Genomic DNA, 144179 nt, shown 5'->3' with positions numbered 1-144179 from the left:
TCTTTAAAGAAATTATTTCATACTTAAATACACAAGAAAATGAAGAGAAAATAATAAACCAAGTTTTCATAACTCAGACAACTCTGACAACTGTCAGAACTTTGCCACACATTCTTGGTTTAAATGTGTTCTATTATTGAATATTTCAAAGAGAAATTCGTGTCAAATATTTCCTCTCTTCTGATATATTTCAGTAGATAATTATGAATTATTCTTGTCTACTATATTTACCCAGTCCATGATTAAATCTCACCTTTGGGACTTTTGTTAAAAGTAATGAATATATCACATGAGCACAGAACGAAACATATCTAGGGATAATTGAGTCTTTCTGTTAGGAAAAAAGACATTTGATTATTGGCTCTCACACATACAAATTTTATGGTGTTAATCTCTCTTAAGACTTGATTCCTTAATAAAATCTTTAAAAGTTTTTACAGTTAACAAAGTTATTTTAATTTATTTTTGCTTGTAGCATAGAACCATCATTCAATAAAATAACAGGTGTTGAAATATTGTTTTTTTAATTTATCAAAAATTTTATTAAAAATTTCCAACTCCTCCCCTCCTCCCATTTCACTCAACCTCCCTCACTCTCCCTCCCCCTCTTTTTCCAGTCCAAAGAACAGTCAGGGTTCCCTGCCCTGTGGGAAGACCAAGGTCCTCCTCCCTCCATCCAGGTCTAGGAAGGTGAACATCCAAGTAGACTAGGCTCCCACAAAGCCAGTACATGCAGTAGAATAAAAACCAGTGCCACTGTCCTTGGCTTCTCAGTCAGCCCTCATTGTCAGCCACATTCAGAGTCCGGTTTGACCACATGCTCCATCTGTCCCAGTCCAGATAGCCTTGGTGAGCTCCCATTAGATCAGATCCATTGTCTCAGTGGGTGGGCGCACCCCTCGCGGTCCTGACTTCCTTGCTCATGTTCTCCCTCCTTCTGCTCCTCATTTGGACCTTGGGAGCTCAGTCCAGTGCTCCAATGTGGGTCTCTGTCTCTATCTCCATCCATCGCCAGATGAAGGTTCTATGGTGATATGCTAGATATTCATCAGTATGGATATAGGATAGGGACATTTCAGGCTCCTTCTACCCAGCTGTCCAAGGAACTAGCTGGGGACATCACCTTCGACACCTGGGAACCCCTCTAGAGTCAAGTCTCTTGCCAACCCTAAAATGCCTCCCTTAAGATATATACTTCCCTGCTCCCATATCCACCCTTCCTCCATCCCAACCGTCCCATTCACCCAAGCTCTTCCCATCCTCGCCTTCTCACTTTTCTCTACCCAACTCCCCTTACCCTTACCCTCACCCCACTCCAGAGCTCCCAATTTTTGCCTGGCAATCTTGTCTACTTTCATTATCAAGGACGATAACTATATGCATTTCTTCGGGTTCACCTTCTTATTTAGCTTCTCTAGGATCACAAATTGTAGGCTCAACGACCTTTATTTATGGCTAGAATCCACTTATTAGTGAGTACATACCATATTCATCTTTTTGGGTCTGGGTTACCTCACTCAGAATAGTGATTTTATTTCTATCAATTTGCATGCAAAATTCAAGATATCATTGTTTTGTACTGCTGAGTAGTACTCTAGTGCCTATACATTCGACACTTTCTTTATCCATTCTTCCATTGAGGGGCATCTAGGTTGTTTCCAGGTTCTGGCTATTACAAATAATGCTGCTATAAACATAGTTGAACAAATGCTTTTGTAGTATGATTGGGCATCTCTTGGGTATATTCCCAAGAGTGGTATTGCTGGATCCTGGGGTAGGTTGATCCCGAATTTCCTGAGAAACCGCCACACTGCTTTCCAAAGTGGTTGCACAAGTTATCATTCCCACCAGCAATGGATGAGTGTACCCCTTTCTCCACATCCTCTCCAGCAAAGGCTATGATTAGTGCTTTTTATTTTAGCCATTCTAAAAGCGCCTGGTGCAGGGGTGTTTTGGTACACACGTCCCTACCTCTCCCAAGCCTACCCTAGTGTATTCAAGTGTCCTGCTCCTGTACCAAGGCCACCCACACAGAGGTGAGATAGGCTGCCCCCTAGGCAGGTCTGAGGAATCCGGCAAGGGAGTGCTGGCTCCTTCAGATTGTGCTGCAAGGAAAAGCTCCTACTCCGGCACTGAGGAGAGCCACCCACATTCAGTCACAGCAAAGATTGGACCAAGACACCAAGTCTATCCTAGCTCCATTTGAAGAAAGAGATGGGCAGGCGCCAATGCAAGAACTACTCCAACAACCCGAAAGGCAACATGACATCACCAGAATCCAGGCATCCCGAAACAACAAGGATTGTACACCCTACTCCAGAGGAAATAGAAGAAATCGACCTTAAACAGTACTTTATGGAAATAATAGAGGACCTTAAAAAGGAGGTAAAATCTGCCATGAAGAAATGGAGATGACAAACAAAAAGGTAGACAAAATAAATAAATCTCTCAAAGATACCCAAGAAAAACAAGAAAAAGCAAAGCAATCAAATAGGTAAGGGAAACAGTACAAGACCTGAAAAATGAAATGGAGGTAATGAAGAAAACACAATCCGAGGGAAGACTGGAAATGGAAATTCTGAGTAAACGAACAGAAACTACGGAGACAAGTATTACCAACAGAATTCAAGAGATGGAAGAAAGAATCTCAGACTCTGAAGATACTATAGAGGAAATAAACTCAATGATTAAAGAACAAATCAAATCCAAAAAATTCTTAATTTGTTGATCACAAATTTCCCGAGAAACCGCCACACTGATTTCCAAAGTTGTTGCACAAGTTTGTATTCCCATCAACAATGGATGAGTGTTCCCCTTACACCACAACCTCTCCAGCAAAGGCTATCATTGGTGTTTTTGATTTTAGCCATTCTGACAGGTGTGAGATAGTATCTCAAAGTTGTTTTGATTTGCAATTCCCTGATTGCTAAGGAGGTTGAGCATGACCTTAAGAGTCTTTTGGCCATTTGAACTTCTGTGGAGAATTCTCTGTTCAGATCAGAGCCCCAATTTTTAATTGGGTTAATTAGGATTTTAAAGTCTAGTTTCTTGAGTTCTTTATATATTTTGGAGATCAGACCTTTGTCTGTTGCAGGGTTGGTGAAGATCTTTTCCCAATCAGTAGGTTGCCTTTTTGTCTTAATGACAGTGTCCTTTGCTTTACCGAAGCTTCTCAGTTTTAGGAGGTCCCATTTATTCAATGTTGCACTTACTGTCTGTGCTACTGGGGTTCTATGTAGGAAGTGGTCTCCTGTGCCCATGTGTTGTAGATTATTTCCATATTTCTCTTCTATCAGGTTCAGAGTGTTCCAATTAATATTGAGGTCTTTAATCCATTTGGACTTGAACTTTGTGCATGGTTATAGATATGGATCTATTTTCATTCTTCTACAGGTTGACATCCAGTTATGCCAGCACCATTTGTTGAAGATGCCCTCTTTCTTCCATTGTGCACTTTTGGCTCCTTTATCAAAAATCAGGTGTTCATGGATTTGTGGGTTAATATCCGGGTCTTCTATTTGATTCCATTGGTCAACTTCTCTGTTTTTATGCCAATACCAAGCTGTTTTCAACACTGTATCTCTATAATAGAGTTTGAAGTCAGTGATGGTAATGCCTCCAGAAGTTCCTTTATTGTACAAGATTGTTTTGGCTATCCTGGGATTTTTGTTTTTCCATATAAACTTGATTATTGTTCTCTCAAGGTCTGTGAAGAATTTTGTTGGAATTTTAATGGGGATTGCGTTGAATTTATAGATTGCCTTTAGTAGAATTGCCATTTTTACTATGTTGATCCTACCCACCCAAGAGCATGGGAGATCCTTCCATTTTCTGGTGTCCTCTTCAGTTTCTTTCTTCAAAGACTTAAAGTTCTTGTCAAATAGATCTTTCACTTCCTTGGTTAGAATTACCCCAAGATACTTTATGCTATTTGTGGCATCGTAAAAGATGATGTTTCTCTGAATTCCCTCTCTGCTTCTCTATCCTTTGTGTATAGGAGGGCTACTGATTTTTTGTGTTGATCTTGTAACCTGGCACATCACTGATGTTATTTATCAGCTGGAGGGGCTGGGGCTACTCTCCCTGGCTACTGCCTCTCTCTTCCTACCCCACCTAGCTTGCATCCAGAAAAACCTTCCCTTCTTCCTCCCCTCTTTGGTTTCATAACATCTCCAGCTCAGCCTGATCAGGGCGCTAGGAGGGGTAGGGAGAGCTACCAGGCAGTCCGGAGTTTATTTGTTTCAATAGCCTGCCTGCAGCAAGGTAGGCCCTTTGTCTGGGAGCTCCTTGGCAAGCAAGGACACCTGATCCTGTAAAAGAAGATCCATAGAGTCTTCCTGCAGGGGTTATTCTCCCCGGATACTGCCTCTCTCTTCCTGTCCCTTCCCAGCTTGCACCCAGAACCCCCCTCCTCATCCTCCTGTCATTGGGGCCACAAAATCCCACAGCTCAGCCTGTTTGGGTGCCGGGGACCTGGAACTGAGTGCACCCAGGCCTGTGGGAGGTCCCTTCCTTCATTAGCCTGCTGCCTGCAGCAAGGTAGGCCCTTTGTCAGTGAGCTGCTTGGCCTGCAAGGAGACCTGACAGTCTGCCAGAGGATCCATCATTCATTGGGGTGAGTGAATTGAATTCATTGGGGTGAATTGAACTTCTAAAAGAAGACCCAAAGGGGATTATTTAGAGGAAGAAATGGGCAAGTGCCAATGCAAGAATTCCTCCAACAATTTGAAAAACAACATGAAAGCACCAGAACCCAGCGAACTTATAACAAGAGGACTTGAACACACTAATCAAGAAGAAGTAGAAATAATTGACTTTATGAAAGTAATAGAGTCCCTTAAACAGGAGGTGAAAAACTCCCTTAATGAAATGGATGAGAAGAATAACAAAAAGATTGAAGAATTGAGTAAATCCGTAAATGATATCCTAGGAAACCAAGAAAAAACAATCAAACAGATAAAGGAAACAGTGCAAGACTTGAAAACTGAAATGGAGGCAAGGAAGAAAACACAACCCGAGGGCCAGCTGGATATGGAAAATCTACGTAAATGAACAGAGACTACAGAAACAAGCATAACCAACAGAATACAAGAGATAGAAGAAAGAATCTCAGATTCTGAAGATACCATAGAGAAAATAAACGCAAAGAAAACAAAAAATCCAACAAATTCTCATCACAAAACATTCAGGAAATCTGGGACACAATAAAAAGACCAAACCTAAGAATAATAGGCGTAGAAGAAGGAGAAGAAATACAGCTCAATGGTCCAGAAAATATATTTAATAAAATTATAGAAGAAAACTACCCAAACCTAAAGAAAGATATTCCTATTAAGGTTCAAGAAGCTTACAGAACACCAAATAGACTGGATCAAAAAAAAAAAATCCCCTCGCCATATTATAATCAAAACACAAAACATACAGAATAAAGAAAGAATATTAAGAGCTGCAAAGGAAAAAGGTCAAGTAACATACAAAGGTAAACCTATCAGACTAACACCTGACTTCTCTATGGAAACCATTAAAGCCAGAAGGTCCTGGATAGATGTTTTACAGAAACTAAGAGACCATGGATGCAAGCCCAGATTACTATACCCAGCCAAGGTTTCATTCACTATAAATGGAGAAAACAAAATATTCCAGGATAAAAACAAATTTAAACAATACATAGCCACAAATCCAGCCTTACAGAAAGTAATAGAAGGAAATTCACAAACAAAGGAGTTCAGCATTGCCCAAAATAACTCAGACATCTAGCGACCCTTCACCAGCACATCACAAAGAAAGGAAACACACAATCTCTACAACCAAATAAAAAAATGACAACCGGAGTTAACATCCACTGGTCATTAATATCACTTAATATCAATGGACTCAATTCACCTATAAAAAGACACAGGCTAAGAGATTGGATACGAAAACAGGATCCAACATTCTGCTGTTTACAAGAAACACACCTCAACCACAAAGACAGACATCTACTCAGAGTAAAGGGTTGGGAAAAGGTTTATCAAGCAAATGAACCTAAGAAACAAGCCGGTGTGGCCATACTAATTTCTAACAAAGTTGACTTCAAACTAAAATCAATCAGAAGAGATGGAAAGGGACACTTTATACTCATTACAGGAAAAATCTATCAGAATGAAGTCTCAGTCCTGAATATCTATGCCCCTAATACAAAAGCACCCACTTATATAAAAGAAACACTTCTAGAACTCAAGACAGCCATCAAACCACACACATTAATAGTTGGAGACTTCAACACTCCTCTCTCACCAATGGACAGGTCAATACGACAGAAACCTAACAGAGAATTAAGAGACTTAATAGAGGAAATGAACCAAATGGACTTAACAGACATCTATAGAACATTCCACCCAAACAGGAAAGAATATACCTTCTTCTCTGCGGCTCATGGAACCTTTTTGAAAATTGACCACATACTTGGTAACAAAGCAAACTTCCACAGTTACAAAAACATATTAGTAACCACCTGCATCTTATTGGATCACCATGGATTAAAATTAGAATTCAACAACAATGCTACCCCCAGAAAGCCTACAAACTCATGGAAACTGAACAGTCAACTACTGAACCACACCTGGGTCAAGGAAGAAATAAAGAAAGAAATTAAAGTCTTTCTTGAATTTAATGAAAATAAAGACACAACATACTCAAACCTATGGGACACTATGAAAGCAGTGCTAAGAGGAAAATTCATAGCACTAAGTGCCCACTTAAAAAAAAAAACAGAGAAAGCACACATTGGAGACTTAACAGCACACCTGAAAGCTTTATAAAAGAAAGAAGCAGACTCACCTAGGAGGAGTAGAAGACTGGAAATTATCAAACTGAGGGCAGAAATCAACAAAATAGAAACACAGAAAACAATCCAAAGAATCAATGAAACAAAAAGCTGATTCTTGGAGAAAATCAACAAGATTGACAAACCCCTAGACAAACTAATCAAACGGCAGAGAGAGAACACACAAATTAATAAGATCAGAAATGAAAAAGGGGACATAACCACAGACACAGAGGAAATTCAGAGAATCATTAGATCTTACTACAAAAGCCTGTATGCCACAAAATTGGAAACTGTAAAAGAAATGCACACTTTTATAGATAAGTACCATATACTAAAGTTAAACCAGGACCAGGTAAATGCTCTAAATAGTCCTTTAGTCGCGAAGAATTAGAAACTGTTATCAGAAACCTCCCTACCAAAAAGAGCCCAGGAACAGATGGTTTCAATGCAGAATTCTACCAGAACTTCCAAGAAGACCTAATACCTATACTCCTTAAGGTATTTCATAATATAGAAACACAAGAGTCACTGCCAAATTCCATCTATGAAGCTACAGTTACCCTGATACCTAAACCACACAAAGACCCAACCAAGAAAGAGAATTACAGGCCAATCTCACTCATGAACATTGACGCAAAAATTCTCAATAAAATACTGGCAAACTGAATCCAAGAACACATTAGAAAAACTATCCACTACGATCAAGTAGGCTTCATCCCAGAGATGCAGGGCTGGTTCAACATACAAAAATCTATCAATGTAATCCATCATATAAATAAACTGAAGGAAGAAAACCATATGGTCATCTCATTAGATGCAGAAACAGCATTTGACAAAATTCAGCAACCCTTTATGATAAAGGTCTTGGAGAGATTAGGGATACAGGGGTCATTCCTAAATATAATAAAGGCTATTTACAGCAAGCCGACAGCTAACATCAAATTAAACGGAGAGAAACTCAAGACCATCCCACTAAATTCAGGAACGCGAAAAGGCTGTCCATTCTCTCCTTATCTCTTCAATATAGTGCTTGAAGTTCTAGCAATAGCAATAAGACAAAACAAGGGGATCAAGGGGATTCGAATTGGAAAGGAAGAAGTTAAACTTTTGTTATTTGCAGATGATATGATAGTATACATAAGCGACCTGAAAAACTCCACCAAAGAACTCCTACAGCTGATAAACTCCTTTAGTATCGTGGCAGGATACAAGATCAACTCCAAAAAATCAGTCACCCTCCTATATACAAAGGATAAGGAAGCAGAGAAAGAAATCAGAGAAGTGTCACCTTTCACGATAGCCACAAATAGCATAAAATATCTTGGGGTAACTCTAACCAAGTAAGTGAAAGACCTATTTGACAAGAACTTTAAGTCTTTGAAGAAAGAAATTGAAGAGGAGACCAGAAAATGGAAGGATCTCCCTTGCTCTTGGATTGGGAGGATCAACATAGTAAAAATGGCAATACTACCAAAGGCAATCTATAGATTTAATGCAATCCCCTTAAAGATCCCATCAAAGTTCTTCACAGATCTTGAGAGGACAATAATCAACTTTATATGGAAGAACAAGAAACCCAGGATAGCCAAAAAAATCTTATACAATAAAGGAACTTCTGGAGGCATTAACATCCCTGACTTCAAACTCTATTATAGAGATACAGTGTTGAAAACAGCTTGGTATTGGCATAAAAACAGAGAAGTTGACCAATGGAATCAAATAGAAGACCAGGATATTAACCCACAAATCTATGAGCACCTGATTTTTTATAAAGGAGCCAAAAGCACACAATGGAAGAAAGAGGGCATCTTCAACAAATGGTGCTGGCATAACTGGATGTCACCCTGTAGAAGAATGAAAGTAGATCCGTGTCTATCACCATGCACAAAACTCAAGTCCAAATGGATTAAAGACCTCAATACCAATCTGAACACACTGAACCTGTTAGAGGAGAAAGTGGGAAGTACTCTACAACATTTGGGCACAGGAGACTGCTTCCTACGTATAACCCCAGCAGCACAGACATTAAGGGCATCATTGAATAAATGGGACCTCCTGAAGCTGAGCAGCTTCTGTAAAGCAAAGGACACTGTCACTAAGACAAAAAGGCAGCCTAGTGACTGGGAAAAGATCTTCACCAACCCCGCAACAGACAAAGGTCTGATCTCCAAAATATATAAGGAACTCAAGAGACTAGACTTTAAAATGCTAATGAACCCAATTAAAAATGGGGCACTGAACTGAATAGAGAATTCTCAACAGAAGAATTTCGAATGGCCAAAATACACTTAAGGTCATTCTCATCTATTTCTTTAAGGGAGTTTTTCACATCCTGTTTAAAGGACTCTATTGCTTTCATAATTTCACTTTTTCTACTTCTTCTGGGTTATGGTGTTCAAGTCTTGCTGTTGTATGTTCGCTGGGTTCTGGTGATTTCATGTTGTTTTTCAGATTGTTGGAGGAATTCTTCCATTGGCACCTGCCTATCTCTTCTTTCAAATGCTCTCAGATGGATCTTCAGGTACAGGATTAGGGCCCCTTGCTGGCCAGGAACCTTGCAGACAAAAGGCTTAGCTTGGTGCTTGCAAGCTTAGTGAAACAAAGAAACATTGGCCTGGTTGCACTCACCACCTGGTCCTAGCCCCAATGCAGGCTGAGCTGGGGGGGGTGTCTTTTGTCCCCAAGGAATGGAAGGGGTGCCTGGGTGGAAGCTGGGATGAGATAGGAAGATAGAAGCAATAGCCAGGGAGTGAAGCCCCTGCAGATTGACCAGAAAGATTAAGGGGTTGAGGAATGTCTGTGCTCTGTCCAGGGCAGAATGGGGCTTCTGCCACAGGTCAAGAACACGCTCACCTCTCCAATGGATCTTCTGGTACAGGATCAGGGCCCCTTGCTGGCCAGGAACCTCACAGACAAAAGCTAAAATACTGTTATTTTTTTAAAAAGAGTATGGTTATATCTAAATGAGTATTTGAAAATTTGTAAAAATTTTATTGTTTGTCCAAACCTCATGTTAAGTAAACTCATTTATATGAAATTTTGCTTTATTTTCATAATAATTATTTATTTTCTCTATTCTTCTCTGTAGTACTGAATCAACCCACTCCTTTCTGAATTATGAAGATGAAATGTGATGACATATGTTAGTATATCCATTACAATGTTCAATATCATGGAAAGTTAATAAATGTAAATTAGACTTGAATTTAAAATATTAGACTTTATATGTTTTATTTCATTATCACACTAAAATATTACTGTAGACTATCTTCATTCTTTGTTGTTCATGACATACACAGCTTAAAAATATTACAGGGGTGTTATCTAGGGACTAGTCTATTTAGAAAGTGAATAGTTGACTAAAATACTAGATGAACACTTGTGGTCTTCAATAGTTCAATAATTCTGCTAAATAGAACCATGTTTCCTGGAGCTTTAGAATATCACTGCTATGATTTGTACAAATAGAGACTACCTTTAAAATTTGAGGATATTTATCAATATATTTATTATATATAAATACTCAGTCTTCAACCGAGTTTGCATAGAACACACAGTGTGGTCTAAATATAAGAAAGTAGTGATTACAAACAGGCCTAACTCATGAATCTCTGTTGCAATCTTAATACCCATTTTGTCCTAGCATTAATTTCAGTTCCATATTTCACAGATTGTTGGAGTATCCACCTTCTGTTTCTTCAGATATTGCTTCCATATATATGATTACCAAATTGGAAGTTTTGCTTTAAATTTTCAGGTATAACTTTGCCCTATGTACGTATCCTTTTCAGGCCCAAGTGATATGTTAAACTCACTTGATCAATACCATTCACTATTACTCATCTAAAATGAGCTTTCTCAAAAGATATAGCTTCTAACCCTGGATTCACATTTACTCCATGATATTTTAATTCTTGCTTAAAGAAAGATTTGAGTCAAAAGAACATAAATAAATGTAAGTAGGGCAAAATAAATTATAATTATCAAATAACTTAGGCACTTCAAAAGTATACATTGGATTCAAAATAAATTCTCTGTAAAAATATTCAATTTAAAAGTTTTAATGGTGAATTTTTAAGAAATACAGTGGTATATTTTCAGTCCTTCTAATCACAGATGCATTTTTCACATGTACTTCATATTTTAATGGTATTAAAATTAAAGAAATTCCTCCAAGTTAGCTTCAAAACACTACTCTGTACTCTGCCTTCATATTCTATCTTGCCATAATTTTATTGCTGGTCAATACTTAACAAGTAGCTCTTTTGTAAGGGGTAGTCCACATTTGTAGCACTCGGTGATTTTTCTTTGTTACTACCTCAACCATAGCTGCATTTTACTGGTGTAAAGTCAATAAAATTCAACTTGGGAAGAGATGCACATAATCAAATCTCCTGAGCAGTTGCTGGCTAGCCTTAAGATAACGCCATGATTATCTTATCCTTATTACTAATATTTTTAAAAGAAAACATAGTATTTAATGTCCTTACTTTTAAAATTATCTACTTTCTTTTGATATAATTCTTTTAAGGGTGGAGAGAAGGTCATTAAGTGTGAAGATGTATTTCATTGGTAGAACACTTTTTTTAATATATATATATATATACATATACACACACACACACACACACACACACACACACACACACACACCTGGGTTTGATCTCTGCCCAGTATTGCAAAAATGGGTTATCTATAGAGAAGGATAGATATAAAAATAACCCATATTAGTATTTAAATCTTAAGATAATTAAAGGTCAATTTATTTTAAAGTAGCAGATTTTATGCAGTTGGAGGTACAAAGAACTGTTCCTTTGAGTTGTAAAGCAAGGTATTTTTGTAAAAGAAATATTTTTCTTCTCATCTAGTGGTGTGATTACATACCTACTTTCCCACCCTCTATGTTGGAATTTTTCTGGTGAGAATGTAGCAAATGTATGGCAGGTTAGAATTATAGCATGAAGGGTCCACAGAAGTGAAAAACTATAGACATTTCTCTCCCAGCAACCTGCACTGCATATTTTAACATCATGAACACTAGCCAGCAAAGAGGAAGCTCCCAGCTCGGTTCCACGTGTTTCCAGCAATAGAATTTTCCTATTTATTTCCAGTGTTGTTTGGGGGGCTTCCAGGGTCTCTATATTCAGCAACTCATAGAGAGAGGTACCACACATATGACACTGGATTTTTTTGTTTAAAAATCTGTAGTTTCAGGGAACAGTGTTATCAACCCATGGATAGTACTTTGCTCCAAGTACTTTTCACTTGGCTTATACAAGAGCAATTTTTCATATGTTTTTTTTCATATACACTTCTTTTCTTGATCCTCCCTCTGACTTCCACTTTTCCTCATGCTCTGCACCCTCCTCCCTATTTAAACCAACCCTAGCATTTCCTCCTTGCCACTCGCATATCATATACATTTATCAAATATGTTTTACTTCCTTTCACTCTGCTGTCAAAGACCTTTACCTACACACACCTCTCATGTTCCTTTTATTGGTTCCTGGCATCTCTAAGTACTCATTCCAACTTAAACACAGAATTCAAAAAAAATTGTACTTAGGATATGTATGAGTGGTGTTTGTTTCTCTGGGCCTTGATCACCTCACCCAGCATAATATTATCCCATTCCACTTATTCATCTGCAAATTTTATAATTTATTTTTATTTAATGCTAAATAGATTTCCATTTTGTACATGTACCACATTTTCATTACTATTCATTAGTCGATGGACATCAAGTCTGAATCTATTTCCTAGCTGTTACAAATAGAGAGCAATGAATATGAATATGAAGGTATCTCTGTTGTGCAGTGTTACATTCTTTGGCTGCTACTGGAATGTCGGGATCATAATGTAGTTTTATTTTAAGATTTCTTCTTGAGAAATCACCACACCTTTTTTATAGTGCTTTACAACCCCCAAAAGTGAGTAAGGGTTTGCCTTTCCCCACACACTTGCTGGTCTTTGTTATCCTTTGTTTTCTTGAGAGCAGCCATTCTGACTGGGTTGAGACAGAATCTCAATGAAGTTTTAATTTACATTTCCCTGGTGGCTAGTGAGGTCGAACATTTATAGGTATTTATTAGCTATTTACTTTTCATCTTTTGAGACTATCTGTCTTGGGTTGTTTGTATTCTTGATGTTTGGATCTTTTAGTCCTCTGTGCACTCTAGATATTAATCCTCTGTCAGATGGACAGGTATCAATGATCCTTTCCTATTTTGTAGGCTGCTGGTCACTTTGCTGACAATTTCCTTTGATGAACAGATGCTTTTTCATTTCATGAGGTCCCAGTTGTCAGTTGTTTCCATTACTGCACAGCTAGAACTCTAGAAACTATTGTTCTATATCTCTATCTTGTAGTATACTGTGTACCTTTTCCTCTAGTAGTCTCAGTGCTTTGGGTTTTACACTGAGGTCTTTGATCCATATAGAATTAACTTTTGTTTATATCAAGTGAAAAAAAATCCAGTTTCCCTCTTCTATGAGTAAATACCCAGTCTTTTTGAGCACCATTAATTGAAGATGTTGCCTTTTCTCCAAGGTTATACAGATATTAGTATGAAGCCTTGTTTACAATGGGCAAAAATGATGGAGAGTTTCCATCAGTAACAAAGGTAGGCTAAAATTCCTCTTATTACAATAGTTTCTAAATCCTAAATTGAAATCTATGCTATTACCACCGAGATTTGGAAGTCTTAAACGTACAGAGTGCTCCCTGTATCATATCACTTGAAAAATGTTTGATTATCTTGACTAACAGCTTAAACTAACTCATTGTCATTCCTTCTTTACTCATTGTGCTACCCAAAATACTGGGTTGATAAAATGGAACCATAGTAAAATGATCAAAAAAGATTGTTTATCTAGACAGCACAATACACATCAATAGTCTGAAACTGAATAGGAGTTTATATTGAAGAAAAATAATTAAAACAATTACATAGGGCTAGTTTATAAAATGGTAACATAACATTTTCACATGGTCTGTGTAATGCAACTGATAGCATAATAATGTCATACAAAGTTCTAAAATGTATTCTTGAAAATTTGATTGCCAGATAATTTTGCTACATGTCATTTAGAAAATTTACTCTAATGGAAAAAAAATTATGCTCGAGTTTGAAAGAAAGATTCTTGTTATTAATTCTTAGGAGACATCTAAAAACACTCCTTTTTTTCTTGTTGAAATCTGAGTGCTACAAGCTTCTCCTTTTTGCCCACACGACTTTCCATGTACGCAGGTGTTTCTGGCTATGTCCTCCCACCTTCGCTCAGTCTGACCACATTGGGATTAGTAAAATTGAAGCCTATATCTGACTAACTTCCCTTAGTTGTTAGCTCCACATTGGAATTAATATGTTCATTTTCCTTTCCCATAGGCTGTTATTAAATTTCCTATTATTTCTCTATTTCTTATTTGTCTTTACTCCTAATCATTTCCATGTTTGATATATCAAACTGACCTTATCTGTATTTATTTTCTTGAGTCTCTGATTCCTGTCATTTTAGATTAACCTTTGTGTCTGCCTAACTTTTTCCTACAAATCTAGATGCTAATGCTGTTTGTCCTCTCAGGAATTTGTCTACTACCTGAGCCTTAATCTCCTTAACTAAGTTCTTAAGTATTGTAACCCAACCTGAACATTTCTTGATTCACAATCCTGAATATTACTACCTATTAGCTGGAAATAACATGATTGTTAAAAGTCATTTTAAAATGATCATCAACTCTATCTCATTGAAAGATACAACTTGGTATATTATTAATCCACTTACTTTATATAATTAATTCACTTTGTACTTTTTTGTACTTTCCCCCAGTTGCAAATATTGATGCAAAAGGGCTACAAAAGATGTGATGGTTTGTACTTCAACATATATTTTTGGCCCATTCAAAAGTTTGAATAACTCATGACTTTTATTTTAACTGGTTAAGATGCTTCTAATCATATCATTTGGGAGGTGGAGGCAGAAGAACTGAGAGTTCAAGAGCAGCCTGGGATACATAGAACCTATGTCAAAAGAAATACTAGTTGTGTAGATAGCTGATAGGGCACTTGTCTAACATGTGGAGGGCCCTGGGTTTGATCCTCTCAGCACTGCTGAAAAACTTATTTATATGCTTCTTTTCTGTCTCCAACCTTGTCTGAATTCAACATACAGTTTAGGACAATTTGCTTTTAGATCTTCTGTTTTTCATAGTTAATTTATTTTATATGTGTAGGTGTTTTGCCTGCACTTGTATCTGTATACCATGTGTATATCTGGTGCTCACAGAGAAGGGCCTCATATCCCCTGAAACCAGAATAACAGACATTTGTGAGTCATTGTATGGGTGATGAGACTTATAATTTTATCTTAAGGAAAAGAGGTCAGCACTTTTAATCACTGAGCCATCACTGTAGTGTCTTGTTATTTTCTTTGCTATTTATTTGAATGACAAAGTATCAGTTTGGATGTTTCTTCAGATATATTTTCATTTTTGGCCAAAAGTATATCAATTAAAATTCTTTTATTTTGAAATGAGTACAGGTCCCCTCAAATATTTTTGATTTAGTTACTTTATGGATAGATGGTCTGCCAGAACAAATTACAAATATTTGTCTTATATGTTGGTGTGGATTAAAGAGGATTATTTAAGTCTTCTGAGATGCCCTACACTTCGGAGTGCTTAATAAGTAACCAGTTACTTCCCAGACAATTTCTCTGTGTCAACAACAGTCTTATGACTAAATAATTCACTATGTATAAAATCTCAAGTCATTTAACATGAGAATTATTCCATTAGAATCTACTCACTCTAGAAAGTTTATAGGAAATCTTTAGCGTCTTCCTTTCTGTAATGGACACTATTCAATTTCCATGGTACATGTATCTGGAGAAAGTATATTTGTCACATTAACAAAACTGTCCACAGTTCTCCATCTTGTTGAAAATCTCTTTAGAATTTAAACAAACATTAATAAACCTTACCAACTGATAAATTTCCTTTTCAATAGCAATAATATTCAATGTGCTACCTGAAGGAAATCAAGGTAAATATGCAAGTCTGCTACAATAGGGTAAAATGCTTCAAATACATTCCTGTATGGTTGATAATAATTTCATTTTATAGTATATGAGAATGGAAGACATTGGGAAATCTAGAGTTGGGTGTTTGATAAAAAATGTCAAAGCATTTTGCAAATCCTTGATTAAAGAGACTGAGGTCCGTTGAACCATAGCTGTTGGTGGCTTTTAACTGAATCAAAGCTTTCTGTCTATTTTCAAAGGCTTTTTATTATCAGCCTATCCAACCTCACATTATTCTCAGCTTAAACTCTGAGCTGGTCAAGGTGGTTTCATATATATATATATACTTCTCTATTCTTGCCTACTCATTTTTCCCCTTTAAGACAGTTGCTTATATCTTCTCTTAACCAACAGTCAAATTACAATATTAACATACAATTCTTTCCCAACTTTCTGATGCCTTCATTCGTAAAATGTAGATCCTGTCTTTAGTTTAATGACAGAACATATGATATGTATTTTATTTTATTATTGTCAATATTTATTACATCCTAATTCTTCCAAATGATGTTGCAAATTATGCAACTGCAAATTTGCAATAACCAATAAATTCTATCTCTCATGACACGCAGAAAATTTGGGTAATGCTTCAAGTGAGTATTGCTGATATATACCACGAGGCTTGATTTTTTTTGTTTATTCCTGTAACAGTGATCACCCAAATAAGTTTTTCTGTCAAAATGGGTTAAAAATGAAGTGAAGGGATTCCATTTCTTGCCTTAGCCATTACTGTCAATCAGTCCCAAATGAGTACACTTATTCTTATTGGAAAAATTCCAAAAGGTCCTTGGGGACCTTATTGATTTTGATTACATTGTTTATATACCTATCAATTAAACCCTTATGCTATCATTTAGTTTTGGTAATGGGAACAATTTTGCTCAAAGCAAATCTCAAGTTTCAAGACCAGTTATCACTTGACTCAAATGATTGTCATGAAACTACCATTGGCACAGGGATGCTGTATGTTCACAGCTATCAATGGAGAGAAGTACTGATTGGCCTCTCCATAGATCCAGCAGATTAAGTGCCGAGAAGAGGTAACCCCACTACAGGAAGCCATCTCTCCCCCCCCCCCCTCCTCCCCACTCTTGGGTTCTGGGCTGAGGCCAGGGACTGTCCGGAGCTGATCTCGGGCTCTCATTGGCCGCTGTCTTTTGTGACGTCACGATCATGATGAGAATTGATGATCGGACACGCTGATTTCATTGTCTGAGGCGGCAGTGGAGACCCAGGAAAAAATCTCGCGGAATCCGCCTGCTCTGGCCCTGGTTTCATCTTGGATCCTCAGAACTCTTCCGTGACCGCACCACGCCCGAGGTAAGCGCCTAACCTGGGTGACTGTGAAGGGCAAAGGAGGACTTTCAAGACACTGGGATAATGTGCCCAGTAGGGGGCCCTTGGGTCTGTGGCCTAAAGAAACAGCCAATAAATTGGTGCGGCTTCTTGGAAGCCAACTGCCTCTACCCTCCCAGCAAAGCCCAGCAAGAGCGTGGAATTAGAAAGGAGCTGAGGATGAGGATACTGTGGGTATTGCCACACAGTGCAGGACCTTGCTCTGAAAGAGGGCGATGGCTGGGACATACTATTGGCCCGATAGTGAGAGAAACTGGTGCCTCTGCTTCTGAAGAAAGGACAAGATTGAATTCTACCACTTCTAGATTTCACTGGACAGTAGATTTTCATAGCCCCACTCAAACGCACCGAGGACGCTGCGCCTGCGCATAAGCACTCTGATTAGAGGGAGGGGGCGGTTCACTGCAGGGAGAATGGGCATGGAGATTGCGCAGGCGCCTTTTTCCCCTTTAGCTGGAGGGGGTGGGGCTGAGCTCTGTCAGAAGTGAACAAGGGAAAGGTTAGGAATTTGGCCTTGAGATGTTTCAAGTGCACTTTGATGTTCGAGGATCTGCCATTGGTCTTTGCATCTGGCCTACTGAGTGTACTCAGCACCAAAATGAACCTGATAAATTTGAGAGAGCAAAATACTTAATTTCCAGAAACTTAGGTTCTATGTAAAGGAATGAACCTGAAGATTTTGTAGACTAAAGTTCTCAGATAAGAAACTGTTTGTGTTGGGGGGCATACAATTTTTTCAAAGAATTTCAACTCTCAACCTTAAAAGAGTTTTGATTTGATTTGACATTCAGTAATTTTGCACATCGCTTAGGAGATTCAGAAAAATACATTTTATCCACCTGTCTTTTCTTCATCTTAGCTCCATCTCATAAATCTTTAGCCTTCATTTCAGATCCTTTCCTTCTCTCTTTTTCCTGTATGTTTCTGCTAGGAATGTCTAAGTCAAATGTTATTTTAAGAGACTTTGTCTCTCCTTCCTTCATTGGGTAGGGCTATGCCAGTCAACTGTTTTGAGGAAAAATCTGCCCATCTGTCTTTGGTGAAAGATTGTAAAGTAGGGTTATTAGTCCCCCGCCGTGATCTCATCATTTGTTCCCATTTTACAGGAAAATCTGGATTTTTTTCTTCAGTTTTTAAAATGAAGATTTTGCTGGCAAATTTTCCTTCGACTGTCTTCTCACGACCATTCCTCACTTACTCCTTGGTTTCATCTCTTCTCTCTGCTCCTCTAATAACTGAAGGAGCTTCCTAACCAGTGTGCACCTTTGCTCCAAATACTTGATTCTCCCGACAAGACTGCTTGTCTGTGAATACTACTTCAATATTATTTCCTCTATCAAGAATATTCTCTGCTTCTTCTTATCTGTTATTCCAATTCAGACTCCACATAAATGGCAAAAATCTAGCCCTTTGGCATAGCAGCACCTATTTTACTTTATTCTTCACTATATATCTCCTAATGTTTCTTAAACAATTGCTTCTTTAATTTTGCTTCTTACACCATTGTCACCCCCTTTACCTAGCTTACCTTCTATTCTACATAATTTAAATATTGTCCATCTTGGAAGCTCTAGTCAAAACACCTTCTATAAATACCTTTCAAGTGCAAGTAACTCAATGACTATATAGATCACCTTTGCTAAAAAAATTTTCATATGTTTTTATTTATCACTTTCTTTTACCCTGCTGTCTACTGTCTCTCTCTCTCTCTCTCTCTCTCTCTCTCTCTCTCTCTCTCTCTCTCTCTCTCTCTCTCTCTCTCTCTCTGTGTGTGTGTGTGTGTGTGTGTGTTATTATGTACTCTTTAACTGCACTTTATATCTTTAGGGGTTGGGAACAGACCAGCCAGTTCTTTACCATCTTCCTCCACACCTAGCTGACTAACAAAAACAGCTATAGACATTTAACTTCTTTTTTTCCTTAGAAAACAATCCCCTGGGGAGTTAAGTAATATTGTTTTGTACAGAACTGTACACACGTAGCATTTTAGTCATCATTAGTCAGGCAAGGACTCCTCTGGTGACTAAACAAGCTTGACTGTGAGTCACAGAAAAAGAATAATGGAGATACCTGCAACATGAGTGCTTTTCAAATATGCCATGTCCTCAGAAATACGACCAAAGGAACATTGCCTCAGTAGTTTAGTTTGCAATTTTTTTCATTGAAAAGACACTGGTTAAAGATATTCCATCTCTCTGTACTTCTTTCTGATCGCATTGTATCATGCATCCTCTCTTGACATCTATTATTAATCACTTTTTATTGCATTGTACTTTTAATTGCTTTATTAAATTGACTACCCTTGATAGTTTCCACTTGATAGTTGAACACCATGATGGTCATCACAATTGTGTATGCATGTTTTATCCCTTGGGATTAAAACTTCATTGTTCCACAGAGCAGTACTTTTGCTTGAATGACAGTGTAGTCATAGTTTAGTATAGACGTTTTTGTTTGTTTGTTTTTGTTTTTATCGGTTTTCTTTTTTTCAGTTTCTGCTTCTTTTTGAGGCACCATTCTAATGTTTTGAGTGTTTGTGGTTTGAGAATATAGCTTAAAAACAATTCAGAAGGACATTGCAATTGTTATTATAATTTAAACTTTTAAACATCATTATGATATGTTATTTATTGTAAGTGAACTATGAATGTTGTTTATTATTAGGGAATTTCCTTTTTCCTTGATCTTTTCTCCTATTACATATATTATGCAAGTTCTTTCAAAGCAGTTCTAGTTTATAGACAACAACTATAGTAATTAATATGATTCCATTAGACATTTATTTGCATGTCAGTGGACAGAATGATTCAGTTAGGCAACTCTGAATAAAATATAGGGCTTAGGGTTGAAAATGCTCTTTTTTTACATAGCTTAAAAGATCAAAGATGAATGTGTCATTTGTGCTATAAGGTTCATTGTATGGTTCTTATATGTAGAAAAAACAGATTCTGTTTTCTTTTTCCTTTGAGTTGTAAAATTTGAACTAGGAGGGACTTCCTAGTGATAAGCCTGTTCTCTCACTTTACATGTCAGGAGTCTGAGGCCCAGAGATGTAAAGGACTCTGCCAACACTAGTACCAAACATTGTGCATTTTCTCTACATTATCCTAATCTTAAGCAGTTTATCGTTTTTTAAACCATTTAACTTTCCTTGAAAACAGCTTTTAATATTATTTTCCATTTTAATACTACAAAACTGGAGACTCAAAGTAGTTGACTTGCCTATGGATCATACATCTAGGACTCCAATGTCACTGTCAGTACCCATGTGTCTATCCGTTTGACTCCATGATCATTAATTTATCTGTTAGAAAGGTACCATAATGAACTCTTAGTGGAGACATAATGAAGATCCAGGTCTCTGGTATCCTGGCCCAATGTGGGCTGTGTGTGTTTGTGTTTGTGTGTGTGTCTCTGTGTGTGTGTGTGTTTGTGTATGTGTGTATGTGTGTTGTATATTTTCCATGAACCATAATATGTGTGTGAAGTCAGTCAGGCATAAGTTTGACTGAGTGACGTATGCTTATATTTGCATTAAGTATTTTCTTAAAATACAATATTGAGCTGCAGAGATGGCTCAGTGGTTAAGTGGTTAAGAGCATTTCTGTTCATGTAGAGGACCCAGATTTGGTTTCAAGCACCAACATGGTGGCGAACAGTCCATAACTCCATTTTAGTTGTTCAGTGACTTCTTTTGATTTTTATCCATACCAGACAATTGCAAAATACACTTGTATACCTGAAGGCAAAATACACATAAAATAAAACATCAATAAATCTTTAAGAAATACAATGTTTTAATCATAAAAGATGATATGAGATTTTGCATAAAATTATTTTTAAAAACACTGGATTCATTCACTTTAAAAATTGTCTTGCAGAAAGGATATTTTTAAACAATGGAATCCTCAACATGATACAAAATTGAATTGCTGATGTTGATTTAATAATGGAATCACTTAAAACTGAAATTAGTGATGGTATGTAATTCCTTTGAGTACACTATATTTAGACACACTGCTCTTGGAAGTAAAAGGTAATGAATCTAGAGTGATACAAATACATATATGTATGCAATCGCAATTAATGAAAAAAGAGGCCATGAAATTGAAGTAGAGCAAGGATAAGTATATGGGAGGGTTTGGAGAGAGGAAAGAAAAAGAGAAATGTTGTAATTAAATTACAATCTCAGAAACAAATAAAAAGATTTATTTATACCTTAAAATGAACACTGCTGTAACAGCTCCATCATTAGAGTACTGGACAGTAGCCTAGTAAAGTTAGACCCCAAGTTTGATCCCCAACATTACACATACAAACACACATGCACACGTGTATGCACGCACATACACACACACAGCTGGAAAGTGTAGCATATTCAGAAACTGTTACAGGCACTTGGAAGCTTTCCAGTCATCAGTAATACAAGGCAATAAGGTAAAACTCATCTGTATAAATAGTCTTCCTTGTGCCAGCTAGTAGAAAAACGGCCTGGATTAAACGACAAATCTAAATACACTGAAGTTGGATACAGGGTATTGTACTGTGTCAGTCAATCCAAGACTACATTTATGCCTGCCTTATGTAAAGGTATACAAGAGTAGTTGCACTACTTCATTGGTCCTTGTAGTTTCACAGCTAGTTTTATGACCAGCTGGATTGTTCTAGGATCTTTACTCCCTTTATTTGTCAGTGTGGCAAAAACGTTCAGGAAACTTATCTCCTTAGTTTCTCTTCTTCTTGAACTGGAAAAATTTTCCTTTGCTATGTTTTAAGCAGTCTTGAGTATATGTGACATACATATCCCAGTAAACATTTTTCCCCAATGTAGACAGGTATTTTGGGGGTGCTGTTTGTGCAAGGTCTTGCAATTGCTAAGTGGCATACCTGGGGCATAAAGTAGGGTGTTATTCTAAATTATGCACTTCAGTGTTGAAACCTACTTTATTTTTCAAATGTTTATACAAGTATATGCTTGTGTATATGTCCACTAAATTCTCTCTTTCTGAGTCTATAAATTTTATGACATTTCTATGTTTTTCCCAGTGAATACATTTTTCTTACATATACACAAAGCTGAGCCTTATGGGAAAGAGGTCATTGTATGACCCTTCAATGGCTTTAAATGGTATAACGTAATAGATTCATATTCTACTATGTCAAAACAACCTATGGTGAATACACTTCTTTACTGAGTTTATGAAACAATGTATTAGAAGATTATATGCTTTCAACTGCACTAACTTATTGCTTTAATAATTTCCTATTTGGTTATCTGGATCTACCTGTTGTATATTTTATGGTGGAATAGCTGCAACATTTGAGAAAGTAATTATCTGAGTTCTATCTTCAAGGTAGCTTTGCCCTTTTGTAGACTAACAACTTTCTGTGTCAAAGTCTTCATGAAAGAGGATGATTGGTAGAGACCTAGGAGCCTGTAAAATGTGGAAAAAGAAATATGTTCTGTATTAGTGGGAAGTATTGCATTAGATATCTGAATTTTCAGCTTTGACACTCAGATTGAGTCCACCATATCTTGGCTACTGTGAATAGGTATATAATGACAAGGAAGTGCATATATTAATTTCATTTCCTTGTACATATGCTTAGTAATGGTATTGCTGAATGAAATAAGAATTCTATTTTTATTTTTTTGAGGGACCTCCATACTGTATTTTATAATGGCCATACAATTCTAGCTCTTTACCAACAGTTTGCTTGAGTTCTTTTTTTCTTTGAGGGAAATAAATCTGTTTCCAATATTTAAGTAAAAAAATATGTCTATTTGTATATTGTTCATCCACTATATATTTGTTTGCTTATACAATGTTACTTACTAACCACTAGATGGTGTGCTTTGAGATATTCTTCCTAAATCTTAAAGAACAGTTTATGTGCTGAAAAAGTGTTTGAGAAAATTCAACACCCTTTTATGATAAAGGTCTTGGAGAGGGTAGGGATATAAGGTTCATACCTAAATATAATAAAAGCTATTTACAGCAAGCCGACAGCTAACATCAAATTAAATGGAGAGAAACTCAAAGCCATTCCACTAAAATCAGGAACACGATAAGGCTGTCCACTCTCTCCATATCTCTTCAATATAGTGCTTGAAGTTCTTGCAATAGCAATAAGACAGCATAAGGAAATCAAGGGGATTCGAATGGGAAAGGAAGAAGTTAAACTTTCGTTATTTGCAGATGATATGATAGTGTACGTAAGCGACCCCAAAAACTTTACCAAAGAACTCCTACAGTTGATGAACACCTTTAGTAACGTGGCAGGATACAAGATCAACTCCAAAAAATCAGTTGCCCTCCTATACACAGAGGATAAAGAAGCAGAGAGGGAAATCAGAGAAGCATCACCTTTCACGATAGCCACAAACAGCATAAAATATCTTGGGGTAACTCTAACCAAAGATGTGAAAGATCTATTTGACAGGAACTTTAAGTCTTTGAAGAAAGAAATTGAAGAGGATACCAGAAAATGGAAGGATCTCCCTTGCTCTTGGATTGGGAGGATTAACATAGTAAAAATGGCAATTCTACCAAAGCAATCTATAAATTCAATGCAATCCCCATTAAAATCTCAGCAAAATTCTTCATAGTCCTTGATTTTGTAGGATTATATAAAATCAGGAACAGGAGATATAAGAAATCTGGAGTAAAGATTTGGATAGTCCAATTCTTCCTATCAAGACAGAATTACCCTTAACTCTTAATATAAGCTGTGAAAACCGGATTTAGTAAACATTAAAAAATGTTTAAGGAAAGAAATATGACATGAACTTTTTAGAACAAATTTTATGCACCACTAACATTTTTTTTCTCAGACTAGAAAAAGAGAAATTGGATGGAGTTATATGATAAACCAGCTTGAGAGGGGATGATTAAGAACATAGTCTCAGTATAATAGAAGGTAGAAAGGCTTTACTTGCAGAGTTTGTTTAGGCATAACGATATAGAAAGAAGTATAATTTAGTCGTGAAAGATGTATAAATCAAGGGGCTTGATTAGTTTATCAGGCTGTACTATGAATCACAAGAGATTAGTTTCCTATATTCCATAAGGGTATGGGCTATAGATTTATTGTATGAAATCAGAGCCAAAGATACAGGGAAATAGTCAGACATCGGAAACTTATGTTTCTGCCTTGTGCTGGAGTGTCTGTTTGAAATTGATCTTTCTTTTTTATATAATAAGTTGAATATTGTTATCCAAATATATGAAATATCTTTATAGTTTATAGGCAGTTTAATTTTATCATTAACACATGATAAAGGCAAATGTCTTAAATGCTAATTTATTATTATTTACAGACCATTCTGAGAATCAAGGGCATTTACTTGGTGATATATTTTTCCCCTTTGGAATAAACATTTCCTAAATTCTTCAGAATTTAAACATTAGAACTGGATATGGTGGCTTATGTTGGTAATCTCAGCACTCAGGAGTTTAAGGCATGAGTAATGTCATGAATTTTAAACTAGGTTGGGATATATAATGAGTTCTAGGCTAGTCTGGGCTACAAAGTGAGACTCTATCTTCTAATAACAAAAAGACTCAAATATTGGAAATTAAATTATAAATGTGGGTATCTCTGTAGTTATTTGTATTTTCTTATATATTTTGTAGATCATTACATAAAATTGTTTTGCAATTTGTTCATGTGCCATGATAAATGTAAATGTAGCTTTATGAAGCTGGTAAACATGAATAATTATACAGAATTTAAGTCAAGACATCTTTGTATTCATTGGCTTTTAGAACTACTTGCTAGTTCCACAGTCTTGGAACAGATAACCAAACTCTTGGACATGAACATCCTCAACTGGATAGTGGGGTTATAAAACATGTCTCCTAATGAGTGTTCTTCACAAAAATACTTGCTAACCTATAATGTGGTATATAAAGGGTGTTTTCTAAACTTAAAAAATTATTTATTTTAATATTTCAAGGCAGGATTTTTGTCCTGGAAGTAGCTCTGCAGAAAAGGCTGTCCTTGAACTCACAGAGATCTACTTACCTCTGCCTCCTAAGTGATGGAGTTAAAGGTGTGTACCACCATGCCCAGTGAAATGGTGTTAATAGTCTTCTGTTAATGTTTATGTCACCATCTAGTCATTCAGATTGGGAATAATTTAATAAATACCATTCCTCACATTTCAAGGAGGATATAATTAAGGTACCAGAATGCAGAAGGATAGTTTTAAAAGACTAAACCACTTCTGTTACTACATTATATATGTCCATGAAGATAAGAAAGCAACAGGATGAGACTAGAAATAGAAGCTATTTTTAATTTAATAATAAAGCTATTTTAATATTGAAATTTTAGAAATGTAAGAGTATATGAATGAAGGTTGAATGTGGTGTCATATACCTGTAATCTCAGCATTGGGGATTATCCAATTGCTAAAATCCAGAGAAATAGATTGTATAAAAAACAGAAAAAGGAATGGGGGACTACATTTTATATACAGGGGATTCAGCAAGAATGAGTGACTTCGTTGAAAACAAGATACAAATCAGTGAAGCCACACCTTTTAAGCACTTAAAGAGAAAATGTAATCTCTGTACTGGGGATGTTAATAGAGCACTTGTCCAGCATGCATGAGGCCCTGTGTTCGATATCCAGTAGTACATAAACCATGTGTGGTGGAGAACATTTTAAATCCCAACAATCAGAAGGTCAAGGCAGGAGGATATAAGTTCAAGGTCAGCCTCCAATATGTAGCAAGTTTGAAACTGTCTCAAAACCCAGAAATGGTGGCCTACAAGGTGATTTAGCTTGCTGGCTTTGTTCACAGACCTGACCATCTCTTTCTGGATCCCACAAGGTGGCAGGAGAGAACCAACTCCAGAGAGCTGTCCTCTAATCTCCAGACACATAGGGGTAGGGTGGGGAGGGGAGGAAGGAGGGAGAAGGGGCTAGAGAAAGAATTACAAAAAAAAACAGTGGAGTGAATTGAGGGGGTGGAGGGGAGGTGGGGAGAGGGAATGGGAGGAGAAGAAGGAGGGGTAACTTCGGTAGGGATGTAAAATAAATAAATATATTTTAAAAACTAAACGTTTAGTTAAGTAAAAAAATACATACAAGTGTAATGCATTGTAGTCCTTGGCTACAAAGTGAGTCCTTAGTTACAGAGTGTTTGCAAGGTTAGCCTGGGATACATGAGAATTTGTTTCGAAAAAATGAGCATCCCAAATTCCTTATCAAAAATGTCAAAGCAAAATACAGTTATCCTTATGCAAAAGAAAAATATTTCAGAAATGTTGCAGCAGCAGATGTATACTAACAAGAATATTTAAAAAGTCCTTTTCCAAGAAGAAGAAAATGATAGCGAATTGAAATATGGAGTTCGTAATAGTAAAAATAACGCTGGAAATACTACATCTGCGGGTAAAAACTGACCGAACTTTTCCATTTAAAAATCATTGTAAAAGAGCACTCTATGTTTTTAATGAAGATGTATTGGAAGCTTTAAAAGCTGTATAAGAAGAAATTGTTTTAAGAATAGAATAAATGCTAGTGATGAAAGAAATTGAAGAATATCAATGGAAGATTATTTGTGTGAAGTTTTATCATATAACTTAACATGGAAATAAGTTAAAAAGGTATACCATTGTCTCCAAGTAATTAACTAAAATAAGGAAACAAAGTGATGAGCCGATAAGTTAGAATCACAAAAACATTTAATGATTAAAACACATGAAAAAAACAAAGAATGGGTAGGACAAATAAGAGAGAAATAGGAAATAATTAGAAATATTATACACTGAAGTTCAACCATATTGATATTTTGTCAGTTGAAAACTGTCAAAATATGCCATCTAAAAGACATAAACTACCTACAAGTAACTCACTTAAAATAACAAGACACAGACAATTGAATATAAATGAATGAAAACTGTACCATGAAAAGGAAGGTGTATTTATATCAATATATTAGGTAAAGAGAATCAAAAAGGAAAATATATTATTAGGCGTAGAGATGGCCAGTCTCATAAAGGGATCAGTTGATTAAAAGAACATAAAAATCTTAAATGCTTTTTATCAAATAATAGTACTCTAAAATTTGAAACAAAAACTTAAAAAAGAAATAGGCAATAACACAATTGTATTCTGAGCTTAACACATTTTCTTAGTATTTGTTACAAACTGAGTAAAAAATTGATTACTTAGCTGACTAATATGTTCCACGAAACAATAGCAAAATACATGCTATTCTAAGATGTACAGAAATTTGATCAACATGGACCATATTTGGGGATATAAAACTGTCATGAAGAAAAAAATGAACTCATACAAAGGATGTTCTCTGGTCATAACACTGAGATCAATAATTGAAATATGTGAGAGAGCTCTAAAATTTTGAAAAAACATCCATTGCACTCACTACAAGGAAAAAAGAAGAAATTAACATTTAAAGGCAGAAATGTATTAAACTTAGAACAGAAAAGAAAGAATTTAAGAAGACAAATTGCTTGTTATCTTTTAGAAAAAACTGTATTATATGTAAATGTATATAGGACTTTAGCCAGAAATTCAATGAATTAAACATAACTATTAAAATAATCCAAAGTAAGTTGGGAAATATTCCAGCTTGTTTGCCCAGACCTATAGTCTGAACACAGAGAGGTAGATGTAGGCAGATCTGGAATTCAAAGTCACTCTCGGATGCATGTGATTTTGAAGCCAGCCTGAGGGAAAAACATACATAAACTTTATCAAATGTTACATGATACAATGGTTCTACATAATTAAATGAACAAATTGGAAAGGAGGTATCAAAAAACAAAATGTCAGTGTCAAACAGTGGTTAATTAAGTAGTATATATGTTTAATTTTCTCAATATATTGAATATCAGTGTACTAATCACTCTAAAGGCATTGATTGCTTTTTAAAAAAATCTCAACTATCTGCTTTATAAAAAGGGATCCACTGTTTGAGGGGCTTCTGGCAGTGGAACCAGGATTTATCCATGATGCATAAGCTGGATTTTTGAAGCACATTCTCTATGGTGGGATGCCTTCCTCAGCCTTGATGCAGAAGGGAGGGCCTTGGTCCTGCCTCAACTTAATGTGCCAGGTTTTGTTGATTCCCATGGGAAACTTTCCTCTATCTGAGAGGTGAATGGGGGGAGGGAGTGGAAGGAAGGGAGGAGGAGGTTGTTATGTAAAATAAATAAATAATAAAATAAAATACAAAGGATCCACTTTACATTATAGTCACAGATTAGAAGTAAAAGGGCAGGAAATGTCATATTGTGACACAGTTATATAAAGAAAACTGAGCTGTATGGATTAATATCAAGCACAGTTCAATGCAGGTCAAGACATAACACAAAGAAGTAAGATGACTTTTAGAAAATGACTATTAAATAGTTCACTATACCAAAATATGTGACAATGCTAAAAAGTCCATGTGCTTTAAAACAGATTTCTAAAATATATATGGCCAAACCTGATCTAAATAAAAACAGGACAATTCCATAATTATACTTGATGACTTGATTAATTCAATAACTGCTTAAAAGGGTAGTCAAAAAAATCAGTAAGTATATAGAAGGCTCAAACAATACTATGAGCCAATGTAACCTAATTGACATTTTTAGATAACATTCGTGCAGCAATGCAATACATAGTCATTTAAGTGTACATGGAACATTTAACAAGAGAGAACACATAAATTTAATTTCCTAAGAAATTTCAGAAATAAACAAAGCAAGAAGATTGGTAAAGAAAGCAGAATTTAAAAAAATGACCATACATGGGCAAGTTTCACTGGAGGCATTGATGACAAAGAGGCAGCATAAACAAAGTGTTTGCGGGAGCTTGTAATATTTTATGTCTTGACTGAAATGATAGATTTATGACTACATGAATTTGCCTTACTAATACCGTATTTGCAAAAGACTTTAGTTTTACTGCATAAGATTTAAAACTGAATGATAATAATGTTGTATAAAGAGGACAAAGTGAATGCAGACATATTTGTCGAAGATATATGTGGTTTTTATTAGAATCAACTCTCCATTTTGTAAACAAAAGCACCAATGGCTGATGTAAAATTCAAAATTTTAATATTGGGAAAGTATCATATGTGAATTAGGGATGGATTTGTGTACCTGATCCCATTTGTAAAATAAAAGTTTCAAAGAACGAATAGTTGTGAGTGAATTTTCAAATAGCTTAAAGTAGTGAGGACCCTGATCTAAATTTAAGTGTGGCATCAGATATATAAGTGCACTGTCATGTCAGAATTTATCTGAAATATTTCCACATGAATATATAGCCTTGGCTATTGGGTACATCTAAAGAAGCAGTCATTTCTAGAAACTGTATGCTTTAATTACTCCTAAAGCAACAAATTTTAAATATTTAGCCATTGCTCTGGTTACTTGAGTATGAAATACTGAGCATAATTTATCTTTTTTATTAACACATTAAAACAATGAATCTTAAACCCAAACAGGACATAAGAAAGTCAATCACTGAAATTAATAATTTAAAGGCCTTATTTATGATAACAATATAAATATTATATTGTTGAGAATTTGGGAAAAGTGTGCTCAAATTTCTGTTTTGTAGGAACTGAGATTAATTAGTAGGCAAGTCAAATTTTGCAATCCAGCATTTTACACACCAGGAACAGAATGCTCAAGGAAATTAAGTTTTTTATTGAATAGTAAGCATTTCAGCTTAGGTAGCATTAAGGCTGTCTTATTTCTATGGTCTTGTGTATGCTGGCTGTATGGGAGATGCATAGAGTATTGTGATATGGCTAAATTACTTGTGGTTTCATTGATTATTCATCCAATTCAGACCATATTTCCATGCTACGCCAATGTCGATGAACCAATAGCTATGGAACCAATAGCATGCTGTTTTGTTTTATACATAAAGTGATTATTTTTTTTAAAAAAAGATCTTTCTAATTATTATTCATTTGTAAATGGTTAGCAAATTTGGCTGTGTGTTCATTTAATGTAAACAAACATAGCTAAGATGGGTAGATCTAATGACATCTTGTTCTGAATGCTTGTCAAGTTGTTACAGTAAAAATAGCTCATTTGAGCAGCATCTTTTTTGCTACTAGTGATGAATTTAAGAGAAAAACTAAACATTTCTTAGCATTTCCTGTTACCAGTGTTACAGATGTGTTTGGTACTCAGCTGCTTACATTTGAATATTGATTATCAGTGGAGAAATCCTTTTGTTTTTTATAAGAGTCTTATTGTATTTGGGTAAGTGTAATAATTGCAGCTAGCCAATAGGACTATAATCCATCCTATATTTAGAGGGAAGTATCCTCACACTTGCTATCACCTGATTCCTGCAGTATAGGCTTTTTGCTGTAGGTACAACCTCACAGGAAAAGAGTGATTATCCTAGTCATGCATTCATAATTTGCAGTTTTCAACTCTCAGAATCCATCCCATGATACCTGGATTCTATGTCAGATGAGATATTTCAGGTATTTGACTTCCATCGTGTGGATCTTCTTCTGCTTTTGTTTGAACCATTTAGGTAAACTCAGAGTTGGAAGCCATAATAGTCAAAATTGTTTTGATGGACACTGTCCCTGCCTACTGTCGCAATCATCCTTGAGTGTTTGGTCAGGTTGACATTTACATTACCGAACATCCTTCAGAGCTCTCCTGCAGAAAGCTAATGGAGGTCTTTATTTCTGAATGTTCCTGAAAGAAACTCTACTCTCATCTCTCTTGTGGCCTCTCTTACATTTAATTTTCTCTAATCAAATCTCTTAACAGTTAGAGATGGACTTGTGTGAGCAAGGAAGAAAGTTAAAACAAAATAGCAATAACATACATAGTAGTATAGGGTTACATTTTATAATTCATTAATTTTTGTTGGATATATTTACTATTATATGTACTCTGAGTAGGATAAAATAATTTGTATTTCCATATTAATGTACGTGATTATTTCAATACACTCTATACTAGGAAGAATGTTTAGTTTGACTGAGGTTGTTTTGTTGTGGCAGTTTTCCTAATTCTAAAGAACCCTTTCCTCAAAAAGTCTTTCTGTATAACAGATTTTTAAATAAAAACCTGAAACTCACTTAATCAGATCACAAATGTTCTTTATAAAAATACACTACTGTAATCATCCTTTCAAAAATAGAGTTTGACTTGCCATTTACTTGTGAAATACACAAAGTTCTTAGTCCTTCATATTAAACATCTCATCTATTGACAGCAAAAGTAAACTTACTTTGTCTAATTACTATGGTATCAGTTTAATTAAACAAGACAGAGTTTCCACATTGTTTTAGTAAGTTATACTGATTTTGAATATTCATTTAGATACTATAGTTATTAAAATAATTAGTTTGGTTAGTATTACATACAGCAAAGGAACATTCATGGTTATTAACCTCCTCTATTTTTTTCTAATCTTTACTGAAATGTTTTGTTGAGCTGAAGGTATTTGTGAACCCTTATAATTTTAGAATTTGGTTGGAGCAGGAAGATGAGGAATTGGAGGCCAACTTGAGCTACATGAGATCTTATCTCAAGAGCAAAAACAAACAAACAAAATTAAACAGATGTTTTGTTTTAATATATACCAAAACTCCTTTTATCTCAGAAAAAAAAAAAAGAGTAGAGTCCCCTGTTTACAAGCATGGCTTCTGACTGTTAAGACATATGCCAGATGCTTTTTTTTTTTTGACGAAGAACAGTGAGTGTCCCTGTTGATAATTGACTGTGTATGGCTAACAGCATCTCTGGCTTTACTAGCCATAAATATTTATTTCAGTGAAAACCGTTTTTCCCCATGAACTAACACTAACCAGATAAGACCATGCCTCTCTTTTTTTGCTGTTTTTTTCATTTTCTATATTTCTGACTTTGAAGATTGTGGTTTTCTAAGCAAATTAAATGTTTGTATATTTTTTCAGGGAGAAGCTGTCTCCCTCTAGGACACAAATTACCGCCCATTCCTGAAGATTAATTTATTTAGATAAGTTGTGCAGTTCAGAAGCACTGAAATTGTATCAAGAAAACAAAAGTGTTCAAATTCTACACCTACCAAATTTTGATTCCAATTTTCAGAGTATCTTCTTTTATTTTTAGATGAATCTACGTTCTGTATTTACTGTAGAACAACAAAGGATTTTACAGCGTTATTATGAAAATGGAATGACAAATCAAAGTAAAAATTGCTTTCAGCTCATATTACAGTGTGCACAGGAGACTAAGCTGGACTTCAGTGTAGTCAGGGTAAGTATTGAGGTCTTGCACTTGAATTTATAGCTTTTTATTACCAATGATATCTGCTTAATATAAGAAAAGGTATTCAGGGTATGAAGTCCTAACTTTATACACAGCTTCATTTCCCTGGTGTAAGAATACTGTTTTGATAAATAAAGATACCACACAGTCATACATGTTTTCGTAAATACCTTGAGAACACTAAAACCCTTGCAGTGTGGACATACCTCTTACATAATCTTCAAACCAATAAATACTGGTAGCATTAATTTTGGGTTGTTGTTTATATGCTTTTTTGAAATGCTCATTTAATCTACATTGAGCCTCCATATTGATGGTGAAGCAGATTTTTTTGAGACAATTCCATGTTCCTCACTTTGTTGTTGTATTTAGAATTTTTCCTCAGACATTTAGAATTTGAGCATTTTTTCTCTTTTCTGGAAAGTACAATAGTTTCTACAGATACCTATTTCTTTCTAAGTAAAATGTAAATATTTAATGGTTGGTGAATGAGAGACAGGGAATCCCAAGGGAAGAAACCATTCTTATTCTGTTGTTAAAAATTCAGAGCTGCTACACGCTACTGAACAGCAATGAGGTGATAGCAAGTGATAAATCTAACAGAACTAAGGACCGATTTTATTGAATGCATGGTCCTTTCATGTTTATCTAAACATTCTACAAATCCTTTTGGTGTGGATCCTTAGTGATTCAAAGTCTCACAAGTTTCCCATCCATGGCAGGCACTCAGCTAATTTGGGGTGGGGGAGGAATGATATATCTTTTTCCAGTTTATTTTGCCGTACCTTCAAAGATCTCAGAGAAAAGATCTGTAGATGGAACTGTTTCAAAAGTTCTTCTTAAGAACTAAAGTTATATTCACATTTAAATAGGAAGTTGTGCCATTTATTATAGGGAGAAGTATTCTTATTTCTTGAGATCAGCTATAACATTCACATTTCTCTAAAAAACAGAAACATCTTTTATTGATAGCTCTAAATGCACCTTTAAATTAACCACTGAATCTCAAAGAAAAGCATTTAATAGCTTTATTAAAATAATAAGATATTTCAAGTTGTTGAGATTGCACTTTATACAATGACTTTTTCCAACTGTAATTTCTTTGGACTTTTCTTCCCTTCTGTCTTAACATTACTTTAAACTAAATTGTCTTCCCAGGCGGCAGCAATGTGGCTCGTGCCTCAGAGTTTATAGTTGTCATTGCACTCTTTCCCTCATAACTAATTTTATTGCTTTTTTAATATAGAGATTGTAGAAATATAGATATTTCTATTTATACTGAGTAGGAGTGAAAACATAAAACAGTGAGAGTAGTAGATTTCAATTTTTAGAATGTAGGGCTGTGAGCCTAGCACTGTGTAAGATAAAAGAAATTGTGTAGAGCAGTCAGTTCTCTTCATTTCAGGAAAGCATCAGTGGTACAAAAATGCATTGTTTTGAAACTAAATCCCAACATAATTTTCATTATTTTTCCATTCCAACAAAAGCTCAGCAGGGTAGTTTGTAGATTTGTAAATCTATGATCTCCCCCATCTTTTGCTGTTATATGTCCAACTTGAAAGAGATCTTCATTATTTTTAATATAAAGTTATTGTGTTTTTCCTCAGAAGAACTTCAGTCCATTATATTAAATATTTACTCTGAATGTAAAGTGAATTTAAAACATTGAATAAAACATCCAAACAAAAACAATCAGAATGAAGCAAACAGTGAGAAATAGAAAAAGTAAAGAAATGTAAAACACGGAGATATGAAAACACTATAAGTTCTATAAGAAACCCATTCTTTTGCATGCAAATCTTCCCCACAAAAAGAATAAAAATATTCTGACATTAAGTTATGATAATGATTATAGACTGCTGATGGTATCTTAATAAACACTGTATGGAAAGAAGAAATTTAGAGATAGTTAATTTTTAAGATAGAGCTGAAAGAGAATTTTATGACCTCCAAATGTTGGCAACTCAAATCCATTTCATTTTTCCCCATATATAGTCTGTTTGCTAGATTATCATCTTAAATTTTCATCATACCGGTTTTGTATGGCATACTTTTTCTTTTTCATGAATTAGGCATTTGCAAGAGGTGGGCGCTTATATCTGATTGCATAAATTTTAGACCCTACACCTGAGCAGTTTAGGGTAAAGTTTAATTATTGTAATTCATGAACAATGAATTTTATTTTCAGCATTTTAAGTACAAGTATTTCTTAAGTATATAATTTTCCTTTTTTAATAGAGAACATGGAAAATAATTGAACTCTTAGTTTTTGATTGGTGTTTCATGATTTCTTCTTTCTCTTTTTTTTTTGGTTTTTCAAGACAAGGTTTTTCTGTAGCTTTGGAGGCTGTCCTGAAACTAGCTCTTGTAGACCAGGCTGGCCTCGAACTCACAGAGATCTGCCTGCCTCTGCCTCCAGAGTGTTGGTATTAAAGGCTTGCGCCATAGGATATGTCAATTATGCTTAATGAATTTCATTACATTGTTTTGGGGATCTCTCTCTCTCTCTCTCTCTCGCATCAGGAGTGTTGTAATTAATTTTTGAAAATATTATGTGGCTTTTTCAACGGGCTGTTGAGCTAGGGGAGCATAATTGCAGCATAGGGGAGGCAGAGCCTGGAGGGTCCTTATAAATTCATGGCCAGTCTATCTACATAGCCAACCCCTGTCTCAAAAAAGAGGTTGCATGAAAGTGTTAACTTCAAAGATTTAAGAAAACAGATATTGCCATACAAAAGCGTTAAAACAAACCACAAAGTTCTACATAATATAAAATCCACATTTGCAGAAAAATACCATCCACAAAAATGAACAAGCCTTTAAGGTTGTGTGGAAAATTTAAGTGTTTATAAGCCAAAGGACAATAATTTGATTATACCAGTAAAATGATTCATAAAAAGGTCAAGATATAGATTTTTTATTGAAGTTATAATATTCACATTTCTTCCTTCTTTTTCCTCCCTCTAAACCTTCTCATACATCACTTCCCATTATCCCTCAAATTCACAGCCTCTTTTTTCACTAATATTTACTGTACATATATATGCATATGTATAGACATATATTCTTGAGAAATAACCGGTTCAATCTATATGTTACTTGTATGTATGTTTTCAGGGCTGACCCTTTGGCATTGGACCACCAGTTGGTGTGTTCTTCCCTGGGGAAGACTATTTCTCCTACTCTCAGATTTCCTCAGCTGCCTATAATTCTTTGTATAGGGTTTAGGCCTCATATTTTAAAATAAGCACTCTAAAATCAGGTGTCCTGGGGGCACACCTGTAGTCGGAGCACTGGCGAGAAAAAGGCTGTGGAGAATCAGGAGTCAAAGTTCATGTTTGGGCTCATAGCATGCTGGTGCCACCCTGACCTTCATGAGCCCCTGTCAGAGAAACACAAGCATTAAGTGTGCAATGAGAATTCTTCAGGACTTAAAGAGGAACTTTATTGCTAATATTAGATGAAATTTTTTTCTCTTGAGTTTATAATCCTCCCACAAAATATATCCCAAGTATTTTATTTCAGTCAATTGTGAAACAGTTTTGCTGTCTCTACTATACGGGTTTTTTATTTTAAAGCACCCATTCAAGCAGCAAAGCATGATTAGGCACACCTGTGATAATAGCGCTAGGGAGGTGGAAACAGAGTGTTTAGAAATTTGTGCTCATCCTGTAGTACATAGTATGCAGTAGAATATAGTTTAAGATGTGTTCCTTTCATTTATGCTGTGGAACATTTGTTTAATGATGCAAAGATGTGTTGCATTCTTTTATTTTGCATTTAACTCTGTAAATCTGTGGTACTTTGCCTGTCAAAACATCTGATTGGTCTAATAAAGACCTGAATGGCCAATAACTAGGCAGAAGAGAGGCTAGGCAGGGCTTGGAAGCAGAGAGAATAAATAGGAGGAGAAAGAAGGACGAAAGAGAAGCAAGAAAAGTAGGAGAGGAGTCCGCCAAGGGCCAGCCACCCAGCTACACAGCCAGCTACTGAGTAAGAAGGGAAGACAGACATATAGAATAGAGAAAGATAAAAGCCCAGAGGCAACAGGTAGATGGATAATTTAAGAAAAGCTGGCTAGAAACAAGCCATGCTAAGGCTGGGTATTCATAAGTTAGAAAAAGTCTCCATGTCTATTTATTTGGGAACTGGTTGGTGGGCCCCCACAGAGTAAAAAAACTAAAGAAAAATTTTATTAGTAAGTTCAAGGATAGTCTGACTATATGATACCCTGTCTCAAAAGAAAAGGAAATCATACATCTAAATTAAAAACAAACTAATAAAAATTAGTAGTTCTATATGTAATTTAAATTATCTTGGATGCATAAGTACAATTAATTTACTGGTACTTTTAAAAATTGGGCTGGAGATATAGTTCAGTTGATAGACTACTTGCCTGACATGTACAAAACCCTGGGTTTTATTCTCAGCACCACGTAAATTTTGTTGGGTGGTACACACCTGTAAGGAAGTAAGGGCAGCTGGGGATTTGTAGCAAATTCATACAACTTTAATATCATCCCTTGCTGCATAGTCTAGCTTGGGCTAGAGGCTCTGTGTAAAGGAAATTTACAACTATGTAAGCTAACAGAAAAAAAACCATATGTCCAAGATTAACAAAGCAATTGCCTTGTGCACAGAGTCAACATGACAAGTGAGATATTTGTTTTTATTTAGTAGCCATATAAGCAAGCACATATACATACCCAAGATGGTTTTCTATTTTAGTAGTGATCTATTGAAATTAAATCTAAACTTCAATACTGGTTTGCTTTTAACTATTCTAACTGCCTACTACATGCCACTTCAATCTTATATTTATTAATGCTCTAAAACTATAAGAAGTATAATTAAAGGTTCTACTTAGATATATAACACTCCATGGGAATGGTATACAATAAATCATTTGGGAAACAACCGGAAAATTTTGAGTTGAACACCATATTAATTAATATTGGTCAATGATTTGGCCCCTGAAACAGACTAATGATGCTGCTTTCTTTATCCTACTAATATGGCATCACATATTATTAGCCAACAAAGCAATTAGTAAACAGAGCTTCTTTAAAATAGTATGAATGAGAAAATTTAAATTCTTAAAGCACTTGTGAGAATTTCACAATGGGAGCTAATGAACAGCTAGCTATATAGTGTCATTCCTAAGGATACATGAAGTCATACATAAAGAAGCAAGATGTGATCACTGTTTTACACATGTAGGAATACTAGAAAATCCATCTAAATGTATGGTTTGTTGTAATAGTTCAAAAATATTTTATAATCTCCCTGTTTTACAAGTCAAGGCAGAGCTACTGTACTGTGGTCCTGAATTCTGTTACTACTCAAACTGAGATTAGATTAACATTAAATGTTGACGTGTCTCTGTCAGGACTTCCAAACCTCCAGAAATTTTGCTGACACTAAATTCTTTTTTTATCTTATTTTCCGTATGTAATTGGGGAATCTGGGACACTAATTCTATGTTAACCTTACTTAGAACTATAGTTATTTAAAGGTATCGTCCACACTTTCAATCTTCCCATTGACACAAAAGCAGTTATCAAGAGTAACTGCCATTCTTCCCCTAGACTCTATTCCTTAACTCAATGTCAATAGTCTTCAGCTTCATGTCCTCCTACTACCAGTCTGCTAGTAATTTTTTCTTTTATACTTATTTTTCTGTATTTCACACTACCCTGGACCATAAATTATTTTAATGTTTTGGAAATGAATAAAAAGAACTGTAAATATAAACTCCCCCTGCCACTAAATGGGTTTTGAGGAACAAGAATATAAAATGGAATCCAGGGAGTGGGAAATCTTAACTTGGATACCTCCTTTTCCTTGTCCACGCACATATATACAATGTTAGTAGTTGCTGAGAGACTGAGCCTGTATCCTTTCTCCCTCCTTTTAATGAGCAATGTTTAGTGAATAATTTTAAGTATTATCAGGGAGCCCTATAAGAACTTCTATTACTCCCAATTCCATTTCTATGTTTTTGTTTTTTATTTGTAGGAAAGTATGATACTGTATTTGTTCAAAGTATGTGTAAAATCAGAGAAAGTAGGCTACAAGTTTAGTAGTCACTATATTATTGGGCTAAATTATTCTGTGTTGACTGTTTTTCAGACAAATGAGGTTTCTGGGTAACTAGATAGCAGAATTTCCTATGTACTATGCCATGTGAAGCAAAGGGGAACATTACAGTTTCTGGAACACTTTCTTTATTAAAAATATAATCATAAAAGTAAGATAGTCAATGGATAACTGGTTCAGGAGGTTCTAGTCACTTCATATGAGGTAATGAAAGAATAATCCATTTGAGAGCAAGCAGATTTTTGCTACTTGCTGACAAGGTATCTTCCCCAAAGTTATTATTTTTGGACTTCAGTTTTTTCATCTATATAATTTAAAATGTAGCACTTACTAATATAACTAAAATATATAAATAGTCATTGTAGAATCTAGTACATGCAATACTATAGCAAATTAATGTTGTTTATACATTGTGTAAACACTGCAAATTGGATAATTTTTAAGGTTTTCAGATGTACATCATTAAAAATTTGCAAAAAATAAATCTTACATCATTTATGTGAGACTAGTTGATTTAATATTTTCATTTATTCATTTATTTTGCTTAATCCCTAAAAGATTATCGTGTTTTAGTAGTTTATCATATGACATAAATTTTTTAATATAAAGTTGCATAATCACATTATGGAATGCAGTATATTTATTGCATATTTTAAGAAGAACTATGATTCATGGAAATTATACTAAGGTAATTATAATAAATTACTTATGTAGAAGAATGCACTTTATAATTAAATTCTAAATGCCAACCTATTGTATTACCTTTATGCATTACTTTTTCTGTTTTTAAAAGTAATGTGTTTATTGCATGAAACTTTTTAAGTAAGTGCAAAAAAGTAAATGACTACTATAAATTAAGAAAAAACAAAGAATGGTATTATATAACCAAGTTACTACCTTTATAGAAAACTTCTCTTACAAATCAGTTAAAAGGGCAAATATCCCAATATGAAAATAGGTATATGTAATGCATGATAAGATCTATCAAAATAATATAGTAACCACTAAAATCCAATCAAAGCGACAATCATGTACCTTTTATCAGATTAGCAAAAACTAATTTAAACTGTAGGTTTGAGGTAAAAAATTTTTTTTTCATATTTTAGAGGGCACTTAGAAAATAATAAATTTTTACTATTTCTTTTCTAGAATTGCATGAAAAAGAACCACCAACACAAAGATGTAGGCAAAATGAAGCATATAATAATGAATATTTGTGAAAATAATATAAATAGTAGTATGAAGTTAACCACATTATATATCCACCCAATAGAAGTCATCAAGACTGAAGATTATGAATTCACATTTGATTAGTAATGCAATGGGTATTTTCTAATGAGTTAAAGAGCTGACTTTAGTGTTCTTTCATCTTTTGTGATATTATAAATATATAATAAATGTGATTAACTATAAGCTTTGTCTGTACCTGTACCTACATTTTAAGTTATTAGCATATATGAATTATGCATAATAATGAATCGCATCATGGCATTTTCATGCATGTATATATTGTATTTTGGTCATCTTCACCTCCATTTCTCTACTCTTCACCTCCCACTCCTGATGACCTCCTTTCTCTTCCCAACCTAGTCACATTTCTCCTTCCAGTGTTTCTTTCTCTTTCTGTCTTTGTATCAGTTTGTGATGACTTTGAGTTTCATATCAGGGCTGTTTACAGGATTCTAGGGGAGGAATTATTTTCAGGAGCATGGGCTCATTACTGGAAGCTATGGCACTGAAGAAAAAAGTGTGTTTCCTTTACCCCAGAAATTATTAATTTCTTATAGATTTACAGGAATGGTTGGGGCATGGTGAGTCTTCCCCATGGCTATTATTATATCAACTGTCAGCTATCTGCTGATAGATTGGGGAGTAAGGGCTGGGCTCAAGTAGGTTAAAAGGATAACCAGCTACTCTCATCTCAGATATGAGTCCTGATCTACAGGAAGGAATCCACTACTGGTACGATAAACCTTGTCAAAATCGTATGGTTGGGAAGGTCTTCAGCCCTAGTGGGGAAGCTACTGCTACTGTTTTGCAAAACAGACACCATGTCTGCATCAAATTGCAATCTAAATAACTATGTTTATACTCAAATTAGTGCTCCTATCATCTTTGGTTAGAGAAGTTCCTTCTTGCTGTGGGAAGTGCTAAGTGCAGAGACTTATAACTGGTCAAACTGTAATTACATTTTTAAGATATATTTCTGCCAATGTATTTAATAGGCCATAGGATATAAACAGCTTTAGAATTCTTAAATATTTTTGCGATTCTTGGTACATATTAATTTGGTGGATCATATGGCAGAGAGAAATACGTTCTTACTGATGTTCTCATGTATTTATTGAATAAGTACTTAATCATATTTGCTCTTAGACTTTTGTTACTTTGTCTTTTATTGGATCTTTTCCTTTTGCCCATGTCTAAGCTTTGTTTCTATGACAAGAATATATTTATTACATGGAAATGGATTTTTCTAAATTCATTGTTACCTTTTTATCATATTGCCATTGTTTTTTTTTTCTTTTATCCTTTCAGACGTGGGTTGGCAATAAGCGAAGAAAAATGAGTAGTAAGAACTCTGAATCAGGAACAGCAGGAACTGTTTCTGGTACCTCATTGGCAGCTCCAGACATTACAGTCAGAAATGTGGTTAATATTGCCCGGCCTTCAAGCCAGCAATCTTCTTGGACTTCTACCAATAATGATGTCATTTTAACTGGTATATACAGTCCAGCAAGCTCATCGAGTAAGCAAGGGACAACAAAGAATGCAAATACACAAATTACAGAAGCACATAAAATTCCTCTTCAGAAACCAGCCAGTAAAAATGACACTGAATTTCAATTGCACATTCCTGTTCAAAGACAAGTAGCACACTGTAAAAATGCTTCTGTGCTCCTAGGGGAAAAGACAATTATTTTGTCAAGACAGACAAGCGTACTAAATGCTGGAAACTCGGTGTACAACCACACAAAGAAAAACTATGGAAGCTCTCCAGTGCAAGCTTCTGAAATGACAGTACCTCAAAAGCCATCTGTGTGCCACCGACCTTGCAAAATTGAACCAGTTGGCATTCAAAGGTCATATAAACCTGAACATGCAGGTCTGGCATCACATAACTTATGTGGGCAAAAGCCAACTGTTAGAGACCCTTACTGTAGAACACAAAACTTGGAAATTCGTGAAGTGTTTTCATTGGCAGTCAGTGATTACCCTCAGAGAATTCTGGGAGGAAATACCACACAGAAGCCTGGTTCAACAGAAGGAACTTGTTTGTCCATTGCGATGGAGACTGGTGATGCAGAGGATGAGTATGCTAGAGAAGAAGAGCTGGCATCAATGGGAGCACAGATAACAAGCTACTCAAGGTTTTATGAAAGTGGCAATTCTCTTCGAGCTGAGAACCAAAGTACAAGTTTGCCTGGACCAGGAAGAAACCTGCCAAATTCACAAATGGTGAATATTAGAGATTTGTCAGACAATGTACTGTATCAAAATAGAGACTACCATTTGACACCACGGACCTCATTGCATACAGCACCTAGTACTATGTACAGTAATACTAATCCATCCCGGAGTAATTTTTCTCCACATTTTGTATCATCAAACCAATTGAGGTTATCACAAAACCAAAATAACTACCAGGTAAGGTATTAAGTTGTTTTATGAAAATTTTTAAAGGCATGTTTGATTGAAAAACAATGTTTGTGTGCAGTTAGATCATAGCCTGGGTCACAATTCATATTTTTAAGCAATTTGAGATTTTATTTGAAAATGGTAGATTGTTTTCAATACCTTGAAGAATATTATACATATTTTTAAAATACATACATAGTTTTAAAATGATGAAGTCTTTAAAAATATATAAGAAATATAGTCATTTAATAGCATCTTACTGCTGACATCAAAAATTTTTTTTGTTCAAGAAATGGTACCTTTATATGAAGTATAGCATTTCGCACATCTAAAATAAAATTAAATTGGTTTTGTACCAAATTGCCTTCCTTAAATACGTAAGCAAGCAAGTCAATCAGCCCTTTAGATGTCAATGGCTAAGAACTTAGAGTTTGTGGCACTTTAGCCAACTGATTTGTCTAAAAATAGGTGCCTGATTCAAATGCTAAGTTGGCTATTAATCAAATAATCTTTTTGTATGACACTTATTTGGAAAGCTATATCCAGAGTAAGTCTTTAGTAAGTATTAGACCTGAAAACAAAACAGTATTATTTTTTCCTGCTTTATATATTCAATTGTTTAGTTATGTTTCAGACAATCTCTTTAACTGTGAAGTATAAGTCTACATCAGAAGCTTTTTAAAAGATCTTCTGCCTTTAAAAAATATGATTTTGAGAATTTAAATAAGAAGGTGTGGATGCTTGCTATTTTCCCTTGCTACTGGCCATACATCCTTAGCTCTTCAACCACAATATTGAAGGAAAGATGCTCCCAGGATGTTCCAAATTTAAGATATTATTTTCTCCTAAGCCTCTCTAACTTATGGTTTTATAATTCATAATGGAAAGCAATAGCTGACTATAGTGGTATAAGTCCCTAAGTACCACAAGCTCCTGGTCATCCTAATTTACATACAAGTTTCAACCCAGCCAGGGCTACATAGTGAGGCCTATCTCAAAGTAAAAACAATAGAGACAATGAGAGTGGGTCAAGGAAAATTAAAAAAAAATGACATATCCCTGAAAGCACCCTTCCTGGCATATACCCCTAACAAAGAGGAAGTTAGTGATTAGGAGTTACTTCATTTTTCTATTTGTTCTTTACCAAAATGCATATTTAATATAATGTTGAATTATATCGTTAATATCCTCGTCACCTTATTCATCTTTATTTTTTTACTCTTTTAATGTTTTATTTAATTATTTATTGAATGATTGATTTATTATAAGGACTTGATACATAGCTGTGCTTGTTCTGATCTGGACTAAAACTTGTTATCCTCTTACTTCTGCCTTCTGAGTGTTGCAATTATAGGCATATGTCACCATTTCCTGACAGTGTTATTAATTCTAATAATAATAATGTTTACCATTTGCTGAAGGACATCCAAATGTCTCAGGCTAATCTGGGCTACATAATTAGTTCCTATCTTAAATGTAAACTAACGTATATTAAATGTAAATACCCTGGTTCTCTTTTGTTTATTGTATGAAGTATATTTTTTCATGCCTTTAATTGCAGAATATGGGTGTTCTTGAATCTAAAATGAGTATTTTGTAGGCAAAGGATTATTGAATCTTGTTTTTGTTTTCTTTACTCAGCCATTCTATATTTGACTAGAGAATAAAATCCATTTACATTTAAAGTAATTATTGACAGGTAAGGACTTACTATTCTTATTTGTTAGTTTGCAGTTCCTTTTTCTGTTTCTTCCTGTTTGGATGTCTTAATTCATAATTTTAAATTGTTTTGTTAATAATATGTTTTAATTCCATTTTTGTCTTTTGTATAACTACCAAAAGTTTTTGTTTTTGCTTTTGTTTTTTTGCTTAATGATTATCATTAAGTCTGAATTAAATGTGAAAAATATTTCTTAAAGTTTAGGGTTTTTTTCTAATAGGCCCTGTACTTAGAGATTCTCTTGGAAGATTTTGTTAGATTTATTTTCTTTCTCTGAATAGACACTAGTGTCCTGTTTCTTTTCATACACTACTTTTTATATTGATAATTTGGGGAGGAACAAACTTTTCTAGTTTTAGCATCCTGGCTTTATGGAGACATTCACTGGTCAGTCTAGCATAGTGTTTTTAGGTCTTTTAGTCCTTTCATAGGTTTCCACTGAGTACTTATGCATGCATATTTATCACTTCCTCTGTTTTAGTAGCTATGTTAAAATATTTTAAGTTGTCTGAGTCTCACTCTAGCTTCTTGAGGAGCCATTAGTTATTCTATTCTATTTCATAATTACTATTATCTTTCTCCACATTTCTGTGGATCATCATTCTCCATAAGATGTTCACAATGCTTGTCCATTGTTTTCCACCATTTCCTCTAGCCCGTAAGCTCACCTGCACCATGTTTGTCTCTCTGAACTTCCAATTCATAGATAAAGAGACCAATCCTCAGACAGCCTGAGACATATTACAGTAATGAAAAATACAATCAGATTAAGTCTGCTTCTTGTTCACAGAAACAAACTCTGTATTGGGCCAAAACTGCCTTCAAGTCATGTCACTTCACACTAAAAAAATTTGTCTAAAATGTCTTAATAAAAATGCCATACATTTTATAACCACATTGACCAGGGCAGTTTCTTAGTTGTTTGCTTAGTTTCTATAGGTTTTGACAGGTTTTCAGAACTGCCACAATGCTGTTTTAGTCCTTTACCTTGTTTTTCTTTTTACTTTGTTTTGACATAGAGACCCAATATTTAGTCTCTGTTGGCTTGGAACCGCCTATAAAGCCTTGTCTTGGTCTTCCAATCCTCCTGCCTCAGACTGCCAAGTTCTGGTTACATGTTCTCACTTCCGTCCAACTAGTTATTTATCGTCTTGACAGAACAAGTTTCTAGAGATTCTTAGTTCTTTTTGCTGCTAACTTCTATCTACTATTGGTTTTCAAATTACAGAGATATTACATTAGACCACATAAGGTTAGAACAATGAACATCTATGGTGTTTTTTTAAAAAATAAACAAACCATAGTTTGCTTCAAAAAAGTTGTATGCAAAGATAACTTGTGGTAAAAGCACAAGTCCAGCCCTCCAAAAGCAGTAGTTTACTAACAACAATGAATCTTCTATTTCTGCCTTGAGTTCTGATCTGTTATTAGCCATGACATAAAATTACCTCATTTCAGTTATAAAAATGTATGGAAAACTTAGTATTAACATTTGACAAGTATATTTTCTGAAATTAATAATGATGTTTATGGTGATATCTTGTTTGTACAAATAAAGGTGACCTGAAGATCAGAGGGCCGAATAGTTCACCATAGAGGTCTGGAGGTCTATAGAGACAGACAGGAAGTGATGTTGCAAGGGGGACAAAAAAATGGGCCCTCCTTGCAACCAAGTGATAAGGTGGAAAGAGACAGGAACTCAGTGTCTTTTTGACTAGGAAGTTGAGTGGCTGTGGTTTTGTTCCTTCATCTCTCTGATCTCTCAGCATTTTCCCCAATATCTAACTCCAGGCTATTATTATTAAGACCTATTAGAACTCATGCTACATATTGGTGCCATTTGTAGCTGGAGGTTTCTCTCCAGCCTTCCAGTTCCTGAATATTCACTCTGAGGCTTAATATTTCCAAACTGTTTGGCCAATGGCTTCACTTATTACTAACTAGCCTTTACATCTTAAATTAACCCATTTCTATTAATCTGTGTATAGCCATGTGGCCATGGCATTACCTTACATCTTGTTTCTCCAGTGATGGCATCTCCCTGACTCTGCTTTCTTTTTCCCTATCTTTCTGCTTGGTTTTTTCCACCTGGCTCTATTCTACCTGGTTAATGGCTAAATCAACTTCATTGTTAACCAATGGTAGTGAAACATATTCACAGCATACAGAAGACTATCCCACATCAAATGTTTATATTTGTCTCAAATGTTATTTTATATGAATAAATTTAGATAGTATATTCAGGTATTTTAAAGGTCTTAATTTCAAATTTATAATTGTATGCCACCTAGTGCCTTTGAATCAGAAAATGATATTTCCAGATACAAATTTATATCATTTTATTTATAAATTGGTACTATTTTGAAGACAGTATCTTAAGAATTGCAAATAAAATTAGTTTTTATGCAATATCTGAAGACTTTTTCTAATTTAATTTACATATCTTAGAATTCCAATTTTCTTGTTCTTCATTTTTATGATTTATAAAATTTAATTACTAAAATTATATAGAAATAAAGTCAAAATTAACTTACTTGTCAGTTGCAAGGATTTTGGTGGGCTCTCCTAAATACCATTTCACTGTCACTTAATGAAAAAAATTGATATACCCAAAATGTGTTAGTTGCTTGTCCAAAAATGCTACTACCAAAAAGTGACTTGTCAAGCTAATCTATTTCTCAGAGCCTTGACAGAGACTTTATATGGAGAAAAGTGAAAAAATTTTATGTGTGCATCAGGACATCTTTTTTTTTCTTACTTCCAGTCAACCCAAGCTCAAAAAGACAAATACTTAGTCCTTTTTCTGATGTGTGATCCCCAGCTTCTAGCTGTTAAATATGTGTAAGTAGGATTGCATAAGTGTTAGTTAAATTTAGGAAGTTAGAAAGGACCCCATGAGACCCGAGAAAAGTAGGGCTTTAAGGAAGGGGGTGAGGAAGATAATAAAATAAAATGGAAGAGGAAATACTGGGAATGAGAGTATACAAGAGAAATGGGAATGTAAAAAGAAAAGGAGTGGGTAGGAGAATAATCAACAAAAATTAAATATATATATATATATATATATATATATATAGTCACATGAAAACCTGTTTTTAGTTAATTTAAAATATATATAAAATAAATGTTCTTTTTAACCAGAAGCAAGATCCTCTTCTATTCCAATGTTCTTATTCTGTAAAAGAGTCTTTTGCATATTATCATGTTTGTCTTTTTATTGTTTCAGAAAGTTATAACAAATGAACAGTGAAGGTTGTAACCAATTCAATTAAATGAAAAATATTTATAGACTTATCATATGCCTAGCAGTATTCTCATGCTATGCACCTTATAATTAAAAAAATAGAACTCTGCCAATTAAGCACTGTGATTGTCAGGCATTAATGCTCACCTAATACCAGAACAATTGAAGGAAAGCTAAAACATTGATTTATGAATTTCTTACAGTTGAGAGACAATTATTGCCTAATTGGTTCAGTTAATCAAATTGCATTTAATGAAAGGCTAATTAATAAAAATTAAAATTTCATAATTCACATAAAATGAAACATATTTCAGGTTGTAACTTCAGTATACTCATAAAATGATTTGAAATTTTTTACAAAAGGGTGTTTATTGTACTATTAATAGTACTATGACATTGTATATAGAATTCTTTATAGCTGTCATAGGTTTCTATTGCTATGATAAAGCCCATGACCAAAAGAACCTTGGGAAAGAAAGAACTTGTTTGACTTACACTTCCACATCACAGTCCATCACTAAGGATAGTCAGGACAGGAGATTAAGCAAGGACCTAGATGTAGAAACTGAAGCAGAGAGCATGGAGGGATGCTGCTTACTGGCTTCTTCTTCCTGACTTGTTCTTTCTTTCTTATATACCGCAGGACCATCTTCCCATTGATGTCCTCACCCACAATGAGTTGGGTTTCCCTACATCAAATATTAATCAAGAAAAATGTCCTATGGATTTGCCTATAGACTTGCCTACAGGCTGGTCTTATGGAGCATTTTCTTAATTGAGATTTCCTCTTCTCAGATGACTCTAGATTGTGTCAAGTTGACAAAACTAACGAAACTGACCCTTGTCAGCTTGACATACACACATAAAAAAAAAACACATCACTATTAAGCCATAATCTTTTCTTTCTTGTCTCCAAAATGTCATAGTACTATTAATAGTACAATATAAAACATAGTATAGCTTTTAAAGTTTCACAGTCTTCAAAAATAATCAGCAATTTAAAAGCCAAGTTGTCTTTGTAAATTTAGTGTCTTGTTAAAGTTTTGAAGTTTCTAAAATATTCAAGTTGTTATAACTATGGGTTCATAAGAAAACAAGAAAACAATCTAAATACTTTATTGCTCCAAGAAAGAACAAATGTATAGTCACCATCAAAGCAACACAAAACCAACATCCAGCAGTGTAGATCAAATCTTGTAACCGAATGTCCCACATCTAGACTTTACTCAAGATCTTCTGGGCACCGCAGAACCTGGGCAGTTCTACTTCTCTAGTTCTGCCATCCACAAGGCACACGGTTCATTTCATAGTTTCAAGTGGGCTCCATTCTAAAACTGCTGCTGACTTTGTTGGTCATCCCATAGTACTAACTTTTCCAAATTGCCAGGGTCTCCACATGTTGCACTTTGACCGATGAGCTCCCAGCCTCTCTTCAAGGACTCCAACCTTGTTACTTGGTTCCAAGCCTTGGCATTTCCCCATGATCGCTTCAATCCTGGGTTTTCCTCTACAACTGAGGATTTACCTTCATGAATGGCCTCTCCTGACCATTTATAGTGTGGAGCCTCAGTGCTTTCCAAGACCACTTTGTCTTCAAAAAAAGTACTATGTGAGAGATTCTTACACATTACTAAGTTTGGCTGCCAATATGAGGTGCAATCTTGTCCCCTTCAGGACCACAGTTTCTGTGTGCGGAACCTGAGAGAACACTTTCTCAGTTATTTTTTCCTCAATGATTCTTATATCTTATATGTTATGTATATATAGTTATTGCTCAGCCAAAGCCAAGAGCTCAATTGTCCCAGTGAAGCAAAGGTTTCATTGTAGTGGTGTTGGTCTTTTGTTAATCATAATTGATACTTCAGTACCAGCTGAGCAAACATCATATATTTGTAACTTAAAATATTACTTGAATGACCTGCATAAAGTCTTTGCAGGATTCTCAAAAACTTCCCTCTAAAACATATAACAAGCCAGGCTTCCATTCTCTGTATCTTTTTCAGCATTATCTTTCAAGTTACCACAGAACAGCTCATTAAGCTCTGAGTTGTCAATGGCCTTTTCCAGCCCAGCATCATAAAATATATCACAACCCTCCCAGAAATGACATGGTCAGGTCTGCCACAATAATACTCTATTATAAAACACCATGGCCAAAGCAACTTCAGAAGAAAAGGTTTATTTGACTTACATGTCCACATCACAATCCATCATTGAGGAAGTTTTGGCCAGGAACGCAAAAAGAAACCTGACGACAAGAACTGAAACAGAGACCATGAAGGAATATTACTTACTAAATTGCTATCCAATATTTGTTTTGTTATACAACTCAGGACCACTGGCCCAGGAGTGGCATTGCTCACAGTGAGCTGGGCCCTCCTATACCAACCATTAATCAAATAAATGCGCCATAGTTTTTCTCACAGGCCAATCTTTTGTAGACATTTTCTCAATTGAACTTTCTTCTTTTCAGATGACTAGTCTGTGTCAAGCTGACAAAACACTAATGAACAAAATAACTAAATTACTTTTTGAATCAGGTTAATACTTTAATGGGATTCCTGTGTGACATTTTTAGGATATAAATTCTCTGAAAGGAAATAATTTTAATTTTCAAAATGATTTAAAAATCATATGTTGATTTGGATCATCAGTTCCAAGTATAAGCATGGTTTTACATGAAACAAGTGAATTACTATGCACAACTACACACACACACACACAATGTTAATTCTAATTTACAATCAAGCAATTGCATTTTTTTTCCAAATATATCCACGCTTAGTTATAAGACACAGACTTCCAGCAGAAGACATTTCCTTGTATTAAACTTATGATTCTTGGTTGGATTGAACGGGTTGGCCTGTCTAGGAAGTAGCTTTATGATGTTCATTAAACAAAGCCCATTGTCATCTCCCAAGCATCCAATTATTTTCTGTCCCATACATAATATCTGTCTTTTAATGTATTTATTTTTTGCATTTCTCTTTACCTTTCATACATCTACCTTAGTCAAGTCTATATTACCTCTAGCACAAATTCTTAGAAAAGTTTGTATACTTCTTATACATGCTGCGGCATATTAAACTTCCTAATCTACAAAAATACAGTTCTGCCACATAACAGATGTACCAAAGACATTTCAATAGCTCCATATTTTCTATAGAATTAGATTGAAGTGTAGATGGCATTCTTTACTTCAACAAAGTGACTTTAACCTACCATTGTAGTATGAGATGAACTGACATTTCTTTGGACGCAACTATGCTGTTATGCCACAGTGGTGATACAATTCTTTTTTTTCCTGAAATATCTCTTTCTAGTTCTATCAATATTTTACTCACTTTTTAAGGTGCAGCTGAGATACCAATCCACAAGTGGGTGTAATTTTGCCATACTTTGAACTCGTACTGCTTTATTTATTGGATTTATTTATTTATTTATCCATTATAACTCTTACTATAGTTTTCTTTGTATTAAAATCTTTCATGTACCTGTCTTATCTCTTCCTTTCAAATCATAGTTCTTGCCCTACAGGAAATTAGGTGTTTTACCTATCTTTTTATTTCCTGTAATGATCTTATATAGGAGAGATACCTGATAGACATTTGAACAGAATTTAAATTAGATACCTTGGAAAGTAATATCTACTTATTTCAATAATGTTCAATTTGTCAAAAAGTTTTTGAAGTCTTTTACAATTGTTTTAAGTACCTGTGGGATTCTTTTAAATGCTTTTAGTGATGACAAATCATCACTAAAATTTGATTTTGGAAAATAGAATTCATTCTGAGCCACATTTAGTGAATAGTATGAATGTTTAATCTAGGGTGTATTTTTTAGTTACAATAAAAGGTGTGTGAAGTAATGAGACAGAATCTCTGGATGAGGCATGAACTGACATTTCCAAGTTTCCCAGACGCTTTCAACAATGACAACATTATTGTAATGAGTTTATAATATCCTAAATTTCCTACTTTAAAATATGGAGTACTCATTTGACTGTGTAAGTTTTGAAATATATGTAAGATCCACCTTGATTCACTCTTTGTAAATTCATTTCATAATTTTTAAACCAAGCTGTTTATGTAAAACATTAAAATTTATTGTCCATTTCACTTGAATACTATACTTTATAGGTTTTAGTAAAAGAGAATCCTGCCTTCGATTTTGTACCAAACAAGACTCCCCAAAGTTAAATGTTTATCTATGGTATTCCTCAGTTTTGTAAAACAAAACAAATCTAGCTACTCTGGCTAGCTGTTCTTTAGATTGTGCTAGAAATTAAGGGAATAAAAAAATACATAACAGTATATGTTAGTTGATTATAAAATTTTAGTTCTATCCAACTCTTTAGTAGTTGCTGTTTTAGAATTCTGTTTTAGCCATAATTTTTTTGTGTGATAGCATACTTGTTTCTAGAAGTTCTGTGAAGTTTCTCTTGAATTATTCTCACTAATAGGACTATGTAAGGCGATAATTCAAAATAATTGAATTTTGCTATTTGTATGGAGCACAGAATGTGATTACTTTAGTTGATTTACCCTACTTATTTTAAAATAAAAAGTCAATTATGCAGTTCTGTCATGACCTTCAGCATTCAGCTAATCACCATTTTATTGTACACTGAGTGAAAATATTTTACAATGAAGAAAAATACTTTTACTATGTGAAGCCAAATTCCCATCTCCTTTATACAGAAAATTGAAGCAAGTGTGTTCTTAGCTATGACTGTTACTCTGTTCCATTTGTAAAAGTTAAAATCATTCAACATTTGGAGACAATATTGGCAAGTATTTGCCAAGATATGAAATAATTGTAGACTCTGGAAGATTTACCTATCTGTTCATGATTGCAACATTGCACAACTTCAACACTGAATACTGAACTGTGACTCAAAATGGACACATTCTTATCTCGATAGTCTTGATGTGGTTGATGTGGCTTAAAAGTTCACCTTGCTACCTTTTACAGCCATATTTTATTTATACAGAAGTATTATCCTTTAATTCAGTAGTCTTTTACAATCTACATTTTATCACTCTATGACAAGGGCAGATAAAGAGTGGAATGCATAGCAAGATAACTAGTGAGGACACAATTTAGAGAAACAATGATTCTGTGATTTGCACTGAATCCCTAAGGTTTCCATTAAGAAGGTGACTATAACAATATTTATGTTAGCAACTGCTAAGTGTTTGAAGTAAATACTTATTGTGTTTCATTTATAATATCATCTCTTGTTTGTGATGATGTGCTTTTTAAGAAGTTCCACTTTCCATTTAATCCAGAAAGCATTACATTTTTAAAATAATTTTATTTTCCATACACTTTCATATCCTTTATAGGACCCAACAAACATTTATTTTTTAATTTCTGAGGGAATTTTATACCATTTTTAAATTTTTTCTTTTTATGCAAGGGAAGGCCCTTTAAATTGGTAAGGAAACAATACCTTTGATTTGGAATATAATTTGAATACAGATCTATCTATTTATCTTCACAGCATGCACAGTGTTTTTTAGTGTTTATCAGCATTACAAGCAATGTGAATCCATATTTTACTAAGATTCCATTTGTTGTTTCCGCAGATTTCAGGAACCCTTACTGTGCCTTGGATTACAGGATGTTCTAGGAAAAGAGCAGTAAGTAACCTTTGCTTTCAAGCAGCAAATACATTGTCTCTCATATTCTTAGTGGAATGCCTTTGAAATGTTGGTAATTTTTTAAAGAACTAGTAAAACTTAGTTTGATAAAACTGAGGTCTATATTAATGGTAAACTTGTTGGCCCATTAGCTCAGGCTTCTTATTAGCTCGTATAACTTATATTAGCCCATTATTCGTATCTGTCTTAGTCACATGGCTCGGTATGTTTTTTCAGCAGGGCAATCACATCTTCCTTCTTTTGTGGTTGGGACAGGACTAGGGAGGAATGGGCTTCCTCCTTCCTAGAATTCTCCTGTTCTCCTTGACCCACCTCTACTTCCTGTAAGGTTGCCCCACCTATACTTCCTGCCTGGCTACTGGCCAATCAGCATTTATTTAAAATATAATTGACAGAATATAGACCATGGTCCCACACCACCTTACCACTGAATATAATTCAGTATTTAGAAGAAATTTGTAACTAATGTTTATAACTACTCTGGGCTTGGAACTATAATATAAAAAATCACTAAGATTGTGTTTTCTTATGGACTCTCTGTAGGACCCATAAAACTATATTTAATCAAGTACCAAGAATGCTTAGTTGTAACTGGTACACAAAAAACTATTAAACCATGAAAATGAGATAAGTAGACATTTAGAAATGTACCTGAAGTGGCAAATGACTGATGAATTTGAGGACAAATGAAATTAGAGCTATGACTTCAGATTTGAGACAAGACTGTCCAGATGCTTTACTTCCTTCTCTTCCCCATAAAGTAGAGACACAATGCTGACAATAATGTAACAGATTTCAGATAAGTAGAAAGAAGGTGACAGGGTTGTAGAATCCAGGGCATGGAGGAACCATAAGGTACTTGTTATTTACTTAATAGTAGAAAGGTACCCGATTTAAATGACATATAACACTCAAACTAGCAATCAAAAAAGCACCAATACCCTCACCCCACCCCAAAGGTTCCACAAATAAGTTTGGTAACTTGTCAAGGACTATTAGCTGGAAAGAAACTCTTACTGACAGTTTGCAGCCACGGAAGTGGTTACCTTCCTAACTGGGGCAGACCTCTCCTTCTCTCCCAGAGACACCTAGCTGGAATGCTAACAGAGGACACTCAACAGACTTGCTTGGGGAGTCTCTCTTTGTGTCCTATACACTACACAGTTCTGTATTCCATGTATCAAACAAGGTTGATAGTCAGTGTCACCAAGAAGAATCAAGTCACAACAGGAACTCCCTGAAATATGGTGAATCCATTTTGCTTTCTACTTATATGGGCCTATTGAGTGGCATTAGTAGGAAAGATAGCCTCACAAGTGCCTGAGTCTCCATTGCTTTCGGGGGCATTAACAAGATTAGTGGAAGCACCAATGATGTCAGATCACATGAAAATAGCATCAAAGAACATAAAGAAATTAAAGAATCACTGAAACTATGTCTCTTAAGTTTCCAGATTATAAGAACACAGTAGTTCCAGAGATGTCTCAAGACATGCAAAAGGTTAATTGAAGTCAACCTTGAGGCAATGTCTGAGGTAAAGGTACAGATGACTTTGAGAAACCTAAGGGTGCTGTTTTTGAAAGTTTTCTTAGGGAATGGTAAATGTTGCACCATAAGAAGTAGACCTTAGGTCAGTCAACATGACCATATTAGGTTAAAATGCACTGTGCTCTCTATGGTTTGGGGCTAAGGCAGATGTTTGCAAAGTTCCAACCACATCTCCGGTTAAGGGGTGAGTGGAAATTTACACAGAACAAAGGTCCTAGATAATATATGACTTATCAGCATGACAGTGGTTGGCCTGTTCTGGGGAGTGGGGACAGCAGGGAAACTGAGTGCATTCTTGTCCGGCTAAAGGTTTGAAACTTGGTTGCCTGGAAGGCTTGTTTCTAGAGGCATGGGCTTGCCAATCTTGTGACGTGATAAAATTGTATAAACCTTCAGAATCTCTATGCCGAACCTCAGTGAATGGGTATCTATTAAAATAAAAGATAAGCCTGAAAGCCTAGGAAGGTAATGGTCAGATAGTCCAGGGCCTGGTGGAAATTCCTCAGTAGACAGAAAAACAGGAATGTTGCGACATGAGCGATAAAAGGCAATTTACTGACACAAACACAGAGGTGAGTCAGATGCTGGTATTATCAGACAAACAAGTTAGAACACAGATTGTGGAAAAACTTCAGTAAGCAGGTACAGATTATCTTCAAAAACAGGAAAGAAATGGTGGGGGGCTAGCTGAGTTGCCTTTCTTGCCATGCACTGGGCACTGGCTTCAATCCCCCTACTTAATAAAATAATCTAAAGAAAGCATTAGACATTATCATACTGAAATAAATAAAAGTTTAGTACTGAAAAATACATCTTTAAACAATTTGGTAGTTGGCTCAGTATTGGCATGGAGATAAAAGAATATATACTAAGTGAATTTGAGTGCAGATAAGTAGAATTTAAGACAACAAAAAAATGAAAACTTCAGAAGATAGACAGAAATTATTGAGTGAATTAATAATGCAACTTAATTATACATCAATAAATCATTAACTAATATTCCATTCAGTTACTGGTACACCTGGGTATTTTAGTATACTTTGATAACTCTAAATCTCATGAAATTTAAATGCAGTCATAGTACATGTAATAATAATGTAACTCAAAAATGGCCTACGAAGTAAACATAAATTATACATTGGATATCAAAGATCTAGTGTGTTAAGTAAGGCAGAAATATCTAAATAATTTTTATGATGATTTTGATAAATTGCAAAAATACAGCACGAGATATTATGACTTAAAGAATGTATATAAACAGGGTATGTGTCTCTCTGGTAAAGCATTTCCCTAACATGCTCTGAGACCTTTCCTCCATCTTTGGTATCTTTGAATAGTTTAAGTGCAGAATGAAGTATTATAAAAATAAGCACAGCATGCTTCCAGAGCTTACAAATTTTAAGAATTTTAAATACTTTACTTTTAAAGGAAATTATTACATTTTGCAATATAGTTTTTACAAACTTGTAATTGAAGAGAGTTAGCTTATCCATCTCATATTTATCATTCTTGGCTTTGTTTGTTTCAGAGTTGCAAATTAAATCTTAGAGCTTGCAAAAACTGTAGGCAAATGATCTAATATGTACTTTACTCTCCATTTTTTTCCTGAGGTGATGGCATCTACAGTCTATTCTCTAAGTAAATTCCCAATATATATAATACAATTTTTGAAACTGTACATATTTAAATGATCTTGGGCCTGCAAGATGGCTCAGCACATAAAGATACTTGCTGACATGCTTGAGCATTTAAGTTTGATTCCTAGGACACACTTTGTCGAAGGAGAGAAGCTACTACTACAGATTGTTCACACAAAGTCTATGGCATGCCCCATCCTGACATATAATAGTTGTATTTTAAAAGTTTAAATAATCTTTATTATATATTCTTGCCTTTGTGAGACTTCTTTCACATATACATTTGTTCACTGGATGATATCCTATAGTTCCCTTGCCCTTTCTTCATCCTTTGCTAATATTTCTTTCCTTTTTATCCATGCACTGCATAATTTAAACTCATGTCCTCAAGTTCATGGATCCTTTCTTCTGCTTAGGTCTGCAGGTTAACTATTCTGTTAATGTTTTAGTTATGTTATTACATGACACCTCTCCTTAATTTCTAGTAGCTAGAATCTGGTTGATGCTTCTTCATCACATTCATCTTACTTATGTTTTTCTTTTAGTCATACATCAAGTTCGTGGTTCAAATTCAGTAGTCACCTATGAATTTTGTAATGTATTGAGCTTCTTTTTCAGGTAATTCATAACCTTCATTTCTTTAGGGTTCCTTTCTGGAGATTAGTTTGATTTTTTTTCCCTTTTTCTTGTTGTCATCATCTTTATACATTTTGGTTTGTGTCTGTATTTGGAAAAACAGCCCTCTCCTCTTTGTAGACCAACTTGAATGACCAATCTTTATCTGCAGACCTGGCTAAAGACTCCAGGTGTTTGTTATCGTTCCCATTGCACAGAGCTGTTTCTCTAAAAACTGATAACTTGTGCCTTCTGCTCTCTGACTGTGTCACATTGTCACAAAACTTTTCTAGGGGAGATGCGAATAAATGTTCATTTTCCTATATAGGGCACCACAAACAGAATCAAGTATGATTCCACTAAAATCTAACTTGTGTTCCATGCTATGTCAGAAATATAGAAGAATGTGTTTGTGTTTTTCTCCAATGTCAGAGTTTATTGAACTAAAATAATTTCACGAGACTTGGCAGTTTCAATGTCAACTACTTGCCAGACATTCCCAATTGGTAACTCTCGTGAAAGGGACACAGGTTCTTCTGTTCTAATATTAATTAATAATATTTACTTTCAGGTCACACATTACATACGATACAGTAAATGTAATCTGTCTATCTGTTTGTCTCTGTCTGTCTATGTGAGAATGTATGAACGTTGCACAACGACTACAGTGTTCAAAGGGGCAAGGAATTTTGAAGAGGACTGAGAAGCTGATATTGAGAAACAAGTGGAGATGTGCGAGTCTCTGAGTAGATAAGATAATAAACCAGAAGGGACCTTCAGGGAAGGATTTTCTGATATGAGTCAGGCAGCTGCACGTCAAAGGTTTGAGGGGGAAACTGCTGACTTAAATCTAGCTAGCTACAGAGGTGAAAGGGCAGAGACACTGGGATGAATGGAAGGTATGTCCAGATGGATGAACAAGAGGAACTTCAGACAGCAAAAGGGCTGCAACATTTTTTTATTTGCTAATTTTTTATTTTTTTCTCATTTTTTATTAAAAATTTCCATCTCCTCCCCTCCTCCTCCCCCTTCCCTCCCCTCCCTTCCACCCATACCCCCACTCCCTCCCTCTCCAAGCCAAAGAGCCATCAGGGTTCCCTTCACTATGTTAAATCCAAGGTCCTCCCAACTCCCCCTAAGTCCAGGAAGATGAGCAACCAAGCTGACAAGGCTCACAGTGAGCCCGTCCATGCTGTAGAGTTCATGCTCATTGCCGTTGTCTTTGGGTTCTCAGTCCTCCTCCACCGTCAGCCACATTCAGAGAGTCCGGTTTGGTCCCCTGTTCCATCAGTCCCATTCCAACTGGACTTGGTGGTCTCCCGTTGGATCAGTCCCACCGTCTGAATGGGTGAACGCACTCCTCACAGTCCTGACTTCCTTGCTCATGATCTCCCTCCTTTTGCTCCTCATCGGGACCTTGGGATCTCAGTCCGGTGCTCCTATGTGGGGCTCTGTCATTTTCTCCATCCAACGCCAGGTGAAGGTTCTATGGTGATATGCAAGATATTCATGAGTATGGCAATAGGATCTGGACATTTCTGGCACCCTCTCCTCAGCTGCCCAAGGAACTAGCTGGGGGCGTCTTTGGAAAGCAGTGTGGAGGATTCTCAGGAAATTTGGGCTGCAACATTTTTAAGTATATCTCACTTAGATTGAATTATTTTGACCTGTTTTGTAAAACAGCATTGATATAAGGTTGCACCTTCCTGGGGTAGCCCCCTTCCCCAAATTTAGGTGAGCAAGGATTAGATTAAAAGACAAGGCAGTGGTGGGGATACATGATCTGAAATTTAGCCTCCCTATCAGTCTTCTGGTTTTCCAGCCTTGTAGGAGAATCTTGGTTTTGGTGTTACATACCTGCTGTAGTAAGGAGGCAGTTTATAATAGTTTTGGCATTAGGATTTTCTAATTATGAGGAACCCTTTGGAAGATAAGAAGCCCCTCTCCTTCCAAAATGGGAATGTGGTTGAGGATAATATGGAAGGTTTATGTGTAGATACTTTATTAGTAATCCCTTTGCTAGGGTTATGCCAAGTTAGTGCAAGAAGCTCAAAGGTTAGGTTGTAAAATGATACCAGGTTGGAGGGACCCCCAACTCCAGAGCTAAGACTGAGATAACTATAGTGTACTCTACTAGGAGGTTCATGTATTTTTGTTATGATCCCATCTATAAACTGTGTAGGAACTAGAGCAGATAGAGTCAGAAACATTATGAAAATGCTTAAGGATATTGCCTAATTCCTCAGAGAAATCATGAGAAGTGGGTTTTGGGGGGGGTGGAGCAGAGCTGGGGTACAAGGAGAGGAAGAAAAGAGAAGTATAGTTGTGTTTAGGGAAAGACATCTATATAGGGATATGACAAGATTTTGTAGAAGAGTAGCTTGGATAGCTTGGAGTCAAAAGCAGGATATCATCAAGACTGTCTGGTGGGTTAAGAGAGGCTATAGATAATGAAACAGATGTAAAGATGGAAACCTAAGGAACCTCTACCATTTAGGAGTATTGTCTCTTGGATCAGGAGATCAATAACTACTAGAACCCATGAACAGGAGGATCATTCTATGGATTGGAAAAGTACTCAACTACTCATGTATCAGAAGTCACAATGCATAGGATGTTGGATATTTTCAAAGGCCTTTTCTGCACCTAATGAGATGATTATGTGGTCTGTACTTTAGCCTATGGATTACATATATTGTTGAATCATCCCTGCATTTTGAGATGAAGCCGACTTGATCATGGTGGATGATCTTTTATCATGGTGGATGATGTTCTTGGATTCAGTTTGCAAGCATTTTACTGAGAATTTCTGTAACTATGTTCATCAGAGATCTTGCTCTATAATTTTATTTTTTGTTGAGTCTTTGGTTTGATATTAGGATAATACTAGATTATAAAAAGAGTTTGGAAATACTATTTTAGTTTCTAATTTATGGAATATTCTGAGGAGTATTGCTGTTAGCTTTTCTTTGAAGGGCTGATAGAATTCTGTGATGTACTTATTGGCCCTGGACATTTTTATTTAGGAATGTTTTATTAATGTTTTTATCTCTATCATTGTTATGAATCTTTTTGTATTATTTAGTTCACCTTTATTTAACTTTGGTAGGTCATACACATCTTGAAATTTGCCCATTTTTTGGAGATTTTCCAGTCTTATGGAATATAAATTTTTAAAGCATGCCATTGTGATTTTTCTAAATTTCCTCAGTGTGTTATAATTTTCATCTCTAATGTTATTCATTTGGATCCTCTTTTTTTGAATTTGTAAAAAAAAAATCTTGTCAGTCCTTTTAAAGAATCAACTCTTTAATTGGTTCATTTTATTTTGTTTTACTATTTCATTAATTAAAACCCTAGGTTTGATTCTTCACATATACTGATTCTGGTGTTTTGTTGTTGCTGCTGATTCTCTATAGTTTTCAAGTGTATTGTTATTAATGTGTGATCTCTTCAGGGCTTTTGTGTAGTAGTATGTAAATTTTAGTGCTATATAAACTTCGTTCTTACGACTGCCTTCATTGTGTCCCATAGGTTTCAATAGGTTGTATTTTCAGTTTCATTCTGTTCTAGGAAGAATTTTTCTTCTTATATTTTCCCTTGATCCGATTTTCATTTAGTTGTGTGTTGTGTAGTTTCCATGAGATTGTGCAGGTTTTTGTCATTGTTGGTAATATCCCACCTTAATCCATGGTAGTCAGATAGGAGACAGGATGCTAGTTCAGTTTTTCTATATTTGTTGAGACTCCTTTTGTGTCATTTTTTGTGTTTGTTACATTTTTATGTGGTCACTTTTAAGAAAAATTCCATGGACTGCTAGAAGAAAATATATTCTTGAGTGTTTGGGTTTTGTGCAGATATCTGTTAGGTCTATTTGATTTATGATGTCTCTGACTCCAGAGGTTCTCTAATTTTTGCCCGGATAACCTGTCTATTGATGAGAACGAAGTCACCCACTATCACTGCACTATGGTTAATATATGATTTTAGATCTAACAGTGTTTGTCTGAGCTGGCAGCTATGGTCTTTCAGAACTTGCTGTATGTCAGTCCAGGCCCTTCTAACTTTCAATGTGTCATTCAAAAGTCAGGTATTGGTGTGGGAAAAAAGGCTCAGCAGATAAATGCATTGCCTTTTCTTCCAACAGACCCAAGTGTGATTCCCAGGACTCACGTGTAGTTCATCAAAGTCTGTAACTCCACTTCCATTGAATCCAGGTCCCTAATCTGTACCCCACAGGCACCAGACACACATATGGTGTTACAAAGATAAGTGCAGGCAACATTCATACAAATAAAAGTTATTCATTCTTTAAAGCCTGTTATTCGGATAGGCCTGCTGTTATATGTGATTTTGTTTCTCTTTCACAGCTTTTAATATCCTTTATTCTTTACATTGGTGTTTTAATTATTGTGTTCTACAGGGAGTTTCTTTCTTGGTTCTGTCTATTTGGTGTTCTGGGCGCCCTTTGCACCTTGATAGGCATCTCTTTCCTTAAATTTGAGAAATCTTCATTTGTGATTTTGTTGAAAAATATTCTTTATGCCTTTGACCTGGTTTTCTTCTTCCTCTAGTCTTATTATTCGCAGATTTGATGCTTTCATAGTGTCCCAGATTTCCTGACTCTTTTGTTCCTCTCTTTTATTATTGTTATTATTTAACGTTCTCTTTGACTGAAGTTTCCAGTTTTTCTAACTTGTCTTCAGTGCCCGAGACTGTCACTCCCATTTCTGCTCTGTGGGTGAGGCTTACCTCTGAGGTTTTTGTTTGACTTACTGAATCTTTCATTTAAAGTTTTATTGCACTTTGGCTTTTCTTCGGTGATTATTTTGTTTAATTCTGTTTCTGTATAGTGAATTGTTCTTATTATTTCACTCGACAATATTTTTCAGTCTTCATTCTGGTATTTATTCATATCCTCTTTAAACTCATTGAACATATTTAAAATTGATGTAAGTCCTTGTCTTGTATATCAGCTAAGTTGCTTTTCTCAAGGATTATTATGATTAGTGTGTTGGTTTCAAGAGGAAGCATATTATCTTTGTTTTTGTGTTTTTGTTTTTGCAGTAGCTCTAAGCATCTGTAGGTAATTTTGTGGTGTTTCGTGCTATGCCTATCTTCTGTCCCCTTTGTTGTGTGGGTTATGCACCAGCTGGATGATGCCTGGTTTTCAATCGTGTGAACACTCTGAGGTCTGGGTTGGGCCTCCAGTAATCACAGCAGGGAATGATGGATGGGGTGGTTTATTAGGCATACAGATAGGAGCAGAGAAGGAGACTGGTTCTGGGAATCTCTAATGATGATTGTGGGGCTCCACTCAGTCCGAGTCCATGGACTGGCTCTGCAAGTTCCTACTTGGAGTTCTAGTTCAGAATTTGCTCCACACATTCCCAGGTCTGCACCAATAAATGGGTGGCTTAGTTAGTGCCACATGGCAAAGAAATGGAGCATGGTGGCTTGGGGTAATCAGTCAGAGGTTCAAGACAAGACAATGAGGAAGAAGAATGTAGTTCTGAAGGGGTAGGAAAGGAAGCTGACTTGGGGAGGGGCTGGCGCTCAATGTACAAAAGGAGAAGGAGGGTCAGCATGATCAGCATGGTCAGCAGGGCCAAAGTCAACCAAGGGTCTCTTGGAATGAGTACATTTTTCCAAAACAACATGTTTTTCATTTAGTAGCAGGATGTGGAAGGTGGTAAAAGATTGACAGAGAAAAGGTCAGTGACAGAGGGAGAAGAAAGCCTGCATGTAAGGAACTGCAGACAAATTCCAATAGCTCTATATGAAATTCTCTAAACCTGTAAGAATGTTAAAACCAAAGGGTACAAAGGAGAAAAGTATCCCTGTCTCCCTCAACTTCCCTTCTAGATTTGTGGCCAGGCTACTTAATGGCCAGTTAATGAAAACCAAGCATTGGTGTCCTTGGACTCAACAGGCCTTGTTGAGAAAACAACTCCAAGGCTGGAGTAACCCCTGACCTGTTTTTAAGATTTCTGGAACAGATAGACGAGGAGTCCTGGATACTAAAAGGATATCTGTTAGATGAAAAGACAACAGTGAACAATGACAGAGATTTAGCAGCCCCACAGAGAAATCCACCTCAATAATTCCTACCTCAAGCTTGGGCACAAAAATGTTAGATTTTAGAAGAGAAGCAAGCAGAGTGCAGTTCAGGGGAGGCATGGAGGCATGGTTGCTCTTTAGGTGAAAGTTTTTTAGATCTGGCAGCACAGCAAGATCTAAAGCAAAGTGCCAGGCCAGCTTGACAAAGAAAAGTATTCTTTTAATGTTCCATAACGGTGGGAGATAGGGGGAAACATGCTGACCCACAACGAAGTAGGTAAACTTTCCTTGCTGTTACCAAATTAGTTTGAAAGGCTCCACATGTTCTACTTCTGGATTGGGTCAGGTGCCTGGAAAGTCCTTAGCATAATTTTGGGGACAATTTCAGATGGAGACTTTTCCAGAACAGTTAACTTGGTTAACAGTTAACCTATGGGACATGGCATGTGGGGTATGTGGGTCTGGCTAGTATATGACTTGTGAGTTAGGATAGTGCTCAGGCTTCATATGATCCAGGGCTAGAGAAGAGATTTGCATTCTCATCCTGCTGAAAGCCCTCTCTGTTCAAAGCCTTGTTATCTGGAAGGCATTTTTTTTCTAGGAGGGACAAGCCTATGTGAAGTGACAATACAACATGGCAGTTCTATTTAATTTATTGAAGAGCCAGAATGACTGGTTTTGATTAGCATTCCCTTAATGATTAGTGATAGCTAGCTTTCTTTTTTGGTAAAAATGTATTGTAGTATGACTTCTTTCAGTGGATATACTATGATCTCATCACCATATTGGAGTAGAGACTATCTCGGCCTGGTAACCATGACAACTAATTGTGCTAAACAATGTAGTGATAGGTCTGTGGTAATAATGGAGTTGTTATCACTCCTTAGAAGAAGGAGGTGGGGGTAAGGTTACAAGACTTTCACCTGAGATTCTGTCCAGCCTACACTTCTACTGCTCCCCCAGCTGTAAGGAATCTTTTTTTTCCTTTGAAAATCATTCCATTTTTAAATTTATTATTATTATTATTATTATTATTATTATTATTATTAGAAATTTTCTCCTCCTCCCAACCCCCATTTCCCTCCCCGTCCTTCCACTCCCCTCCCCCTCCCTCTGAAGTCCAAGGAGCAGTCAGGGTTCTCTGCCCTGCTGGAAGTCCAAGGTCCTCCCCCCTTCATCCAGGTCCAGGAAGGTGCGCATCTAAACAGACTAGGCTCCTCAAAAGCCAGTACATGCAGTAGGATCAAAACCCAGTGCCATTGTCCTTGGCTTCTCAATCAGCCCTCGTTGTCCGCCACTTTCAGAGAGTCCGGGTCAGAGAGTCCCATGCTTTTTCAGTCTCAGTCCAGCTGGCCTTGGTGAGCTCCCATTAGACCAGCCCCACCGTCTCAGTGGGTGGGGGCACTCCTCGCGGTCCTGACTTCCTTGCTCATGTTCTCCCTCCCTCAGCTCCTCATTTGGGCTTTGGGAGCTCAGTCCAGTGCTCCAATGTGGGTCTCTGTCTCTATCTCCATCCAACGTCAGATGAAGCTTCTATGGTGATATGCAAGATATTCATCAGTATGGCTATAGGAAAGGGCCTTTTCAGGCTACCTCTCCTCAGTTGCCCAGCGAACTAGCTGGGGACATCTCCATGGATACTTGGGAATCCCTCTAGAGTGAAGTCTCTTGCTAAACATAAAATGGCTCCCTTAATTAAGATATCTTCTTCCCTGATCCCCTATCCACCCTTCCTCCATCCCAACCATCCCATTTCCCCAGGGTCTCCCCATCCTCCCCTCCTCACTTTTCTCTCCACATCTCCCATCATCCCTTATCGCCACCCCACCCCCACCCCCAAGATCCCAATTTTTGCCTGGCAATCTAGTCTACTTCCAATATCCAGAAGGATAACTATATGTTATCCCTGACTTCAAACTCTATTACAGAGCTACAGTATTGAAAACAGCTTGGTATTGGCATAAAAACAGAGAAGTCGAGGAATGTCTGCAGAAAGACACTCACCCTCCTCTGGGTCTTCAGTTATAGGTTAATGGATCCTTGCTGGGCAGGTATCTCAGACAAAAGGCCCAGCTTGCCGGTGGCAAGCTGGGTGAAACAAAGGATTTCCCGCCCCTCACGACCAGCAGGCTCCCAGCCGCAAAAGGGCCAAGCCCTGCGGTTTTGTGGCCCCTAAGGAGTGGAGCGGTGCTTTAGGGAGGCTGGGATGGGATAGGAAGAGAAGGGCAGAAGGCGCGGGGAGAAACCCCTGCAGAATGACCAGAAAGATTAGGGGGTCGAGGAATGTCTGCAGAAAGACACTAGCCCTCCACTGGGTCTTCTGAGGACATCGAGCCTATAATTCGGGGTTCTTGAGAAGATAATAAGAACCTTCACCTGGCGATGGATGGAGAAAATGACAGAGCCCCACATTGGAGCACCGGACTGAGCTCCCAAGGTCCTGATGAGGAGCAGAAGGAGGGAGAACATGAGAAAGAAAGTCAGGACCGTGAGGGGTGCGTTCACCCATGGAGATGGTGGGACAGAACTAAGAGGAGATCACCAACTCCAGTTGGAATGGGACTGATGAATCATGCGACCAAACCGGACTCTCTGAAAGTGGCCTACGGTGGAGGCTGACTGAGAAGCCAAGGACAATGGCGATGGGCTTGGATTCTACTGCGTGGATGGGCTCTGTGTGGGCCTTGTCAGCTTGGTTGCTCACCTTCCTGGACCTGGGGGGAGTTGGGAGGACCTTGGACTTAACATAGAGTAGGGAACCCTGATGGCTCTTTGGCCTGGAGAGGGAGGGAGTGGGGGTATAGGTGGAGGGGAGGGGAGGGGAGGGAAGGGGGAAGAGGAGGAGAGGAGATGGAAATTTTTAATAAAAAATGAGAAAAAATGAATAAAATAAATAAAATCCACCTTTAAAAAGTTTAAAAAAAGAGAAGTCGACCTATGGAATCGAATAGAAGACCCAGAAATTAACTCACAAACTTATGAACACATGATTTTCGACAAAGAAGCTAAAAGTATACAATGGAAGAAAGAAAGCATCTTCAACAAATGGTGCTGGCATAACTGGATGTCAACCTATAGAAGAATGAAAATAGATCCATATCTATCACCATGCACAAAATTCAAGTCCAAATGGATTAAAGACCTCAATATCAATCTGAACACACTGAACCTGATAGAAGAGAAAGTGGGAAGTACTCTACAACACATGGGCACAGGAGATCACTTCCTATGTATAACCCCAGCAGCACAGGCATTAAGGGCAACATTTAATAAATGGGACCTCCTGAAACTGAGCAGCTCTGTAAAGCAAAGGACACTGCCATTAAGACAAAAAGACTGACTGGGAGAAGATCTTCACCAATCCCAGAACAGACAAAGGTCTGATCTCCAAAATATATAAAGAACTCAAGAAACTAGACTTTAAAATCCTAATTAACCAAATTTAAAAATGGGGCACTGAACTGAACAGAGAATTCTCAACAGAAGAAGTTCAAATGGCCAAAAGACACTTAAGGTCATGCTCAACCTCCTTAGCGATCAGGGAAATGCAAATCAAAACAACTTGAGATATCATCTTACACCTGTCAGAATGGCTAAAATAAAAAACAGTAATGATAGCCTTTGCTGGAGAGGATGTGGAGTAAGGGGTACACTCATCCATTGCTGGTGGGAATGCAAACTTGTGCAACCACTTTGGAAATCAGTGTGGCGGTTTCTCAGGAAATTCGGGATCAACCTACCCCAGGATCTAGCAATACCACTCTTGGGAATATACCCAAGAGATGCCCCATCATACTACAAAAGCATTTGTTCAACTATGTTCATAGCAGCATTATTTGTAATAGCCAGAATCTGGAAACAACCTAGATGCCCTTCAGTGGAAGAATGGGTGAAGAAAGTGTGGAATATATACACATTAGAGTACTACTCAGCGGTAAAACACAATGACATCTTGAATTTTGCATGCAAATGGATGAAAATAGAAAACACTATTCTGAGTGAGGTAACCCAGACCCAAAAATATGAATATGGTATGTACTCACTCATAAGTGGATTCTAGACATAAATAAAGGTCAGTGAGCCTATAATTCCTGATCCTAGAGAAGCTAAATAAGAACATGTACCCAAAGAAAAACATATAGTTATCCTCCTGGATATTGGAAGTAGACTAGATTGCCATGCAAGGAATCTTGAGAGGCACTAGAGTAGATAGGAAGTGGAAAGTTTGCTGAATGGAGTGTTCTATGATTCATCTTACATGAAGTCGTCATCTATAATGAAATGAGCCTCTGTAGTGATGCAGGTATTTGGGGTCACTTAGGGTCTTTTAAATTACTCTTCACCCATTTTCACCAATAGTCTTATTAGTTCACCAGGGTTTGACTTTGCTAAAATTCTAAATTTAATGTATCCTTGATACCCTGTTTGAAGTACATAGATATCTGTTTACTTCTCCCTAGATAAGAGTATGCAGCAATTTACTGGTCACTTGTACACCTTCTTTAAAAAATCTTTTAAGATCACTTGCTCTTAAAAATTAATTTATTTTTTGCTTTGAGTTGTTTAAGTTCCTTAATATTATCTGCATATTAATCACTTGTCATGTGTTTGCATATATTTACTCCAAGCTTTTACACCATCTCATCGTTCAGTGATGTTTTTTCTTTCTTGTTGAGAGCTTTATTTTTATTTAACAGCATTTTACAACTATTTCTTTTGGTGCTAGTGCTCTTGAGGCAATACTCCAAAGGATATGGCATGAGAAATGTTCTGAAGCTCTCCCATGGTTCGTTTTAATAATTTCACAGACTGTCCCACTCTAATCCTTCTAAAAAAAAGTGTAAAAAACAGGACAAGCATTTGTGTTGATTATGCAAATAAAAAAAACCAAAGTCATAATAGCAAGGATATTATATATATTTTACATGATTGAACTGAGAAAAATTCAGGTTATTTCTTATTTACATTGTATAATCTTACTGTTTTTCCTTGTAGTATAATCAGGAAAAGGGAAAAGCTACAGTCTTTTTTTTTTGGCATGAGTCCCTGTATCTTCTTTTCTTTTTAGTAGAAACATGTTTAGTTTTAATTTTTGTTCCTTCAGGGTTTCCATAGGCTTGTGTAAAAGAAATATAGAATGATGAAGGCATGTACGTGTCTGTTTCATTTAAGTTTGGAGGTCTAAGGAAGGTATACTTTTATCTAGCCAACTGAAAATAAATGACCATCTCTTTTTGCTCCTGGAATTCAGGACAAACCTGGAGAAAGCAGTCAATAACTGGAAGATCCACTTAGTGGGCACGTTGTTTACAGCACTGTCTGACCATAAGAACCACTGAAATATGTATGTTAGGATGGTGGAGGCTAAGCTAAGGGCTTGTTAAAAAAAAATTGTACGTCTTTGAACTCCACCCCCTGATTCTCTAGGGGGAACCTGGAAAGTACATTCTTAATACATGTCCCATGTATTTCTTATGATGATGCAATTTTGTGGAATACTCTCCTGGCTCTACGGATTGGAGTACAGTAATCAGATTTCACTAGCATTAATTAATTGAACCAAATTAATCTTACTAAAAATTTAGATGACTTTTTCAAAAAAGAACAGGACTATGAAGCCTTAATTTATTTACAGTTTTAATGATGCTCTTTCTACTATTTTTCACTTCTATAGGTACACTGACATGTTCTTAAAATTGTAGTTTATGTTATAGATAATTTACTCAGGAAAATAGTAAAAAAAGGTGAAAATTTTAAAGCTTGAAGACACATTTAATGATATGCATTCCTAGTGAACTGAAACTCATTTTGAAAAGTCACACTATTTCCAGACTTTTGAGAATCATAGTAAAGAACTAAGATGATTGTAATATTTTAGATACTGAATATTACTTTTAGGTAGTTTTGAGATTGGGTCTCATGTAGCTCTGGCTGGCTCCAGGCTCACGGTAGCTGAAGATAACAAACTCCTGATCCTCTGCCTCCACCTTCCAAGTACTGGGATCATAGGTGTGTACCATTGCCCATAGCTTGGAATAATTTAAACTCACACAGGTGATTCTTCTTCAGGAAAAAAAAAACAATTAAATAGTACCATACAAATTCGTCATTAAAATAAAAATTTCAATTTCTAATTTTACTCTCTTTGAAGAATAACCACACAAGTGCAGTCAGTTCTAGTAGTCTATGGCACGGTGGAGTTGATATAATTAAAAATAATTCTTTTTCAGGGTTCCCTACCCCGTGGGAAGTCCAAGGTCTTCCCACCTCCATCCAGGTCTAGGAAGGTGAGGATCCAAACAGACTAGGTTCCCACAAAGCCAGTACATGCAGTAGAATCAAAACCCAGTGCCATTGTCCTGACTGCTCCTTGGACTGGAGAGGGAGGGGGAGGGGAAATTGGGGGAGGGAAAGGGAAATGGGAAGAGGGGAGGAGGTGAAAATTTGTAAAAATTATATAATTTAATAAAAAATTAAAAAATTATTTTTATATTTCAAATAGTTCAGAGAGCATTTTGAGCCTATTTACCATAAACAAATAGTAATGGTTTACTAATCACCTCCTAATTATGTACAAATATTATGTTCCTAAAAAATCAAAGTAACTTACAAAGTAGAGTATTTAGCAAAATGGTAGAAATATATTGTAAAACAAATTTAATTTTTAAAATATTTGTAAGTATGACATAAACCTGCTACTTTGTAATCTGATTTAAAAAAAAACTCAGAAGGCAGAGGCAAGCAGACCACTGTGAATTTGAGGCCAGCCTAGTTTACATAGTGAGTTTAAGGTCAGCCAATGTGCACAATGAGACACTGTCTCAAACAAAGAAAAAGTAACAGTAAATACTTTTTAAAGAGAAATGATGTCAACCTTTTTTAAATATTTTATATCCTTACACCTCTATCCTCTGTTTCTAGAGGCAAATTAAACAGATTGTCTCACAAAAATTTTAGTTTTCTATTTCTTCTTCGTTTCCTATGGAATTAATTTTAAATCAGCACTGTTAATTTGAGATATAGGGCAAAAGCATTCTGATTTGCTAACATAAGTTCAGTCATTAAAATAGAATTGTAAAATTCTTACAAAAACACAGTCATGGGAGAGTATTGCTTACTGGAATTTTGTTTAGTTTGCTTTGTATTGATTTTGGTGTAGCCATCTCATAACTTGAGGTTATAAAATGGAAGATATATTAATTTAAAAAGCATACCTAGATGGGGAGCTTGGAGAGATAACTTAGTGATTAAGAACATTTGCTGCTGCTTTTGCAGAGAACCTATATTTAGTTCTCAGCATAAACATTGGGCACTTACAACTGCCTATAACTCCAGTTCCAGGGGATTTGATGCTCTCTGGCTTCTATCTACCTGCATACACATAGTGCACATAAACTCATACACGTACACGTACACAAATAAAAATAATTTTTAAAAATATTTCATCAGAAACATCATTGTATGTGTCTATGTCATTTTCTAGGTCTTGACTCAAAGATAATTCTTTTGAGAAAAGCTTCCTTTTATGGTCCTTATAGCCCCAAACTCTACACCTTAAGTCACTTTTTATCTTATTTCCTTATCTAAATTTCTTTATAGTACTTAATATTAGGCAATAATACCACATTCATCAGTTTTTCTTGCTGTTTTTCTTAACTGCCAGCCATATTTGAACTTTCTAGCTTGGCCTAGTGTAACACCCGATTCTGTGTTACCCCCTCAGTACAGTTCGCGCGCCACTGTACCTTACGCGAGTCGGACAAGGGCCTGGAGATTGAAAGAACACACAAAGAGACATGGGTCATTCGAAAGGAGATCAGCCGAATGCCGTTTATTTAGCCTTGGGGAAAATCTTATATACCCCACTCCTGCCCAAGGAATTCCACCCAGGCAGGTGGGAAATTACCATATCTAACTGCTGCACAAGGACTCCCACCTAGGCAGGTGGGAAATTACCATACCAACAATAGAGTCAACAATGCCCTACAACAAATCACCAGGCGGGGCAGAGGGAGCACAGGAACAAACAGGATGCTTAGTCGTCTGACCAGAAACCGTCCTCAAGGTGAGCCCCAGGAACAAGGGCAGACCCGGGCCCTACAGGTCTCCCTTTTTATATAAATTATGACTAGGCCTGTCTTGGGTGGCATTGGACGTCAGGCAATACCCCTTACCCGTCATGGGAAAGCATTCAGGTCAAAACACATTTCCTGTCTTAGGTTGGGGTAGCCCCCCAAAAACCTTTCCCGTCATTGGCTCACTAGTCACCCAACACCAAGTTCAGCCAGATTTGTGCTGAAAGATTCTCTGGGGCAATTGCTAAGAGGACTTGCCACGTGGCAACATTGACCTGAGTTTGCCTTTGGCTCTGGCACCATGAAACCATGAAGATGATGCTCCAGTGCATTTAAGCATTCCTTAGGAGACTGTGCTTGCTTAATAAGTCTGCCCAAAATGGAGTCCTTTAAGTAAGGTCTCAGCACTGGTGAAAGGAACCCTGGTATATTAAACTAGAATAATCTCAAGAGCCAATTAGTAAATTGTATACTCCAGGGTCCATGAAAAACAGCAATAAGCCTTTAACCTAGCAGTGGACTTTAACCACAACCAATAGCAAAATTAATTGCAATATTCATTTGTAAATTTAGCTCAATTTGAATGGCCAAGGCATTTGCAACCTGCCCTGAGAGGGTATCCATTGTGCAAGCAGAAGCAACTGACTGACTAATGGAAAATCCAGCAGCTCTAGCTGCTCTGGCAGCCGCAGCAATGGCTGCATTATCATGGGATGGGTAGATAGGTCCTTAGCACTCGGACCACCACAGCTAGCTCCTCAGGATCCCAGCAACTCTTCAGTAGACAAGCCAGTATCTACTTGATCTCTTGGCTCTGTCCTGTCTTCAGGCTTCTGGACGGGAAAATCCACAGCACGCACCAGACGCTCAGGTACCCATATTGGATTGTCAGCATCCTGTGGGAAAACACAAACAGCCCCTCTTCCCCACACTAGTACAGGATCTGGACCATACCAGGTGCCATCTGCTAGATTCTTCCATTTAACATGAGGCATCCCGGAAGAATCTGGCCGCCAGTGCCGGTCAGCAGCGGTATGAGATTGAGCATCAACAGTCAAAAAATTTAAAATGTATAAAATAAAAGACAAATGATCTCTGGGGGTAGAACCATATTCCCCCGTTTTTGTTTTATGCAGATAGGCTTTGAGCGTACGATGTGCTCGTTCCACTATAGCTTGTCCTTGAGGATTATAAGGTATTCCCGTTTTATGGGAAATGAAAAAGTCAGAACAAAATTTAGTAAAGCCAGAGCTGGTGTAGGCTGGCCCATTATCAGTTTTTACAGTTTTTGGAACTCCCATGTAGGCAAAGGCCTGGAGACAGTGACTTTTAACATCACGTAATTTTTCCCCTGTATGAGCTGAGGCAAAAATAAGATGAGAATATGTATCCACGGTTACGTGAACATATTGCAAACGCCCAAAAGAAGGAACATAGGTAACATCCATTTGCCATAAATGATTAGGAGCAAGCCCACGAGGATTAACTCCCAAATGGGGAACAGTTAAAAGTTCTGTACACAGAGAACATTTTTTAACAATATCAGTGGCTTGCTCTCGAGATATCTTAAAATGAAATCTTAACGACCCAGCATTGAGATGAAAACGATTATGAGCTTTTTCCGCGGCTTCATAAGATTCTAGACTAACCGCACAAATTTGGCGGGTAAGCTGATCAGCCAATGCATTCCCCTCGCTCAAGGGACCAGGGAGGTCAGTATGAGCCCGTAAATGCCCTACGTAAATGGGAACAGACCGGGCCCAAAGCAAAGTTTGAATAGCCAATAACTGCGTCTGGACTCGAGATACAGAGGCAATATAAGCTGCAGTTTCCAAAGGTGCAAGAATTTTGCTTATATACTGACTATCAGTAAAAAGGTTAAATGGAATATCAGCATATTTCTCTAATGCCATTTGTACAGCGATCAATTCAGCCACCTGAGCAGATTTAGTATCAACAGGCTGAATATCAAAATCAGGAGGGGAGGCTACCACAGCTCTCCCTGTGGAAGATCCATCAGTAAACACATTCCGAGCCCCTGCCAGAGGCTGCAAAGAAATAACTTTAGGGAAACATACCGGATGATTTTTGAAAAAGGTGACCAACTTATCAGAAGGATAATGATTATCAAACTTGCAGGGATTAGTGCATAAAAACAAGGTCCAATCTTCAGCAAAATTTTGTAACCATCATTTCTGCCTGGGTATAAGGCGTAATAACCTTATCAGGCAACATTCCAAAGGTTTGCAAACTAAGTTTATACCCTTTCTGAATAACACGTAGCACAGCTGATGGGTACGAGATAACAATTTTTACAGGTGACACGCGTTCATGTACCCATAGGATGGGTCCTCGCTGCCAAAAAACTCCAGTAGGACTATGCTGAGAGGGAAAAATTATCAATAGCAACGGCTGACTATAGTCAATATAATGAGTATGAGCAGAGGCAAGCTTTTTCTCAATTAAAGTAATACATTTCTTTGCCTGAGGTGTCAACTCAAGAAAGGAGGTTGGGTCTGGATTTCCCTGTAGAATGTCCATAATTATTTACTGCTCTAAGATCTTACAGCAACCTCCATTTACTAGATTTTTTCTTAATAACAAAGATAAGAGTATTCCAAGGAGAAGTGGATGTCACTATGCATCCTGCCTCTAGCTGTTCTAGGAACTCACTCTGTAGACCAGGCTGGTCTTAAACTCATAGAGTTCCACCAGTCTCTGTCTCTAGTAGCTGGGTCTAGTTGCTGGGATTAAAGGCTCGTGCCATTACACCTGGCTTTTTTCCTGGGCTGATTAACCATCCCTTTACCAGCAGGGCAGTTCCTTTTGTTGTGTCCCGACCTTCCATATTGAAAACAATTCCTTAACCTGGCTTCAGCTTGACCTTCCTTAAGGGCAGAAACAATTACCCTACCCATCACTTAAGTGCCATAAATGTCCCTGCATAACCAGATAAAGACATTTAAATTTCCATTTCTATGGGGGTGTAAAACCTCTTGACAAAAATCATATGACAAGGATCATATGCAATCTGTGCTGCTAAACCAGCATACTGTTCTTCACCAGTTAACTTGTCAAGGTTATGCTGGGGGAAACCCGCCTCGGCATTTTCCCGTGCTGTCTTTTTGCAATTTTCCTGCATTTCACCTCTCCATAACAAATAATCTCCCCCCGAAAGACAAGCCCTGCAAAGCTGCATCCAGTCATTGGGTATAAGGTTGAGTTCTGCAAAGGATTCCAAAAAAAGCTATAGTGAAAGGAGCATGAGGTCCATAATCCATAACTGCTTCTTTTAACTGCTTAATATCCTTAAAGGCCAGGGGGTTATGCTGCCTGACCTTCTGTCCTTGCGGATCAATAGTTTCCACAACAGGATAAATCTGCCTCTCTCTACTTAGATTATTTAATCTGTTTTGGATCTCTCGGATTTCTGCCTCTAAGTCTATAGGGGCGGAAGCACTGGTATAAGGATTTGAAGTGTCAAGAAATGTATTTTGCGGCGGAGGTCTCATGGAGACATCTCTGTTTGCTTCCTTCCTTTCCTCTTTTTCTAACTTCCTTTTTATCAGTGCGATCTCCTTTTCTAAAATTTCTTCTTCCTGTTCTATATCCCTTCTAATACTCTTAACTTCCTGTTCCTCAAAACTCTTAATAGAACTCACAGATTCTACCTCCTGAATCTCCTCAAGGGTTTTGTTCAAATTCTCTAATTGCTCTTTTACTTTAACATCATCACTGAGAAGAGCATCTCTGACTAAGCGCCATAGCGAAAATATCACTATGGGGAATTCTTCTGGCCCTCGATCTTTTAGAGCATTTTGAAGGTCAGCCTTTACCTGCTCCCAATCAGTAATATTAAAACCCCCTGCATGTAGAAACCAGGGACTAAATTCTAAAACCGTCTTAACGATCTCTTGTGCTGTCTCAACTTTAATACCTGTGCCTTGTTTCTCCAAAAGACTTAACAACTGGCCTGTTAACCGGCCCCTTAACACTGGAACAGAATTACTAGCACCCATAACCAATACACCCTCACCACTCAATTTCTTACTTGCTGGCCAGACTTCCGAGGGCGACCTCTCAGGAATCCCTACTTCCCGATCTCGCAGATGGGTCTCCGACTGCAGTTGATGATCCCGGCGGGGCCTCCAATTGTAACACCCAATTCTGTGTTACTGCCTCGGTACAGTTCGCGTGCCACTGTACCTTACGCGAGTCGGACAAGGGCCTGGAGATTGAAAGAACACACAAAGAGACATGGGTCATTCGAAAGGAGATCAGCCGAATGCCGTTTATTTAGCCTTGGGGAAAATCTTATATACCCGACTCCTGCCCAAGGAATTCCACCCAGGCAGGTGGGAAATTACCATATCTAACTGCTGCACAAGGACTCCCACCTAGGCAGGTGGGAAATTACCATACCAACAATAGAGTCAACAATGCCCTACAACAAATCACCAGGCGGGGCAGAGGGAGCACAGGAACAAACAGGGTGCTTAGTCGTCTGACCAGAAACCGTCCTCAAGGTGAGCCCCAGGAACAAGGGCAGACCCGGGCCCTACAGCCTAGTGTCCATTACATTAGTAATCATTTCTTGATTGAGTTATGTTTACTATGAGTCACCCGCCATATGCCTGACTTACACTGCAGACTTGAAAAGGACCCTAAAACAGTTTTAAAATTTCTACCAGCTTTTCTGTTTTGGTGCACTTTTTGAAAAGTTGTAAACTGACGTATACAAGCACAGTTCAAATAATTAAAAAAAGAAAGCATTAGTCTGGTTTGAAGTTTTTAATTTATGTAAAAAACAGGATATTAAAACCTTAGGGAAAATAAGTTGTCCCAGTTATGTGTAATCATAATTCAAAAGTTGAATGGCTGAGTTTAATAGGAATTGAGCTTTTCTAAAAATTACAGACACTTGACTTAACATTCTTACTGGTTGAGCTCTTTATCTCTTTGGACTCTTCTTTATAAACAAAACATTAAATGAATTTTTTTCTTTTTCTATTCACATTTAATTAAATATGGAGTATATTTCAAATCAATGAATATTTTTACAGTAAAATTTTATCTAATAAATATATGTACACATATGTATATATATGCAAACATGGACTGCTTTTTATAACTGAAAAGCCAGTGAAATAAGTGAGCTACACTCTTTAATTACCTATTGAGAAAATAAATGATGGTATGCACTTTCCATAAGAAGAAAATCTCATAACATTTTTATCATGAGTACTTTATTTCCTTTATTGTATTTACTTTTAAACCTTAAACTTTCCACCCAAATAAAATTGCTTGTTTATTTCAATGTTTCTTTTATTGAAAATTGATTGTTTTCCATACACTATATTCTGATTACTGTTTTCCCTTTTTCAATTCCCCCCAGATCCCTCATGCTTCTCCCCCCATTCAAATCCATACCGAGAAGTATCAGGGATGGGTTCCATTTCATGGAATAGGCCTTAAATCAAATCAGACATTGGTTGGTTGCCTCCACAAGTTTTGTGAGTCCATTGCATACAGCATATCTTCCAGGCAAGTTAACAGGTTTGTAGCCGGGTTGGTGTTTACCTTTCTCCTACGGTAGCAAACAGAGTAACTTCTAGTACCATGAACACTAGTCCATAGGAGTAAAGGCTACAGGAAGGCACCAGCTCTACTCCTCTATGTTCAATAGAGTCAGGTAAGTTTAGTCTTCAGCAATAGGGCCTTAATGTTACTTTATGGAGAGCAGCCAATAAATAGCCTTGTCATGAGCAGGGTTGTTTTGGGAATATCATGATACCTCTTTGGCCAACAAATTGGATTAGATATAATCTATTTCCATAACTGGAGGCTTCATTTGATGGCAAGAGATTTCCAGCTGAGGCTCCATTTCCTCTGTAATTTGGCAGTTTCATTTAGATTGTCTTCATACAGTTATATATTTGAGAAAACTTCTACTGTGTTAGGTTTCCATCTAACCCCTCAAATGCCCCTTAGTTTTAGCTGCTCCTCCCTATATTCCCTACCTCACCCCCATCCATCCTCTTCATACTGCTCTTATATTGATTCTCCCATTACACTGTTACGTCTGCCTCCCACACTCCATCCATAATTATTCTATTTTTTTTTTCTGGACCATGGGAAGTAAGTGCTGTGTCCATACCTGTGGTTAGAATTTACCTGCTAGTTAGTGTTAGTCTATTAAGATGGAATTCCTATGAGGTAAACTGCGAGATATGATCATGATGTGGGGACATTGTCTCTCAGCTCTTCTAGTAATGCAGACAGTGCATTGTGCATGCAGCAAATAAAAGTATTTAAACTCCTGAAACACATAAATACAGTTTGAAAGCAAACAAACCAATCAAAAATCCTCCTCCAGCTTCCTGTGGGCGCCCTCTGCCTCCTCACTGGGATCGGAGCACCTTGGAGCTTTTTTCCGTGCACTGTGCCATTTTATTCAGGGGCTGTGGCCATTTTCCTAAGCCATCGTATACAGCTTTTTCAACCTGCAGTCAGGCACACACCAAAGTTTAAGAAGTAGGAAAAACTAGTGTCAAGGACAAGGATGATGGTTTTAGGAAGAGATAAAGAGAACGCCAAGGTCAAGCAGATGTCCAAAGAGTGTCCACTAGGCTAGAAGGCACAGCATAAGACATTGTCCAGTCTGACCAGAGTAGCAAAATTAAGGCACAGCAACTGCTGCGCCAGGTTTTTGGCGCTGAACCATCGTTAAGTATCATATTTAAGGACATCCTGCAGGAAAATACAATGCATATATCCTTTGCTGTATTTGTGGCTGTATCACATTACCATGGGAGTCGAGGAGATGGCTATCTATGTACTTGAATTACTTGATGCGAGAGTTTTATGCGGAGCAAAGCGGCAATCTTCAATGAACCAAAAATGAACCGAAACCAGAAAAGCAGTGAACCCCTCACGCTGGATGCAACAACCAATTTCCAGAGAGCTTCGTTGCTTCCGGTGTGTTCCACATCACAGTGCTGACCCAGATGTTCCAGCCGCAAGAATAATTATGCGACCACCTCACCTATTATTTGAGCCCAGCCAGCACCAAAATGAGCAGCAGGCAATAGCACTGCAACAAGGCTGATGGAAAAAGGCGTAGATATAAACCCCATCATGATTTCTATACCCTATGCAGCTCTCCAATAAGCAGCAGCTATGATTGGATAAAAGAAATGGAAGGAGGCGCCTTATCCCCTGTCGGAAAGACAGAAATGGTCATATCTCTGTTAAACAGCCTGTTACTCCCCCACCACCACCAAGCCTTTTCTTTCAGGAAGGACTCCACTGAGCTCTTCGTCTCTGCGCATGGTAGCAGCATTTAAAGCACAGCTAGCCCCCAATGGGGATGAACTGTGGGATTGCCCAGAACCCCCCCCCCCCCCCGCCACCTATACACTGGCCTCCACTTTCCCACCAAATCCATCATGTCTCAGAAATCCACTACCTAACTTCCCACACAGGGCCATCTGGTACCCATTGTGATTTGACCTACAGGACCCGCCCAAAGATCTTCTCTTACTGGCCAGCCAGCAAACTGGCTCCCTGCCTACTTTTCGCCGGCATGCCCCCTGCATACCATTCTTTTGTGGGATTAGGAGGAGGGATTCTTTTGTGGGCACAATTCTGGTGCCTAGGACTCACCTATTTTTTTTTTTTTTTTTGTGAGAGTTCCTGAGATTAGCCTAACCCAGCCCTTGGCCTTTTATTTTATTTTATTTTAATGGAAAATTAAAATGAGCAAGAAAACCCCTGCTGACTCCCAGCACTGTTAGAAAGGCAAAGTACACAGACATAGGCAGGAGGTAAAGAAAGGGGAGGAGGGAAATCCATTCAAGAAGAAAACATGTAAAGACTGGAATTTTTAGCTCCACAGAACTGGAGTAGAGACAGCCCTGCCCTACATGCAATCTTCAAGTGGTTACATGCTGTGGATGGACAGATCCCTGAAAAACTTCTTGCTCTCCAAAACCCCCCACATTCCCCCTCGCCCCAGCACCAGGGAAATACACACAAGACAGTTACTTTGGAAATCCCAGGAGGGTCCCACATCCAATCTTACCCCTGTGGCTACTTTTTTGCTCTATGTAATTTGTTTGCAGCCCTACTCTGGCTTAAGCTGCCACCTACACTTCCTGACTCCTGTAGAGACAAATCGACTTCTCCTCTTGCATACTTAAAGTGTTGTGATTTGAGAAGGAGGAGACAAGCGAGCCAGTTACCCCAGTGTGGATGCTCCTATGGTCTGATCAGACATTGCCACTCCCTCTAGCAGCCCCTGAAGTCTTATTGTGATACTGGAAGTAGTAAGCCATCATCTATGTTATAGTATTCTCTACTTAAAAATGATAGATTTGCTCATTTGACCACAGTATCAGTTAACTGTTGAACAAAAATTAACTTGGTGGTTTTTCAAAAGCTGTGCTACTTGGTTCTAAGTTTGCTGAACATAGGACTGCTTTGTGTTCTGTACATGTATCATAGCTCTGTGATTAGAAAAACACAAGTGCCTGTAATAGGCGTCATAAAAGATCTATAGATTTTAACAATATGAATCTGTTTTAAAAGTATGTTTAAAATTCAAATATTCTCTGTAATCTAAGAAATTAATTCTTTTTGTTGAGTCATGTGTTTAGAACAATTCACTGCCTATTAAAACAAGCTCTTTTTAAATGCTTAGTTGAAAACTAAGAATTTTGCGCTAAAGTTTTTAAAATGAGATTATCATTCTGGTTTGCTTAAAAGGTGATTTTAGAAAGCACACAGTGGGGTATGATGGTGCATACCTTGAATCTTAGCACATTTTAGAAGCAAAGGTTTGTGCATCTCTGTAAGTTTAAGTCATTTGTTGTACATAATAAGTTCCAGGCCAGGCAGAGCTGCATAATAATGTGACCCTATCAAAATACACACACACACACACACACACACACACACTCATGCTGGGGATGTAGATTAATTGGTAGAGTACTTGCCTTTCATGCACAAAGCCCTTGGTTCAACGTCTAGGATTACATGAGCTGGATATGGTGATGCATGTCAGTCTCAACACTGGGAGAAGTTCAGGCAAGGGAATTAGAAGTTCAGAGCCATCCTCAACTTCATAGTGAATTCTAGCACAACCTGGGTTACATGAGACCTTGTCTATAACAGAAACACACACACGCACACACACACACACACACACACACACACAGAGAGAAAGAGAGAGAGAGAGAGAGAGAGAGAGAGAGAGAGAGAGAGAGAGAGAGTTTTTCCTGTCTTTCCCTTACTGTAATGTGGTTTTATTTTGATTCAATATTGTTAAGTGTAGAACACATTTAACTGCAATTGGGCAACTATTATATAAAACTTGAATGTTTAACATTTCACATTTTATGATAAATATTTTGAAATTTCTATTATGTATCTAGACATTTTATTTCTAGAAAGTTTAAATTAAGTTTAACAAACTTAGTTAAAAGAAAGTTATACATGGCTATTTAAAGGTTATTGTCTAGTGGCCATGTAGCCCACCAGAATGTCACTTAGTCTGATTACCAAATCTATAATTTATGACTTAGTATTGGTCTATCAGACAATTCAAATATCTATATTAAATGCTGTCCATTTCTACTCTAGTGTATTCAAATTAGTAAAAACACACAAATAAGAAAAAACACACTCAGATTCAAATCAATACATTGAAATCAACGTACTTTGAACATGAAATCTTTTAGGTACTTCTACATGTGTTCAAAAGAAGTAAAGACATAGATTTTGGTCTTTTGATTATTATATAAAATCTCAACGATAATTTTACAATATGTTGTCTTAGATAAAGAATTGGAAAAAAAAAACACCAGGTTTGATGTAGTTGTAGTTTTGACTACTTGCAGACTGGCTCTAAGTGATCTTGAGCACTATGATCAGCCTTGACAATATATTTATACTGGTCCCCCCCACCCCTCCATTTCTTGTCTTCTCAAAAGAAAAGACTTGGCCAAGAGACACAGAATGTTTAAATAAAAGTTTATTTAGCAAAGCAAAGCAAATATTTCACTTCAGAGAGTAATTAGAGCTTGAAAGGGGCTGACCTGAAGGGGTAGCTAACACCTCACTGGGTTCTATGTTGTGGACTTTTAATAATTTTTATGAATATTTATGAGAATAGTAATATAGTCATGTATGTGCATTGCCCCTTTTCCATTTTTTTTAAATTATGGTGGTTTACAATCTCCCATGATCCTCTTGAAAAGCTCAAAGGGGAGTATCAAAACCACAAAGTAAGTGAGACAGTGAAGGGAGGGTGTTTTAAGAATGGAGACCTTCGTTAGTGTGCCTGTGTTAGAACTGGGAGAATTCCGTGATCCCTGAGTTTCTGATGGAATGAGAGAAACCCAACTGTACCTTCAAGGATATGTAACTACAAGGGACATTCTAATATTTAAGTGACACAGTTAACCAAGTGACACAGTTAACCTTGATTCTCTCTAATTCCCTACCTAACCAGAAGACATAGCTAGCAAGATGCAACTGAAGTGTTCCTATCTAACTCCTTACCTACCAAGTCTCATCCTCATATGAAAACAAAACAAAACAAAACAACCTAGCTCGTTCTCAGTGCCAACAAAATTAATTTGGGTTTTCATTTTCTACCTTCTGTGGTTTAAAACCAGGACATCACATGTACTAAGCAAGTGTTCTACCCAGGTTTGAACCTTTTAAATGTCATTTAAAATGTGAAGAATATTCCATTCTACCCTTATTTTAAGTATTAGTACTTCTAAATTTCCTTATTTTAGATTTGGATTAATTTTATTCTTCAACAATGAAGCAACTAAAAGTTCAACCAGAATCTAGCACTTTATGAATGCTAATATAGAGTGTATCACATTTTAAGATGATTGATGAAAATTATGTAGTTACTATAATTTATTTCACTAAAATCATAATGGAGTGAATAGTTCCAGACTTTAAGAAATAGTTCCTAAGCAAGCATAAATTTTAGCACAAATAGATTTTAAGCTATAAAAAATACAATTACATCTTAAGAATATTTTAAAAATCTGGAAGTTTCATAAAAAAGCAATTTTATGAAGGGTCCATATAAAGAAATTTCATGTTATTTTAAAATATATCCAATTAAAAAGGCATGTACTTAATAGAAAATGTATATCCAAAAACTAGGATAAATTACTGATTTCAAAAAATAATAAGTCATAGTTATTGCCAGCAAGAATGAAATGTGTTGTAACCAATTTGAAAGGTTGTATGGTAGTTTCTTAGAAAGTAAAAAAATAAAAATAGCCTTTCCAATAATCCAGCACGTGATTCCTTGTTATTTGCTCAACCAATCAGAAAATGTATGTCCATCCAAATATAATTATTAATAGCATCTTGTTTTTAATCATCAAAAACTGTAAATAACCAGTATGCTATTTAGTTGACAGATAAGCAAAATGCTATTCATCCATACAATTGATGGGTATTCAGTGACTGTGATAAGAGAATGAAGACAAGCAAAAATAACAGTGCATCTTAAATTTATATTGCTAATGGGCTGAAGAGATGGTTCAGCAATAAGAGCACATAGTGCTATCGTAGAGGACCCAATTTTGATTCCCAGTACCCACATTGGGCAGCTTATAATTGCCTATAACTATAGCTCCAGAAGAATCCAATACTTCTGAAGGATTCTACATTCAATGCACTCACATGCATGCATGCATGCACACACATATTTATGTATTTATATATAATCATATATATTAAGAAGAATCTAGTTCTACAAGCTGTAATTCTATGCTTCCATTTATATGACATTTTGCCTTGGAACCTCTTCATTAGTTTTTTTTCTCATCTCTGCAACAAAGTACTTGAATAAGCAACTTGAAAAGTTATTTTGTTTTGGTGTACAATTCCAGAGGGCTTAATTGGTTACTTGTCTCCATGTTTTTGATATTTCTGTGAGATAGAGCATCACAGAAGCAGGAGCCTATAGTGGTCAAAGTTCATCATTGATGGACAGTAAGCACAGTGAAAAGCCTAATGTTTTGTTTGCTTCAGAGATTATGTTTTTCTGTTTTATTTTTAGTATCATATATCTAGTAAAAATAATGGGTTTTATTGTGGCAATTTCATACATACGTACATAACAATTTTTTATTCCCTCCCTCTTGTTTCCCCTCCCTTTTCCTTCAAATCCCTTATTTATGCTCAGATAATCCCTGTTTTGCTGGTGTATTGTTTTTTGATTGTTTTGTCTAGATCCAAGTATGAGAGAAAACATGTGATATTTGTCATCCTAAATCTGGCTTATTTCAATTAACATGATGATCTCCAATTCCATTGTTTTTCCTACAGCAACAGTATTACATTCTTCTTTATCTGTAATCCATCCATGGCACCTAAGCTGATTCTGTAACCCAATTATTATGAATAGCACCACAACAAACCTGAATATATGGCCATCTCTGCTGTATACTGACATTAATTCCTTTAAGTATATATCTAGGAGTGGTATAACTAGATCATATGATAGCTTTAGTTGTTTTGGTGGGGGGTCACTAATGATTTTTGTAGTAAGTTATTAATTTATATTCACACACTATATAAAGACCTCTACCATTGCTAGCATTTGTTCTTTGTTTCTTGATTACAATGACAACTATTCAAATGGGTGATATGAAATCTCAATATCATTTGATTTTCATTTACCCGATAGCTAAAGACATATAGTTTATTGGTCATTTATACTTGGTTTGTGAACTATCTATTAAGTTCGCTCACCCATTTTTGTTTTGTTTTTGTTTGCTTATTTATGGGAAGCAAGATCTCATGTACCCAGTTTGACTTAGTATTGAGTTATATGCCTGATCTTTCTGCCTCCACCTCCCAAGTATATGCTAGGCAAATATTCTTCTGCATCCTCAGCCCAGTTTATCTGTTTTTTTGGTATTTAATTTCCTGTTGGAAGATAGCTAGCAAAGGTTTTTCACCCATTCTATAGACTATCTCTTCTCTCTAGTAATTGATTTGTCATGCAGAAGTGTTTTAATTTAATGTAATCCTACTTATTTTATCTTGGCTTTTTTTTCCATTGTAATTCTATTGAGAAAATTGTTGCCTAGGCAATCAAAGACCTTGATATAAGGTCTGAAATTATTAAACTACTACAATCTTTAGTCCTTATAAAGCTTGGTTTTTCTGTTTTTTTCTTTTGTTGCATATGTTTTTGGTGTCATGTCTAAAAATCTATTTTACCAAATGGAAAACAAATTGATGTACCTGTGTATTTTCCTTTAAGAATTTTATTGTTGTAGTTTTTACATTCAGGTGTTGTTCAATTCTGAGGGAATTTTTATATGGCACAAGGTAGAGATGCAGCTTCATTGTATGTATGTGACTATGATGTCATACCAGCACTTTCCATTGAATGGTCTTTAGCATGATTTTCATAAACCCACTAACCAAAGCCAGGTATAATGGGGCACACATTTAAGCACAACATTTGAGAGGTCGAGGTAAGGGAATCAGTACTCGAGGTCATCCTCAACAACATAGCAAAACAAAGACCAACCTGAGCTAAATGAGGCCCCATCTCAAAAGCAACAAAAATTAATTGACCAGAGATGCATGCATTTTTTTTTTCTGGAAACATAATCTTTTCCATTGGTGTTTCTCCATCTTTCTGAAGTACTGAACTGTATTGATTAGTGTGGTTTGGTAATAAGTTTTAAATCAAGTGAGTTCTTCCACGGCCCACAGAATCCACTAAGCAGGGCTCATGAGGCCTCACAGAGACTGAAACATCAATCACAGAGCTTGTATGGGTCTGTGCTAGGTCCTCTGCAAACATGCTGTGGTTGTTTTGCTTGAATTGTTTGGGGGACTCCTAACAGTGAGAGGGGAGGTGTCTCTGGCTCTTCTGCCTGCTCCTGAGACCCTTTCCCTCCTACTGGGTTGTCTCGTCGAGCATTGATATGATGGTTTGTGCCTATTTTATTTCATCTTTTATGCCCTATTTGGTTGATATCATTGGGAAACCTGCTCTTTTCTAAATGGAAACAGAGGAGCAATGAATCTGTGGTGTGGGGACTGGGAGGAGTGGAGGGAAAAGAGGCTGCAGTTGGGGTATATTGTATGAGAAAAAGTCTTTAAAAGTGAGTTCTCCATGGGTGAAGTATATCTCAGTTGATATAAGAATGTTTACCTAGTGTGTATAAAACTACAAGTCCAACCCATAAAACCACATGCAGCTGAATGTGGTGGTATGTATCTGTAATCTAAGGACTCAAAAGGTGAAAATGGGAAGATCCGAAGTTCAGGATAAAGCAGAACAGAGAGTCTAGAACCAGGCCAGGCTGTATGAGACCCTGTCTCTCAAAAATTAAAGATATATGAGTTCTGCACAGAATACTAATTTATTTAATATACTTCAAGGGGCAGTGAAATTGGTACTGCCTGTGTCCTCTATTACTAACTACTTGAAAAATGCACTCGGGAGGCAGAGGCAGGCGGATCTCTGTGAGTTCGAGGCCAGCCTGGTCTACAAGAGCTAGTTCCAGGACAGGCTCTAAAAAAGCTGCAGAGAAACCCTGTCTCGAAAAACCAATATATATATATATATATATATATATATATATATATATATATATATATATCAAAACATGTAGAATATTGACAAAATTTTCTAGTGCCAATTAACATGATCATGTGAGATTTTTTTCCCTCCTTAGTTCTGTTAATATATTGTATTGCGTGATTGATTTCTGTGTGTTGGACCAAACACATACTTCTTTTTGGATAAATCCCAATTGATCATAATGCATAAAAAACATGCTTAGCTCCATTTCTGTTATTGATTTGAATAATTTTATCTGTGTTCATAAAATTTACTTAGCAGGTAGTGGCATAAAATCATGATGACTTCCCTACTCCCATATCCATCCTTCCTCCATCTCAACCATCCCACTCCCCCAAGCTCTCCCCAACCTTCTCCTTCTCCCCTCTCCCTCCCCCTCTCCCATTCTCTCACCCCCCCCCCCCGACCCCCATGCTCCCAACTTTTGCCTGGTGATCTTGCCTGCTTCCAATTTCCAGGAGGATTTACATATGTTTTTCTTTGTGTTCACCTTATTACTTAGCTTTTCTGGGATCATGAACTATAGCCTCAATGTCCTTTGTTTATGGCTAGAATCCTCCAATGAGTGAGTACATACCATATTCATATTTTTGGGTCTGGGTTATCTCACTCAGGATAGTGTTTTCTACTTCCATCCATTTGTATGCAAAATTCAAGATGTCATTGTTTTTTACCACTGAGTAGTACTCTAATGTGTATATGTGCCACACTTTCTTTATCCATTCTTCCATTGAGGGGCATCTAGGTTGTTTCCAGGTTCTGGCTATTACAAATAGTGTTGCTATGAACATAGTTGAACAAATGCTTTTGTAGTATGATTGGGCATCTTTTGGGTATGCCTGAACTGGCCTTCACCTGTCTTGAATATCACTATGGAACTGGCATGTCTCTGGATGGAGACAGAGACAGAGACCCATATTGGAACACTGGACTGAGATCCCAAGGTTCAGTTGAAGAGCAGAAGGAGGGAGAATATGAGCAATGAAGTCAGGACCACGAGGGGTTGGTTCACCCACTGAGACAGTGAGTCTGAGCTTATGGGAGCTCACCAGCTCCAGCTGGACTGGTAATGAAGGAGCATGGGATCAAACTCTACCCTCTGAATGTGGCTGACAATTGGGGCAGACTGAGGGACCAAAGATAATGGCACTGGGATTTGTCTCTACTGCATGTACTGGCTTTTTGGATCCTAGTCTATTTGGATGTACACCTTCCTAAGCCTGGATGGAGGAGGGAGGGCCTTGGACTTCCCACAGGGCAGGGTGCCTTGCCCTCTCTTAGGACTGGAGGGGGTAAGGGGAGAGTGAGTGGGAGAGCAGGAGGGAAGTGGGAGGAGGTGACGAAATGGGAATTTTGATTGATTTTATTTATAAAGTAATAAAAGTGAAATAAAATAAAATAAAATCATGATATCTTATCTGGCACAGATATCAGATAATACTGGTCTTAAAAAATCAAGTTAGGAAATTTTACCTTCTGTATGGTGTTTTCATAGAGTTTCAGAAGAATTGATGTCAATGATTTCTAAACGTTTTGTAGAATTTACTACTAATACCATATTTATGTTGTTGTTTTGTCTTCTGAGAATTCCATCATTACCTGTTATTGATCCACTTAATTTTTTTAATTTTTAAAAACTCATCATGGTTGGCTTGTATATTTCTCAAAACTAACCATTTCTCCATTATTTCCCAATTGTTCATATTAGTCCCTTATGATTCATGTGTTTATTTCTGAAAGTTTATGGAAATAGCACCAATGTCAGTTCAGTTCTAGTGATGATCGGGCGGCATCATAATTAAGTGGGCAAGTACAAGAGGGAAAAAGCACGTGATTAGACAAGAAGCTAGAGAACAAAGTGACATTTTTAGTGCAAGTACCACAGGTCTAAGTTCAGACAATTTAATGAGAGGAGCTATCTTAACAGTGCCAATTCAAAGCAATAAGTGTTTTAAATATATTGTCAAAGTAATTACCACTGTTTTGTCTTGCACCTGGGACTTTTAGACAAGTGATGGAATGGCAAGGATATTTCCAGATGCATACAGATTTTATTGAATTGAACTGCTTGTTTTTATATCACAGCTGATATTTCATAATTGCTGTAGATAAGAGCCCAGTTAAGTCATATCTATGATAAAGCTTTGAAAATTTAAATACATTTTACAAAAATCTAATTTTTAGCTCTGTATTGTACTTTTACTTGAGTGAAGTTGAAAATGCTTAAAGCATAATATACAAGACAGCTCTTTGTAGCACTCTTGTTTCCCATATGCTATGGCCTAATAGGAAGGCCCTTGGGAGTTCCAAGAAGATTGTGCATATTATGCTGTTGGACTTTCAGAACTGTGAACTAAATGAATCTTTTTCCTTTACATAACATATTTAAAGCAACAGAGACCAAAAAGTATATAAAATGAATTGGTATTAAAGGAAAGAAGAATTACATCAAAAATCTATCAATGTTCAAAATTCTTATATAGAATTTTTGGTCATACATTGATTTTAGTGAAAGGAAATGTAAGGTTGTAAATAGTGCTGTGCTCTCTCACTCATTCTCTCTATGTGTGTGTTTGTATATATATATATATATATATACATATATATATATATGTATTTATATATAATTCTGCATTTATATATGAACATTCATGGCATATGTATAATGCCAATTAACTGATAAAAAAATCTAATGGAAGGCTTGCCAATTTCTCTTATTTCAAGTTATGCACAATTTTATATTCTTCAACTGTGTTTAAATTATGCATTAAATTTGGTTAATGATTCATGATGCCAAAATTTATTTTATTGAAAGATGTAACAGCACTTTCTGTTGTTTAAGGCTGTGATACATATAAAATTGTGTAAGTTTTCTTAATGACGCTACTACTAAATTTGCTGCTATACTTACCCATTGATCTATAATTTTATAACACATTTCTTCTTTCTCTCCCAGTACCTGTTATTTTATTCACAAGACATCTACATACTCATTCTATTCTATCAACAAAGCAACTTTTGCAAATTATGTTATAGTGTAGATTTTCCATCATAATTTATTTTTAGCTTATCTCACCTTAATTTTATCTATTGGCAAATGAGAAATGGGAAAACACAAGCGGTGTCTAATATCTGTAAGAACTTAGAAATAAATATGGTAGAAATGAGTAGCTGATGAGGTGCCCGATTAGACGACCCTGTAGCAGATTCCAAAACTTACCTGTAAAGTATATATTTCCAAAATTTAAATTAGTCAACAGAGATTTCCTAAAATCTCTAAAAAATGTAATGAAGCTATAGCTGCATAAATGAAAGGAAATCAGCCGGGCGGTGGTGGCACATGCCTTTAATCCCAGCACTCGGGAGGCAGAGGCAGGCGGATCTCTGAGTTCGAGGCCAGCCTGGTCTACAAGAGCTAGTTCCAGGACAGGCTCTAGAAACTACAGGGAAACCCTGTCTCGAAAAACCAAAAAAAAAAAAAAAAAAAAAAAAAAAAAAAAAAACGAAAGGAAATCAGATCCTTATAGTCCAAATCATACAGGGGCATCCAAACTATGCAAATATTGTGACTGAAATGTAAATAGGAAAGATTTTGGCCACACCTAGTACTTTGAATATATGCAAATATATGCTCTCTAAAATATGAAAGCAATATTCGCGGTATGGTGCCCTTTACAAAAGGGCTGGGAAAATTCCAGGCAGTTTTAGCTAATACTGCTCTTTCTATTCATGGTTATTCCCCAGACATAGCTGGATTCTCACTGGAATTAAGTTTACTTCTAAACATCTTGTACCTTTTTCTTGTTTAGGATGGAGATAGGCATGTGGAAGAAGTAGGTGTCAGAATAACACTTATAAAGTCCTTGTGATTATGAGCCTGATTTATTTTGCATAGAATTTCTTTCTTAATCCTTTTAGTGGTGCTAAGAGAAAGATAGTCTTAATCCCATCATTATAGGATAAAGAAAGTAAGCCTCAGAAATTACATCACCTGCCCACAATTAGGAAGACAAGGAGCTAAATTTAAGTTTAGGATTTTCTTGATTCCAGCTAATTGTCACTGAAGAGAAAAAATATGGCTTGCTTGTTATTAAAAATTCTAAGTCCTTAATATACATGCATCATAAGAAGGATCTATGCTACTTTTCTCTTTTAATATTTTGTTGGAGAACTTTTATGTATATATCAAAGTGATGGGGCTAAGTGTGTGATCTTTTGGAGCTTTGTTGTTGTTCTAGTTTGTTCTTATGCATATATGAAGAACCAATAATTCTTTTTTAAAGTTGAAAAAATGGTTGGTCTCAAACTTGCCATGTAGATGAGCTTGAACTTCTGATCCTCCTATCTTTATCACTCAGGTGCTTGTATTATCCCTGTATAGCACCATGCCCTGTTTATGAAGTGTTGAGAATTGAACCAGGTCTTTATGCATGTTAGGGGAGCAGTTTACCAACTGAACTATATCACCAGCCATAATACCTCTATTTTTATTGAAACTGTTTTCCACTATGTTCAAAAACAATGTTTAATTTTATTTAAAAAGACAGCTGTTAGTGGAATTCTGGTTATGCATATATTCAATATCTTAAACTGATCTATAGTAATTGAGGTATCTGCCCCAGATCTTGTCAGTCCAAAGTGTTCTCTTTGTATTTTACATGCTGATTTTAACTGCTTTGAGATGTCAAATTTCTGGGCAATGTCACTTCTAACTCACCACTCATTTCACTTAGGATTAGCCAAAAGGCCATAACAATAAGTTTTTGAAGAAAAGTTAAGTCAAAATGGCAGATGTATGTCAGAAGTAGAGACCTGAATGCAAAACTCTTAAGCTCAATTCCTAAAATGCAAAACAAAGAAAAAAGGAATGAAAGAAAGCTGACAGCAAGTCCCCATACATTGTATTTTTGGGAGAGAAGAATTATGGATAGTGATATAGTTTCAGTTGGAACTGCTCCCCTAACATGTTCATGGCAGTATTATCCTTAATAGTCAAGTGACAGACACAGCTACAATATCCATCAAGGAGTGAATAGATAAGCAAAAGAATTGGTAACCACATGCAGGAGATACTGAGGAACTAAGAAATAGAGACTTCATCCTTATGGAGGAAGCACAGTGTTTAGCACTGGTCCATTTGGATCTTGTTTTATAATATTTCTGTGATTATTTCTCATAAATTTTCAATCCATAGTCTGGTTTAATCTATGGATGCAGACTCCTTAGACATAGAGGACCATCTCTATTTATTGTTAGAAATTAGGGTTTGGGAATTTAACTCAGTGGGAAAACTTGCCAAGGATGAACAAGGCTCTCTGTAACACTGCATTAAAATTTGTAAATGTACATTTACTAATGTAAAGGCTTCATTATCCATATCTTAGCATCTGTAGAAACCTGGGATTGTCTCAAATGATCTGCCCACTGTGTTGCTGCAGTTACAGTATTTAAACAATACCTGATCTCTGAGTAATAGGTCTCAGTTCTCTACTAACTCACAGAATATTTAAACAAACTAGGAATTGGTTTATATCAGTCTTTATTTCTACAAAATCATTGTCTCAAAACCTCAGATTGTTTACTTTGTTACCAAATGCACATTAATGTGTCTTTGCATGGCATATAGTATCTGAGACTATAGGCATATGTGACTTATGTATTATTGTCCACCTCACCTGTTTAGTATTGGAATCTCTTTCTAATAATATAAAGAGAAGATGATCAAAACACACTGCTGGGAATTTTACATCACACATAGTCAATATAATTATATATAATTTAATTTATAATGTGTTTAATATATATGTAGGTATATGTGATACCTAATTTATATATAATATATTTTAGGATTGCTTAAATAACCAATACTGATACTACTATGTAAATGCCTTTCAGTAACTAACTTCATTATGGAGTATCTATATGATTGGTCATGATTTGTTATTTGAAAGACTGAGGTAAAAAAATAAAAATAGAACTATCATATGATAAGGAAGTACCATTTTGAGATATATGAATGAAAATATTTTAAATTTGGGGGAGATGATGGCTCAATGACCAAGAATACTTGCTGTTCTTTTAGAAGACCCAAGTTCAGTTTCCAGCACTCTTGGCTCATAACTGTAACTCCAGCTCTTTGGAAGCTGATTGCTGTACATAGTCCACCTACACATAAACAATAATAATAATAATAACAATAACAATAATTTCTCCTTAAAAATTGGGAGCAAAATCTCAAAGAGATATCTGTCCTACTGTATTCACTGCAGCATTTTTATTTGAAATAGGCAAAATATGGTAAAAACTTAAACTCTAAAAAGGGATGAGTAAATAAAAAATGTAGTACTTCTGTATACATGCACATAATATACACCTATATTATATGTAGGTGTATATACAGAATAGAATAGAATATTATTCACCCTACTTAAAAGGGTAACTGCAACTTATAACTGCAGGGATTTTTATGAAAAGTATCATCCTAAATGATGTAAGCTAGGCAAAGAGTGACAGATACTGCATAATTTTACCCATTTGAATGATTCTTTTTATCCTGGAATATTTTGTTTTCTCCATTGATAGTGAATGATAGCTTGGCTGGGTATAGTAGTCTGGGCTTGTATCCATGGTCTCTTAGTTTCTGCAGTACCTCTATCCAGGACCTTCTGGCTTTCATGGTTTCCATAGAGAAGTCCGGTGTAAGTCTGATGGGTTTACCTTTATAAGTTACTTGACCTTTTTCCTTTGCAGCTCTTAATATTCTTTCTTTATTCTGTATGTTTTGTGTTTTGATTATTATATGGCAAGGGGATTTATTTTGATCTAGTCTATTCAGTGTTCTGTATGCTTCTTGAACCTTCATAAGAATATCTTTCTTTAGGTTGGGAAAGTTTTCTTCTATAATTTTGTTGAATATATTTTCTTGGCCTTCGATCTGTAATTCTTCTCCTTCTTCTACCCCTATTATTCTTAGGTTTGGTCTTTTTATTGTGTCCCAGATTTCCTGAATGTTTTGTGATGAGAATTTGTTGGATTTGCTGTTTTCTTTGATCAGTGCATTTATTTTCTCTATGGTATCTTCAGAGTCTGAGACTCTTTCTTCTATCTCTTGTATTGTATTGGTTATGTTTGTTTCTGTAGTCTCTGTTCATTTACCTAGATTTTCCATATCCAGGCGGCCCTCGGTTTGTGTTTTCTTCATTACCTCCATTTCAGTTTTCAATTCTTGAACTGTTTCCATTACCTGTTTGATTGTTTTTCCTTGGTTTTCCAGGGTATCATTTACGGATTTACTCATTTCTTCGAACTTTTTGTTATACTTCTCATCCATTTCTTTAAGGGAGTTTTTCATATCCAGTTTAAGGGTCTCTATCGCTTTCGTAATGTGAATTTTTTCCACCTCTTCTAGATTAGGGTGTTCAAGTCCTTCTGTTGTAAGATCGCTAGGTTCTGGTGTTTTCATGTTGTTTTTCAGATTGTTGGAGGGATTCTTGCCTTGGCGCCTGCCTATCTCTTCCTTCAAATGCTCTCCGGTAGTTCTTCTGGTACAGGATTATGGCCCCTTTTGGCCAGGGACCCCTCCGATGGATCTTCTGTTACAGGATGAGGGCTACTTGTTGAGCAGAGACTCCTCCGATGGGTCTTCTGTTACTGGATATTGGCTCCTTGCTGGGCAGGTATCTCACAGACAAAAGGCCCAGCTTGACACAGGCAAGCTGAGTGAAACAAAGGAGCTCCCACCACTCACTACGGGGTCCCATTCTCACTAAGGGGAGCTGGAGGGTCTTGTGGCCCTGAAGGAGGGGAGGGGTGCCTTAGGGACACTGGGATGGGATAGGAAGAGAAGGAAAGTAGCTGCGGAGAGAAGCCCCTGCAGAATGACCGGAAAGATTAGGGGGTTGAGAAATGTCTCTGCTCTGTGACCCAGGCTTCTGCAGCCAGCAGGTCAGAAACACACTCACCCCTCTGATGGGTCTTCTGTTAAAGGATATTGGCTCCTTGCTGGGCAAGTATCTCACAGACCTGAATGATTCTTTTTAAATAGTCAAATGTGCCTGGTAGAGTGGCTTATACCTACAATCCCAAGATTCAGGAGGCTGAGGAAGGAGAATTGGGACTTTCAGAATAGCTTAGGCTATAGTGTACGTAGATCTGTAAATGGTGATACATAATAGTCTGCACAATATGCTATTAAGTAAAAAAGTTTACAGCACCATGTCATCTATTTAGAGTTTGTTTATATAAAATACATGTGTGTGTGTGTGTGTGTGTGTGTGTGTGTGTGTGTGTGTGTGTAAAGGAAATTACTATTGTTTTTTGATATTACATCTATAGGTTTTTACGTAAGAATATATATGTATGTATATACAAATAAATACATACACATATAATTACACATATGTGTGTGGTAAGAAGAGAGGGAAGCTCCCACATAGCCTATGCTTATCCTAATGCTTGCTATGCAGTTCTGGCTGGAATTCAGGCAATTCTCTTGCCTCAGCCTCTAAAATGATGGCTTTATGGCATGAGCCACTGCACATGGCTCTGTATTTGCATTAGTTCTAGACTGTTATGGAGTAATCTACGATTAGTTTTTATTTTTGGTGTTATAATTATAGGTTTGTAGGTGAAGAAAGGAGAAACAGTAATTGATTTTATACTTTTCTGTTTTTATTTGGTTGTATTTCATGTTTCAGTATAGCTCACTGACAGTACTTTTCTCATGTGTACAAAGCCCCGAGCTTTTGGAATGCTACCCTTTACACAAATTATTGCCCATGTGTTTTATCTAAGCCAGCACTTAGGTTTCAGTATGTCTCATAAAATGAAGTTGGCCTGAGAGTCCAATAGAAAGACAAAATTGACTTCAATTTCAGGCTTCCTTGGGGGAGAATTCACCTTATCCTTTAAATGTCCACACATTCTGTTCCTTCTCTAAATGGTCTTCACAGTTTTAATGCTAATTGATTTTTATTACCTTATTTATTTTCTTAGTTAAAATATGCTCTTAGGAGCTTTAAAAATAACTGCGCCTCTTTCATAAGCTTCTACTTAATAGGCATTGTCATAATAGGTCACCTTTAGCATTGCTAATGCTGAGACCTCAGCACATTTCTAGCAAATCAAATCAGGTTTTATTTAGTTCAATTTAAAGAATGAATCAGCTTTGGATGTCTTCTAAATGAATTACAAATTAATTGGCTGAGTGTGTTCAGTGTTCTGTTCATTACTCCTACCATTCTGACAGTAATGTAGGTTAACTCACACTGGAGAATTTGGCGCAATGGAAATTCATGGAAATATTCACAACGACAGTTGTGATGAATTATTTGAATCTCCTTAGAATCTTCAACAGTTGGTTTTATTCTCTGTTTTGAGAATTTTAACCACACAACTATTGTGCATTTAGTGTAGAATGAACATCTAATGTAATTTTAGGTGACAAATAAATTAAGGTTTCTAGACCCTTTGGTCTAGAAAAACATTCTTAGGCGACATGTTTGGATTCATTCATAGAAAATGTATGATTTAGTAATAGTACTTACAATAAATGTTATTTAACTTAAGAAAGAAGGAACTGATTTAACTAATCATTTTTAACGTTTATTTTTAAGTTATGTGTATGTGTGTTTGCCTGAGTGTGTGCTTGTGCAACACATGTTTGCAATTGCCTGTGAAGACCAGAATAGGGGTTAGATCTCTTGGAACTGGAGTTATAGGTAGTTGTGAAGCATCCAGTATCAGTTCTGGAATCCAAATTTGGGTCCAGAAAAGACAGTATATGCTCTTAACTGCTGAACCATCTTTATAGCCCCTTGTAATTGAATTTAATAATACACATGTACACGTGCGCACACACACACGGGGGGGGGGGGAGACACAAAAAAAGGAAGAAGAAAATCTCATTAAGCCTGAAGCTTGCCATTTTGCCTAGATTGGCTAGCTGTAAACATTAAGTGTTCAGTTAGCTTCATTTCCCAGTGCTGGGATTACTTGGGACATGGAGATTTGAACTCAGGTTCTTATCCTTACAAGGCAAGTGCTTTTGCCCATGGAACCATCTCCACAGTACATATTTTCTTTGCCACTTTTATCTGAATCTGATTTAGGAGGTCCTCCATGTTAAATTTCAGTTAGAAATAAAATGCTAAAGGGTATATGAGTAAGATGTATGCGAAGGGTAGTTTTAGCGTAGAGCTAAGTGAACTTTATCTCAGGCAAAAGGCAGCACCAGAGCCTCCATTGCATTGCTTTTTCTGTGGAAAAATGAACAAATGGCTATTTGCTCCAGAGGAAAGATTCCATCCAAATCCAGCCTGGGGAATCAGTGAGTTTGCTGGACTTACGTACTGGAGCATGGATGGCTCAAAGCCACCTGCACCATACAAATGCCCATCCCAGAATATGTGGGATGAAAATCACTGAGCTGCCTCAAAGAGCCCTGCATTTGATTAATCTGCAGGATATGCTAGCACTCCTAAAGTTTCTTGCAGTGAGGAGGCACACTGATTCTAGTCCCTGTTGAGGTCCTATACCCTTCAGTCATATTATGCTCAGATAAAAAAAAATATGCTACAATCTCATAACCCAAACATTATGATTTGAAACATTTTCTAAATCACTAATTATCTATCTATATGCCTGTCTGTCTGTCTATCTCTGCCTTCCTCCATACCTCTCTCCCTTTTTCTCTTCAATTGTCACTCCACCTAACTCACTGTTCCTTCCCTCCACTGTACCCCACCTTCTTTTTCCCTACCCTCTACTTCTCACTTCCTCTTTCCTTCTCCTTTATCACATCACACAAACACACAGAAAATTTCAGGATAGTATGTATGTATATATACACACACAAAGCTCATTTTTAGATATTTATAGTACCTTGTTGTAGTGATGGGAGCAGCGAGCTGCTTCCTACCACCTGGCTAGCTTTACCCGAAATAATTACACGGAAACTGTATTCTTTTAAACACTGCCTGGCCCATTAGTTTCAGCCTCTTATTGGCTAATTCACACATCTTGCTTTAACTCATATTTAGTAATCTGTGTAACACCATGAGGGGTGGCTTACCAGGAGAGATCTTAACCTGCATCTGTCTCAGAGAGGAGAGGCATGGTGTCTGCCTGAGGTGTCTGGCTGATTCTGCTTTCTTTCTCCCACAATTCTGGGTTCATAAACTCATAGTCTCAGTTTCTCTGTATTTTAAACAACTTAAGAAATAGAAATTAACAAAAGCAATTGAATTAATTTACAGTTTGGTCAAAGTGAGGGTAGTCTAACTTCCTCCCCACATGCTGGTAGTCATCTCAGAATTCATAGAAATCCAGAAAGCAAAGGCTAGAACATACATAATGGTTACTGTGGGATAGGTCAATAGGTCCTTTTCTGCTATAAGGAAACCTGGATCTGAAGTTTTCTCTGAGGAAGTTTTTTTTTTTTAATTTACATCTAGACAGAGGAATATGAGATCTTAAAGATCCACCAGTTTGAAAGAGAAGATAACATTTTATGGAGTATAGGATTCTCCTTTGTTCCAGGACTGATAAAAGTTCTTTGTTACAAGTCTATTGCTTTGATAGAGAATGCCTTTTTGGGGAGGCCAGTTTGAACTCCTAACTCCTGCGTTCCTCTTAAACTTTAACTGCTAATTTTGCAAATGAACTTAACTTGGTACTTCTACTTCCCACCCTGTGAACCCTCTCAATAGCATTGCTTCCTTTGATCATAATCAATTTTAAATGTGTTTTCTAGCTCCAAGACCGTACTCAGTTCAGTGACAGAGACTTGGCTACCCTTAAGAAGTACTGGGACAATGGTATGACCAGCCTGGGCTCTGTATGTAGAGAGAAGATTGAAGCTGTTGCGACTGAATTAAATGTTGACTGCGAAATAGTTCGGGTAAGACATATTCAGTAATTTTCATGCCTTACAATTGAAACTGTTTAAAAAGTGTTACTACTATACTATGTTTAAAAAAAAACTGCCACAGCCAAACATTAGGTGTAGCTTATGGAACCCCAAGACTGGGAAGGAAGGATTGTAGAAGTCAGGAGTTAAGAACAACAGGTGAACATGGCCCACAGAATCAACTAACCGGAGCTCATAGGGACTCACAGAGACTGAACTGGCAATCAGGAAACCTTCATGGTTCTGACCTAGGTCCTCTACATATGTTACGGTTATGTAGCTTGCTGTTTTTATGGGACTCCTAAGAGGCCGAGCAGGGGTTGTCTCTGACTCTTTTCCTACTTTTGGGATCCTTTTTCTCCTACTGGGTTTCCTCATCCAGCCTTAGTATGAGGGTTTATGCCTAGTCTTACTGAAACTTGATATGCCATATTTGGTTTATCTCTGGGAGACCTGCTCTTTTCTGAAGGGTAGCGGATATGGGGAAGATGGGAGGTGGGGTTTGAAGAGGAAAGAGAAACTGCAGTCAGGATATAATATATGAGAGCAGAGTAAAGAAAAAAGAAAAATTGCATGAAATGATCTGAAATGAATCTCATGTATTATAATAAATAATTGATGAAAATAATTGTACTAATCAATTGTGGGGATAGTAGTTTGTATGCCATTTGAAGGACATTTATATGAGGTTGAGATTATTATGGTATTGTAAATATTTAATAATCTTTCTTTAAGGAACTGATGCCTTCTTTTGGTTGTGGAGTGTTGTTTTTGTATTTTTTTCCCATTTACTGGTTTCTGTGTTACAAAGATTTCCCCAATTGAGTTTCCAACTCTCATTCAGCTTAGAGGTAAGAAGAAAAGATAACATTTGGCTTTGTGCAAGGGTATTGCATGGTTTCAGCCCATATTTAAGGGTCATCTCAGAAGATCCCAAGGGAAGTATTTTTAAAGAAGAAGTGACAAAACATAAAATTCTTCCAGATGAAATAACATTTTTTTCAAAAACATAAAGAGAAGACAAGGGGCAAAGTTCTCTCAAAATAAATACAACTCTAAAAACAAGTACTGTCCTAGTCAGAGCTTTGCTTTTTCTTGTTTTGATCTGGGTGTAAAATCAATTTCAATCCTGTGTTGCTGAGTACGCTGTTGTGTAGGAGTGTATACTAACAATGAAAAAGAAAGGCATCAGAAACATCCTGTTTTCAAAGAGTTTTGAGTACAGCAAGCAGATGATCCAAAAGAGAAAAATTACCGGAGACCATATGAATGTGGAATTGTAGCATGGAGTACCTAAGTAAACACCACAAATAGGGAAATGTGGGGCTTGTGGTTTTTTTAGTTTTATTTTTAAAAATCAAAGATGCTTGCTCTGTAAGCCATGGCCTACACTTAAGCCTCAGTTACCATGGTAGAAGAGAACTAGCTAGCACCTGAAAATTGTCCTCTGATTATCACAAGCACACTGTGGCATGTGTGCATCTGAACATGAATACACACACTTTATACATATACATAAACACCAATAATAAAAAACAACTAGATATGCTTAAATATATTTTTAATTGAAATAGAATTCTATCACTTTGCCCTCCCTTTTCTTTCCTTGACCCCTTCCCAGTTACACTCTTATGTCCTCCCCAACTCTCAAGTTGATAACCTCTTCTTCTTTGATTATCACTGTTATTTACATAGAGAGAGATCAGGGAGAGACAGGGGAGGGATAAGGAGAGATGGAGTCAGCATTTTGGGGTCATTTGTTAATAATTTTCCCCAAACCTTCACAAATTCATAAATACAACTTACTGAGTCCCTTGTCGTTTATGTATATGACTTCAGGGCTGATCATTCTACATTAAACAACCCATGGGTAGGGGTCCTCCCTAGGATAGGCTAATTATCCTTTTCCACAGAAAGTTGCCTATAGTTAGTTCTTTGTCTAGGGATGAGACCCCACAAAAATTTTCCCTTTCATAATAATGTACCCATTGATATTGCCATTGTTCCAGTCTTGTTGATGCTGCCATTTTATGGAAGAATTGTTTTACCACACACTTCCTGGTATTCTGACTCTTACATTACTTCTACCCTCTCTTCCGTGATATGCCCTGAGACATAGATACAGGGAAGATGTTGTGCAGATGTATCTGGTAGGGCTGAGATCCCTACAGTCTGTCGATCTTTGCATTGTGTCCACTTGTAACATGGTAGTCTCCATTTGCTGTAAGGAGGGGCTCCATTGATGAAGGGTGGTAGGATAAGTTTTATTTAGAATGTAGTAAAGAATTATGTTGGTCTAGCAAAGTGGCAGAAATAGATTCTTTTCTAAGGTTCATGGCCCTGGGAAGCTGGCTGTACTTTCAATACCAGGCATGATTTCCCTCCTACCGAGTGGGCCTTACGTCCAATTAAGACACCTGTTGGTGGCCATTGACATGAGTGTTCCATTTATTGTGCTTTTATGTATATCTTACCATCATGGTCAGTGTCATGATTCCTAGATGATGTAGGACTATTTAGCTGCTTCCCTCCCTTGAAAGTTCGTATAGCCTATTCTAGGACTATAGACACTAGGGCACAGGAAAGAGGCATTCCGGTCAGATGCAGCTTGAACCAGCTGAGTCTTGTGTCCTAAATGTGTGGTGTCTTCAGCAGTAGGATCCCCTTCAAACCCTGAGAGGCAACCAAAGGTTGCTTTCAGTAATCTATATTGTTTGGGCAGTTACTTGGGACTACATGACCAACTATTTGAAAGGAAATTTCTTGTGCCTGGTACTGGGGATTTTGTTAAGCTATGGTTCTTGTTGGGAACATTGTGAGCCCAATTGTCTTAACTTCCTTTAAGTTATTTTTATAAAACATCTAAATAGTTTCAAGGTAAAGTTATCCACATTGCAAGTTCTGTAGAATTTGTTTTAAAAACTTACCTACTCTTCCCCTCCTATCTTTCCAATAGCTGAGGTCAAACACTTTTCCCTCCATTGATGATTCCTTTGGTTTACTTCCATCTGTGAATTAGCTGTGAATTATAGAAACACTCAAAATAAAAGTGGCTTAGACAAACCCTTACAATTTTGTCCAGTGGATATGCTATCTTCAGCTAGTATGGAAATTCTAGGGTAGCTTTAGAGATACTAATACATTCCATTCCATCTTTTCTTTTCTGTCACCTGTGTGGTACAACACTTCTTCAAGATCCATAATGATGGCATATATAACTCCTAGTAATACAACAGAGAGGAGAGAAAATACCAACAGTCTTTCAAAAAGAGACTGTAGAAACTATCATTAAACACTTTCACTTCCATCAAATTGGCTAAAGATTTGTCACATGGTCATAACCAAACTGTAAGGGAAGCTACAAATAGAGTTTTACTGTGTCAATCATGTGCTCAGCTAAATAAACCTGTTATTACTCTCAAACAAGGGAGAACAAACATGAGGAATATCCAGCTGGCTCTCACAAATCTATTTACATTGCCACTTTTTGAGGCTTTTTTTTTCCATGTTAGTGTCTGTTAAATTTTTGCTATAAATTTTAAGGTTTTAAAAAATCTTCTGACATTGCTTCCTTGATCTTTTCATTTACTTATATTCATATTTTCCCTCAATATCCTCCCTTAATGTTGGTTAGTATAATTTTCAACATGAACATTAGGTTGTTAGGGTGATCTGGCTTGATAAACCAGGGGTGATTTAGCCAATTCAGTCAGCTAGGCAGGAGTCCCCTTCTTTCCTTACAGCTCTCTATGTCTTCCTCCTGAAACTGAGGATTCATTAAAGAGGGCAAGCATCCTCAAAAGAGGCGGACCATTCTTCTGAGAAAGGTATATAAGTAGTAGCACTTCCTGTGAGACCCTCCAAACAAACTTGCAAAAATTGACATCATTAGAATGTAAATACTTGACACCTTCCAATGATGTGGTGCAATTCTGTTTTCCTTTAAGGATAATATACTTTACTCCCTTGGAACTTAAAATCTACTTAGCTTTTGCTTTGGGGTTTATGAGACAAGGTCTCCCTGTGTAGCTCTGGCTGGCTAATACTCATCATGTAGCCTAGGCTGCCATGGAATTTGTGGAAGCCTCAGCCTTCCATGTGCTAGCACTATCGGTGTGTGCTACCACAGTATCATTCTTACGTTGTCCTTTTGATATTTGCATGTTTAGTTTTTAAACTTGATCATTTTTCCTCAAACCTTCTCAATAGCTCCCCACACATTTATCAGTAGATCGGTTTTGTCATCTTGAAGATATGTTTTCTCAATCTGATGACTCACTCCTATCTGTATTGGTTACTTTCTTTACCAGAGACACAACTATTCCTCTGTGATTCTTCCTTTTAACCTGCATTTCTTTCTACCCTGCCTTCATGAAGGCATCCTTAAATTTACCTTTTACCTTTTCTGTAGAGTTTTTTACTTTTTTTGCAAATTTTATGTTGAATCTGCCATTGGTGATTATAAATACTTTGTGTTTCAGGACTTCATGAGACTTTGTACCTCAAAAGAAAGGACATAATCACAAATTTAAAAAAAAAAAAGTATGCTTCCCAAATGCAAGGTGATATAGCCCTAGGATTCCTGGCGAGGATTCTCTCAGTGAGTTTTAGGAATGTACTAATTTTTGTTTTCCTTTCTTTTTAAAGACAGTGCTATTTATATAAAGACCACAGTCAAGTTTTACTGTGTGCATAATCTATTGTACCTACAAAAACTCATAATATGCAAGACAATGATGAAGTGATATTTTATTTTTCCTTAAAATTAGTGAAAACATCTAATAGTAAGGAAATTGGTGAAAATCTCCTATCCTGTTCTTTCTAACCAACTTCTAACTTGCTAGCATGCTAACAGCAGAGGGAAAGTTTGGAGACATGATGGGTTTCAAATGGACTTTTTCTGCAATATTTGATAAATTGCTCTGAGAAAGAATTTTTGCCAGAAAAATATCTTCTTGAGATTTCAGAAGAAACTACTCATATGTTGTTAAGAACAGAGGACCTTCATGTTACTGATTGCTAAAGTGAGCTTTGCTTCTAGATGCCTAGTCAACCATTACTTATGGTATAATTTTAACATTTTAGATTTGTTTTCCTTGTTATGTCATATTATCTCCTTGATTCATGGAAGATGCATTCCAAAACCTCTAGTGCATCTCTGAAACTGAAACCCTTTGTATACTGGATTTAGCTTGTGTATACATGTCTGTGATGAGGTTTGGTTTCTTTTTTTTTTTATTTACAAATACATAAGCATCACTTACTTTTTTGGTTTATTTTTTTTCTCATTTTTTTATTAAAAATTCCCATCTCCTCCCCTCCTCCTCCCCTTCCCTCCCCTCCCTTCCATCCATACCCCCACTCTGCCCCTCTCCAAGCCAAAGAGCCATCAGGGTTCCCTTCACTATGTTAAGTTCAAGGTCCTCCCAGCTCCCCCTAAGTCCAGGAAGGTGAGCAACCAAACTGACAAGGTTCACAGTGAGCCCGTCCATGCTGTAGAGTTCATGCTCATTGCCATTGTCTTTGGGTTCTCAGTCCTCCTCCACCGTCAACCACATTCAGAGAGTCCGGTTTGGTCCCCTGTTCCATCAGTCCCATTCCAACTGGACTTGTTGGTCTCCCGTTAGATCTGTCCCACCGTCTCAATGGGTGAACGCACACCTCACGGTCCTGACTTCCTTGCTCATGATCTCCCTCCTTTTGTTCCTCATCAGGACCTTGGGAGCTCAGTCCAGTGTTCCTATGTGGGGCTCTGTCATTTTCTCCATCCAATGCCAGGTGAAGTTTCTATGGTGATATGCAAGATATTCATGAGTATGGCAATAGGATCTAGACATTTCTGGCACCCTCTCCTCAGCTGTCCAAGGATGGTTTATTTTTTTATATTTAATAATTTCCATCTCCTCTCTTCCTCCCCCTTCCGTCCCCTCCCCTCGACCCATGCCCCCCTCCCTCCCTCTTCAGGCCAAGTAGCCATCGGGGTTCCCTATTCTATGTTAAGACCAAGGTCCTCCCAACTCCCCCCAAGTCCAGGAAGGTGATCAACCAAGCTGAGAAGGCTCCCACAGAGCCTGTCCATGCATAAGAGTCAAAGCTCTGCACCTTTGTCCTTGGCTTCTCAGTCAGCCTCCACCATCGGCCACATTCAGAGAGTCTGGTTTGGTCTCATGTTCCATCAGTCCCAATCCAACTGGAGTTGGTGATCTCCCGTTAGTTCTGTCCCACCATCTCCATGGGTGAACGCACCCCTCATGGTCCGGTCCTAACTTTCTTTCTCATGTTCTCTCTCCTTCTGCTCCTCATCAGGACCTTGGGAGCTCAGACCGGTGCTCCAATGTGGGGCTCAGTCATTTTCTTCATCTATCGCCAGGTGGAGGTTCTATGGTGATATGCAAGAAATTCATCAGTATGGCTATAGGAACTGGCCTTTTCAGGCTCCCTCTCCTCAGCTGCCCAAGGAACTAGCTGGGGGCATCTCCCTGGAAACCTTGGAACCCCTCTAGGGTCAAGTCTCTTGACAACCCTCAGATGGCTCCCTAAATTAAGATATATGCTTCCGTGCTCCCATATCCACCCTTCCTGTATCCCGTATCCCATTCCTCCCAGCTCCCCCTATTCTCCCCTTCATGCTTTTCTATCCCCATCTACCCTTGGCCCGTCTCGCCCCACCCTCAAGTTCCGAATTTTTGCCTGGCGATTGTGTCTACTTCCAATATCCAGGAGGATTACTATATATTTTTGGGGAGGTTCACCTTTTTATTATCTTCTCAAGGATCCTGAATTATAGGCTCAATGTCCTTTAATTATGGCTAGAAACTGATTATGAGTGAGTACATACCATGTTCATCTTTTTGGGTCTGGGTTACCTCACTCAGAATAGTGTTTTCTATTTCCATCCATTTGCATGCAAAATTCAAGATGTCATTGTTTTTTACCGCTGAGTAGTACTCTAACATGTATATATTCCACAGTTTCTTCATCCATTCTTCCACTGATGGGCATCTAGGTTGTTTCCAAGATCTGGCTATTATAAATAATGCTGCTATGAATATAGTTGAGCAAATGCTTTTGTGGTATGATTGGGCATCTCTTGGGTAGATTCCCAATAGTGAAATTGCTGGGTCCTGGGGTAGGTTGATCCCGAATTTCCTGAGAAACCGCCACACTGCTTTCCAAAGTGGTTGCACAAGTGTGCATTCCCACCAGCAATAGATGAGTGTACCCCTTGCCCCACAACCTCTCCAGCAAAGGTTATCATTGGTGTTTTGGATTTTAGCCAATCTGAAAGATGTAAGATGATATCTCAAAGTTGTTTTGATTTGCATTTCCCTGATAGCTAAGGAGGTTGAGCATGACCTTAAGTGTCTTTTGGCCATTTGAACTTTTTCTGTTGAGAATTCTCTGTTCAGTTCAGCGCCCCATTTTTTAATTGGGTTCATTAGCATTTTAAAGTCTAGTCTCTTGAGTTCCTTATATATTTTAGAGATCAGACCTTTGTCAGTTGCAGGGTTGGTGAAGATCTTTTCCCAGTCAGTAGGCTGCCTTTGTGTCTTAGTGACAGTGTCCTTTGCTTTACAGAAGCTGCTCAGCTTCAGGAGGTCCCATTTATTCAATGTTGCCCTTAATGTCTGTGCTGCTGGGGTTATACGTAGGAAGCGGTCTCCTGTGCCCATATGTTGTAGAGTACTTCCCACTTTCTCCTCTATCAGGCTCAGTATGTTCCAATTAATATTGAGGTCTTTACTCCATTTGGACTTGAGTTTTGTGCATGGTGATAGATATGGATCTACTTTCATTCTTCTACAGGTAGACATCCAGTTATGCAAGCACCATTTGTTGAAGATGCCCTCTTTCTTCCATTGTGTACTTTAAGCTCCTTTATCAAAAATCAGGTGTTCATAGGTTTGCGGTTTAAGATCCAGGTCTTCTATACGATTCCATTGGTCGACTTCTCTGTTTTTATGCCAATACCAAGCTGTTTTCAATACTGTAGCTCTGTAATAGAGTTTGAAGTCAGGGATGGTAATGCCTCCAGAAGTACTTTTATTGTATAAGATTTTTTTGGCTATCCTGGGTTTCTTGTTTTTCCATATAAAGTTGATTATTGTCAGCTCAATATCCGTGAAGAATTTTGATGGGACCTTAATCGGGATTGCATTGAATCTATAGATTGCCTTTGGTAGAATTGTCATTTTTACTATGTTGATCCTCCCAACCCACGAGCAGGGGAGATCCTTCCATTTTCTGGTATCCTCTTCAATTTCTTTCTTCAAAGACTTAAAGTTCTTGTCAAATAAATCCTTCACTTCCTTGATTAGAGTTACTTCCAGATATCTTATGCTATTTGTGGCTATCGTGAAAGGTGATACTTCTCTGATTTCCCTCTCTGCTTCCTTATCCTTTGTGTATAGGAGGGCAACTGATTTTTTTGGAGTTGATCTTGTATCCTGCCACGTTACTGAAGGAGTTTATCAGCTGTAGGAGTTCTTTGGTGGAGTTTTTGTGGTCGCTTATGTACACTATCATATCATCTGCAAATAACGAAAGTTTCACTTCTTCCTTTCCAAATCGAATCCCCTTGATTCCCTTATGTTGTCTTATTGCTATTGCTAGAACTTCAAGCACTATATTGAAGAGATAAGAAGAGAGTGGACAGCCTTGTCGTGTTCCTGAATTTAGTGGGATAGCCTTGAGTTTCTCTCTGTTTAATTTGATGTTAGCTGTCGGCTTGCTGTAAATAGCTTTTATTATATTTAGGAATGAACCTTGTATCCCTAATCTCTCCAAGACCTTTATCATAAAGGGTGCTGAATTTTGTCGAATGCATTTTCTGCATCTAATGAGATGACCTTATGGTTTTTTTCCTTCAGTTTATTTATATGATGGATTACATTGATAGATTTTCGTATGTTGAACCAGCCCTGCATCTCTGGGATGAATCCTACTTGATCGTAGTGGATAATTTTCTAATGTGTTCTTGGATTCTGTTTGCCAGTATTTTATTGAGAATTTTTGCGTCAATGTTCATGAGTGAGATTGGCCTGTAATTCTCTTTCTTGGTTGAGTCTTTGTGTGGTTTAGGTATCAGGGTAACTGTAGCTTCGTTGAAGGAATTTGTCAGTGACTCTTGTGTTTCTATATTATGAAATACCTTAAGGAGTATAGGTATTAGGTCTTCTTGGAAGTTCTGATAGAATTCCGCATTGAAATCATCTGGTCCTGGGCTCTTTTTGGTAGGGAGGTTTCTGATAACAGTTTCTAATTCTTCGCGACTAACAGGACTATTTAGAGCATTTACCTGGTCCTGGTTTAACTTTGGTATATGGTATTTATCTAAAAAAAGTGTCCATTTCTTTTACATTTTCCAATTTTGTGGCATACAGGCTTTTGTAGTAAGATCTAATGATTCTCTGAATTTCCTCTGTGTCTTTGGTTATGTCCCCCGTTTCATTCCTGATCTTATTAATTTGCGTGTTCTCCCTCTGCCGTTTGATTAGTTTGGCTAAGGGTTTGTCAATCTTGTTGATTTTCTCCAAGAACCAGCTTTTTGTTTCATTGATTCTTTGGATTGTTTTCTGTGTTTCTATTTTGTTGATTTCTGCCCTCAGTTTGATAATTTCCAGTCTTCTACTTCTCCTAGGTGAGTCTGCTTCTTTTTTTTCCAGAGCTTTCAGGTGTGCTGTTAAGTCACCAATGAGTGCTTTCTCCGTTTTCTTTAAGTGGGCACTTAGTGCTATGAACTTTCCTCTTAGCACTGCTTTCATTGTGTCCCATAGGTTTGAGTATGTTGTGTCTTTGTTTTCATTAAATTCAAGAAAGACTTTAATTTCTTTCTTTATTTCTTCCTTAACCCAGGTGTGGTTCAGTAGTTGACTGTTCAGTTTCCATGAGTTTGTGGGCTTTCTGGGGGTAGCATTGTTGTTGATTTCTAATTTTAATCCATGGTGATCCAATAAGATGCAGGTGGTTACTAATATTTTTTTGTAACTGTGGAAGTTTGCTTTGTTACCAAGTATATAGTCAATTTTCGAAAAGGTTCCATGAGCCGCAGAGAAGAAGGTATATTCTTTCCTATTTGGGTGGAATGTTCTATAGATGTCTGTTGAGTCCATTTGGTTCATTATCTCCATTAAGTCTTTCAATTCTCTGTTAGGTTTCTGTCTGATTGACCTGTCCATTGGTGATAGAGGAGTGTTGAAGTCTCCAACTATTAGTGTGTGTGGTTTGATGGCTGCCTTGAGTTCTAGAAGTGTTTCTTTTACATAAGTGGGAGCTTTTATATTAGGGGCATAGATATTCAGGATTGAGACTTCATTCTGAAGGATTTTTCCTGTTATGAGTATAAAGTGTCCCTTTCCATCTCTTCTGATTGATTTTAGTTTGAAGTCAACTTTGTTAGAAATTAGGTACAATAACATATAAAAGCAATGGCTGATAACAATTATAACAATTAAAACAATTATAACTCTGTGCTGTGATTAGAGTCATGTTACTGTGGTCTCACTGCTGAAAGTCAAGACAAATGTCTCTATTTGCAGACTGCAAATTGATTATTGGCACATGATTTCTAGGCTTTTTATTAGGTATTATTAGTTACATGTGTGTGCTTCTTAAATTTGAAATATTATTTCTAGGATTCCTGTCTATTGTTCATTAACTTATTCATTTAACAACTGTGCACATACCATGTGCCGGAACATTCTGTTCTTTATTGTATAAAGATTGCTTTTTTTTTCTTTTGTTTTTTTCAAGACAGGGTTTCTCTGTATAGCTTTGGTGCCTGTCGTGGAACTAGCTTTTATAGACCAGGCTGGCCTTCAACTCATGTCTGCCTGCTTCTGCCTCCTGAGTGCTGGGATTAAAGGCATACGCTACCACTGCCCTGCTCAATTACAGATTTCTTAAGGAACTTACGGGGGCTTCAATGTCTTGGAGTTTAAGTTAGCCATAAGCAGAAAGATATTTCACAATGCTGTAGAGAAACTATATAGGAACACTGCTTAAGGGTGCTTATAAATACTCAAAAACCTCTAGTATGCCCCCTCCATCTTGCTGCAACTCTTTTATAATGCCTGTGTTTTCCATCTGTGTTTGGGTTATGGTGGACAGGTCCAAATGTACTCTTTTATGGCCAGATGTTTGTATAACCAATACATGATTGAACATCTAAAATATACTTTGTAAAATTTTAATAATTTACATGGAAAATGAATGTAAAATTTATGAATGTAAAATAAATGAATTTTAAAATTTAAGACTACATTTATTTTTAGAGGAGTATAGGTAGACTTAAAGTATCTTTAAACAGACCAATGTTTTTCAGTTATATAGTAAGCTATTATCTTTGTTTGTTTATTAAAACAGAATTTCACTCTGTAGTTTGGCTAAGATTGGCTAAGAGCTGAGATTAACAACATTGTATCACAACAGCTCCCTCCCTTTAGCCTCCTAAGTGGTGGAATTATGACAAAAGTCACCAAGCCTGCCTTCTATTGTCCATTACAGATATTAATTTCATGCCAGTGAACACTGAGGCAGAGCACTTGCTTAACACGTGCAAAACCCGGGGTTAAATCCCCAGCACTGAGAAAAAGAAGTCAAGTCTTTAGATACTGGGAGTGTATTTCAGTGGTAGGGTGCTTAGTATGCATGGGGTCCTAGCTTTAACCCTGGCATTGAAAAAATGGTTAAAATGATAAATTTTATATGCTAGTGTTTGATTTATAGCTTTAGGCCTAGCACTCAGGAGATAGAAGCAGGAGGATTCCCATGTTTTTTTAGGCCAGTCTCATCTGCATGGTAAGTTCTAGACTAGCCAGAGTTATATAGTGATATACTATCTCAATAAAGAAGAGGTAGAAGGAATAAGCACCCTGAGATTAATTCAGTGTCCTGTTATTACACAGTCTTTTTCCTTTCCCTCTATAAAATTGAAAGATTTAGTTAAATATGAAAAAGTCTTCACTATACTATAACATTTTGATTAAATGGTCTAGCTCGCTCTCTTTGTAACACTTGGTTACAAATTTGGTTTCTATTTGCTTTTTCTACGTATGGTGAATTCAATTTCCCTCAGGGTATACAGCATGCTTGTTATTTCCACTACTATATATATGCTTGGTATAAACTATTCAGTAATATTTGTAGTATGAACAAATAAATATCTAACAGAAATGTATAATATATATACATACATATTTATGTCATATAGAAACTACCAACTATATAATAACATACATCTGAACTAAAAGTTTAGAATATGCTTTGACATTGCTAATAGAAACCCTATTAGAAATTTATAAGGTCTAAGAGTCCTAATTTTACGTCGTCATTATATTTGTGAACTTATTCATAGGTGTTCTAGTTTAAAAAAACACAACACTGTTCTAGAGATTGATGACTATCCTGGAGGGACATTTATTACCCTAAGAAGGACAGGATTTGGAAACCAGGTCCCTAATTTTTCACACAAGGAATCTGAGGCCAAGTGATAAAGTAACTTGCCAACAGATCATGTAAAATAGTTGAACAGCAACCAGGAGTGTTGAAACACTTCTTTAACCCCCAGCACTCAGGAGGCAGAGGCAGGCAGATCTCTGGGAGTGTTAGGACAGCCAGATCTATCTACATAGTACGTTCAAGGCCAGCCAGGCTAACTAGTGCGACCCTGTCTCAAAAAATGTTGAAAAACTGGATATTTCTAATCAAGTTCAATATGAAATAGGGAAAATATCTTCATATATATTTAATAATTGAAATGTAAGGGTGTTTGAGTTAAAGATGATCTAGAGTAAAGAACTAGAAATGATACTTGCAATAAACGAGAACAATAGGCTTTGACCCACTGTCCTAGTTTGATTTCTGCTGCTGTGATTTAATACTGACCAAAAGCAACTTGGTGGTAGAAAGTCTCATTTGGTTTATAAGTTACAGTCCATCATCCAGAGAGGTTGAGACAGGAACTGAAACAGCGAAGTATCCCCTAGAGGAATACAACTTACTGGCTTATTTGCCATGGCTTCTTAGTTTGCTTTCTTACACCATCTAGAACCACCAGACCAGGCAAGGCACTGCCCACAGTGAGCTGGACTCTCCAATATGACAGCAATTATTAATCAAGAAAATATTCCATAGATTTGCCTCCAGGACTATCTGATGGAGACAGTTCTTTAAGAAGGGTTCCTTCTTCCAAAGTGACATTAGTTTGTGTCAGATTGAGAAAACAAGAGCAGTCCTTCCTCTATACAGAATATTTTTGGGGAACAGCAGCTAATAACTAAACGAATAAATAGATATATAAATAAAAGATCCCACATTCTTCCAAACTAGAATGGAGCAACTTATAGAGTGGTATATTAGACGACATTGAAATGTTCACGGAAAGACTGGAAACTTAAGATTTCTTCGATGGACTTAAGGTAAACTCAATGGAATAGATAAGGGTTATCTTCTTCAACTGACCTATTCTCATGCTAATGCATACCAGAGGGCCCTCATTTACATTTGTCGGCTATCTTGGTATTTCTTCACTAAGTCAAAAGTGACTATCACAAGTTGCTGGAGCAAAATGACATGAAATGGGTTGTAAATAGGTTAAAGATATTCCTCATAGTTTTGAGGACTACAAAGTCCAAGATAAAGTTTCTAGCATATTTAATATCTTGCTAGGGCCCCTTCTATACAACTATTGTTTCATGGTGGAAGGTAAGGCATCCTTTTGTTTTCCTTTTAAAAAGCAGTAAACCTATTCTTGAGAGATTAATACTGTCTGTCGCTTAGAGGTTAGAAGTTAATCATACTAATTGGGTTAGAGAAAATTAATATTCAGATTGTAGCAGTTTCGAAGATAACCGCATTCTTCTGAGTCTATAAAATGTAATAAAATCTTTAGCATTGTATTTATATTTTGAATTGTTTCCCATTGCCTTTTAGAGTGTGTACAGTGAAGTCAGTCTCCTTATGTAGCCCAGGCTGGTTGGGAATTCATCTCAAATACATTCTTCCGTTCCAGGTTCTGCTGTTTAGTTTTAAGTAGCATAAAAAAAGAAAAGAAAAGAAAGAAATATTTCAACCTTAGAATACAATAAAATCTTCAAGTCTTTCCCAATATTCATACCACATATTTTACCTTTGTCTTTGTACATGACAGACTCATCACTACGAAGAAAGGTATAAAAGAAAGTGAGAATAAGTAGAAGTTAGTTTCTGTTTTCCTTTCCTTTTCTTTCTCCTTCCTTCAGGTTTTAGGATGTAAATAAGACAAGCATCCTGAAGAGTGGTGTCCTCCTTTTCCATATGCCATCATTTGCACATAATCTTTGGCTAGGATTATTGTGACAGAAGAGGGTCTGCATCACATTTTCATTAACAGTAGTATTCACAGATAGGCAATAGTGAATGACCGTGACAATTCAAAAGAGCTTTGGTGAGAGGGCCAGTTCTTAATAGTTTCTGAAGTCTAGTAATTCATTTCAAATGAGGCAACGTAAGGAAAAATGAAACTACTTTTTTTTCTTTTATTTTTTTTATTTATTTTTTATTTTTTTCTTCTCATTTTTTTTATTAAAGATTTCCATCTCTTCCCCCTTCCCTCCCCTCCCTTCCACCCATACCCCCACTCCACCCCTCTCCAAGACAAAGAGCCATCAGGGTTCCCTTCACTATGTTAAGTTCAAGGTCCTCCCAGCTCCCCCTAAGTCCAGGAAGGTGAGCAACCAAACTGACAAGGTTCACAGTGAGCCCGTCCATGCTGTAGAGTTCATGTTCATTGCCGTTGTCCTTGGTTTCTCAGGCCTCCTCCACCGTCAGTCACATTCAGAGAGTCCGGTTTGGTCCCCTGTTCCATCAGTCCCATTCCAACTAGACTTGGTGGTCTCCCCCTAAAGGCACTCCTCGCGGTCCTGACTTCCTTGCTCATGATCTCCCTCCTTTTGCTCCTCATCGGGACCTTGGGATCTCAGTCCGGTGCTCCTATGTGGGGCTCTGTCATTTTCTCCATCCAATGCCAGGTGAAGTTTCTATGGTGATATGCAAGATATTCATGAGTATGGCAATAGGATCTGGACATTTCTGGCACCCTCTCCTCAGCTGCCCAAGAACCTAGCTGGGGGCGTCTTCCTGGACACCTGGGAACCCCTCTAGAGTCAAGTCTCTGCCAACCCTAGAATGGCTCCCTTAATTAAGATATATAATTCCTTGTTCCCATATCCACTTTTCCTATATCCCAACCATCCTATTCCCCCAAGCTCTTCCCATCCTCCGCTTCACACTTTTTTCTCCCCATCCCCCCTCCCCCCATCCCACCCCACCCCCATGTTCCCATTTTTTGTCCGGAAATATTGTCTACTTTCAGTATCCAGGAGGATAACTATATGTTTTTCTTTCGGTTCACCTTCTTATATAGCTTCTCTAGGATTTTTTACGAATTATAGGCTCGATGTCCTTTATTTATGGCTAGAAACCAATTATGAGTGAGTACATCCCAAGTTCAACTTTTTGGGCCTGGGTTACCTCACTCAGGATGGTGTTTTCTATTTCCATCCATTTGCATGCAAAATTCAGGATGTCATTGTTTTTAACCGCCGAGTAGTAAAATAATATGTATATATTCCACACTTTCTTCATCCATTCTTCCACTGAAGGGCATCTAGGTTGTTTCCAGGTTCTGGCTATTACAAATAATGCTGCTATAAACATAGTTGAACAAATGCTTTTGTAATATGATTGGGCATCTCTTGGGTAAATTACCAACAGTGGGATTGCTGGGTCCTGGGGTAGGTGGATCCCAAATTTCCTGAGAAACCTCCACACTGCTTTCCAAAGCTGTTGCACAAGTTTGCATTCCCACCAGCAATGGATGAGTGTACCCCTTACTCCACATCCTCTCCAGCAAAGGTTATCATTGGTGTTTTTGATTTTAGCCATTCTGACAGGTGTAAGATGGTATCTCAATGTTGTTTTAATTTGCATTTCCCTGATAGCTAAGGAGGTTGAGCATGCCCTTAAGTGTCTTTTGGCCATTCGAACTTCTTCTGTTGAGAATTCTCTGTTCAGTTCAGTGCCCCATTTTTTAATTGGGTTCATTAGCATTTTAAAGTCTAGTCTCTTGAGTTCCTTATATATTTTGGAGATCAGACCTTTGTCTGTTGCGCGGTTGGTGAAGATCTTTTCCCAGTCAGTAGGCTGCCTTTTTGTCTTAGTGACAGTGTCCTTTGCTTTATAGAAGCTGCTCAGCTTCAGGAGGTCCCATTTATTCAATGATGCCCTTAATGTCTGTCCTGCTGGGGCTATATGTAGGAAGCGGTCTCCTGTGCCCACATGTTGTAGAGTACTTCCCACTTTCTCCTCTAACAGGTTAGGTGTGTTCAGATTGATATTGAGGTCTTTAATCCATTTGGACTTGAGTTTTGTGCATGGTGATAGACACGGATCTACTTTCATTCTTCTACAGGTTGACATCCAGTTATGCCAGCACCATTTGGTGAAGATGCTTTCTTTCTTCCATTGTGTGCTTTTAGCTCCTTTATCAAAAATCAGTTGTTCATAGGTTTGTAGGTTAAGATCTGGGTCTTCTATTCGATTCCATTGGTCTACTTCTCTGTTTTTATGCCAATACCAAGCTGTTTTCAATACTGTAGCTCTGTAATAGAGTTTGAAGTCAGGGATGGTAATGCCTCCAGAAGTTCCTTTATTGTATAAGATTTTTTTGGCTATCCTGGGTTTCTTGTTCTTCCATATAAAGTTGATTATTGTCCTCTCAAGATCTGTGAAGAATTTTGATGGGATCTTTAAGGGGATTGCATTGAATCTATAGATTGCCTTTGGTAGTATTGCCATTTTTACTATGTTGATCCTCCCAATCCAAGAGCAAGGGAGATCCTTCCATTTTCTGGTATCCTCTTCAATTTCTTTCTTCAAAGACTTAAAGTTCTTGTCAAATAGGTCTTTCACTTCCTTGGTTAGAGTTACCCCAAGATATTTTATGCTATTTGTGGCTATCGTGAAAGGTGAGGCTTCTCTGATTTCTTTCTCTGCTTCCTTATCCTTTGTATATAGGAGGGCGACTGATTTTTTGGAGTTGATCTTGTATCCTGCCACGATACTAAAGGAGTTTATCAGCTGTAGGAGTTCTTTGGTGGAGTTTTTGTGGTCGCTTATGTACACTATCATATCATCTGCAAATAACGAAAGTTTCACTTCTTCCTTTCCAATTCGAATCCCCTTGATCCCCTTGTGTTGTCTTATTGCTATTGCTAGAACTTCAAGCACTATATTGAAGAGATAAGGAGAGAGTGGACAGCCTTGTCGTGTTCCTGAATTTAGTGAGATGGCCTTGAGTTTCTCTCCATTTAATTTGATTTTAGCTGTCGCCTTGCTGTAAATAGCCTTTATTATATTTAGGAATGAACCTTGTATCCCTAATCTCTCCAAGACCTTTATCATAAAGGGGCGCTGAATTTTGTCAAATGCTTTTTCTGCATCTAATGAGATGATCATATGGTTTTTATCCTTCAGTTTATTTATATGATGGATTACATTGATAGATATTCATATGTTGAACCAGCCCTGCATCTCTGGGATGAAGCCTACTTGATCATAATGGATAATTTTTCTAATGTGTTCTTGGATTCTGTTTGCCAGTATTTTATTGAAAATTTTTGCATCGATGTTCATGAGTGAGATTGGCCTGTAATTTTCTTGGTTGGGTCTTTGTGTGGTTTAGGTATCAGGGTAATTGTAGCTTCAAAAAAGGAATTTGGCAATGACTGTTCTGTTTCTATATTATGAAATACCTTAAGGAGTATAGGTATTAGGTCTTCTTGGAAGTTTTGGTAGAATTCTGCATTGAACCCATCAGGTCCTGGGCTCTTTTTGGTAGGGAGGTTTCTGATAACAGTTTCCAATTCTTCGCGACTAACAGGACTATTTAGAACATTTACCTGGTCTTGGTTTAACTTTGGTATATGGTACTTATCTAAAAAACTGTCCATTTCTTTTACATTTTCCAATTTTGTGGCATACAGGCTTTTGTAGTAAGATCTAATGATTCTCTGAATTTCCTCTGTGTCTGTGGTTATGTCCCCCTTTTCATTTCTGATCTTAATAATTTGCGTGTTCTCCCTCTGCCGTTTGATTAGTTTGGCTAAGGGTTTGTCAATCTTGTTGATTTTCTCCAAGAACCAGCTTCTTGTTTCATTGATTCTTTGGATTGTTTTCTGTGTTTCTATTTTGTTGATTTCTGCCCTCAGTTTGATAATTTCCAGTCTTCTACTCCTCCTAGGTGAGTCTGCTTCTTTCTTTTCTAAAGCTTTCAGGTGTGCTGTTAAGTCTCCAATGTGTGCTTTCTCCGTTTTATTTAAGTGGGCACTTAGTGCTATGAATTTTCCTCTTAGCACTGCTTTCATAGTGTCCCATAAGTTTGAGTATGTTGTGTCTTTGTTTTCATTAAATTCAAGAAAGACTTTAATTTCTTTCTTTATTTCTTCCTTGACCCAGGTGTGGTTCAGTAGTTGACTGTTCAATTTCCATGAGTTTGTAGGCTTTCTGGGGGTAGCATTGTTGTTGAATTCTAATTTTAATCCATGGTGATCCAATAAGATGCAGGTGGTTACTAATATGTTTTTGTAACTGTGGAAGTTTGCTTTGTTACCGAGTATGTGGTCAATTTTCGAAAAGGTTCCATGAGCTGCAGAGAAGAAGGTATATTCTTTCCTATTTGGGTGGAATGTTCTATAGATGTCTGTTAAGTCCATTTGGTTCATTACCTCTATTAAGTCTCTTAATTTTCTGTTAGGTTTCTGTCTGATTGACCTGTCCATTGGTGAAAACTAGTATTTTAACTAGTATTTCTCCTTTGTGGAAATGTTCGTTAATATAGGAAAAATTGTTATAATGTATATAAGTATTTCTCTATCTGTTTACTTTTTCTCTAAGAAAATATGTTTTGGATTTCATAGTTAGTATACACTGCTAAATACATCTAAAGTTCTATATTTCCTGAATTTGCTCCCCTACTCCCACCTAGCAAATAAAACAGTTAGTGTTCTTGAGCTAATTGAATAGTTCTTCTGTTTTGCCAGATGTTTTTTTTTTTTTCTGAAAAATTTTACCAAGTACAAAATTAACCTTAATCACATTTTTAGTTATATTGAAAAGTGTCTATGGTGGCTTTGTATTTATGTAGGCCTTATTATATGCAGTAAGTTCTATTTAAAGGGACTGATAAGATAGCTCTGTCAATGTAAAGTGCTTAGTATATAAACAGGAGTATTGGAGTTCTATCCCCCAGATAATTCCAAAACAAACAAACAAACAAACAAACAAACAGTTAAGTGGGTGTATGGCCAAGAATGGTACTGTTGGCCAGCCAACATTCAAGCTTGGATGGGGAAGGTGACTTCCAGGCCCTTCCAGTCCCTGCCATTACTAAGATGGTATAGGCTAGTTGATAGCTACTGGAAGAAGGAGAACTATTACATGAGGGTGTGGCCAATCATAGGTTCCACATATTCCAGTGAATGGACCCACATCCATGTGCACATGAATAGGACAATTTAGATTTAGTGCATTAATAACAATAACAAAAAAGACATGAAGTTGGTAGGAGAGATGTGTTTGGAGGGTTACAGAGAATTTAGAGTTGAAAATGAGGTGGGTATGCTCATATTTCATTTATAATGGTATAAAATGCTGAATAAAAAATATAATAAACTTTAAAAATTAAAAAATCTGGGCATGGTGTCAACTCACACTTATAATTCCAGAATAGGGGAAATGTATTCAGGCCAACCCCTGGGGCTTCCAAAGGGTTGCCGGGGTAGACTTGCCTAGCCATTAAACTCCAGACTAGTGAGTGACCCTGTCTAAAATGGCTGGCTGTGGTAGCATAAATCTTTTATCATAGAATATGGGAGTGAGAGGCATTTGTTTTTCTATGACTATAAAGCCAGCCTGAACTACATAGTGTGACTAAATAGTGAGATACTTTCCAGAGAATGCCTGAGTAACAACACATGAAAGTGATTTACTTATATACCTAAATAGGTGTACATACATTAATATATACATACAAAATTATAATATAGGAAAAATGGCTTGGGAGCATAGTTCACTGATTAAACACTGGCCATGCAAATGTTAAGGACCTGGGTTCAAATCCCAAGAATCCATGAAAAGCCGGTATGTTAGTACATGTCTGTAATCACACTACTCCTAATGTGAAATGCGAGGCAGAAGCAGGAGAATCTCTGGAAGGTCAACAGAGCAGGTAGGCCTTGCCCCAAATGTGGTAGATGCTAGAGACTCACGCCCAAAGTTCTTCTCTGACCTCTACCAGCAAAATAGGACATGTACTAAATTCAGATATGGAAACACCACACACACACACACACACACACACACACACACACACACACACACAATACATATATACATCATGCACAAACAAAACTATTTTTAGAAAATATTCAGAGTATTGTCCAATTTGTGGCTGAACTTTAAATCTGTAATTTATTTTGAGTTCATCTTGGTATAAGGTATAAGATTTAGGGTGAAGTCCATTTTCATTTTTTTTGATGGAGATACAATTGGTCCAACATTGCCTCTTAAAGACTCCCTGTAGCCTGATTGAATACATTGTACACCTTTGTTGGAAGCCAAATAACTGATCATACTTACCCAATTTTTGAGTCTTCTATTCCATTCCCTTAATCTAATATGTATTAAATATGCATATATGGCTTCCTTCTACTTAATTTTAGCTAATTTGTTTCCTTTTTAAATTATTGTAGCTTCTAGCATATGAGTCCTATACATACATATTGTATCAAGTTTCTGTGTAATTATTTTGTTTTGGGTGTATTGAATAAAGTGAAGGATTGGGGGTATAGCTCAGTGGTAAAGAGCCTACCTACTATCCCTGCTAGGTTTAATCCTTAGAACCATGAAAAGAAGGTGGAAGAAAGTAATATCATTTGATGTGGGAGAGTCTTCTGTTTGTGTTGATTTCATTCATTAATAAAGAAACTGCCTTGGCCCATTTAATAGTCCAGCCCTTAAGTGGGTGGAGTAGACAGATCAGGAAGAAGGAAGTGAAGTAGATGGCTCAGACAGATGCCATGCCTCTCCTCTCTGAGCCAAACGCGATGAAGCTCCGGCCCAAGATGGACCTATGCTAGAATCTTCCCGGTAAGGCACCACTTCATGGTGCTACACAGATTATTAGATATGGGTTAATCAAGATGCGAGTAAGAGGCTAAAACTAATGGACCAGGCAGTGTTTAAATGAATACAGTTTATGTGTTGTTATTTCACGTGTAAAGCTAGCCGTGCGGGAGCCGGGTGGCGGGATGCAGCCCGCCGCTAATCACTGCAATCATTTTTTTTTTTTTTTGCTTTTTTCAAGACACGGTTTCTCTGTAGCTTTGGAGAATATTTTCAATTATAACTTCAGTGTGTTCACTTTTTCTTAAAGACAGAATTTCACTATTTAGCCCTGTGTGTTCTAGAATTCACTTCGTAGACCAGGCTGGCCTCAAGCTCACAAAGAGCTACCTGCCTCTGTCTCCAGAGCGTTAGGATTAAAGATGTGTGCTAACATACCCAGGTCAGTATGTTTACTTTTACTACATAGATTATAGAAAGCAAATTGGTTTCTTTGTGATGATTAGTATTCTCACTTGCTGATTCACTTACTAGTTGTTGGAGTATTCCTTGGGATCATAAACTATATCCTCTACTCTGCAAATGGGGTGAGCTTTAGTTCTTCCTTTCTGGTCTGTGTATGCTCCTGTACTGTCCATAAACTGGTATCTGTGTTAAAATCACTTCTATGTTGAGTACAAGTAACCACAATGGATATCTTATTTACTCTCATTAGAATTTTTTTAGATTCTTCTACTTTTTACCATTAAGCATGAAACTATCTGCAGGCTTTGGGGTTCTGGGGAGTTCTTTACAGGATAGTTTTTAATGCTGAACTAAATTGTCTTAACAGTTAAATGACTAGTCAAGTAATTTGTTCATACTGTGGTAATTTGCAATTTTGAAAAAACTGTTCCATATTATCCAAGCTATCCAATGTGTGTACAGAGTTGTTTATATAGTTCCTTTATTATTTATTTTGTATCTACAAAGTCTATAGCAATATACAGTCTCAAAAACCCAAAAGAAATTATTAATCATTTGAAAATTTCATATGTATGGTATATTTTGATCATATTAATTCCCAACAACCCTATAACTTCTCTCAGATCCACTTCCTCCCAATTTCATGTCTTTTCCCCTTTGATTAAACACAGATTACTTTCTATAAATAAAATATAGCTAAAGACAAGTTTCCCCTATGTCTACTCATCCCACTTCCTCCTCATCTCTTCTCCTATCCTGATCTACTCCCTTTCTATCTCTCATGTCCTCTTTTTTAAAAAAAATGGAGTCCAGTTTAAACTGGTCATATACTCATGGATATAAAGCCATCAACTGGAAGCTGTCAACCTGCCAGTGGCTTACACCTTACAGAAAATTCACTTTCTTTGCCTCAGAAATTGCTAATACCTATTCAACTTAGGGTAGAGGTTTATGAGTAAGCCACTTATCCTCCATGTTGAAATGTTGATTGGCTTGAAGTTGTATAACCAACCACATCTGCTGTGAATTCATGAGAACCACAGTCGAATGTCCTGACGACATTGCTTCATTCTGCTCCTTCCAAACCTCTAATTCTTTTTTATTGATTTTTATTGAGCTCTACATTTTTCTCTGCTCCCCTCCCTGCCTCTCCCCTCCCATTCAACCTTCTCCCAAGGTCCCCATGCTCCCAATTTACTCATGAGATCTTGTCTTTTTCTACTTCCCTTGTAGATTAGATCTATGTATGTCTCTCTTCTTGAAATTGTTCAGTTCCTTCTTCTGAAATACTCACTGAGCCTTGGAGAGAAGAATGGAATATAGATGTCTCATTTGTTGTATACACACTGTGCACCCTTATTCTCCACACTTTGATTAGTTGTGAGTTTCTACATTAACTGCCATCCACTGCACAAAGACATTTCTCTAATGAGATCTGGGAACTTCACCAATCTGTGGGTATAAAGACACAAATTGGATAGAATCAAACATGACTAGCAAAGAAAGAAAAAGGGTTAATGAGATGATTCCTAAGGCTATTCAGCTATAGTCATACATTGTTGCATAGCCCAACTGTCATCAGAGAGGCTTCACCCAGCAATTGATGGGAGCCAGATATTAGGCCAAGTCCAGGGAATTCTGTTGAAGAGAGAGAGGAAGGATTGTAGGAGCCAGAGCAGTCAGGACATCACAAGAAAATACACAGACTCAACTAGTCTGCATTTATAGGGTCTCACAGAGACTGAACTGACAACTAGTGAGCTCATATGAGACCGACCTAGGCACTCTGTGTATTTGTGACAGTTGTGTAACTTGGTCTTCTTGTGAGACTCCTAACAGTGAGAACAGGGGCTGTAGCTGACTCTGTTGCCTTTTGGGACCAGCTACACTCCTACTGGGTTGCCGTGATAGGAAAGGAGGTGCTAAGCTCACTGCAACTTGTTATACCATGACTGACTGACTGAAATCCATATCTGAAGAGAAGCAAAGGAGGAGCAGTGAGTGGGGAAAAGAGAGGAGGAAGGAGGAGGAACTGGAAGGAAAGGAGTGAAACTTTGGTTGGGATGTAAAAACAAACAGAAAAATGAATGAATTAATAAGAACAGCAAAAAGAATACAAATTTCAAGACAGTGTGATACTATGTCCCTCCGGGGCCTGTGACCTTCCAACCCACGGGTTCTTGATCGGATTTATAGAACTAGGTAAGCATTTTCTCTCATAGAGCAGGCCTTTAATCCAATCAGAAAATGGTTGATTATTCCCACAACATTTGTGCCACTGTTTCACTGGCAACGGCGTCTTGCCACACTGATCAGCAGTGAACCTCATCGCATTCACAGCTGGCTAGAACTGTTGAGGACTTTTTGCTCTCAGCACCCAACATGACATCTCCTGGTACCATGACTGCTAGTCAGCCAGGAGGAAGCTTCCTATTTGGTACCAATTTAATTCCTCCATGTTCTGTGACTATAGTGTGGAGTGTCTTCAGCAATAAGGTCTTACCATCATGTTCTGTTGGGCAACCAAGAGCAATAGCAGCAGCCTTCATTATTTTGAGGGTATCTGGCACACCTCTGACCAACAACTTCAGGGGAGGTGGATTTTAAAGATGTTTTATGTTTATGCTTCAGAAATAGAATAGATATTCGGGCTATACACTGGGATAAAATATTTGTCAACCACATATCTAACAAAGAATTAATACACAGACTATTTAAAAAACTCAAATCACTTCCTTAAATACGTCAGTTAGAAGAAGCTATAGGAATAGCAAATAAACATGTGGAATGATTTTTAACATTACTAGTCATTGGGAAAACCAAAATGAATTACATGAATTTTAATGATTGAGCACTTGCTTAGCATAAGTATAGCCCTGGGTTCAATACTCAGCATAGCAATATAATTAAACCCTGGAATAATAGAATAATATATATACATATATCTTGATATTATTAAACATGGGAAAGATATTTTATACATTGTGAAGAATATAAAATGAAAATTTATATCCATACAAAAAGTTATATATGATTTTTATAGGAATATTATATGTTACAGCCAAAATCTGGGCAAAAAATATGTCTCTCTCTCTCTCTCTCTCTCTCTCTCTCTCTCTCTCTGTGTGTGTGTGTGTGTGTGTGTGTGTGTGTGTGTGTGTGTTTTGCTAAGTAGCCCTGACTGGCCTGGTACTATTTGTGTATCCAAGTTAACATTAAACTCACGGTAATCTTTATTCCTCAACCTCCCTAGTGGTAGAATTGCAGGCATGCTTCACCACACTTGGCTACTGTTTTTAATATTGTTCTATAATATTTTAAGTCATAATTCACAAGAAACAAAGTGAAGAATAGAAAAAAATCTGTCTCTGAAATTTGAAAATAATTGTGACTCTTTGCTTATTTTTTTATCTTGATAAAATGTACTTGAGCTAGGCATGGTTTCTTGCACCTGTAATCTTAGCACTGAGAGGACAAAGGCAAAAGGATTGCTTTTAGTTTAAGGTAGCACAGGCTATGTTGTGAACTCCTGGCCAGCCTGGATTGCAGGATGGGAGTCTTTCTTTAAGACTGCACAAAAGCAACAAAAATTAAGACTAATGATATAGTTCACTAATAGCGTATTTGGCTCTCTGAGTTTGGTTCCAAATATTGATTTACAAAATAACCATCTTTAATAGGTTCTAAATCTAATAAAAAAAACAAAAATTTAGACTATTAGAAACAGTTATTTTGAAGCCAAAGATATACAGAGAGGGAACATGAGTGACAGTTGTAGTTGTAAGCCTAATTTCATTTATCCATTTTAAGGATTTGGTGAATTATTTTCCTTAGAAATAAAAACAGGAACAAAAGCAGTGTTTAATAGCCTGCATGTCATTTGAAAGTCTAAATATTTAAATAGATACTGTCTTTTGCTAAAAACAACTTTTTAGTTTTGCTTAGTGCCATAAAAGTTTTAGTGCTTCACGTGTTTATGTGTCCTTTCTAATCATATTTTACGCTTCATTTGTTTGTTATTCTAATGCCTGGGTTGTCTAAAATTGCTTATATTTTTCTTACAAAGACTTGGATTGGGAATCGAAGAAGAAAATACCGTTTAATGGGAATTGAAGTTCCACCTCCAAGAGGAGGCCCTGCTGATTTCTCTGAGCAGCCTGAGACTGGTTCTTTGTCTGCACTCACACCAGGAGAGGAAACTGGCCCTGAAGTAGGAGAGGATAATGACAGAAATGATGAACTGTCCATCTGTTTGTCCGAAGCAAGCTCTCAAGGTACTTTACTGCACCTCCTAATAACAGCCTTTGGAAATTTCTTGTATTTTTACTTGCTTTTCAGTGTACTGCACTTTAAGTAAAGAGTGTTCAGAACATATGACCAAGCGTTTGAAAAGATTTGTTTTTAATGCTTCTATGTAAAAAGTCTTACATATCAAGTCATCACAAAGAACATTCATCTATCACAGTAGTGATGCCCTACTTTTAAAAATGTTAGCTATTACAACAGTCCTTATACTAGAATAAGGTAAATGATTACATTTGGAATTCTAGTCAGCTAGGCGAGAGCTTTCAAATATTTCAACAAGAGAAAGTATGGTATATTAAAATGAATAATAGGCTTGTGAGCTGAGATACTAGTTGCCACTCAGTGCTTTTCCCCTAGCAAACTGTACAGTTTCAGGCAAAGTATTCAACTTTGCTCATTAGACTTCCCTTCTTTGCCTGTTAAAGGAAGTTAAACAGGCTCATCTTTGTATTACCTCTCAATGATTCCCTGAATGAGTCTGCGTGCTAGAGCCGAGATTAATACCATGTACCCAAGAGGAATATTCGATTTGACTTCGAGTACAGAAATAAATAGTCCTGGTATCACATTTACATTATATATCATAATAATATTCTTCAGAAATATAAAATCCAGTCATTTTAGTAAAGTTTTTAGACCTATACCATTAAAATTTTATTTTAGATCTTTTTGTAATCACCTAAGGAACCCCCCTATGTTGACTCACTGCCCCTTCTGTCCTCAGCATCAAGCATACTAACCTGCTTTCTGCCTATGTAAGTGTGTCTTTCTTATGCACCTTATCAGAATCTGATAATAAAATCTATAGTCCTTTTCTATCTGTGCTTCAGTAATTAAGAACCTCTCATTTGCTTGTTACTTATTTTTTTTCATCAATATCAGTTAAGTATATTGGCAAATTATCTTCTGGTTTATTTATCTGTTTTGTGTGTATACATGTGTTTGATGTGTGTAGGGACACACAAACCCAGAGATCTCTTTTCTGGTTCTAGCTTGCTTGTTCTGGGAATTCCCTGTCTCCATCTGATCCACTGGACTAGAAATTACTGGTGGGCAACCATCCCCACTCCACTCCATATGGTTATGTGGTGACTGTCCCCACTTAGGGTTATGTGGCAAGTGCTTTGCCCATGGAGCCATCTCACTGACCCCTTGTTTATTTCCTTGACTCTTAACTTTTTATGATTCATCTCTACATATATATTCATATCCATATACATGGAGAGAGAGCTAGAGAGATAAAACCTGGCTTGAACTCACTGTGCTGCAAAAGACTAGTCTTGGACTTCCCAACCCTTACCTCCCAGGAGCTTGGATGACTAGCGTGTGCTTTGTCATCTTCAAGAGTGGCATTATTTGCGTGATATAAAATTTTATGTTGGATAACTGATTATACAAAATCATTTTTAGCAATTAGATCAAGAATAAATTTGGCAGCAGCCATAACTTTTGTGTTCTTACTGAGTCTTTCTGTGAGCTCTGGAATGTTAGTTAACCAGTTACTTAAGATACCTCAGAAGCTCCAATGTAGACAGGAGGGTGACTACAAAACATTATCACCCCAGGTTGAAGAGCGAAGTGAACAACTCCTCTTTTGGGGTATTAGGAGAATAATCAAAGTATTATTAATGGAATAGTTTTATCAGCATGACATTATGTAGCATAACAAGATGTATTATTGAAGTGATGTAGTTTGGATTTGATTATTTTGAATTAGAATTTGTCATTGCTCCTGATCCTCCTATCACCACCTCCTGGTTCTGATTTTTCATGGTAAAATTTTTGGGTATAATTTTTACATTGTCAGACATAGCAATATTTTCCCTTGTGGTTTCTGCCTTTGCATTCCTAATTAAAGTCTCTTCTTGTGTACAGTTGTGAAAACAAGCTCATATATTAGCTTCTGGCATCCTGATGGTTTTAGTTTAACAGTTTTATATTAATTTCACTGAGAATTTACTTTGCTTTAAGATGTGTGAGGAAAATACCTAATTTTACTTTTCCAAATAGTTAAACAACTGTTGTACACTATTTGTTGCATAATTCATTCTTTTTCCAGTTAATTACAGTACAACTTTCAAAAATTAATTATGTATTTATACATATGCATATTCAGGTACACATACATAAACATATGAGAAAATTCTGAACTTCCTGTTATGTTATATTTATCTGTTTTTAATTGTGGCCTTATAAAATCTCTTACTATCTGATAAAGTTTTTATTTTAGCTTTAGATGAACTGTAAAATTCTTTAGCCATATCTTCTCACAATTTCCTCTTCAAAATGTATGCAAAATTTTTACTCCCATCGCATTAAATAGACAGGCTATCATTAGAAAGATTAATTCAGTTTGCAGTTCTGAGGCTTAGAAAATAGCAGTAAATTCACAGAGACCTGTTGGGTAATATGGGTCTGGAACTCAAAAGAGAGCTTTAAATAGGGAGAAGAAACAGCAATCTGACAAATGGAGGCCAATTAGTACCTTGCCACAGAAGCAGAGTTTTTATTGAGAAAATTAAAATCCCAAAACAGAACAAGACAAGACAAAGGAGAAAGACTGTATGTTGAGAAATATTTACATTTTTGGGCCCCAGGGGGAAAAATAGCTGCTGAAAGAACCTTCAGGAAGAACAGAGCTGGATAGTGTGCCATTACTAAAGCCAAGGAAAGAAAGAGATTTCAGAAATAAGAGGGGTCATTATCTCAGTGATATCATAGAAATTGAGTAGAAAGGAGAGACCATTGAATCAGTCTTTAAGAGGTTCTTTGCAAAAGCAATTAATTGCATGCCCAGGGGGCAGGCAGGCAAATTGTAATGAGTAGAATAATGATAGGGACAGAGAAACTGTCACTGTTGAGAGGACAGCGAATTCCAGGTGTTTGGAAGATTATCAAATGTGAATATTCTCTGACTCTTTACCTCTCTCTCTCTCTTTCTCTCCTCCCCTCTCCCTTCTTCCTCCTTCTTCCTCTTCCCTCCTCCTCCATCTTTCTCACCTAAGGCTGCAAATGATAGCAGAATTTAGAGGGTCAGGAACTGACGCAGGCTTAAAAATCATTAAGAAAAAAAATGTATGATTTCTAAGGTCATTTGTTCTCATATGGTTGGTCTAGTAAATATTTGTTTGTCTTCTGTTAGTTTTTCCAAAATTCTATGTGCCTGGAGATTCTTGGGTAGCAGTAATTACATGATGGGGTCTTTTGGAGCCCAATGCCCGACAGCTATTTGAAATGAGTAAGGAAGAAGAGGTTTGTATGTTTCTCTGAAAAGGCAGGCTTGCTGTGAGGAGATACTCTGAGGAATCAAAAGGCATAGGCCCCTGGATGCAGAGTTTCATTCCCAACTGCTACTTCCCCTCCTGAAACAGAATTTTAGAAAATAAGCACTTAATCGGAAAACAGTGCATGTTAATTTTAAGGTCTGTGTTAATGGTCTGCATTTAATAAACCACTGCTCCTCTACTGGCATCCTTTGTCATATATTAGTATGCTGTCTAGATAGCTAGCATAGTAATCAAGACCTAATGAGAAAAAGAAGAGAAAGAATTTAATGTATAAATCAAAAAACACAGGATGAGACGTAAACAATTGCCTAGAATTTCCCCCGGTGGCTTATTTTTCACAACTGCACAGTAACCTTTTCATTCTCATCAGAAATTGCAGCAGAAAAGCATTTTCAAAGACTGGAAGGAGCCCCTTTGGTGCTGTTTCCTACTAGGCCTGTACAATTTCTTTATTTCGCTGATGGAGAATACTAATCTGACTTAGTTGGCTATGTGATCTTTCTGTAAGAACTAATTGTATCGTCTGGCTGAGACTAACACCCTATCTCTAAAATGCACTGACCTCTATTCTCTTCCAGTTTGGGAAAATGTAACTAGATTATATTTACATTGAGATTTACATTGATGTCTTCTTAGAGTTATAAAGATAATTCAAAAACCTAACAACTAGAATTCATAGTCCTTGTACACAACTGTTAATTTAACAGGATTAGAGTATTTTAAATGTCTAAAAGGGGAAAGACTTTTAAATTGGTGCTTGCATATTATAATAAATTTTAAACCAAACACATGAAAAAAAACATACAGTTTCTATCAGTGTCTTTACAAGAAAAAATATATTCCTTCAAATTGTGAGAAGGGTCTAGCTTTGCCAGCTAACCGAAAGTGTTCATGATCCCTTAACAGTTTCACATGCAATCCTTTGTTTCTGAGCAAGCCTGTCGGTCTCTAACACAGACCTTCTGACTCAACTCAGTTCTACCTTGCGCTTGACCTTCCTCTTCCCCATTTCTTTTCTGTTTTCCTGGGAGGAGTGAAGCTAGGCATGGGTGGACTGATCTGACAAGGAAAAAAAGCTACATGGCTCCACTCCTTGTGTACAACTTGGAAACCAGCAAAAATAATACTTGGCTAACTCACCTCCTTCATTTTAAGTTTGTTTTCTACCAAAATATATTTATTATTGAGAAATTTAAAGACTTTTTACTATCCTGAGAGGCAAATGGTTTAAAGTATAGAAATAATTGATACTTACAACATTACATTGGTAGAAGTGCCTCTTTTTCAACTGTATCTTAGTATGTGGAGTGTGTACAGTGCCTGCATTAAAAAACTCCCCATGGTTTACTTAGTGTGAGCTTATAGCCACCACATTGGGTGCCCTCTAGAGTTTCATTGATTAATTCTATTTTTTATTTTTCAATTAGCAAAGCTTCTTGTTTTGAGGAATTACCAAAACACATTGACAGTGTCTGGATCTTAAACTTTCGCTGATGCTGCAAGTATCTATATGCAGAAGGAAGCATCCCCTATTCAGTTTATCACTCCACACCTTCTTATTTCAGAAGCCTCAAAATAGCTTTTATTTAAATTTCCTAAAATAATCAAACCATGCATAAATAAGCTGTCAGTGAACCAGAACTGTATATAAAGTTATGAGTAAATCTGAAGAAGTGTACAGCAATCCTGTAAGGAATAGTACCAGTAATGATCTTGTTGATGAGCAATATAACCCCTCTTCTGAGACCACTATATCTAATATCAGATCTGCAGCTAAAGCTAATAAAAAATTTCCCTCTTTCCATTTCATTGCATCACTGATTATGTAGGACTCGAAATGTCTGTGACTTGAAATGTCTAAATAATGACTAGGTAAACTTTTCTTTGTCTAGGATTCATTGTTTTTATAAAATTTTAAATTGACTTGCCTTACATTTCACAAATAAATGAGATCAGGCAAATTTTTTTCTTTTTGTCTGTCTGGCTTATTTCACTTAGTTAACATCCCCTGGGTTCATCCGTGTTGCAGCAAATAGCAGGGCAAGGAAGGTCAAATAAATCAAATATAATACAACAGCGGATTTTTGAATGGGGAGGGGAGAACGGGGAGATACAGCTCAGAGGGTACAAACATTGCAGCGTGCGTGATGAATAAGGGGAAAGACCTAATGAAGAGCCTGAAGACCATAGTTAATGATAATGTATTGTGTAGTCAGGATTTTCAGTATGTGATGATAGCAGCTGTTGCCTGGGGGATGGGAAACTGTGAAATGATAAATATGTTAATTTATTTTATTGTAGTGGTCTTTCTGCTATATAAATGTATATTGTGTTATATACCACAAGTACATACAATAAAATTTAATTTAAAGTGTATGGTAGAGATAAGAAAGTTAAATTGAATTTATACAGAAATTGTATTAAAATTCTGCTGAAGTTTTCTTGGATAGCATACACTTGAATTCTCATAAGCAATTCTCTTAAGTGAATTTCTCCTAATCCTTCTCCATGTTTATACGTGGGAATGAATGGACTAGGAAAATCTTAGGAGGGCTGATAAAAATTTTTGTTCTGCTTTATAAATTGAATTAAAATGTTGTTTACCTAGGATCTGAGGAATTTTACGAGTATTTATCCAAATAATCTCCATGAAATTGCTGTGAAGAGAAGAGAAACCCAGAGATAAGCACTGCTACTCTATTTTGAAAGCATCTGGGAGAGAGTACTATAAAAAAAGAGGTTAAGGAGTAATGTATGCAGACTCACCTATGCCTTGAAGCAGGCACTTGCTGTAGCTCATTACAAAGAGCTTTTTATTAGACTAGATCCTCTGAATTAATATCATTTCTCTCTATTTTATTATTGTAAAATATTGAATTTGATCCAAAATTTCATCTACATTGTAGGAAATATTTGGAAGTACCATGGAAATGGAAAGACTCTTACTCCTCAGTGAATAACTCTGTGTAAACAAGAGCAAGGGCATATTTTTGCAAGTAATTTCTCTTTGCATATGTACAAGTATGTACAACAGTAAGCATGTGTATACTAGTACTTAGATAAACCTGCATTTTCATAAAATGGGAAATCTGTCTTTGTAATTTTATGCCATTTATTGAGAAATTTTTGTTTTTGTCTTAGTACAATGAGCAAAGCCAGGAGTGGTAGAAAGGCCTGTAAATTCACCACTTAGAATGCAGAGGTGGAAAAATTGTTGAAACGTTAAGTTTAATATGGTCTACATTGAGTTCTTGTGAGCCAGGGCTATGTAATAAGACCTTATCAACAAAAAATAGGAAAGAAAAGAAAACAAAAATTAGTATTGTTACAGAAGAGCTTAACTAAACAAAATTAAAAATTAAAGTAAAAACCATTATAGTTATATATAATTCTATCCAGGCATAATAACGGAAACACTTGAGCACAAATGGTATCATTCTTTTTGTAATTCATTAAAAACCTACTTTTTTTCTTTTACAAATACAAAATTATGTAAACCTACATCATAGATTTTATCATTTTCAGTTTTTCATTTGCTAGTAGGTCATTTTATTTCATTTTTAGCAACTTCATAGTACTTAAATGACTTCTGTACTTGTCCACTGTTAAAGCTAGAGTTTTCTCTTATCTTTTCTATTAGAAATAGAAGAATGATGATAATCTTTGTATTTCTATCCATCCACATAACTAACTAAACTATTCGTGACTTGGATATGAATAAAATTCACAACAAAGCACATTTGTAATAGATTTGCCATGTGTATGTTTTTGGTAAAAGAGGCATTATTTAAGTATTATTTTAAAACTTCAATAAAGTTTTCAGATACAAGATATGAAATCTTCACTTTTTTTCTTATAGAGGAGCCCAGTGACATCATCCCTGATGAGACCAGGACGCAGAAGGATGAAGAGCACCAGGCAGTATCTGCAGATAATGTGGTATGTAGTTCGAAATTCTTTCCTCACTACAGGATGGACTTTAAGAACGTTGTGCCAGTTAATGACACCATCTGTATTGTCAGAATAAAGTTTTGTTTCACTCTGTAAACTAAAAAAAGCTTTTTCCCTATGAATTTAATATATCTTTCAGTGTTCAATAAGTAAAATTTAAATACTTTCTCATATTTTAACTTTAGGAGATTTCTAAGTATGAAAACCTAAAACAGTTCAAATATGACATATTTTACATATAACAAGTTATTTTTCTTAAACACACTGATAAGGGAGCAGATTCATTTCATTTGACAGACAGCAGAACTGAAGTGGAGTTTAGGTGGAGATTGTGGAGGAAGCCTTTGTTAGTACAAGTACTTGCATCCAAGAGTTTGTCTATTTAGAGTGTACCTATATATACTGTATTTGGAAACTTTACTTTTCCCTGGTTAAATTGGACTCTGGTGATTGTGTTCAAAATCACAGCAAAGAAAGAAAGACAATATTTTAAGAATTTGAATAGCAGCAGGAACAGGCTGTGTGTGGATTAAACTGGATTGGAAAAATGTAAACATATAGTGATATTCCCTTAGCAGCTGTTTTAGCAGAATTTGTTTATATTTTGGCCCCACAAAATGATACAGAAATCAAGATGGTATTAAACAATGCCAGACACAAAGGGAAATTCCATTACATTTTCATTTTTTGCTTTTGAATCAATGTTCTATGCATAATTTTCATTAAAATCGCACATATCATGGGTTTTTCTGTTCCAAAGTAGTTGTGATGTCATAATTTATTGTAACTTATATCACAGACATTATTTCTTTGACCCTATAATCCTAAGCATCTATTTAATAAAAGCAGAACACATACAATATATATATGTGGGCTCATAGTTGTTAAATACCAACAATATCTAGCATTGTTTATTACATCTAAAATAGAGTTCTGGATTGCATTTCATTGACTTTTAATTCAACAGGCATATTGAAAAATTAGGTTTGATTTTAAGGCAGTTATTTTTTTCATCAAATGACTTATAATCATTGTTTTCACAGTGAACTCTCCTAATATTTTAAATCTTGCCAAATATCGCCTTCTGCTCTAGATTTTAATTATAGTATATTAAGTATAAATAATTATTTACAATTGAAATATCTTTTCCCCCAAAGATATGTTCACTTCTAGCCTGAATTTCTACATTGAATCTCCCCAGCAGCAGACAACTAAAAATAATAAATGAAGTCGTGGCATGGTATGACTCATAGTCACTTAGGCACCTAATTTTTCAAGAACAATTGATTTTCAGAGACAAAACTTCAAACTTTCAAAGGTTGATCTTCTCTGCCTGTAACTTTGGGTGCCCCCAATTATTCATGGATGACAAATCCCAGAGACATATAAGACCCATTTATATGCACAACTCCATACAGTGGCTGTTGGTACCTACTTTTCTTAAATGCCTACCTCTATTTTTCCAGAATCAATCCAAACAGGTAGCAAATCTAAAAACCTTAGAACAAGAAGTATGAAGTGTAAAGCCTAGAGAAGGCTGATATGATTAAGACTCAACTTTATCCTGATTCTAATAGAAAAAAAAAGCTTTAGACACATCTCCACGCAGTGGTAGAAGGCAATTTCACTGCAGCTGTCCCTGACTCACAGAAAGCAGGTCAAAAGCCCTGTGATGATATCATTTCCTCAACAGCAGTATATCAAGTACGATGATTCGAAGTTTGTTTGTGACTTTTAATCACATATATTTTAATCATATATATGGAATATAGATATATAATATATATTCCCTGGTAGAAAGTCTAATTTCATATTTTGCCTATGACATGCTGCTGTTAATGTGCTTGTTCTTAAAATACTGACTACTGACTAAATCTGGTTTATCTTCACTCTTTTTAAACCTCAGTTTTGGTTGGCAGTGTTTAAATGTTTTAAGGTACAGTTTGTTTCTCCTTAACTACTTTGTTTTACATGCAAAGGATAATATTTAAACTGATTTTATTGGTTTTTTCTTTATTTTTTAAAGGTTTTCTTATTAAATAATTTGTTTTACCCTTCCAATTGGAGCTTATTGGTAATTCTTTTAATCATTACTGAGATGTATTGTTACCTTTTGACAGATATATACTTATTATCTATGGTACACAAAATACTTCACAAGCCTTGTTTATTGTGCCTTAACTCTAAAGCTAGGGGAACCTCTCTTGTCTCTGTCTTCTCCTTGCTCTCTTTGTTACTGTCCAATGAAGAAAACAAATCCCCACGCAATTTTCAGCATTCTATCATAGATGCCTGCTTCAATTGTCTAGCTAATGGAGCACATTAAATATGTGAATTTTTAGACCTTGTATTTTCCTTTGGGATACATGCCATATGTTAACATTTTCATTAGAAGGATCATGTTGAGACAGTAAAAGAACCCGTTTCTAGTGTGTGCATGTGTGTGTGTGTGTGTGTGTGTGTGTGTGAGAGAGAGAGAGAGAGAGAGAGAGAGAGAGAGAGAGAGAGAGAGAGAGAGAGAAAGTTAGTTTCTTATCCAAGAAGGGACATAAGGGACATATCAATCACCAATTAAAGACATAAGGGGATAAGGGGTAACACAGACATGTCCTGTGTGTAACACCGAGGAGCCAATTATCAAAATTTAATCCAAAATCTCTCTGTCACCAAAACTAAATATTAAATAGGTATGTCGGACACATTGTGTATAGTGATCTGATATATATGTAAAAGTTTATTTCCTTATGTTACAGAAAATAGAAATTATCGATGATGAAGAAAGTGATATGATAAGCAATTCTGAGGTAGAACAAGTGAATTCTCTCCTGGATTATAAGGTAAAAGGAATTTCAAGTTCTGAACTCATTAAGGGGAGCTATTGAGTGGAAAAGATTTATAGTGCCTCTGAATTTCCCATCTGATAGACTAGGCAATCTGGGCCTCTGTCCTGATTATATCAGGCAACTTGAAAATTAGTCAAAATGTTTGACATTTTAATAATGCTGGCTTGTTTGGTTGTTATGGTTTTTAAAAACAAGTGTTTACTGGCTTAAAAATTGGCATTGATTGTGTTCAAGTGGGAACAAAACATAGTGGGGGTAAATGTGGAATATATGGTAAAGCTGAGAGAGGTGGTGGTGTGTACATGAAGTCCCAGGTATATATGGTGATGATGCAGGAGCATCACTTTAGCTCAGCAATTTAAAACCAGGATGGACAACATTGAAAGACCCTGCCTCAAACAAAATAAACAAAACAGTAACAAGAACATGTTAGGAAATGGGAGAATTTCTTTTCCAGTGTCCATTGCTAATTTTATATTTGATTTCAGTTTCTTCCAAGACTGTCTTTAAGACTATACTTGATATCATTTTATAAAAATTTGAAAAACACTTCCCAATGAAAATACAGGGTGAATATGAATAGAGATGACCTTTTCTTAATGCCACTTGTTACTAAATTGGAAGGCATCCTCTGATAGTGTGTCATGCATAATTTTGTTTTTACTCAATTTTGACATAAGTTATCAGTCTGTTTGTCAATTTGTTTTTTGTGTACAAGTGCTCTCCCCTTGTTAGTCAGCAGCCTATCTTGCTAGGAAACTTTGGGCTTTCTGAAATTTTGGCACACAGTGCTTCTTTCTAAATACCAAGTTTCTTTTTGTGGAGTATAATCAGAATTTAAAGCTTATGATAGTAACAAAGACCACCATTTAATTAGAAAACAGCTTTCACTTTCATCAAAAAATCCCTGCAGTTTTAGACTAGTTTAACTGAATTTTAGACCATTGTACATTTTGTTTTCCTAATGTTCATAGCATTACAAGCTTTAAAATATTGAGTGTTATAGACACAGAGGGAAATTGTCTCTTGAAATTTATTTCTGAGTGCTCAAAAAACACAATAAGATTATATATTTAAACTGTATTTATGTGTAGATATGGTAGGTCCGACTTGTTATCCCAGCGCTCACCAGTCTGAGGCAGGAGGAGCTCCATTATTTCAAGGCCAGCCTAGAATATATAATGTGATCTTATCTTAAAATGAATAAATTTTCAATAAAAATAAACTGTATTCCGAACTAGCTGAATTATAAAGTTGCTGGTTTTCAGTTCGAAGAGATCATGCTAATAACCCTGTGGTCATATAATACTTCTAACTACTGAGTTCAGGATTAAAATGACTTTGCAGAGCAGGTCACTGCTTGGCACAGACTATGGAAAGTGCAGGCGAGAGGACTGGATTGCACAGCTGTTAAGTATGCCCCACTTAGCACTCCTGAACAGGTCAAGCAGGGTTGGACTGAGACATAGAGGATTCTTTTCCAGGACCTCTCCCCTTTTCGGTGGCAGTTCACTTGAGAAAGTTTGCAGCTAAAGACCAGGGAGGGAAGAGCAGAATAGGAAGTGAATGCTTGCATTGAATTCTAGTGGACAGTTTAGTAATCCAATGTTTTCCATTGTGGGAACAGGAGATCCCATAATGGGTTATTCTTTATAATCACCCTCATCACATTTAGGCTTCTTTCCTTGAATTCGCAATATTTGTACACATATATAGCGAAAATCTATTTATCTATACATTATTTTCAAATGCTTCCATTTAAAATCTGTGAACTTTGGGCCTGGAGTTGCCATTGCATATTTTGAGCATTGCTGTAGAACATATCAGTTTAGAAATTTAATACCTTGAATAAAGTTGCTATTTAAATAGGCACACTAGTGTTCTTTGTTTAGGGGTGAAAGTTATTTTTTTCATTTCTTAAGTATATTCATAATAAGTTTCTTGAAGGCAGAAATGTATTTTAATCACCTATGTGTTACTTGGATGGGGAGACGGGCACATAGATGTTTAGTAAGCAGTTGCTTAGAAAGTAATTGAATAAATTAATTTGTCTCTAGAAATAATCTTAATAGTCTCCCAAGTGTTTATTTGTACAAATTCAATTAGTATTAGAAGCTCCAGCATTTTAAACTTTCCCACATTGAATTCATCTTCTATGCTTGGGATTTATTATAGCAAACTAAAAGAATGTTCTCTACAGTATATTTTATTAATATAAAGTTTAGATGTTATAGCATTCTGATTGAGATGCATCGGTAGAAATTCATATTCCTTGGGGTTAACTAATCCAAAATCCTTATGAGGAAAGCTGATGGACTCAATACCTGTGGCATGACTAACTATATCATAAAATAGGACATCAGGCATGGTAGCTGTTAATAGTCTTCCCAGAGATCAAAGCACTGGCATATTTGCAACCTTGTATCTCACAGCAATCATCTTGCAAAATTATAAACAGTGTGCTGGGAATGTGGGGAAGGTTTTTTTAGCAAAAATAAACTAGGCCTTATTTTGTAAAAGTCAGTGTTGGCTATTGTCTTACTAGTTGCTTTCCTAAGTACTCCACTGACTTAAGAAAATCTCTAACACACACATAAATTACTGCCTGTAATCTAGGAAGCATGTAATAGGCTTGCAAAAAGCACTTCTGAGAAGAAAATGTCTACAATATTAAATTATCTTAAAGTTGTTTATGCTTTTCAAACATTTCATAAATACTGAAGAAGGGAAATATTTGCATGAAAAATTAGAGATCCTCCTATGAAAAAATGCTTTTATGACTTTTGCAAATTTGAACTAATGTTTCTAAAATGTTTTCTGATGGACTATGAGTACAGCTCAGGCAGACTGAATGCAAATCAGTTGCCATTAAATAATGATAGATAGAGCCTGTATTCAAATGGCTTTCTGCCTAGTGTGCTGGTTCACACCTAGACACCAAGAACTTGGGAAGTGGAGGCAGGAGGATCAGAAGTCAAGGGTACCCTCAACTGCATAGCAAGTTCAAGGATATCCTAGTTATATGAGATTGTGTCTCGAAGAAAATGAAATAGGACAATAACAATTCAAAAACCTCAGCAACAGCAAAAGCAAAACAAGGACTGGAAAGATGGCTCAATTGGTAGAGGGCTTGCTAAGGAAGCGTGCGGACCTGAGTTCGGATTTCCAGCACCCATGTGAAAAGCTTGGCCTGTGAAACATACCTGGAATCCCAGTGCTGGAGAGGCAGAGACAAAGGGCTAACTGTGCCTAGCTGAAAGAGTGGGCTTCAGGTTCAGTGAGAGACCCTGTTTCAGAAAAGAAGTTGGAGAGCAACTGAAGAAAATACTTGATATCAACCTCTGACTTTTACGCACGCACACACGCACATACACACACACAGTGAGAAAGAAAGACTCACACATGTGCATGTGCACACACATACCACACATACATATACCACATATATGTGCATCAAATATGAAGCAAACAAAACAGGAGAAAATCATTTTCTGGTCAGCATTTTATTCATACAAATCTCTGACAATGACTTCTAATAAAAGGAAAACCATATCATGGCAGACGCATGTTGAATTTCTTTAGAATGCTTACTTTTAACTTAGTTGTGTTAGTTACTGAATAGAAATTTCGCTTGGACAGATGTTTCACTTATTAAGTGGTCTGGAAGGAAGCAGTTTCATCACATAAATTAAGGTTTATATTGAGCTAATAAGTGATATGGTAAACATGTTCACAGATTGGATGTGATTAATGCCACAACATCCACTTGACCGAAATTCTAAAATACCCATACAATCAACTAATTTTAATATGTCTTTTGGAAGCTCTTTGAACAAATGCTGTTTAAAGTCCTCCTGTACTCAGAGACCAAGTCTCCAGTAGAAAGAAGATTCTGTCTAATTCTACAGTTCTTATCGAACAGGCTGATTGATATTTGGTTTTATTTATTTTTATTTTTTCATAATGTATATTTCAACTGTAACCTGACAAATTGTAGCTTTATATATTCATGAGGTACAAGGTTATGGTATGATATATGAAAACTATGAAAAACAATTAAATCAACCTAATCAACATATCCATCACTTCAAATACTTATTTTCTATGGTAAGAACCTTAAGTTTTGCCTTTCAAATAATTGTGGGAATGTACTTTATTTATAATCTTCTCCACATATACTATTAAACAAAAGAAATTATTTGCCATCTGTGGAAGCATAAATAGAATTTTAGAAGTTAAACAAACCAGGTACAGAATCATAAGTATGACATTTTTTCACTTATATTTGTAATGTAAAACAATTGAACTCAAAGAAACAAGATAGAATGGTGGCCACTCAAGGCTGCATGGTGAGAGGATTGGGAGATGATTGATGGGCAAATGATGCCAAGCTTCTATCAGATGAAAGAAATTGTTTCTTTTGTTTGGTTGGGATTTGAGTCAGCATCTCAGTATGTATCCCAAGCTGGCTTCAAACTATTGAGTACTGGTATTAATAGGAATGTACCACAATGTACAGCTTAAATTTTATTAAGGTTGTTATAATTATTATTAGAGATATTGTGTATGCTTTTATTTAATCATTGTACTACATTACATAACTTCCAAGCAGTAAAAAAGTCTCCACAGCGAAATTCACCTCTTAAATTTAATGTACAATTAAATGAATTTGACAATAATTATATTCATTTATGGATTAATTACTTTTCTCATTGCTGTAATCAAATACCAGACAAGAAGCAATTTAACAGAAGGTTTTGTTTGGGAACTTTCCAAGTTCAAAGGAATAGAGCATTTTTGGGCAAGAAAGGCATGAGGGCAGAAGTGTGAGGTGCTTGGTCACATTGCATCCACAAGCAGATAGAAGACCAGAAGTTATCACACATTAAGGCCAGTCTCCAGTGACTCACATCTTCTAATTGAGTTTGATATAGGAAAGTTGTTTCCAAGAAGATAAGTCTTTCTTGTTTTTCTCTTCCTGGAATCTATTTGTAAATTGTTTTCTATTGATGGTTTGTTTAAACGGCAACCTTTGAATACCATGATAATTTCCTGCTGTATTTTATATTCTTTTATGGTTAAAATTGTTTTTTATTGTTTCTATACTCTGATTGAATTTTAGTTTTTCTATTCATCAAACACACACAGGCTTGAGTTTGCATGGGGTAATTTTATTGTTTGGTGTTTTCTCCTTTAGAATGAAGAAGTCAGATTCATTGAAAATGAGCTTGAGATTCAAAAGCAAAAGTACTTTAAGCTCCAGACTTTTGTTAGAAACCTGATTCTGGCTATGAAAGCTGATGATAAGGAACAACAGCAGGTTAGTCCCATGAGAGACCAGTAAGCCACAATGTGTCAAGCTGAAAATGGCATGTCATATTGGACGCTTCATATCTCTTCACTTGTATTCTCCATTCTGGCTTGGAGTTTCATGGAGCAAATGGTTCTTTTTATGATCTTTTAAAACATAGTTTTCTTAAGAATAGGTGTTCAGATTTTTTATATGCTACTACAGTACAAAGTCAAAATAGCTAATTAGAATATTTTTTTAATTCCAGGATAGCCTTTAAGCAGAGAAAACCAAATTTTAAAATTCATTTTAAAGAATTCCTCAAAAATGTTGTAGAGATGGAGCTATCTCGACCCATAAGTTGATAGCATGTTTGGGAAACTTTTTTCTGAATAAAAATGTGGGCATTTCTTTATCCAGTAGCAGCTGCTGGAACTCACAAATGTTTGGACAGTCTGTTCTATGATGTGTTGCTTCCAACTGAGAAAGCATGAAATTATTTGTGAAACTCTTTGTGAGCATAGTGTATAATATTTTGCAATGTAAGTAAGAATGTTTGAGACCTCCACTCCAAAAATGAAATGGCTTGTTTTTGCTATGGATATTTGTTTATAGATTCCTTCCAAATTGCATTTATCCCTCAGGTTTTTCTATATATACATATAGTCTCAAGAAAAACCTAATATATAGTTTCAAGACTATATAAGTATAGTCTCAAGAAAAATACACACATTCATTTAGCCTAATATAAAATATTATGTTTAACATTAAATGATGCTAAATTTGCTGCTAAGTTATCACCATGCTAACTCCTTATAAGAAAAGTTCCATGTGAGTAGTATGAGATACAGGTAACTATAATTTAGTAAATAGTCTTAGAAGATTTTATTCAGCAAAAAATGTCAAAAATAAAATCACTGATATCTTATACTCCAAGAAGGTTTTATATATATATATATATATATATATATATATAACCTTCATATATAGCCCTGCATATATAGCCCGTCTCAGACATTTTCAAGGAAAAGGTTAATGTCTCAACATCCCATAATTCTCCTTTCTTACAAAGAACAAGGTCTCCATATATTTAAGTGATATACTGAGCTACAAAATTTAAAATAGGAGAATTCATTCATGGGACTAAAGCCAGCATGAGTATTATTTGCCCACATTTATGAATTTACTCTTTCAACTCCGACAATACATGGAGAGCATAATACAAATGACTTTAGTTGCCTTGGATAGCTTTATTTAAGCGTATTGCTTTATTATGCATGGTTTGCACATTTCAAGGCATATTGAAAATGTGTTAATAGGCTAGGTACGGTTGCTTATGCCACTACTCAAGCACTAGTGAAGCTTAGATAGTGGAACTGTTGTGAGTTCGAGTTCTGCTTGGCCATAAACTAAGACCTTACCTTAAAAGAAGCAAAAGACAGCAAAAATAAAGTATGTTTGACTTATATGAACCTAAAATACAGATTTTTAAATGAATAAGAGCAATAGTATTGAACACAATTTCAACAGAATAATAGATTTCAAATAACTGTAGAACACATACCACACACACAGAGCTCCAACTTTAGGCTAAATTAGAAAGTTTTTCTTGTCTGAAAAATCCAATATCAATTTTGAATTCAGTTTCATAACCAGTTAACTAGTAAATGTCTTTGTTTCTTGACATCTGAAAATAGCTCATAGCTTTGCTTTGGTTCTTTCTTGAGCTCTACATTTTTCTCTGCTCTCCTCCCTGCCTCTTCCCTCCCCTTCAATCCTCCCACAAGGCCCCCATGCTCCCAATTCACTCAGGAGATCTTGTCTTTCCCAATGATTACTAACAAACAAGAAAAGCAACTAACATGCATTTGTTTTTCCTTTTCTAGTTTTCTTCTGATAAAAGACTACTGAAGTAAGACATGAACACAGTGTGGGCTGAAGTAGAGAATGATACAAAAATAATACTAAATGCCACAGCCTATAGAATCAGCAGCTTAAATAGAACCTGTGATTATTTTTCATGCACAAGATTGAGTATAATGATTTTTAAAATACATTCCCTAAGCATAAATAACACTGGATACAGTGGTGATAGACACCTGTAATTACTTGGAAATTTAAAGCAGAAAGGTCATGTGTACAGCCTAGACTCTGCCTCTAACACAGAAAACTAATGAATTATACATATGATTACATATATGATGCTAGTAGTGATTCACAAAAGTAATTCAAGTTTTCTCTTAAACTAATAATGTTCAAGCTTTGAAATATTCAGAAGTTTATTTCTGGAAATACATTATATTCTACCTAGTAAAATAAAAAAACATTTGCCATTACTTTCTTATTTTTAAAAAAATATACAGTATTTATTTCATTAATCTTGACATGGATAAGTTAAATGAGATGAGCGATCTAGGGACTATTTTGCCCAAATAAAGAAGTCCAGGTTTAAAAACTAGATATGGTACTTTCTTACTGAAACATTAGATTACCTAAAGGTTGTCTCTTTTAAATCAATAATAGCCATTTTAACATCCAGATAATGTTACCAACATTGCTCTAAGTCATTAGTTATAGTCTTTCTTCCCCTGATAATTCACTGTGTGATCCTAGCCAGATCGATTGCCTTTCTTAAACTTCAATTTCTCCACTCTGCAAGGAGGATAAGAATGATTATCAATTTTACATTCACATCTTACAGCCTAGAATAAGTATTACAGACACTGAGCGTATATTTGGGGAAAGTGTTAATGATCTCTTGGAAAAAAAAATGGCACTTGGTCAGACCTTGAAAATAGTTGTTACTGATGAAGAACATATAATAAAAAATATTGAGGCTGTAGATGTGAGTCATTGTCAGAGTGTTTTTCCAGAGTAAATTAAATCCTGGGTTTAATCTGCCACATGGGGGATGGGAGAATAGAGGAAATTTAACTGTGCTTACTTATATCTCTGTGAAAAAGGCAATTCTAATCATCAGCAGAGACTTGTTTAATGCCCCGATATTGCAGTTCAGTAAGATATTGAAAGAATTTTGAGGTGGAATCTATGCGTCAATAGTGTTATGAACTACCTCATTTATTGAACATTTTAAATTCTATTCTTTTTTATTTTTAAAAAGTTTTATTTTCATAAAAAGAAGTGAAATACAGAAAAATAATAGAGATAAACCCATGTAAGAGATAAATTAATAATAGCAAATGCTTCAGTTTGCACTGCATAACTCCCTTTGTCACTGTTTACATTTCATTCATTACTTTAGTATGATACTTCATCTCCGCATCGACAATTTTAACAAAATCTTGGAAAGTCTTTTGTTCAGAAGCAGATGCTGGTCTAACAGAAACACACTTGAAAATGCTGTTGTCTGGGTCTTAGTGTCCAACACACCTGTGAACTCGGCCTCTGATCAGTCTTGGAAGTTCATGATCAATTCTTATTTTAGTCAGCAAACTATATGCAATACAACAAAGAAAAGATAAATAGCAATGTTTTTCTAGTTTGTACATCTCTCCACTAGAATTTACAGTATGAAATTTTCTAATCCACTTGACTTTCCCATATGCAAAGCTCATGGTCAATGAGTGCCAATTGGAACCCCTTTCCATTCTTAATATGGTATGTTCAAAACTTTAGAGCGAGCTCAATCTAGTGTTTGATGTACCCACTCACATTCTAAACAGCCAACATTAGCAAAGGCCCCATTGTACCTGAACTGGATCAGCAGTAGCTTACTGTTCTAGAAGAAAATGGCATGTGCCTTATTACTGCAGCTTAGTACCTCAGAAAGCAAGTGGTATCTTTATGGTACGTTCATATGGAAGTGCACTTAGTTTCAGCAAGAAATCTATGGGTAATTTAGTGGTACAAAATAAATAACTTTCTCCACATATAAGTTAGCTTTTCATTACATAGCCTGACAAAAAATAAAATGTTTTCTTGTCATTTGTGTGCTGCAAGGCAAAAATTAAAGGATGTGTAACTCACTGTTTTATTGAGGAGAATCATGTCTTATTTTGACAGTGTATTTTTCCCCAGCATACCCCATCTTTCCGTTCCTTATTTGGACAATGGCCAGCTTACATTTTTTCCTATTGCCTTGGTTCTTGTTTACTAATACTCCCAAAACCCACGATACAAGTAATGCTGTTGAAAATTTTCCAGACAGACTATGCTGTTTTACTTCTGATTTCTTAAAGTTTAATGGGCATGAGCACTGTCAAGCACATAAATCTTGATTGTTTATTTCTCAAGTATAGATACATGTTCTACAAATACAGATGGGACAATTAGAACATGGTCAAGCTTAGATCAAGAATGTTAGCATATCCTAATTGTCACACTAAAGAAATGAGCAGATAGATACCTTGTTACAACAGCCATAATCCTATATTGAACAGATCCTGCTAGGTGCTTCGTCACCTGTATGGACATAGTCTAAGGAAAGGAAACAAACAAAAATGTCACACGATAGTTTCAAATTGTTAAAATTTTATCTAAAGTACAATAGAAGAATTTCCCACCTAACTGCTAAATTCGTTCTTTTAACAAAGAACAAAATAGGTCTTTGTTGAAATGCTGTTTTCATTAAAGGATAAGATAGCTAGGCATGACTATTTTAATTAAAGAATGAAATTTTAAAGCCCTTTAGCAGTGAGCAGTGAGCAGTGAACACACAAAACTAGTATGAAAATCACTTACTGCAACTGTTTAAAAGCCTTTGGTTAAAAAAATCCTTGGTTTGGGATAGTTGCTTATGGCTTCACCCATGCCACTCTGAACCACTCTGAATGCTGCAGGTCTCATCAGAATGAGAGAAATCATTTCCCTCTTGATTTCTCCTTTGTTAAGATTCTACTCCACATAATCCACATACTTGGCATCTAATATTTAGTTCTTTCATAGCATTATATGAAAAATACTGTTTAAGATAAGGAATTGTGTAAGATCATTAAAAATAAGTGTTTCTTTAAATTCATAGGAGTAAATTAAAACAAAAGAATTACAACTATTAACATAAAGTTGGAAAATATCTGTCTGCATACTAATCCACAACAATTGATTTTTTTTTCTGATAAGGCACTGCTGTCAGATTTACCTCCTGAATTAGAAGAGATGGATTTCAGTCACGCCTCACCGGATCCTGATGATACCTCATTCAGTGTGTCTTCGTTATCAGAGAAAAATGCCTCAGACAGTTTGTGATTGGGGGTGGGGGATATGATGTATTCTGTTGGTTGCCTAACAGGTGTGCATTTCAAGATAACTATCTTTTTCCCCAATAATCTTCAACTGGAAAAACACATTGTTAAAACAGGCATATTCTATGAAGGAAGGACAAAAAATAATGGCTACAATAAAAATGCATGTCAAATGTAAAAATACTTGAAATGTGTTTTTAAAACTTCTATAAAATCCTAGAAAAAATATATTTAATTTTAAGTAGTTCAGCCATGAAATCTATTATATCTGATTTTTGAAAGATTTTTGCTTATTCTTTAAGA

At 36.5% G+C, this 144179-nt stretch overlaps 1 protein-coding gene across 1 annotated transcript; it reads left to right on the top strand.

Moving 5' to 3' along the window:
• The first annotated feature begins 30421 nt into the window (after positions 1-30421).
• On the top strand, positions 30422-143880 carry Hdx (highly divergent homeobox). Its single transcript, XM_038317277.1, has 10 exons — positions 30422-30490; positions 32356-32502; positions 41152-42261; positions 52808-52861; positions 97217-97363; positions 123066-123273; positions 130451-130530; positions 133296-133379; positions 138583-138705; positions 143755-143880. Exons 2-10 carry the CDS (start codon positions 32356-32358, stop codon positions 143878-143880), a joined length of 2079 nt encoding a protein of 692 aa, XP_038173205.1. The 5' UTR covers positions 30422-30490.
• Positions 143881-144179: the final 299 nt, after the last annotated feature.

The sequence above is a fragment of the Arvicola amphibius genome, chromosome X (assembly GCF_903992535.2).
Source record: "Arvicola amphibius chromosome X, mArvAmp1.2, whole genome shotgun sequence".
In the NCBI taxonomy this organism is placed as follows: Eukaryota; Metazoa; Chordata; class Mammalia; order Rodentia; family Cricetidae; genus Arvicola; species Arvicola amphibius.
The sequence above is the reverse complement of the archived record's forward strand: the minus strand, read 5'-3'. Positions and strand labels throughout refer to the sequence as shown.

Coding starts and splice junctions, on each gene's coding strand:
- Hdx (XM_038317277.1), top strand. CDS start 32,356: ATGAATCTACGTTCTGTATTTACTGTAGAACAACAAAGGATTTTACAG. Junction 123,274..130,450: donor GTCCGAAGCAAGCTCTCAAG/GTACTTTACTGC, acceptor TTTTTCTTATAG/AGGAGCCCAGTGACATCATC. Junction 138,706..143,754: donor ATGATAAGGAACAACAGCAG/GTTAGTCCCATG, acceptor TTTTCTGATAAG/GCACTGCTGTCAGATTTACC.